Source organism: Mobula birostris, chromosome 30 (genome assembly GCF_030028105.1).
Source record: "Mobula birostris isolate sMobBir1 chromosome 30, sMobBir1.hap1, whole genome shotgun sequence".
NCBI classification, from domain to species: domain Eukaryota; kingdom Metazoa; phylum Chordata; class Chondrichthyes; order Myliobatiformes; family Myliobatidae; genus Mobula; species Mobula birostris.
The window spans coordinates 30,449,382-30,593,560 of NC_092399.1; the positions used below are offsets into that span (position 1 = coordinate 30,449,382).

The 144,179-nt window shown below is 42.7% G+C and overlaps 2 protein-coding genes across 3 annotated transcripts; one reads left to right on the forward strand and one right to left on the reverse strand.

The window, feature by feature from the left end:
• Positions 1–35,163: 35,163 nt before the first annotated feature.
• LOC140190554 (glycoprotein endo-alpha-1,2-mannosidase-like protein) lies at positions 35,164–102,040 on the forward strand. The gene is made up of 4 exons (XM_072247217.1): positions 35,164–36,011; positions 65,961–66,070; positions 93,623–93,699; positions 95,692–102,040. Exons 1-4 carry the CDS (start codon positions 35,516–35,518, stop codon positions 96,326–96,328), a joined length of 1,320 nt encoding a protein of 439 aa, XP_072103318.1. The 5' UTR covers positions 35,164–35,515; the 3' UTR covers positions 96,329–102,040.
• A 1,604-nt stretch (positions 102,041–103,644) lies between these two features.
• On the reverse strand, positions 103,645–116,439 carry yrdc (yrdC N(6)-threonylcarbamoyltransferase domain containing). 2 transcript variants are annotated; one of them, XM_072247147.1, is made up of 6 exons: positions 115,955–116,136; positions 112,742–112,937; positions 112,094–112,208; positions 111,787–111,906; positions 108,110–108,252; positions 103,645–107,426 (listed from the first exon to the last, which is right to left on the reverse strand). In XM_072247147.1, the coding sequence occupies exons 1-6, from the start codon at positions 115,962–115,964 to the stop codon at positions 107,366–107,368; spliced, it is 645 nt and encodes a 214-aa protein (XP_072103248.1). In that variant the 5' UTR covers positions 115,965–116,136; the 3' UTR covers positions 103,645–107,365. The 2 variants fall into 2 exon arrangements, with proteins under 2 accessions (XP_072103248.1, XP_072103249.1); XM_072247148.1 differs by lacking the exon at positions 115,955–116,136 and adding an exon at positions 116,167–116,439 and having other exon boundaries at positions 103,646–107,426.
• Positions 116,440–144,179: the final 27,740 nt, after the last annotated feature.

Here is a 144,179-nt window from a genome sequence, read left to right on the forward strand (position 1 = left end):
TTTTTTTTTAGAGCTGTGAGAGTTTCTGACACCACTCCCCCCTCTGGCAGTGCATAGCAACCATTCTTTGGGTGAAACAAATTCTTCCTTCAGGCTCTTTAAACCTCTTCTCCCCAATTCCCTGGATTAGATCATAAAACCATAAGACATAGGAGCAGAATTAGGCCATCTGGCCCATCGAGTCTGCTCCGCCATTCAATCATGGCAGATCCTTTTTTCTATCTCCTCCTCAACCCCAGTTCCCAGCCTTCTCCCTGTTTCCTTTGATGCCATGTCCAATCAAGAACCTATCAATCTCTGCCTTAAATACACCCAAGCACCTGGCCTCCACAGCTGCCCATGGTAACAAATTCACCACCCTTTGGCCAAAGAAATGTCTCCCCATCTCTATTTTGAAAGGGCGCCCCTCTACCCTGAGGCTGTGCCCTCTTCTCCTAGACTCTCCCACCATCCTTTCCTATCTAGGCCTTTCAACATTCGAAAGGTTTCAATGAGATCCCCCTCCTCTTTCTGAGTTCCATTGAGTATAGACCCAGAGGATTCCTTGATTTTTTTCCCGTTTCTTCTCTTGGGCTCACACTGTGGGACTCTGGGCTGTGATACTTATTTGCTCTCTAATGATCTTTTTTTTGTAATGGTGTTATTGACAAACTATGATAGTACATTTCCTTTTCTTAAGAACACCATATATTTCTTCTTTTCAGTACAGTGTGAGTGACCAGTACCCCTGGTGCAGCACAGCAGTTATGAGCAGCCTCTGCTTACATCATCCTTCGCTACATCGACGACTGCATTGGCGCTGCTTCCTGCACACATGCAGAACTCGTTGACTTTATTAACTTTGCCTCCAACTTTCACCCTGCCCTCAAGTTTACTTGGTCCATTTCTGATACCTCCCTCCCCTTTCTAGATCTTTCTGTCTCTGTCTCTGGACACAGCTTATCGACTGATGTCTACTAGAAGCCTACTGACTCTCACAGCTATCTGGACTATTCCTCTTCTCACCCTGTCTCTTGCAAAAACGCCATCCCCTTCTTGCAATTCCTCCGTCTCCGCCGCATCTGCTCTCTGGATGAGGCTTTTCATTCTAGGACGAGGGAGATGTCCTCCTTTTTTACAGAAAGGGGCTTCCCTTCCTCCACTATCAACTCTGCTCTTAAACGCATCTCCCCCATTTCACGTACATCTGCTCTCACTCCATCCTCCCGCCACCCCACTAGGAGTAGGGTTCCCCTGGTCCTCATCTACCACCCCACCAGCCTCCGGGTCCAACATATTATTCTCCGTAACTTCCGCCACCTCCAACGGGATCCCACCACTAAACACATCTTTCCCTCCCCCCCCCCACTTTCCACAGGGATCGCTCCCTACGCGACTCCCTTGTCCATTCGTCCCCCCCATCCCTCCCCACTGATCTCCCTCCTGGCACTTATCCGTGTAAGCGGAACAAGTGCTACACGTGCCCTTACACTTCCTCCCTTACCACCATTCAGGGCCCCAAACAGTCCTTCCAGGTGAGGCGACACTTCACCTGTGAGTCGGTTGGGGTGATATACTGCGTCCGGTGCTCCCAATATGGCCTCTTATATATTGGCGAAACCCGACGCAGACTGGGAGACCGCTTTGCTGAACACCTACCCTCTGTCCGCCAGAGAAAGCAGTATCTCCCAGTGGCCACATATTTTAATTCCACATCCCATTCCCATTCTGACATGTCTATCCACGGCCTCCTCTACTGTAAAGATGAAGCCACACTCAGGTTGGAGGAACAACACCTTACATTCTGTCTGGGTAGCCTCCAACCTGATGGCATGAACATCGACTTCTCTAACTTCCGCTAATGCCCCACCTCCCCCTCGTACCCCATCTGTTACTTATTTTCATACACACATTCTTTCTCTCACTCTCCTTTTTCTCCCTCTGTCCCTCTAAATATACCTCTTGCCCATCCTCTGGGTCCCCCCTCCCTTGTCTTTCTTCCCGGACCTCCTGTCCCATGATCCTCTCGTATCCCTTTTGCCAATCACCTGTCCAGCTCCTGGTTCCATCCCTCCCCCTCCTGTCTTCTCCTATCATTTTGGATCTCCCCCTCCCCCTCCCACTTTCAAATCTCTTACTCACTCTTCCTTCATTTAGTCCTGACGAAGGGTCTCGGCCTGAAACGTCGACTGCACCTCTTCCTAGAGATGCTGCCTGGCCTGCTGCGTTCACCAGCAACTTTGATGTGTGTTGCTTAAATTTACAGCATCTGCAGAATTCCTGTTGTTTACATCATGCTCGACAGTGAGTCAGGAGAGTCACACAGCAGGAAACACGCCCTTCAGCCCATTGAGTTCATGCTGACCAGCAAGCACCCACCTACACCAATCCTATCCTAAACCCAGTCACACACACAAAATGCTGGAGGCCGCAACTATGAATGTTCCAGGCCCAGACCCTTCATCAAGCCTGGAAAATTGAGATTAGAAGTCAGAGTAAGAAGGTCATAGTCATAATCATAGTCATAGTCATACTTTATTGATCCCGGGGGAAATTGGTTTTCGTTACAGTTGCACCATAAATAATTAATAGTAATAGAACCATAAATAGTTAAATAGTCAAATAGTACATTATGTAGTGGATGGGAGACATTGACCAAGATGGCATACAACTTGGACAGCATCCTCTTTTCAGACACCACCGTCAGAGAGCCCAGTTCCATCTCCACAACATCACTGGCCTTACGAATGAGTTTGTTGATTCTGTTGGTGTCTGCTACCCTCAGCCTGCTGCCCCAGCACACAACAGCAAACATGATCGCACTGGCCACCACAGACTCGTAGCACATACTCAGCATCGTCCGGCAGATGTTAAAGGACCTCAGTCTCCTCAGGAAATAGAGATGGCTCTGACCCTTCTTGTAGACAGCCTCAATGTTCTTTGACCAGTCCAGTTTATTGTCAGTTCTTATCCCCAGGTATTTGTAATCCTCCACCATGTCCACACTGACCCCATGGATGGAAACAGAGGTCACCGGTACCTTAGCTCTCCTCAGGTCTACCACCAGCTCCTTAGTCTTTTTCACATTAATGTGCAGATAATTCTGCTCACACCATGTGACAAAGTTTCCTACCATGGAGTGGAGGGAGCGGAGGAAGAAGTACAAGGTAGTTGGTGATAGGTGAAACTGGGAGGGGGGGGTGAAGTAAAGAGCTGGGAAGTCGATTGGTGGAAAGAGATAAAAGGCTGAAGAAGGGGGAATCTGATAGGAGAGGACTGAAGGCCATGGAAGAAAGGGGAGGGGGAGGAGCCCAATTGCTGCAGGCCACAGCCACGGAGCCAGTTCAGTGCTGAGGCAAGTAAACCCTCTCAGAGTAGTAATCGGAACTCCAGTTTCCCCTTCACCCAGGCCTTGACACCTTGATCTTTTCAATCTGGGTCAGTGCTTAAATCGGCTAAATATCAGTTTGTTTTCCACTCTTGGGCCTGGGCTCCATCACTTCAATCCAGGCCAGTGTTTCATTCGGGCCCCAAATCCGCTCCAGCAACGGCCACTGCGGCCATACCTGCATCCTCAGGAGTCCAGTTCACTGAATCCTTCAGGGTACTGCAAAAATGCCGGATTTATCTGGTGCAAGCAGAACTCCAAATGGGAAAGTTCAGGCTGCAGTTTGCAGTGATCATTGCCCCAAGAAAATATATTTAATGGAGTAGTTAGTAGCTTTGTTTTCTGCTTGCAGAATGTCACTATCCTGGGAGGGTTGCCTCTAGCTCCCTCCCTTTGTGGCAGCAAGACAGTGCAATACTTTAAAATTACTGTAAGTTACAAAAAATAAATACGTAGTGCAAAAGAGAACAACGGGGTGATTTTCATCGACCAGTCCTCAGCAGTCTGATGGTGAAGGGGTTGAAGCTGCACTTGAATCATTGAGTGTAGGCCTTCAGACTCCTGTACCTCCTACTCAATGGTAGTAACAAGAAGAGGGCATGACCTGGATGGTGAGAGTCCTTAATGACGATGTAGTGTATTTAATGCTTCAACAATATTTGTGTTGGCACATGGCCAAGTGGTTAAGGCATTCATCTAGTGATCCGAAGGTCGCTAGTTCGAGCCTTGGCTGAGGCAGAGTGTTGTGTCCTTGAGCAAGGCACTTAACCACACATTTCGCTCTGTGACAACACTGGTGCCAAGCTGTATGGGTCCTAGTGCCCTTCCCTTGACCAACATCGGTGGCGTGGAGAGGGACTTGCAGCATGGGCAACTGCTGATCTTCCATACGACCTTGCCCAGGCCTGCGCCATGGAAACCTTCCAAGGTGCAAATCCATGGTCTCATGAGACTAATGGATGCCTATATTTGCGAAATCTTGTATAGATATTGTTTGGTTACCCATTCTTATTCATTTAAATATTAATTATGGATTATATCTAATTGCATACATCATCATGCTACCACACGATAAGGGTGTGCCTCGCTTAAAGACAAAGATACACCCACGTTCCCAGTCTCCTGTGTTTTTCCTTGAATTAGTTTACTATTTTGAAGTTACAAAATATAACATTGGTAATGAGGTATTTTTTAAATGAACCCAAGATGGCTACTGACTTGTTAAAGCAGAGCGAGATGTTCGAACTGAAAAAAAACGCTGCGAGCAATGTTGAGTTTAAAAAAAACAGCTAGCATGTGCAGAAATGGTCTTTGGGAAGGAAGGGAAGGGAAGACATTATTGAGGTTTTTTTAAGTCAGAAAACCAGTAAACGGAAGAATTCACAAGTTCATAAAGAGTGAATACCAGGTAATAATTATCATTCAAAAAAAAATCAGAAATGGCCAGCTACATCAAAAAGATTGATGAGTTTTATTACACAGTGAGTAATTAACTCATGTACACTGAGCTATTGGAACAAGCTTTTGAAATGAATGAAATAGCCAATGAGAAGTGTGGGCCATTATTGTTGAGTTCTTTGGGCTTAACGGCATATAATTTGCTTCAGAGTTTGACTGCTCCGATCAAACTATCTGAAGTGAGCTTTGCTACTATTGTAAAAGTAAAGCAGGAAAATTTAGAACCAAAGCCGTTGTTGGTTGCAGAATGCATTAGGTTTCATAAGCAGAATCAAAAAGAAGGAGACAATTTCAGCATAAGTGGCTGATTGAAGAGATTGTCTGAGCATTGTCAGTTCGGTAATGGCCTTAATGATACACAGAGATCATTTAGCTTATGGAATCTGAAAACAAAACATTCAAAAATGGCTCCTAACTGAAGCACAGCTTACATTTAAAAAAGCAGTGGATATTGCTATTTCAATGGAAGCTGCAGACAGAGCTGCAACTGAGTTGCAGTCAGGAATGAAAGTGAACGTGAATAAAATTGTATCATCAAAACAGAAGCATGCTGGCCAAATTGTGTTACTGTTGTGGCAGGGGTTTACATGCCCCATATCAATACAGGTTTAAAGGTGCAATTTGCAGAAAATGCCACAAAGTAGAATGCATACAAAGTGTGTGTCAAGCAGACAAAAATAAATGGACTGGTCAGGAAAGAGAAAAAATCTAAGAAGTCAGGTTGCAGTTTCAAAAACAGCACTAACATACATGTTATTGATGAAAATTCTGATGATGAGAGTGACACAGGACTGCTTAGCCTTGAGAGTAACAATTTGAAAAGTAACAGGAGATAAGATGTCTATCATACGCCAGAAGTGAACTGCAAATTAATTAAAATGGAATTAAAATGTTTCAGCTGTATCATCCGTGCCACAAAATGAGTTTGAATGGCATTTCAAAAATGGCAAAATGAAGCCTGCAGATATTCAATTAAGAACTTATACTTGGGAAAAGGTAATTCCTGTGGGAATGACATTCATGACAGTGAAATATAACAACCAACAAAACACATTGAGCTTATATGTGGTAAAAAATAAAATGACCAGCATTGTGGGGCCATGCCCGGATGAACCAACTGCAACTTGATCAGAGATCCATCCACTACTTGCATGCCACATCCCCTTCACTGAAGCATAGGAAAGCAAATTAAGAAAGATACTGGATGATGCCATAGCACTGTCCAAGCATGCTATTGGAAAACTCAAACATATCACGGTAAAACAGTGTTAACTGAAAATGCTACACCCAAGTTCTACAAAGCCCATCCCGTTTCTTATACCATAACGTAGCCAGTGAGCTAGATTACATGGAGGCTGAAGGAATTCTTTCCAGGTTTGAGTGGAACCAATGGGCAATGCCAGTCATCCCAGTAGCCAAGAAGAACGGCAATCCAGTACTGAAAGTAGATCCTTTGCCCAGGATAGAGGATATTTTTGCAAATCTTTCTGGAGGAAAAACACTTCAGCAATGTGGACTTAGCTGAGGCTTACATACAGATAGAGATCGAAGAGTCCAAACTGTTTCTCGCCATAAACACTCACAATAGACTTTATTGTTATAATAGGCTTATTTTTGGAGTGGCATCTGCCCCTGCTCTATAGCAGTGAGCTATTATAGACCAGGTGATGCAAAGCTGCCCAGGCACTCAGGGTTACCTGGATGACATCGTTACTGGTGAGGATGACAAGGACCATCTCCGAAACCTCAAGACTGTGTTAAAAAGATTAGAAGACTATGGGCTTAGAGCATGAGGTAACAAATGTGAATTCTTTAAACTCAACCATCACTTACTGTGGGCGCACCATTTATGCACAAGATTTACACAAGTAATTACACAAGAAAATTTAGCCATGGTAGATGCCACAAGCCCAAAGAACGTATTATAATTCTGGTCCTTTTTATGATTTGTCAACTACTGTAACAAGTTGCTGCCAAACCTGGATAATGTACTCCACACCTTGAACTAATTACTGCAGATCAGGAAGAAAAAGCAACGGACAAAGCAATGTGAGGTGGCTTTCAAAAAAGGTAAAGGAAATGGTGACACTATACTGACACATTATGATCCATATTGCCCCATGAAGCTTGCCTGTGACACCTTACCTTATGGTACAGGTGCAGTCTTGTCACATGTAATGAACGATGGAAATGAAGGCCCCATAGCATTTGCATCATGTTCCCTTAACTCTGCAGAGAGAAAATACACACAGGTTGACAGAGAGACCTTGAGTCTGGTTTGGGGTGTAAAATATTTCAACCACTACTTGTATGGGAGAGAGTTTACCCTCATTACTGATCATCAACCACTGGTGTCCATTTTCAATCCACAGAAGGGTGGTCCACTGACACCAGCAGCATAAGGGTAGAGATGGGCTCTGTTTCTTAGAGGACATAATTACAAGATTAAATTCAGAGAATGGCTAACCATGGAAAGTCTGCTGGATTGTCCCTTTTGCCCTTGGAAAAGGAAGGACTGGAAACATTTACTGAAAAAACACAATCCTCCAGATGTATTCACCCCAACACAAATCAAATGTCTCCCTATTATGGCAGGGATGATCGAAAGGAAAAGCAGAAAATACCCCACACTGTCTCAGGTCTACATGGCAACCCAAAATGGCTGGAACGTGCAACAGAAATCTCTCTTCCCCCATTTCTGTCATTGCCGGGATGAACTTGCCTTTGACTGTGGTTGCCTTATGTAGGGATGGAGAGTTGTTGTACCATCCAAGCTGAGAGGTAAAGTGTTGGAGGAGCTCCATGTTGATCATCTAGGCATGCCGCCACATCGAGCAGCTTGTCATGCACGATACAGGATGAGAACTGTCCAGAAGGTGCCAAGAGCAGTGCCTCTCCATCCCTGGGAATGGCCTGCATTGCCCTGGCGGAGGTTGCATGTGGGTTTTGCTGGACCATTCATGGGCACAAATTTATAGGTAGTAGTGTATGTAGCTACAAAGTGGCCAGAAGTCATCCCAATAGCCTCCACTAGAGCCTCACACACTGTTGAGCTATTGAGAAGTGCCTTTGCAAGGGCCAGTGGTCCAGAACACTTAGACAATAACAATGGACCAAAGTTTGTGGGGGGAGCAGTTTCAGTCATTCCTAAAAGTGAAAGGAGTAAGACATATTACATCTGCACTGTACCACCCAGCTCCAAGTGGTTCGGTGGAAAGGTTTGTCCAGAATCTAAAGAATGCACTGCAAGCAATGTCAGCAGAACATACTGCACTAACACTGTATCAGAAGCTCGCCAATTTCCTCCTTGCATATCGCAATGCAGGACACTCCACAACCAATAACCCGCCAACTGTGCTGTTCCTGGGTTGTCCCTTGCGTTCACACTTGGATCTCCTCAAACCCAATCTCAGAATGATGATGCTGGACAAAGACCTGAGACAAGTTGAAAACTCCCTGAACAAGGAGGTTTAGTGTTTCACTTCAGGACAAACAGTCTTGGCGAGGGACTACAGAGACTACAGAAAGTGGGTACTCGGACAGATTAAGGACAGAACTGGATCACTCTCCTACGAAGTGGAGATTGTATCTGATATCATCTGGAGACGATGCATCGATCAGTTGTGGAGAGCAGAGTCAATTGACAGAGAAGAAAGTTGGCTACGGTTGTCAGAACCACTTCCGGCGTCTCAAAGTCAACTCCTACAACAACCATGATGGAGGCCCCAGAGCCTGAGATTGTTTCACAGCCACAAGTCTCACCTACCAAGCAGAGTGATCCGCCTGGTCAGGAAAGACATTATCCCACAAGAGTAAGAAATCCCCCACAGTGATTAAATTTTTAGGCCTTAATGGGCCGATTTAAAATTTACTGTACTGTGGATGTCTGTATATAGTTGTGCTATAGAGAATACTGTTTATTTAGTTGAGATGAATTCTCAATTGAGTTGGTATTTATAGCTAAGCAGGGAGAAGTGTTGTGTAGTTGATATTTCAATAATATTTCAGTAACATTGTATATATATTGTTCAATTAGGCATGCTTGTTCATTTAAATCATTATTTGTGGGTTATATTTAGAAATACATTAATTGCAAAAGTCATCATATTATCAAATGATATGGGTGCATTTTGCTTAAAGCAAAGATGAAGATACATCCACATTCACGGACTCCGGCATTTTTTCTTGAATTAGTTTAACGTTTTGAAGTTGCAAAACATAACAGATGGATGCCAGCATCTGCGGATTTGATTTTCTGTCGACAGTGCTTATATTGAAGGCAATTGGATGTTTAACTCTGTTGAAGTGCTATACAAATGCACTTTACTGTTGTTGAAGAGCGCCTGAGTGGGAGTGTTTCTGTTGAGAACTGAATTCTGGCTCTCAGTGTTTACTAGTAAAGCTGGATGGGAATGAGAAGAACCATGCTGAGAATGTTTGTAGCAGGTGTTGCCGAACATAATATTCAAACACTCAAGCACAAGAAATTCTTCACTTACTGAACCTGCTCAGCTCCACCTGGAGACAGAATTCACCACACCTCACTGACTGCCACAGCTTATCACTTCACTCTGATCAGTGCCCCACATCTTTTGGCTGCCATGGCAGAACGCAATAGAGATGAAGCTGTACAGGGCATTGCGAAGTTCACAGCCGAACTCAGCTGTCGAAACAGCCTTTGTCGCAAAGGCCGAGCCAGTCCATGAAATGAGATGGTGGTCCGCTCAAGATGGTGAGTTGGACGCAAATGGTTTCGGTTCTGTGCTTGGGTCAGGAGGTGCTCAGAGCATGCTGGCACAGGGACACTTAAAATTGTAGAAAAGTGGAAACTCTAGCACTGCTATTTTTGGAAGGACTGTATCTCTTGATAGCCATGAGTCACTCATCCACTTTCACATATGAAATAAGCGCTAGTGCACAGTGCCCAAGTGTCAAGTGTCTGACTGGTAAAACATTAAGCTACAGTGATGCATGTAACACAGAAGAATTAGAAAACACTAAGGTGTTGCAATACTTTAATACTGATGCTGAGTGTGAGAACAAAATTGGTAGCTTACTGCTACCCGATTACAAAATCCTTGTATTTTACCAAAAGTAAAAGACCTTCTCAAAACCCAGGGGATTTCACCGTAGAATATCACCCACTAGGAACATTGGCCCAACCATGACTATGCATTGATCTTGAAGAGGTCATGGTACCAAAAAGCATAAGGAAAAACATATTTCCGCAAAACATACATACAAGCCTTTGCACGCGCACACAAGCACGCACACCAATTTCTCACAGAGTTGTTAGCTTTTCAGAAAGACGGCAGATGAAGGGATTTTGGAAGCTTTATAACTGTTCCTCCTGAAAGTAAGCCTGAAGTAAACAAACAGATTCAGATTGTATTAGCTTTATTTCTCACATAAACTTCGATACATACGGTGAAATATGTTGTTTGCGTCAACGACCAACACATTCCGAAGATGTGCTGGAGGAAACCCTCAAATATTGCCATACTTCCAGTATGAACATAGCATGCCTACTACTCGCTAACCCTAACCCGTACATATTTTTTAGAATGTGGGAGGAAACCAGAGCACCCAGAGGAAACCCACACAGTCATGAGGAGAGAGCGGGGGGGAGGGGAATTGAGCCGCAATTGATGATCACTAGTGCTGTTAAAGCTTTATACTAACTGTTCTGCGACCGTGGCAGCCCATATTAATAAACTATCAGCAAAGACAGCAGAGATAGCATTTAAAGAAATGTTCATTTCGGTAAAGCAAAGGAAATGTTATTCTTCAGGGATGCTTTAATTATGAGGCATTAGCTTAAACCAATTAAAAGATATAATTCTGGAAATCAGCAGCAGATCCGTCAGCACGTGCAGAGAAAGGGAGAATTAATGTTTCAAGTCAGAGACATTCATCAGAGCACATTAGATTATGATTATGAGGACACACAGTCCTCTTTTATTGTCATTTAGTAATGCATGCATTATGATACAATATTCCTCTGGTGTGATAGCACAGAAACACAAGACAGACCAAGACTGAAAAACAGACAAAAACCACATAATTATAACATATAGTTACAACAGTGCAAGCAATGCCATAACTAGATGAAGAACAGGGTATTAGCACAGTAAAAAGTTCAAAGTCTCTCGAAAGTCCCACATCTCACGCAGACGGGAGAAGGAAGAAAACTCTCCCTGCCATACCCGACCACAGTCTGACTCTGAGTTGTCCGAAAACTTCGAGCTCCAACCAGCCCTCCGACACCGAGCACTGAGCACCATCTCTGCTGAACGCTTCGACCCCAGCCCTGGCTGCCAGCAGCAGGCAAAGCCGAGGATTTTGGGGCCTTCCCTCTGGAGATTCTCGATCGCACAGTAGCAGCGGCAGCGAACCGGGCATTTCAGAAGTTACTCCAGATGTTCCTCCATGCTCTCACGGCTGACTCCATCAAATCAGAATTGTTCACGGCCCCTATTTAACAATACGATATCATTTCACCGGAGAGGCTACGCGCACTGCGTCGCACCGCCATCTTCTCCTCCCGCCTCCATTATTTCAGATTACTAACATCTGCAGGTTTTTTTTGTTTCTCTATTATCTTCAGGGAACTGAGAACACTGGGAACAAAGCAAGACTTCCGTTGTGTAGCAGCTCAGTCAGACCCAATAATGAGTAATGTGTTGAGTGGCGGACCCACCACAGCACAGGAAAGAATCGGTTACTCAGCACCTAAAGCCTGCCTCCCCCTCAGTACAATCGTGGCTGATCTGTATCTGGCCTCATCTCCTCTTCTATGTCAGGTCCACAAAACCCTCAACTCCCCAATCATTCAAAAAATGTATCTGTCTTCCCTTTAAACATCTTCAGTGTTCTAGCCTCCCCAGTCATCTGGGGTTGAAAATTCCAAGATCCGTTACCCTCAGAAATACCTAAACCCTGAGGTGTACAAGACTTTCACAATATCTCATAACTATGTTCCCTTGTTTGAGAATCTCCCTTAAGTGGAAACATCATAACATTTTTCTCCCCTCCATGGATTCTGCCTGACCTGCTGAGTTCCTCCAACATTTTGTGTGTGTTATCTCAACATCTGCCTTGTTGTTCCCAGTTCGGATCCTATATACTCAAAAAAGGCCACCCCTTATCTTCTAAACCTCTAAAAACTACAAGCCTACCATACTTAGATCTTCATCACAGGACAACCCTATCAGTGTCTGAATTAGCCCAGAGAATGTTTTCTGAGTTATCTCCAATGTTTTCTTAACTGGAAGAACCAAAACTGTAGACAGTACTCCAGGTGTGGCTATACCAGGAACATGTATAATTGCAATAATACTTTGAAAAGGTGACTAGAAGCATACCAAGAATTTAAAGGGTTAAAATGTGACAACAGCTTGCACAAACTGATGTCAATTGTCCTGAATGGACAGTGAATCTGTGGAATTCACCGTGGTGTAAAAGGTTACAGGGAGAAGGCAAGGGAATGGGATTGAGAGCGAAAATAAATCAGCTGTGATCAAATGGCAGCAGACTCGATGGATCAAATAGTCTAATCCTATTCCTATGTCTTGTGGTCCAAATATAAGAGCTCAAATCGTGTCTGCTCTGCCATTACATCATGGCTGATTTATTTTCCCTCTCAACCCCATTCTCCTTCCTTCTCCCCATAACCTTCGACCCCCTTCCTAATCAAGAACCTATCAACTTCTGCTTCAAATGTACTCAATGACTTGGCCTCCACAGTAATCTGTGGCAATGAATTCCACAGATTCAACAACCTCTGGCTAAAAAATTCCTCTTGAACTCTACTCTAAAGGGACATCCTTCTAGTCTGAATCTGTGTCCTCTGGTCTTAGACTCCCCCACCATAGGAAACATAATCTCCATATCCATTCTATCTAGGTCTTTCATTACTCGATAGGTTTCAATGAGATACTACAAACCCCCACCCTCGGCTATTTCTTCTTAACTCCAATGAGTACAGGCCCAGGGCCATCAAACGCTACTGATACATTAACCCTTTCATTCCTGGAATCATTCTCATGACCATCCTCTGGATCTCTCCAATGCCAGCGGATCCTTTCTTAGATAAGGGACCCAAAACTGCTTGCAATATTCCGTGCATTCTGACCAATGTCTTATAAAGCTTCAGCATTACATCCTTACTTCTATATTCTAGTCCTCTCAAAATCAATGCTAACAATACTTTTGCCTTCTTTACCACCGACTGAACCTGCAAATCAACCTTTAGGGAATCCTGCACGAGGACTCCCAAGTCCCTTTGCATCTCTGATTTCTGAATTTTCTCCATGTTTAGAAATTACTGTACTCTACACCTTTACTTCTTCTACTAAACTCCATGGCCATGCATTATATCCAATCTGCTACTTCTTTGCCTTCCTCCCTTCTGAAAGAGTGGAGTAACATTTGCAAACCTGTTTGTAGGAAGCAAAATCCTAGAATCAGAACCATAAAGTTAAAATGCAATATTGAAATCAGAAATCACCTCTTCACACAATGAGTGGTCTAACCTTGCAACTGGATGAAGTAAAGAAAAGCCATGATCTATCTGAATGACAGATCAGATTAAATGGGCTGAATGGTTTACCTCTATTGTATTGCTTTGAAAGTCTAATGCTTTTAGACTGAATTCAAGGAAGAAATGCCTTATTCCTCAGAATAAAGATCTTTCAATCTGCCAAATAAAAATTGGCAAAAAATATGGCAAAAATAAACCTTGGAAGTGTTAAAAGCATTAATAGATATTGGCAAATTAGTAATTTGCAATGTGAAATGTGATTTGCAATTATCTGCTGTAAACTGTATCAACATCAACAGTGCACAAATGAGTAAACCATCAGGCACTTTTACCATTAAATGCAATAAATAAATTAACTTCTTTTGCTAATGTTCACACTGGGTCCATACATAATTGCAAGCTGCCAGGTGCACGGCTGATGAAAGGTTCAGGAGGAGTGAAAATCGGTGGGAGGCTAGCTGCAGCTGGCAGAGCGCGGCGCCGTGGGATGCAGGGACAATGAGGAGCATAAAGAATATCGGTGAGCTCAAGCAGATTGCGCAGACAGCCAAAACATTGCAGCAGTTCAGAAAGTAACGACGGCAGATTTAGCACTTGAAGAGGGCAGAACAATATACCAAAACAAGCACGTTTGAGGGCCTGGCTTTTGGAAGGAGTCCAGTACAGTTAATTACGGGGAACGCACTCTCCTCTCAGTCAAATGGTTGGTTGTTGCTCTCCAGAGCCTTGAGCACAAGATCATGATGGCAAATTCAGTAGTGCTGAAAGAAGGCTGTACTGTCAGAGCATCAGGCAAACATTGCTAGATTGATTTATTATTGTCACATGTACGAGTTACAGAAAAAAGCACTTTGACTTCATAGTATTTGACTATTTTACTTATTTGGGGGTTAAAATTGCCAAGAGGCATAAGGACTTACCTAAGCTCAATTTTTTACTGTTAATTAGTCAGGTTAAACAATTGCTTACTAAATGGTCCCCGTTGTCTCTATCACTGATTGGCCGAATCAATGCTATTAAAATGATTATTCTGCCTAAATTTTTATATTTTTTTCAAGCGGTACCAATTTTTATTCCTAAATCTTTTTTTTTATACTATTGATTCTAAAATTTCCTCTTATATATGGCAGAATAAAAATCCCAGGTTAAGTAAAAAATACTTACAGAAGTCCCAGTAATATGGTGGTTTAGCATTACGGAATTTAAGATTCTATTACTGGGCAATTAATATTTGATATTTAATACTTTGGACACAAGATTAGGATATACTTCCAAGTCCACAATGGGTAAACCTCGGAAGTTACTCTGTACGAGGGTTTTCATTAGTTTCTATTTTAGGATCTTCACTCCTTTTTGTGTTTTCTAAATTGAATAAACAAATGGTCCACCCAATAATTAAACACACATTACCAATATGGTTCCAATTTCGTAAATTTTTTGGTTTGAACAAATTTATATTATCAAGCCCTATTATATCTAATTTTTTTCCAACCCTTTGTCATGGATCAAGCCTTATTGATTTGGAAAATGAAAGGTAGAATGCTATTTCCGTGATTTATTTTTGAATAACTGTTTCATGTCTTTTGAACAGTTGTCTAATAAATATAACTTGCCCAGATCCCATTTTTTCAGATATTTACAAATAAGAATCTTTTTAAATACCATGTTGCCTACATTTCCGATTTCATACTCAACTGATATCACAGAAAAAAATTAGGCTTAAATCCTTATCAGAAGGGATTATTAGCAACTATTTATGATATAATTATGAAAATACAGCCAAGTATATCTGATAAAATTAAAAATGAATGGGAAAGGGAACCTCAACTTCACTTACCTATAGAGAAATGGGAGAAAATTTTTCAATTAGTTAGCTCTTCCTCTATATGTGCTAAACATACACCGATACAATTTAAGGTAGTCAGAGGGCCCACATGTCTGAAGATAAACTAGCTCGTGTCTACTCCCATATAAATCCTATTTGTGATAGATGTCACTCTGAGGTGGCATCTTTGACTCATATGTTCTGGTCCTACCCTCTTTTGGAAACATTTTGGAAGGATATCTTTGCTTTGATTTACAACCCCATCCTATTACGGCAATTTTTGGTTTGCCGATGATGGATCATAGCTCTTTATCCTCTCCAGCCTGTCGGATGATCGCATTTGTTACTTTAATGGCCAGAAGATCCATTTTATTGAATTGGAAAGAGACCAATCCCCCTACTACATTTCAATGGTTTTCCCAAACTATATCATGTTTAAATTTAGAAAAAATCAGAAGTGTCATTTTTGACCCTTCAGTTAAATTTGAAGAGACTTGGAAGCCATTTATTCAACATTTTCATATGATGTAGTTTGACCTTTTCTGAATCCTTTTTATTAACTTAGAATATATGAATAGAGGAGCAGAGTTGACGACATTAATGAATGTATTCGATCTAATATATTGGCTCAGCCTTGTTTTGTTCTTTTTGGGTTTAGTAATTTAGTTTTTTTTTTAGTTTTTTTTTGTTTTTTGGAATTTTTCTTTGTGATAGCCTTTTCTTTTTATTTCTTTTCTCTTCATGATTAATCATATTAAGAGTTTGGAAGTCTATTACACTTGTACTATTTGTAGTTTCTCTTGTATATGTTTATTACCAATAATGTAATTCCAATCTCTTTGTATCACTATTGTTATTATGTTTATGAAATTGAAAACTAATAAAAAGATTAAAAAAGAAAAGATTTACATAGTGTCCATACAAATCATGTCACCACATCAGAGGAAACAGCCTCTGAATACAAGGACGTCCCTTTAAAACAGAAGTGAGGGGAGAATTTCTTTAGCCAGGGGATACTGAATCTATGAAGTTCATTGCCACAGGCAGCAGTGCAGACCAAGGTATTGGGTATTTTTAAAGTGGAGGTTGATATGTTTTTGATTAGCAAGGGTGTCAAAGGTTATAGGAAGAAGGCTAGAGAATAGGGCTGAGAGGGATAATAAATCAGCCATGATGGAATTGCAGAGCAGACTCAATGAGTCAAATAGCCTAATGCTGTTCCTATGTCTTATGGTCTTTTGAGTGCATTGAGATAGTACAAGGGAAAACAATGATAGCGTACTAAATTCCAGGGTTAAATGTCTGAAAGTAGGTATTGAATCCAGGACATTCTGACTCAGAATTAAGTGTGTTACCTGCTGAACTATGGCTGACCCCAGATGTGCGAAGCTATGAAAGCAATTCCCATCTACTCTTTCAGGAGATGTAAACAACACCATCTTCCAAATCCTTTAACCAATGTCTAAAGTACATAATTTGGTCCTTCTCCCATTGCTGTTGTGGAACCATCGATGCACGGAGAATGAGAAAAAATAGTGACTTCACATAGGTCCATGATTTAAAAAGGGAGAAAATCACGGCAGATTTTGGAGTTAGGCTGCACAGGATTCATTAGAAAGAGTGAATAAAAATAAGGCAGGTGCAGGCAGAGTGACCAAAAATTGGGGTGTCCATTGTGTGAGTAGTCAACGTTGGAATGGCTTTGGCTCATCAGGCTTGGGCAAGGTAAGTATCTGATAGGTTTCTTCTTCTTTATTCTTCATTCATTGTCTGTGTGTGTTCTTTGTGTGAGATGTGGGAATTCTGGGAGACCTCCAGCTTCCCAGACAACCACCGGGTGCATTGAACTGCAACTCCGCAGAGAATGTATTAAGGTACCATCACCAGATTCAGGAACAGTTATCACCTTTCTGTTATGGTTATCATTCTATAGATTTATTGAGTATGCCCACAAGAAAACGAATCTCAGGGTTGTATGTGGTGACATATACCTACTTTGATAATACACTTACTTTGAACTTTGCTTTGTATTTCACTGTTACCAATGTCATTCTCACAGGAATTGTCCTCACATTTTAAATCTTAAGGCTGACCGGTCCTGTGTCCCTCTCATCTTTATCAGATTTTCATCAACAACATGCAGATTAGTGCTCTTCTTGAAACTGCAACTTGACTCTTTATCTTTTTCTCTTCCCTGTGCAGTCCATTTATGTTCGTGTGCCTGACATGCTCTTTGTATGTGTCCTGTTGCACCTTTAAACCTGCATTGGTCTAGTGTATGTGAGCCCCTGCCACAACGGTTACACAATTTATGCAGCCAAGCCAGTTTCTGTTTAGAAATTACAATGTTGTTCATGCTCCTAACTGCAACTCAATTGCACCCCTGTCTGCTGTTTCCATTGATACTGCAATTACAACTGCTCTTTTAAATGCACGTTGTGCTTCAGTTAGGAGCTATTTTTGAATATTTTCTTGGAAGACTCCACAAACTAAACAATCTTTGTGCATCATTAAGCCCATCATTGAACTGACAATGCTCAGACAATCTCTTCAATTCAGTCACATACACTGAAATGAACTCCCCTTCCTTTTGATTCCAGTTATGAAACCTAAAGCATTCTGCAATCAACAATGGCTTTGGTTCTAAATATTCCTGCATAACTTTCACAGTATCAGAAAAGTTTATTTCTGCTGATTTGGTTAGAGCAGTCAAACTTTGAAGCAAACCGTATGCCCTTTAAACCAATGCACTCAACAAAATTGGTACTCATTTCTCATTGGCCATTTTACTTGCTTCAAAATACTGTTCATTTAGCTCAGTATATGTGCGCCAGTTATCCACTGAGCAATCAAACATGTGGGGGACTTCCAGTAGAGCTCATGGAGTGAAGTCGTGTTCTTGACTCGCTCCATTACCTCTGAGTTTTTTTTCTTATGATCAGCTATATTTTAATTAACCATTAAGGCATCGACTTTTACAATATTTTGAAATAAATTGGGCTCTTTGATAATCGGATGCATTTAAGGTCTGCTATGTGTAAGAATGGAAAAAACGGGAAGGACGGCAAACCTCCGGTTAGACTGAAAGGTACCGATTTTCCTCCGACTGAACCACCGCTGACTTTGAAAGCTATGTCGGAGCTAATTCAAAGGGAAATTTCAACCTCTGTTACGGAGCTGATTTGTGCGGAAATTTCAATTAATTTCCAGAAAATTGCTGATTCAATCGATAAGATACAAACATCTATTACGGAACATCAGTCGGCTATATCTGATCTTCAAAACTCCATGCAACAAAATGAACTCAAGATGGAGAAAATCGAAGAAACAATTAATGTAATAAAGAAGAAACTTGACTTTCTGACCTTTAAAAACTCTGACTTAGAATCCAGAATGCGACGGCAGAACCTTCGAATGATTGGGATGCGTGAAGCTGTTGAATCTGATAACCCTATGAAGTATATTTCTCAACTTTTAAAAGATGCATTTCCTACTGTATTTCCTGACCAACCACCGTTATTGGATCATGTTCACAGAGTTCCATCATACTCGTCTAAGCCAGATAAACCTAGACATGTCATCTTACGCTTTCATCACTTTCAAGACAAGGAGAAACTGTTTCATTTCGTTCGATCTAAGGGTTACATTGATTTTTTGGATCTTAAGTTCGGATTCGTGGAGGATTTCAGTAAACCAATTCGGGATCAATGGGTTTGTTACAGATCTGTGATGTCAGAACTCTACAAGATGGATTTAAAACCAGCGCTGCTTTACCCTGCACGTCTAAGGATTCGTACATTGGATGGAGCCCTCCGTTTTTTTGAATCTCCATCAGATGCCCATGCCCAGAGTTATCTGGATCAATTTTCACCCTTCAACATCTTAATCGTAATTTTTAACTATCTCCGTTTGATCGGAGGTTGTGAATTTGTCAGTCTCAATTTTTTTTTGCCTTATATGGGCAGAAAAGTTTATTTTTGACTAATTAATATGGTTGTTAAACTTTTTTTCTATCTGCGTCATTCCTTTCTTTTTCCCAGGGGATTCTGGGTGGTTATTCCCTCACCGTCATTCTACGTATTTCCTTTGAGGCCTTAAATTTTGTAGTTTTTAAATCTACTTCTTTTTGTAGGTTTTCATAACTAGTTTATGTTAACAATTTCATTTCTTTTTTTTGTTTATTCATAGGGTCTGGGGTTTGTTGCGGTTTTTTTTATATTTTCTGGCTTTTTCTCTGTTATATTAAGTGTTTGTTTTAATTGATTTACCTTTTTTTATTCTTTTACTGTTTTATAACTAGCTGATCTTTTTTATATTTACACTTTTTTTAGGGAGCGTATACCAGAAGTCATGGGGGTAGTTTTAGTGCTTGCTTCTTTCTGGCTGGTCTGTGTTAGATTTAGCCTTGGGGTCATGGGGTGGGGGGTGGTGGGAGGGGCTTCACGTTTTAGTTTCTTTCTTCTTGGGCTATGTACACTATTGAAGTATTGGTTGTGTTCTCCTTCCCGGTATCTCTTGCTTGTTCTGTTCCCTTTCCGGGTTTGTGGGTCGAGCCTATCGTCAATCCTCCTTGTTGCGGGTTGACTTTAGGGGTTATGGAGTCTATTATTAATTTTGTCTCCTGGAATACTAATGGTCTTAACCATCCTATTAAAAGGAAAAAAGTTTTTAAAGTGTTCCAGAGACTTAAAGCACAAATTTTATTTTTACAAGAGACCCATGTGCGGAGGGGGGACAGACTACGTTTTTTTAAATTCTGGAAGGAACAACAGTTTCATTCGAACTCCAACACTAAGATTCGAGGCGTCTCTATTTTTATAGACTCCTCAGTTACTTTTATACAACATGATATTATTTCTGATCCGAATGGTAGATTTCTACTGGTTAGTGGTCTACTATTTAATAAAAAGGTAGTTTTGGTTAATATTTATGCTCCTAATATGGACTGTCCAGAATTTTATAAATCATTATTCAATCAGTTCCCGAATTTGAATGAGTTTTCATTGATCTGGGGCGGAGATCTTAATACCTGTTTATCTCCAGCTTTGGACCGTTCGGCTCCTCTACAGACCTTACCTAATAAATCTGCAACTTTGATTAATTCATTCCTCTCTGATTCTGGGTCGACGGACATTTGGTGTTTTTTGCATGCTCAGGAAAAAGATTTTTCTTTTTTTTCACATGTTCACCATTCCTATTCAAGAATTGATTATTTCTTTATTGACTCTCGTCTTATTTCTTCCGTGATTAAATGTGATTATGACTCTATAACCATTTCCGATCATGCTCCACTTAAGCTTTCTATTAAAATTCAGGCCAATACACAAAATAATAGACAATAGCGTTTTAATTCGCTGTTGCTTCAGGACTCGGACTTTGTTAACTTTATGAATGAACAGATTGATCTTTTTTTTACAATCAACTATACAGAGGATATTTCTGTGAACATTCTTTGGGATACTTTTAAAGCTTATATTCATGGTCAGACTATCTCGTATTCTGCTGCTTTGAGGAAGAAGTTGAAGCAGGAGGAGTTGGTAATTGTGGACAAGATTAAGGAAATTGATAAGAAATATGTTATAGCTTCCTCTGAGGAGTTATATAAACAAAGAACTGAACTTCAAATGGAACACAGTTTATTACTTTCGTCCTCGATTGTAAACCAATTAAAGAAAACAAGAAGTGAATTTTATGCACACAGTGACAAAATTGGCAAACTGCTGGCTAACCAATTGAAGTCTAATTATGCTAAATCTCAAATTAATCAGATTTATAATCAAAATGACCAACTGATACTTGATCATGCGGGGATTAATCAAACCTTCTGTGATTTTTATTCTTCCTTATATCAATCAGAGTCTCCTCGAGACTCTAAATATATGAATGATTTTTTAGATAACCTAGACTTCCCTGAGATTTCACAGGATATGTCTTCTATGTTAGATACTCCCATTACCACTGATGAGATTAAGAATGTTATTTCCTCTATGAATTTGGGGAAAGCTCCTGGCCCTGATGGGTTTACCGTAGAATTTTATAAATGTTTTGCACCTTCATTAATCCCTGGTTCTGTAGGGTTTTCGAGGCTTCATTAAAACTTGGTAAACTTCCCGAATCTTTCAATAGAGCGTCAATCTCTCTAATATTAAAGAAGGATAAAGATCCTGCTCAATGTGCATCTTGTAGACCAATATCTTTATTAAATGTTGATTCTAAAGTTTTTTCTAAGTTATTAGCAAACAGATTAGAAAAAGTACTTCCTTTTATTATTTCGGAAGACCAAACGGGTTTTATTAAAGGTCGTTACTCTTTTTATAACATTCGTACACTGTTAAATATTGTTTATACCCCCTCACAAAATGTTCCTGAGTGTGTTTCTCTTTAGATGCTGAGAAAGCTTTTGATAGAGTAGAATGGCCTTATTTATTTAAGGTGCTTGAAATGTTTAATTTTAGCTCGAAATTTATATCCTGGATCAAACTGTTATATCATTCTCCTGTGGCCTCGGTCCGTACTAACTCTCTAAGTTCACCTTTTTTCCCTCTTTTTCGAGGTACTCGACAAGGTTGTCCTCTTAGTCCTTTATTATTTGATATTGCATTAGAACCTCTTGCAATTGCCATTCGAGAATCTCCAAATATTACTGGGATAACTCGGGGCTTAGTCCCATAAAATATCACTCTATGCTGATGACTTACTTTTATATATTTCTAATCCTCAAAAATCCATCCCTGCTGTTTTAGAGTTATTAGCACAATTTAGTCTTTTTTCAGGTTATAAATTAAATCTTAGTAAGAGTGAACTTTTCCCGATTAATAAACAACTTCCCTTATATCATAATTTTCCATTTAAATTGATTAATAATTATTTTTCATATCTTGGGATTAAAATTACTTGTAAATACAAAGATTTATTTAAGATTAACTTTTTACCCTTAATTGACCATATTATTCAACTTTTATCTAAATGTTTTCCTTTATATTTAACTTTGATTGGTCGTATTAATGCAGTTAAGATGTTTTTTTTGCCAAAATTTCTATATATATTTCAGGCATTACCAATCTTTGTTCCAAAATCTTTTTTTGATAAAGTTGACTCAAAAATTTCTTCATTTATTTGGCAAAATAAAAACCCAAGACTGGGTAAAATACATTTACAGAAAGCTAAGAGAGATGGAGGTTTAGCATTACCTAACTTTAGATTGTATTATTGGGCAATTAATATTCGACATATGAAATTTTGTTTACTTGACCAGGATATACTATCCATTCCTAAATGGGTAGCATTGGAATTACAATCTGTTCAAGGCTATACACTTGGCTCTATTTTAGGTTCCTCTCTTCCTTTTGATTTGAAACGCTCAAACAGGTATCTAACCCGATAGTTAAATATACCTTACGTATTTGGTTTCAATTCAGAAAATTTTTTGATCTTAACCAATTTGGGCTAGCGATTCCTATTTTAGGTAACATATTTTTTCCTCCCTCTTTTACGGATCGTGCTTTTCAAATTTGGAAGACTAAGGGTATTTCACGGTTTTTGGATTTATTTTTAGATGGTTCCCTTATGTCTTTTGAACAATTATCTAATAAATATAATTTATCAAGAATACATTTTTATAGATATCTACAAGTTAGAAATTTCCTAAGTACTATACTTTCTTCTTTTCCAATGCTTCCTCCTACATACATTTTAGATACTATAATTAACCTTAATCCATGTCAGAAAGGTGCATCGGCTATGATTTATAATATTGTTATGAAACTTAGGAAAACTCCATTTGATAAGATTAGGGTAGATTGGGAACAGGAATTGGGGTCTATCATTTCCGTGGATGACTGGGGGCAGATTTTACAATTAGTCAATACTTCCTCTATCTGTGCTAAACATTCCCTAATTCAATTTAAAGTTGTTCATAGAGCACATATGTCCAAAGATAAATTAGCTCGTTTTTATTCTCATATTAATCCTTTTTGTGATAGATGTCCGGGGCAGATAGCCTCTTTAACTCATATGTTTTGGTCTTGTCCTACTCTGGAAACTTTTTGGGGAGACATTTTTAATATTATCCCCAAGGTATTGAATATAGATATCTCTCCTCACCCTATTACTGCTATCTTTGGACTACCTAAAATTTCCAGTAATCTTTCTCCTTCAGCCTGTAGAATGATTGCATTTCTTACTTTAATGGCGAAAAGATGTATCTTACAACATTGGAAAGAGCTTAATGCTCCAACTACCTTTTTTTGGTTTTCTCAGACGATATTATGCTTGAATTTGGAGAAAATTAGAAGTAATCTTTATGATTCCTCACTTAAATTTGAACAGACCTGGAGATCTTTCATTCAATATTTTCATTTAATGTAATTTTTTTCCTCCTCTTTTTTTGCTCCATATTTATATACCCTTCTTGTTTTTTTTACTGTTTTTAATGGAGGTCAGGATTGAGGACGTGATTTTAAGTTTTTTAACTCTACTTGGTTCCAAGTTAGCCCATTGCTTTGCTTTGCTTTTAGTTAGTTGCACGCTGGGTTTTTTTGGGTTTTCTTTTTTCTTTTTCTCTATTGATATATATATATATATATATATAAAAATTAGTATACTATTATGTTACCTTAGTATGTTATGTTTAAATTACATTGTTTGTATCTTTTTTTGTATTAATATCTCCTGTAATTTTATTATATTCTAACAGTGTATTATTGCCTATATGGCTTACCTTTTTGTATACTTATTCAATAAAAAGATTTAAAAAGAAAGAAAAGAAACATGTCTATCTTCCCAAAATAGCCAGCTATTTCTGTTCTTTTTTTTATTTATGATTAGTATCACTTGGTACTTACTATTTAGGAACCCATGAATTCTTAAGCTTTCTACTTCTTAAAACAAACTCGATTGTGCCTTGCCTTCCAAGGAGCACATGCTGTGCTGATTTTTTAAAAACTTGACTGTCCCTTGCTGTGCTTTAACAGTTCAGTACCATCTCATGTTCATCTTAAAAACACCTCATCACTGCTGTTATGTTTTGTAACTTCAGAACATTAAACTAATTCAAAGGAAAACAAAAGTGTCCAAAATGCAAGTCTTAGTTCTTGTTTACTTTAGGCAAGGTGCACACTTAACTACATGGTAGCATATCATATCATATGCAATTCGCTTTTTTACATACAACCCATAGTGTATTATTTAAATAAACAAGAATGCTTAATCAAACTGTATATTTACAATTTACTCATATATTAAATACACAACAGCATTTACAAGTCACCAACAAAGGTAGAGTCTAGAGTCAGAATAAGAGACCTTCTAACAGGTTTTTACCACAATCCACTAATTTGATGTTCACTGTTCAAAGTTCAAAGTAAATTTATTATTAAATTGCATATACCTGTATGTCACTATATACAACTCTGAGATTCATTTTCTTGGGAGCATTCACAGTAAGTACTTAAAAATACAATAGAATCAATGAAAAACCACACACAAGATGGACAAACCAATGTACAAAGACAACAAACAAGCAAGGAAGAAAAAAAACAAACAAAAATAATAACAATGAACACCAAGAACATGAGATAAAGAATCATTGAAAGCAAATCCGTAGGCTGAGGGAATAATTCAGTGTTGCGGGGAGTAAAGTTGTGTGAAGTTATCCCCTCTGGTTCAACAGCCTGATAGTTGAAGGGCAATAAATGTTCCTGAACTTAGTGGAATGGGTTCTGAGGCTCCTGTACCTCCTTCCTTCCTGATGGCAGCTGCAATTTAATGAATTTAAATTCAAAGAAATTTAACTTTAAAAGCAATTTAAAGAAATATAATGATTTGAATTTCTTTTTCCAAAAATACACCTTATTCATAATGTGGAGATTAAATTCAGATATCTTGGCAGCCTAATAACAAGTGACGGCAGGTGCAACACAGATATCAGATACAGAATAGCAATGGCAAAGGAAGCCTTCCAGAGAATGAAGACCATATTAACAGACAGAAAGATGAGCACGTACAGTAAAAACAGAATACTGCAGTGCTACATTTATTCTATCCTGACTTATGGAAGTGAATGCTGGACGATTTCCCCAGCAATGGAAAAGAGACTAGAAGCAGCTGAATTGTGGTTCTACAGGAAAATGTTAAAAATATCATGGACCACACACACATCAAATAAAGAAGTTCTCAGAAGAGCCCAAGCAGTTCAATCACTCATACCAACAATAAGAGAAAGACAATTCAGATTCCTCGGACACATCATGCAGAAGGATGTACTAGAAAAACCCATACTCTCTGGAAGATCAAGGGGAGCAAACCTAGAGGAAGACCTCAGCTTATGTACACCAAAAGCCTAGCCAGGTGGCTACCCATCAGGAATTGGAAGTCATCCAAAGAAAGAGGGACAGTTCTATATGGAAAACCATGGTCACGAACATCCGCTTCGGATATAGTACCTAGACAGACAGACAGACAGGACATTAAATGCCATCAGGACATGTTTCTCTAAATATTCATTGTAGCATCAATTTAATACATCCCGCTACTGTGCCATATGGTTCCTCCTTAAAAATGTGCACATGAAATATTTAAGAGGCTGATATCCAGAGTCCAGCCCCTTGGGTTCCAGCCAAAGCAGGACCCTAGACTATAGTTAAATATGGAATGAAAAATGGAGGTGTTAGATTGACCTCAGAGCAGATTAAAAGGTCAGCACTGTTGTGATTGTCAACTTGAGACACACAGCTGGTAGTATAAAAGCCTTTATTCAGCACACACAAGCTGACAGCATTTGGAGACACTCTGGAGAGAGGCTTCCTGACCCAAAATTACATCACATTTTTATATGCTAAAGATCAAAGGTAACAACAAGACAATTTCTATAGTTACAATGCATTTATAATGCTTCCTTTGAGTTACATATAATTTCCAAACACCTAGATCTTCACACCAACACTCCAGACACCTTAAATTGAACGCTAATCGCTGCTGTCTCTGAGCTGAATTTTGCATATTCAGACATCTCAGGTCAATGGCTTGCAGTCGATCCCAGTCTGAGGCTCCAAGAACATCATTGTTCTAAACTGCATTTTAAATACAATCTACAATCTACATTCAGGTCTGAAGACTGGCTGTTGTTGAAATTAATATTTGTTCTATTCCACAACTCTAGAATATGCCCCAACAAGCACAACATCAAGGGTAAAGGGCTGTGCTGTTTTATGTTCTATAGTCCTTCCTATAGAGAGAGTGCAGAGGAGATTTACAAGACTCTTGCCTGGATTAGAGGGTGTAGTTTATGAGAATAGGTTGAGTGAACTTGGCCTTTTCTCCTTGGAGCGACGGAGGATGAGAGGTGACCTGAATGAGGTGTATAAGATGATGAGGGACGTTGATCATGTGGGCTGGGATGGCTAGCACAAGAGGGCCTAGTTCTAAGGTGCTTGGAAATAAGTACTGAGGGGATGTCAGGGGTACGTTTTTCACACAGAGTGTTGTGGGTGCAGATAATGCACTGCTGGCGGCAGTGGTGGAAGCGGATACAACAGGGACTTTTAGACAGGTATATGGAGCTTAGAAAAATAGAGGACTATCCGTTAGGTAAATTCTAGGCAGCTTCTGTGGTAGGTTACATGGTTGGCATAACATTATGGGCCTGTAATATACTGCAGATTTCTACGTTTTATGTTCTATTGTCCTTCCTAACGGAGCTTTTGCAGCAGCAACGCCGAGCTTCAGTTAGTTCCTCAGCATACACTCCTATATTCCTAGCTGCCATGGTGGGATCTGAACTCATGACTCCACATATAACTGCTATCTTACGGCATCCCTCTAAGAGTGAGATGAGCCTATCATGGGGAGAAGAGCCAAGATTCGTAACATGACCTGGTTGTTGAAGTCTTTTAACACTTGCCTTCAAATCGGTGACTAACCAACAGCTTAGATTAGATTCAACTTTATTGCCATTGTGCCGAGTACAGATACAAAGCCAATGAAATGCAGTTCGCATCTGACCAGAAATGCAAAGAATAGTGTTATTTACAAAATAACTGCAAATAAAAAGTAAGTGCTACAGCACACAAATATAAAAGTACTGAGACAGTACAATATGGGTGCAATACTGCTTAGCGCTGTGATGAGAGGTTCAGCAGGGTCACAGTCTCAAGGAAGAAGCCCTTCCTGAGCCTGCTGGTGCAGGAACGGAGGCTCCTGTCGCGCCTACCGGATGGGAGAAGAGTAAATAGTCCATGGTTAAGGTGAGATGCATCCTTGGTGATGCTTTTCGCCCTGCCCAGGCAGCGTTTATGGCAGATGTTCTCAATGGTGGGCAACTGGGTGCCGATAATCTGCTGGGCAGTTTTCACCACACACTGGGGTGCTTTGCTGTCCGATATAGGACAATTGCCACACCACACTGAGATGCAGTTGGTGAGTATGCTCTCAATGGTACAGCGGTAAAAGTCCATCAGTATCGTGGGACAGAGGTGAGCTTTCTTGATGCACTGCAGGACATAAAGGTGCTGTTGCGCCTTTTTGATCAGGTTGGAGAAGTTCAGGGACCAGGTGAAATCCTCGGAAATATGGACACCAAGGAACTTGAAGCTTGATACACGCTGCACTACAGCTGTATTACACTCCATTACTGTAGATCTGAGGTTCCCAACCTTTTTTATGCCACGGAGCCTTACCACTAACCGAGGGGTCCGTGAACCCCTGGTTGGGAACCCCTGGTGTAAATTGCGTAAAGTCACAGTGAATCCAATGCTTCAAATGCCTCCCATTGTTTGAACTGCCAAACATACCATAGATTAACACTTACTAAATGCTGGAGAAACTCAATAGGTCAACTGGCATCTGTGGAGAGGAGACCTTTTGGACCAAAGCCCTGCAACAGGCCCAAAAACCTCCTCTCCACAGATGATGCTTGGCCCTTGAGGTCCTCCAATATTTTGTGCGCTGCTCAAGATTTCCAGTGCCTGCAGAATCTCTTGTGTATACCATAGATTATCTTTTCAAAAACTGCAAAAATGTTATTTTACGGTCAGAAAACCTGCAAATCCCTTAATGGGGAATGGGCAATTGGTAGCTGCATTGTGCAGCACAAAATTGTGTAAACTGAAAAAATGCAGACTGTCTCCGTTCCATGCGAAAATATCTAAGGTAAATGTTGGCTGACATCCAAGTATGGGTGATTTAACCTAGGAATGCCAGACTGACCTTTATGGTCATTGCTGTTCTTGCAAGGGATTCTACTGAGAAACTACTATAAGAAATAATGAAGAACAAATATGCATTGAAAATTAGTTCTGCTACATACGCTTTACATAAATTAGCATGATATTTACATACTAACTGCGCGAACAAAAACTGTTACATTGTTTGATTTTACGCAAATCTCTCTCAATGCGCACCGTCAAATAGCGTTCCTGAGGAAGAGAGTCTTCATTCCCTGCAAATGAGTGTTTGTACCTCATATGTACCAGGGATACTGGAGACTGCAGCTCAGTTTAACCTTTGAGATAAGTCAGAAACCAGCCGTTGATCCAATAAAATGGTCGCTGAGTATTGCTGTAGTAGCAAGTGAAGACTGAGAACAATAAAGCTGTTTATGTCAGCACTGGAAACATTATCCACACCCTGAAGTGAAAATAGCAAGTATGTGATGCTTACACAGCTCAATCATGTGGTAACATAGCAGCTTTTATTAGGTCAATTGTACAGAATTGCACGGAATCTGTAGCATGGAAGCAAGCCATCATGCATATGTGCATTATAGAGTTAGATCACTTAGGCCAGTGTATTGGTGTTTCAGTCAATTCTTCTTCATTGCCACAGATGGCTATGGAGGACAGGTCATTGAGTATCTTTAAAACAGAGGTTGATGGATTCTTGATTAGTAAGAGCATCAAACGTTACAGGGAGACGGCAGCAGAATTGAGGTGGAAATAGAAAATAAATCAGCCACGATTGAATGGCAGAGCATATTCAATGGACAAAATGGAATAATTTTGCTTCTATGTCTTATAGTCTTATTCCTCTCCCCTCAAGATATCTTTCTTCTTCCTTTTCCCTCCAATTCTCATGAAATTTCTAATTGACGGCATCTAAAATCCCACGACAAACCCCTTTGATTTTAAGCAACAAACAACCTTCTGGGAGAATCCACAAGGTCCAGCTGTAGCTGTGAGGGGAAATGAATTTTCAACACCTGGGGTCGAAACCCTGTACCTGATCCTTTCTCCCCACAAAAGCTGTTTGACCCTCTGAGCATGTCCTGATAAAGGGTCTTGAACCGACGTGTCGGTTGTTTATTCCCCTGCAAAGATGCTGCCAGACCTACTGAGTTCCTCCAACATTTTGTATGTGTGTGTGTGTGTGTGTGTGTGTGTGTGTGTGTGTGTGTAACTCTTCACTCTCTATGTTCATCAGTAGATTCTTTGTTCCTCCAGAATCCAGCTTATGTCACCTTTGAAGATGAGATTCATATTATAAATACAAAGAAATATATTCATATCTATTTACATTTTGCCTCCTTGCTTTAAATGGTAAAGTACTCACCACAGTTACCAATTACCCTATCCAACCAACTGACAGCTTTATAGAAACCTTAAGAGGGATGCCATGGTCATGTAGTGGTTAGTGTGATGCTGTTACAGCTCGAGGCATCGGAATTTGGAGTTCAATCCCGGCATCATCTATATGGAGTCCGTACGTCCTCCCTGTGGAATGCATAGGTTTTCTCCAGATCCTCTGGTTTCCTCCCACAGTCCAAAGACATAACAGATAGATTAACTGGTCATTGTAAATTGTCCCTTGACTAGGTTAGGGTTAAATCAGGGTGGCAGAGGTTTCTGGGCGGTGCAGCTCAAAGGTCTAGAAGGGCTTATTCTGTGTTGTATTGCTAAACAAAAATAAATTTAAAATATCCAGTTTTGACTGATCCGCCATGCTCCGAATCTGACCTTCCTCATTACCTCTGAAAAGTAGCCATGGGGTGGGGGGGGGGTACCAAAATGTCTTTTCATAACTTTGGTTTAAAAAAGGCAAAGCAAATGAGATACCTTTCTTTCAAAATCAAATAAAGCTATTTAGTATGAAGATTTAAAGGCAGTGAAAGTTTCATTAGTCATAGGCCCTGAGAGTGGTCAGCCGAATCCAAATTATAGCCGGTAGAAACATCCATTTGTCAGCTTAATGCAAGCCCCACTTGCCTCAGTTGGCCACTGCAGAGAAAAAGCAAGCTATTAAAAATAAACGATTCTGGTGAGATCAACAGGAAGCCAAAGGACTACTATTAATAACTAATAATACATCAAAGCCAATTTGCTTCAACAGAGGAGGTTTATCTCTCAGCAAATACAGTGGCCTCATAAAAAGTTTATCACTTAGCTGGATTATTCCATCCTGAATAAACTATAAAATAAGAAAAAGCAGAATATAAGGTCACTGAGAAAGGCATTCCATTTTGTCAGAGTTATATACAAGGAGTTTGGTAACTCAAGAAAGCAACATCCATCATTAAGGACCCTCCCATCCAAGACATGCTCTCTTCTCACTATCACTATCAAGGAGAAGGTGCAGGAGTCTGAAGATCCACAATCAGATTTTCTGAATGGTCCACGAACCCATGAGCACTACCTCATTATTCTATTTATTGCATTATTTATTTATCTTTGTAATGTATAAATTTTTATGTCTCTGTATCGCACTGCTGCACAAAACTACTAATTTCACATCATATGTCATGATAATAAATTGGACTCTTGTTTCTGGAATTAAAAACATGGTCCGGAAATCTTACACAAACGCAAAGGAAAATTGATTACTTCCAAAGTGAAATGCAATTACAACCCATTCCGGAATGAATCAGGAACTTCAATCAAATGAGGTCACGGTTGTGCTGACAACATAATTTAAAGTCAGATTCACATTGACTTATGCAGTTCGCAGAGTTGCAATGGTCTATTGCTGCTGCTCCCAGCTGATCCTAACTGGGGCTAAGAATTCCACAAATAAATCTCCTTACTTGCCACCTCTCCTTTCGGTTCCCCTTCACCTCCTCATTCCCTTCACTCATCAGAACCCCTATCACATACAACTGTTTCGCCTCCCAATCGCACCCCTGTTCTTCAAGTCTCTAATCAGCACTCCACCAAATCTGAATCTTTAGCCTTCCCTCCCCAACCATGGTCCGTGCCCTGACTTTGACTATCCCTCCCTATCTCTCCCACAGCCCCCAATCCTGGACCAGCCTGAAGCTTTCCTTCACACTCCTCCACACAATGGCACCCAATTTGAAGTAAAATATGTGAAGGGCTTTCACAAGGGACGTCATCCACTGCCGGACTCTGCTGAGATGGGTCCATACCCAAAGCAAATTTGCCCGAGAATTTCCAGGCCCATTGCGTCCTTCCCATGCTACAAAAATGGACGTGTAAGATTAATAGCTTTCAACCACTAGGATGTAAAATTTCCAGATTTGAAAGGATAATGTTTTATGGGAATAGCCCAAACATTATCACACTAAAACCTTCTTTGAAAACCTTTGCCTCCTGAGAACAGTAAAACATTCTTAAAATGTGTTTAATGAAAATCCTGAGTTACACTGTGCTGCATTATCATCATCAAAAATATGTTTCTGCACAATCAACAAATCTCACTTGGGTCATTCAGAAGATTAAACAATTATAATAAATGATTCTTCTGAGGTCTCCTTGTAGAGTACAGCTGCGACAGAATTTATAAGAGTGAGAGGCAACTTGATTGAAGTGTGTAAGAGTCTTGATAGATTGAACATGAATGGATATTTCATCTTGTAGGGAATGTAGAAAAAAGGTCGTTATTTAACAATTAACTATCATACATTTATAGTCATAGTCATACTTTATTGATCCCGGGGGGAAATTGGTTTTCGTTACAGTTGCACCATAAATAATTAAATAGTAGTAAAACCATAAATAATTAAATAGTAATATGTAAATTATGCCAGGAAATAAGTCCAGGACCAGCCTATTGGCTCAGGGAGTCTGACCCTCCAAGGGAGGAGTTGTAAAGTTTGATGGCCACAGGCAGGAATGACTTCCTATGATGCTCTGTGCTGCATCACGGTGGAATGAGTCTCTGGCTGAATGTATTCCTGTGCCCAACCAGTACATTATGTAGTGGATGGGAGACATTGTCCAAGATGGCATGCAACTTGGACAGCATCCTCTTTTCAGACACCACCGTGAGAGAGTCCAGTTCCATCCCCACAACATCACTGGCCTTACGAATGAGTTTGTTGATTCTGTTGATGTCTGCTACCCTCAGCCTGCTGCCCCAGCACACAACAGCAAACATGATCGCACTGGCCACCACAGACTTGTAGAACATCCTCAGCATCGTCCGGCAGATGTTAAAGAACCTCAGTCTCCTCAGGAAATAGAGATGGCTCTGACCCTTCTTGTAGACAGCCTCAGTGTTCTTTGACCAGTCCAGTTTATTGTCAATTCGTATCCCCAGGTATTTGTAATCATCCACCATGTAGAGTACCTAAGGATAAGACAATTCTTTTCCTGTCAGAAGTTTTGAACCTTTCCACAAAGCATGATGATGAAGAAGATGAAGTTTGGTTCTATTTGTACATCGAAACATGCAGGGAAGCGTGTTGTTTGCATCAACGAACAACACAGTGCAAGGATGTGCTGCAGGCAAGCGACGCCATGCTTCTGGTGCCAACGTAGCAGGTCCACAACTTACAACCTGTACGTCTTCCGATTTACCAGAATGTTACCCGGATAAGACAGCATATCTTATGAAGAAAGGCTGAGTGAGCTAGGGAGTGAAGGGGGATGGGAGATGACTTGTTAGATCATAAGGGAGACATAGATTGAGTGGATAGCCAGAGACTTTTTCCCAGAGAGGAAATAGCTACTATGAAGGCCATAGTTTTAGGGTGACTAGAGTAAAGTACAGGGGGGGATGTCAGAGGTAACTTTTGTTACACAAAGAGTGGTGGGTGACTGGAACACCTGCTACAGATTTTTTAGGGGCAGGTACATTAGGGGCATTTAAGAAGCAGATGGATGATAGGAAAATGCAGGACTCTGTAGAAGGGATGGGTTAGATTGATCTTAGAGTAGGTTAAAAGTTTGGCACAACATCAGGGTGTACTGTGCTCTCTGTTCTAAATGTATTTTTAAAAAACTTAAAGAATACCCACCAAATGTACAAAATATCAAACTAGGATAAATTGGGGGCTAACTTAAAATAACTAGCATGGGACTGATATGACCAGTGCATATAAAGACAAATTATTGAAAAGCACACAAAACAGAAATGAGAATTTCTTCATCATTTGGGATCAGTATAGTGAAATGGGGTAAAGAGAAACAGGGAATCGGCAGCTCCTGCACAACCTTTTCCAGTTTTATATTTCTATTCCAATCAATGAGACAATAGAGTGCAGCGGATATGCTCGCCAACACACTCAGGAAACTTCAAAGCTTCATCCAGGGCAATGCTTGTCTTCAGCATGGTACGTCACAGCAGGCAGTTAAATAAAAACAAGTGATACCCAACCTAAGAAGGGAGCATTAGAACTTGGTCTCTCAGGGGATACTGAAGAGGCTAAGGAAGTACATGCAGAGCGAGACTCGATGCCTCTGGTGAAGGGTGTCAAAGATGAGAATGGAAATAGTCAGAAGATTCTGGAAACACTCATCAGGTCAGGCAGCATCCATGGACACAGAAACACCTAATGATTCAGGACCAGGTCTCTTCTTCAGATGAGTAGAGAGAAACAACACTGAAGGAACTCAGCAGGGTTCCAGCATTAGAAGGGAAACAATAGTCAATGTTTTGGTCAGAGACCCTTCATCTGAACTACAGTCCAAAATGTCAACGGTTTATCCCCCTCCATTGTCTGACTTGCTCAGTTCCTCCAGCACTTCGTGTGGAATACTCAAGATTTCCAGCATCTGCAGAATTGCTTGTGTCTCCAAGAGAGAAACAACTTCTGCTACGTAGTCAAGGTGGGAAAGGCCAGCAAATTTCCCTGATAGGGTGAGACTCTGCCCCCAATGTTCAGGATGAGTTGGAGGGTTTAATATGATCTAACTGGCCCTTCAATAGCCAAATAGGCCAACCAATGTCACCCTAACAGAAATATTCCCTCAGTTCCATCAACAACCCCAGTCTGCCACCTTCTCCACTACCTACCCCAGCAGAGAACACATAAAACATTAAAATAGAGTGCACGCCCTTTAGTCCACGATATTGTGCTGACCTAACCTACTCATAGATCAATCTAACCTTTCACGCCCTCATAGGCCTCCATTTTTCTTTCAACCACGAATCTCTTAAATGTCCTAAATGTGTCTGTCTATACCACCACCCCCGGCAACGCATTTCAACACTTACCACTCTGTGCACAAAAACCTGTGTTAAAAAAGAGCAAGTGTCCTTTTAACCATTTTCTCTTTCCACAGATGCCTCCCGAACTGAAGAGTATTTGTCCAGCATTTTCTCTTTTCAAATCTTCAGCATCGTGTTTTTTTTTGTTTTCAGATTGTCAGCACTCCCCAACTTTAAAATTCCGTGTCAGACACCTGCAGGTCTCAAAGAGCGCAAGTCGATCATTTTAATCAAATTTAACCATTTATTAAAGTTCAATTGTTAGTTAAATGTTAAATCGTTTGTTTAAACGTCACATTAAAGGAAAATAAAATCTCGCTGTCCTACTTCATTGCTTCGCGGTTTTATTTCAAAGGACGAGAGATTTGTTTTAAATCCTCTTCACGGGGGTTCACAGGATGTGGTGAACGGGGGGGGCTACAACCCACTTCCTCGACTAGGGCGCCGTCTGCTTTTGCAGGGGATTCCGCCTCACCTCCAAGCAGTCAGTCGGAAAGCAGCAGGAGGGGTCGCCGAGTGCCAGGCTCCCCTTCCCAAGTCTATCCGACAAGCGGCCAGGGTTGAGATCAGCCGCTGCAAGCCTGGCGCGGAAGGGGTGTAGGGGGGTGACAGCGGTTCTGCAAATGGGTTGCATTGAACGGGAACTGCGGGCTGGGCGGGGGGAGATGCATTGTGTGTGATGGACGTCCCTCCCGCAGATTGGATGCGATCGGCGGCCTCCGTGGGAAGGTAAAGTCTCGCACTGAGGAAATCATCCGTGCGGGAAGAGGGTGGCAGATGGGACTGCGGGAATGCTGTGGCTGCCAGTGGCCCGGGGATATTGACCTGATCTGGTGACTGAGCGCTGATGCGGCGTCGCCTGGTGACATAGAGAAGGGCTCGCTCGGAGCTTCTGGCGGTGCCCAGGGAGAAACAGCACACCGCAAGACAAAAGGAGGCTGGCATGGGGAGGTTCCGTAGGAAGACCTGCATCGCCCTGTCGCTCTTCACGCTCTTCATTTTCGGCACTCTGGTGGGCTTGAAGACCCTGAAACCGAGCGACAGGGACGGGGACCCCGGCCCCAGGCTCCGCTTGATGCCCTTGGCGGAGATGCTGGACACCAGGCGGCCCACCGCCGCCAAAGCCATCCTGATGCTGCCTCCCACTGTCACCAAAGCGAGCGACACCCACCTGGGGACCTACCCCGCCGCCAACCACGACCTCCACATATTTTACTACGGCTGGTACGGCAGTCCGGAGCTGGACGGCAGGTTCGTGCACTGGGACCACGCGCTGGTGCCCCACTGGGACCCGAAGGTGGCCGCGGGCTACCCGAAGGGCAGGCACAGCCCGCCCGAGGATATCGGCTCCAGCTTCTACCCCGAGTTGGGACCTTACAGCTCCAGAGACCCCCGCATCATACAGGAACACATGAAGCAGCTTCGAGCTGCCGCTGTCGGTAAGAGGGGGCAGGGGGGCTTTCAAGTGAAGCGTCGTAACTAACAGGTGGACAGTTAACCCTAACTCGTTGGATTATGCTATTTGTACTGGTATGTACGTGGTGTAGAGAAATACCATGTACAGTAAGTTTCCTAAATGAAGATACAGAGAGCGGAGAATGGGCGGTCTATAATTACTTTGGCTTGGAGAGGTAGTTGCTCATGTTTAACCTCCCCCCCCCCCCGCCCCCCCAATCAGCCTGATAAAGTAGTTGGACTTTTGTGGTAGAGTTTAAGAAAATACTTAAGAGTGCAGATTAAGGTCTTTCTCCAAGAAAAGACCTCAGGCCGTTTAAATGGTTTGGCATGGACTGGATGGGAGGAAGTATCTGTTTCTGTACTTTGACTCCGTGACTTGTTGAAGAAACTTTAAAGCAATCAATAACCAATATTAATTGTGGAAACGTTCTGATCCATGTGTTCCAGTGGCTTTTTCCCAGACATTGCTTCTGCAACAGCAAGGATTCTATTTCAGGTACAGGTTGGGACCTCCTGGCCCAGTGTGCGGGGAGTAGGGTGTCAGGGGGAGCCACGGTGTTGGATGTAAAATCCATTTTCACCAATAAGGTCGTCCCTTGTCATTCATAGCTGGGCTCTTGGGGATCACATCAAACCTGCGCAGGAGGCAGTGGGGCAGAATGTGAGGGAAATCAGAATGAAGAGTCACAGCAGCTTAAATAAAGGAAGGGAGCCGCACGCAGTGGCGAAAGTGTGTTAAATTCAATAGCTTTGCGACATCGAGTGTCTATAAAACCGCAGGGCAAACTTCCAAATGTATCTCACAAGTAGCAAGTAGTTCAAAGTACATTTATTACCAACGTTATCTATAGATTATACAACCTTGAGATTTGCCTGCTTACCGGCAGCCGCAAAGCAAGGAACCCGAAAGAACCCAGTTCAAAGAAAGGCCAACACCCAATATGCAGAGAGAGGGAGAGAGAGAGTGAGCAAAATCGTGCAAACAATAAAAGCAAGCGAATGCAGAACGAATTTGAGTCCTCAGTGCTGCGGAGAGAGGAGTAAACGTCGCGGAGGTGTGAGCAGCAGCACACATTGCAAAAGAACATGTGTGGACCAGCGGGTTTATCAGTCATGCCGGGACATTGGGTGGTGTGGGCTCGTTCAGCCAGAATGTGCTGCACAGCGACTAGGGTTCATTTCCTCTGCTGTCTATAAGGAGTTAGTACGTTCACCCTGTGAACATGTGGGTTTCCTCTGGGTGTTCCTGTTTCCTCCCACATTCCAAAACCTATGGGAAAGTTGGTTAGTTAGTCACATGAAACTGGAAGGGCCTTTTAGAATCAGAATCAGAATCCTTTATTATTGCCAAGTATGTGGACACATACAGGGAATTTGATGCCGGTTTCCCTGAGCTCTCGCTGTACAAAATCAAAAAGCAAACAAGACAACAGTGCAAATAATCATGAACTATATACAATGAGGTATACCTTTGTATGTACAGGTGGACTTGGTTTATAATAGACTAAAATTCAAGTGTTCATAAGACTGATGGCATACAGAAAGAAACTGTTCTTGTACCTATTTGTCCTGGCATACAGTGATCTAAAATGCCTACCAGAAGGAAGGAGTTGGAACAGGTGATATCCAGGGTGTGAAGGGTCTACAATGATGCTGCTTGCTCGCTTCCTGACTCTAGATGCATATAAGTCCTGGATCGAGGCCAGCTTTACTATGCTGTATTGCTGAATAAAACATGTGACAACCAGCTCACTAACACTGGCAGTCTCAATTTTGAGCAGCGACATTGGCTGCCACGGTGGAGTGATTCAATTCTAAGTGAGATATTAAGTGGAAGGAAAGTTCCCTTCTTTTAACGTGCGGAGCAGTTTCTCGACTGGTATTTCCCTGATTGACCAACAAACCTGGGAACTCAAGGAAGCCCAGTGTGTGGAGTTCCAGGTAATCAAAGTCAGTACTCAGCAGGCTCTAAGCTGAGAATGAACGGCCATACATTTCTCTTAGTTCCTCAGTATATAGGAGGTGGACATTCAGCCCATCGAGTAAATGGCAGCTCTCGATGCTTTCCCATCAGTCCTGTTTCCCAGTTACCTCTCTCACATGTCCAACAACTCAATATCTTACCCGCTTACCTAGGGGCAGTTTAGAGCAGGTAATTAACCTACCAATCTTTCGGATGTGGGAGGAAATCGGAGCACGCGGGCGGAAACCCACGCAGTCACAGGTAGAACATCAAAACTTTACACAGTCGGTACCCAAGGCCGTGGTTGAACCCAGGTAGCCAGAGTGTGCGGTAGCAGTAGTAACTGGTCTAACAACAGCAAACTATATAATCATAAATACTTCCTAAAACCCCCCAAAAAAGTGCACAATAAGAAAAAAATATCTTGTAGTTGATATGGAATACAGTATTACTCCAACTTCACTCTGGCAACCTCTGCGACGACACTGGTGCCAAGCTGTATCAGCGCTTGCCCTTCCCTTGGACTACATCAGTGGCGTGGAGAGGCGAACTTGCTGCATGGGCAACAGCCGGTTCTTCAAATCTTCCCGCCCAGGCTTGTGCCCTGGAGAGGACACAGTCCACCAGAGGCGAAAACCCATGATCCCCTGGGATTGATGGCTGCCTACTACTACTATTAGTCCAACAGTTGGTAGAACATGAGTTTTGATTTGTTAGTTGAAAAACAACTATAGCTGTTGTTACCAATTAACTGGTTACGTTTGTTTGACAAGGCAGACACAATGAGACATCAGCTGAGTAAGAATTGAGAATTTGTCTGAACTGGAATTTGCCAATGGCTCAAGGCTGCGTGTCTATCAGTGACAGTGCATAATGGAAACTCAACCAGTGTGGAACTTGGCTGTCTTGATTTTTATAAAAATATTTGAGCATCTAGGGTCAGCATAGGTCACAGAATATTTGATGGGATTGGAGTATAATATAGAACGTTACAGCACATGTCACGGTGTGCGCTCGCAGGACTGGACTTAAGTGTGGAGGAAGGGCAGGCTTTCTCTGCTGTGGGGGTTGCTGCCACCAACTCAAGCAGGAGTGGCGGACAACTCGACCCAGGAGTGCAGGGACGGCGGAATCCCCATGTAGAGGTGGAAACAAGAGGGTAGACATAGGAATACTAACAAATCCTTGGAGGAATGACTGAGCGTCACTGTGAGACAAATCATTCATGCCAATACAATGACTCCGCTCAGGCACTAAACAAAGGGCCTCTTTAAATAATCATAGCATGCGGGAAACGTGTGCCAGTCGCAATTAACTTGACAAGATTAAAGCGAGAGCACAGGAGCTTAATGGCTCCAGCTAAGCTAACAACAAATACAGGTGCAAATATAGGGCAAGCGGCAAAGGCCTGCAGGGCACACGACATCAGAGTACATGCCCTTCGGTTCACTATGTTGCGCCAACTTTTTAACCTACTCTAAGACCAACCTAGCCCTTCCCCCCTACTTGGCCCTCTATTTTTCTATCATCCATGTGCCTATCTAAGAGTTTCTTAAATGTCGCTAATTTATGAGCAACATGGACTGGTTAAACAGGAAAAGGTATGGCAAACCGTAAGTAAGAATCAGTCACAAAGTTCTGCCAACCTGAAAGCAAATAACAATACCAACTGCTGCACCAATATTGAAGTAAAGACAGCAAACGTGAGATATAAGACTTGCCTCACGCTGTAGAAATCTACGGATTCATAAGATGTGAAGCTTTACATAATCTGGTAAAAACTGATGCATTCTGTAGTGGACAGCAGGAATTCTGCAGATGCTGGAAATTCAAGCAACACACATCAAAGTTGCTGGTGAACGCAGCAGGCCAGGCAGCATCTGTACGTCGACTGCACCTCTTCCTACAGATGCTGCCTGGCCTGCTGCGTTCACCAGCAACTTTGATGTGTGTTGCATTCTGTAGTGGCTTCACCGTATGAAATAGACATTTGAAAAGATTATTTAGCTGAAGAGGTATAAGTGCACATGATTTGTAAAATCTGCAGCTCCATCATGGGTACTGGCCTCCCCAGCATCGAGGACATCTTCAAATGACGATTTCTCAAAAAGGCAGCATCCATCATTAAGGAAGCCCATCGCCCAGGACATGCCCTCTTCTCATTGCTACCATATAACAAATTATATAACCATAAATGCTTAAAACCCACCAAGTCCACAATAAGAGAAAGTCCTGTTTGATGTGGAATTAGTATAGGTCCAAAGACACACACTCAACATTTCAGAAATAGCTTCTTCCCCCCTGCCATCAGATTTCTGAACAGTCGATGAACCTATGAGCACTACCTCAGCATTTTTGCTCTTTTTTTACATATTTAATTTACACATATATTTCTTATTGTAATTTATAGCATATTTTATGTACTGCTGCCGTAAAACAACAAGTTTCTCAACACACAGCATGTCAGTGCTAGTAAATCTGATTCTAAAACTCAGAGGTTGTATAAATGTGACAGAAATTGTACATGCTGCACAGATTCAGCTCCAAAGGGTAGCTCACTGTGCAAACAAAAACAGCAAAGGGCATTTTTTGTTACCTCATTTGGTGATTTTCAGCACGCCACTGACCCTCTGAGATATGGATTTATTGAGAATGCAGAGGGAACCAACACTTAACCACATACCACCAACGTGTCATCTGCTGAACTAGGAGAGCCAACATACTTAACCACTGGTTTACCACCATCAAGAATGCTTACGGACCCTGCCGATGCCCGCACTTTAGAAAGTCCGATCACCCGGCTCTACTTCAGCTCCCAGCGTATAGGCAGAGGCTAAAAACTGCAGCGTCAGTGGTGAGGGCCAAGAAGCTGTGGTCGACGGAGGACTGCTTTGAGTCAGTACAATGGACAGTATTCAGGGATTCATCTTCGAGTCTGACAGAATACGCTACAGTTGTCACCAATTTCATCGAGGCCTGTTCGGAAGAGTATGTGCCTTCAAGACATGCCCAAACGAAAAGCCTTGCGTGAACCAGGAGATTTGTCATCTGCTGAGGGAGAGATCTGTGACATTCAAGACTGTAGAACTATACAAGAGGTCCAGGTATGATATAAGGAAGGCTATTTTAAGTCAAAGAAACAATTCCAGTTGAGATTAAAGAGGGCTCTGGCAGAGTTTGCAGGCCATTACTTCCTACAAAGCGAAACCAAATATCATGAATTGTTGTGATGCTTCACTCCCAAACAAGCTGAACCCCTTTTATGCACAGTTTGAAAGGGAGAATAAAATTACATCTGTGCAAGTCCATGCAGCATCTGGTGACCCTGTGATCTCAGTCTTGGAGGCTCATGTCAGAACATCTTTCAGGAGGGTGAACCCACATAAGGTGTCAGGCCCTGATGGTGCACCTGATAGGGCTCTGAAAAGGAATGCCAACCAACTGGCAGGAGTATTCAAGGACAACTTCAATCTCTGGTTACTGCGGTTGGAGCTTCCCAGCTACTTCAAAAGGATGACAATCATACTCTTTGATAAGGTGCCACACGTGAGGCTACTTAACAAGATGTGAGCCCATGGTATTACGGGAAATATACTAGAATGGATAGAAGATTGGCAGACTGGCAGGAGGCAAAGAGTGGGAATAAATGGGGCATTTTCTGGTTGGCTGCCAGTGAGTAGTGGTTTGCCACAGGGGTTGGTGTAGGGACCATTTCTTTTCATGTTATATGTCAGTGATTTAGATGAAGGAATTGATGGCTTCATGACTAATTTTGTGGGCATATGGAGATAGATGGAGGGGCAGGTTGTGTTAATGAAGTAGTGTGTCTCCAGACGGACTTAGGCCGATTGGGACAATGGGCAAAAAAGTGGCAGATGGAATATAGTGTATGGATGTACATGGTCATGCAACTTGGTAGAAGGAATAAAGGTGTGGACTATTTTCTAAATGAGGAGAAAATTCAAAAATCAAAGATGCAAAGGGACTTGGGAATCTTCATGTTCCATGCAAGATTCCCTAAAGATTATCTGGCAGATTGTGTCAGTGTTAAGGAAGGCAAATACAAAGTGAGCATTCATTTAGAAAGGGATAGAATACAAAATTAAGCATGTAATGCTGAGGATTTTTAAGGCATCAAGCAGAGAGCGCTTGGAGTATTGTCAGCAATTTTTGGCCCCATAGCTAAGAAAGTACGTGCTAGCATTGGAGTTGTTCAGGAGATTGATCCCAGGAATGAAAGGGTTAACATATGAGGATCATCTGATGGAGCTTGGCCTGTATTTATTGGAGTTTAGAAGAATGTGGGGATCTCATTAAAACTATTGAATATTGAAAGGCTTAGGTAGAGTGGATGTGGAGAGGATATTTCCTATAGTAGAGGAGTTTTGGACCAGAGAACATCCACTTAAAACAGAGATGAGGAAAAATTTCTTTAGCCAGAGGGTGGTGAATCTGTGGAATTCATTGCCACAGACGGCTGTGCAGGCCAAGTCTTTGGGAATATTTAAAGTGGAAGTTGATAGGTTCATGATTAATCAGAGTGTCAAAGGTTACAAGAAGAAGGCACAAGAATGGGGTCGGGAGAGATAATAAATCAGCCATGATGGAATGGCGGAGCAGGCTCGATGGGCTGAATAGCCTTGTTCTTCTCCTGTGTCTTGCGTCTTCAACTACAGGAGCCTGAAGGTATACACTCAACATTTCAGGAACAGTTTCTTCCTCTCTGCCATCAGATTTCTGAATGGACCAGGTATCCATTAACTCCTCCGTGGTATTTTTTCCCCTCTCTTTGCGCTATTGTTTAATTTAATTTTCTCATTTTTTATACTGACTGTATTTTATACTTTTTATTATTATGTATCGCTGCTGCAAAAACAGCAAATCTTACATTATGTGCCAGTGATATTAAACCTGATTCTGATTCTGAAATAAGCACAGAGCAACATAAATCACAAGCTGGATGACGGTAAGCCAAATAAGCAATAAGAATGCAGAACATAATTGTATGAATGGAAGACTGGGGAATGACAGGAAAATTGGAACGGCATGAAGAATTATTACAAAGAAATGCTATAAAAGATTCATGTGGCCAAGAAATGATAGGAAAATATTTTGGAGGTTCTTTCTTCATGCAGAACAAGTCACTCAGTCGATCTTTGTAGAAAATGTATGCTAAATCATTAAAGCTCAATTCAGCTGTATGAATGTCTCGACACCATTTTGTTTACTTGGCAGGGGAGGACTGTTCACTTTTGACTAATTACTATTCAATTTACCCAAAGGTGAGCCAACTGCATAACGCCACTTGCTGAATTGTGATTAATTACATGAAACCAGACAGGGGGAAATAAAAACACCTAATGAGCTACAGTTTGCTAAAGATTATCTCAGGCACTCTGCCAAAGAATGGGATTTCATTTTGCACAACTTCAGGTCCAAATCTTCACCAGTCAAATGGACTTCTGGAGAAATCAGCGCGGACAATAATGAAGTAATAATGGGAGAATGATGGAACGAGAGCACCATAGTTTAATGTAGCACTTGTGTACTGAGTGGATTGCCAATAGTGCGAGTAGTCTCAGGAAGACTGGTATAGCATATCACAAAGAATTAGTGAAGAATGCTAACTCGAAGATGGCAAGGCACAAAAAGAACAGGAATATAAACAACTGGAATCTTTCAGCCCTGAAATTTGATGATGGTGTCATCAAAAGAGATGGATACAAAAATACATCATCGATAGTGTGTATCTTCGAGGTGAAATTTAATTTTATGATAGAAGTAGAAGGTGCTGTTTTCCCCGCTTTGTTTTACTAACTTTGACAGATCTGACTGATTACTCCCTCGAACCTACCTTTATTTTCCCGCTGGTATTCTTGCACTATTTTTCTTTCAGAAAGCCGCTGTGAAATAAGCTTCCACCATCTTTCAGGTGTGCCTTCTAAATCATCATAACCCACTGTATAAAAACGCATGATAAAGGGCCTCAGCCCAAAATGTTGACTGTTCGTTTCACTCCAAAGATGCTGTCTGACCTGCCGAATTCCTCCAGCATTTTGTATGAGTTGCTACTTATTTCCCATCAAGATTTTTGATAGGCATCATTAATATTTTCTCTTTAAAATCTGCTAATAATTTTAAACCTTGCTGTCAAATGATCCCTTAAGTCTCCCTGGCCCCTTGCATCTCCCTACTAATGGAATACAAAGTTTATATTGGATTAAATATATGAAAGTACACATTTTTATAGATCCGTAGTGTCATAGTGAATAGAAACAAGGCCTTTGGCCCACCATGCCCATACTGACTAACAAGCTCTTTCTATAATGAGCACACACTCAAAGTGTTCATTGGTTTTCTTTACACCAATGCTGCCTGACTTTCCCAACATTTTTGTTTTTGTTTCAGATTTCCAGCATTTGTAGTTAATATTAATTGTCATTAATATTAGTAAATCTGATCTAATTCAGTTTACCAGCTATTTGTACGTAGCCTTCTATGCCTTGCGTGTGTGCTCAATATACCATTTTTATGGGTGAGTCTGATAGCCTCTGACAACCAGGTCCAGCTCCTGTCCTTCACATGTAGCTTAGCTACTAGGCCCTGGTTCTACTGACTGGAGAAGTGGCAAAGGTAGGTTATTGGCACCTTAAAACCGGTTGTTTCGGGCTGATGGGGCTCGTCAGCCACGGTTGTCAGCTTACTTAGGAGAAGGAAAACCCTGATCTCAAACCTCTGCTCCCTTGCGGCTATACCCACTCATGGAGAAGGCTTCGGGAGTAAATCCTGAGGGGAAATATCTGGAGCTGGAGTCCCTACATTGAGTTCATTGCTGGCTGGCAACTCCCAGGGTGCTGCTGGTACCGAACTGTATCAGTCTCCGCCATTCCTTTGGGTTCATCAGATGCACGGAGAGGGCGAGCTCACTACATGGGCTACAGCTAGTTCTCCATATCATCCTGCCCTGGCTTGCGTATCTAGACAGCAAGGATGCAATATGTATGGTCATCTCTGACCGACGGAGGCTATCACCTCACCTCATGAGTGAGTTAATTTCGAAAGGAATGGGGATCCAATACTAATTCATTCATTGTAGCTTTCCTGAAAACTAAAATACCTATTGTACCGTCTCCACAGTTTCCCCAGAAGCCTAATTTTGTAACTTGAAATCAGATTCAGATTTATTTATCACATGTACATTGAAATACTCTATGACTGTTTGGCCCGCTCCCATTAGGGAAGAGGTTTCATAGCATCCGTGCCAGGACCACCAGACTCGAAAATGGTTACTTTCTCCAAGCAGTAAGGCTGATCAACACCTCTAGCCACTAATCCATCCCGCCACACCCCCAACCACCGCTACTTTATCATTTCATGTCAGAGTCACCTTGTGTACAAACACTCCTGTACCTGATTTCACTTTATGTATATACCTTGTGTATTTATATTTATTGAGATCTTTTTATTATTGTGCTCCCTACATTGCTTTTTTTGTGCTGCACTGGAGTAACAATTATTTAATTCTCCTTTACACTTGTATACTAGAAATTACATTAAACAATCTTGAATCTTGACACATGCGGTGAAATGTATCATCTGTGTGAACAACTATCACAACCTCAAGATGTGCTGAAGACTGCCAGTGGGTGCTGCCACACATTCCGGTGCCAACAGAGTGTGCCCATAATGTTCAGCAGAACCACACAAGCAGCAACAACAGAGAGGCAGCAACAACACAACAGAAAAATCAAGGACTCGCAGATATTAAACATCCAACTTCCCCAGTGGACTTGCAGCCCTAGGGCCTCGGGCATTGGGCCTCGATGTCCAAACTTGTAATCAAACTTCGGGCTTTGATCTTCAGTAATCAGCCCTAGAACTCGCCGATGACGGGACCCCAGACTCCAGGCCTTCGGGGTCACCAGCCCTTGTGCCTCCAGTCTCCGGATCCTGGGACCCACTGACCTGGGGGACATCAGCCCTCATCCTCGCTGGTCTTTGTCCACAAAAATCGCTGCTGGCCCCTGATCTGTCGATGGAATTTTTCATCCCATGTCCATGTTGTAGCCATTTAAGAAAGGAGAGGAGATAGTCATAGTCATAGTCATACTTTATTGATCCCGGGGGAAATTGGTTTAGATCTAGACTCTGGTAACCTCTAACTCCCCAACATCTCTGTCCTTAAACCCTAACTACCTTCTCTGTCTCTAAAACCAATCCTACAATCCTAAAAAAATAGCCAAAATGGAGACTGTAGCTCGGGCCGTCTTGACAGGAAGACTTCCTCAGATCAATCTGGGACATACCAAAACTGTACCATGCACAAGTCAGCCAACTACTGATTTAGTCATATTCAAATATTGTACTTTCAGCCAATTTCCCTGAATCCTTCATGCTCTTCCACTGGTAGAAGAGAAGAGATTTATCAAAGGAAGCAGCATTGGGTATATTGTCAGGAAGGAGAAAGCTGGAAGTTCTCATTATTGACTGCCCAAGGGATCGGATCAAACATGGGAAAAGATACAAATACAAAAGCTAAAGATACTATAAAGCTAAAATATAAAGAGACAAAACCCAGCAGGTCAGGCAGATCCTGTAGAGATGAACAGTCAACATTTCAGGCCTGATCGAAGTGAACGTCCTGCTGATTGCAGCTCTCACAGTCAATAGTAATTGGTTTATGATTGTCACATGTACCAAGATAAATTGATGAAGCTTTGTTTCGTTTGCCGTCCATACGGATCATTCCAGAACATAAGTATATCCAGGTAGTACAAAGAGAAAAGCATTAACAGAGTGCAGCATCTCATGTTACAAAGGCAGACAAACCATGGCAAGGTAGATTATGAGGTCACAAATTCGTCTTTATCATACAAGAGGTTCATTCAAGAGCCTTATAATAGGGTGATAGAGCTGTCCTTGCGCGCGGTGGTGCATCTTTTCAAGGTTTTGTATCTTCTGCTGAATGGAAGGTGGGGAGGGGGTGGGATGCAGAGAGTATCTGGGGTAGGAAGGGAAGTTTTGTTGTCTGCTTTCTCAAGGCAGTGGGAAAAGTAGGCAGTGTCCATGGAAGGGAAGGGGAGGTAGTTTGCATGCTGAAACCATTTGGAAAAAGCACAGTTGGTAGTGGGGAAGGGACGACGTGGACTTCAGCAGCTGACGTGAAAAGAAAGCTTTGGAACAAAAGCGTTCACAAAACTGGCCGAGAACTGAAGAAGAAAGATGCCACACGAGCATGCAGCAAGTGGTGAGAGTGCAGAGAAACAACCTTACCTCACCTTCCCCTGTCTGCTTACTATGGATGCATCTCCTATAATATTGCCATAGGAATGGCCGCTGCAGAGTCACTGTGGAAGAGAAGGTTCATGCTTACACCCTCCCCCTTCACTGCTTTAAACAGCGCTAACATCAAACTAAATGGAACAAATCCAGCAGTAAAAAATTGAGTAGCTTTTAGCCATCATTCGATTAAAAGTAGCAGAAATATATGCCACCACCTGTAATCACCATACCATTACCTAAATTTATCACGTGCATTGAAACATACAGTAAAATGCACCGTTCTTTGTGTCAGCGATCGAGCAGCCCACAAGTGTCACCATATTTCTGACGCAAACTTAACATGCTCACAACTTACTAAACCTAACCGTATGTCTTCGGAAGGTGGAAGGGAACCCACACGGTCACGGGGCGAACGTACAAACTCCTTACAGACAGTAGCGGGAATCGAGCTCTGATCGGTGGCCACTGTCACTGAGAAGTGATTACGCAAACGCTTTACTACCATGCTGGCAACTGAAGCCAGGGAACCAAAGTTCAACGCAAATTTATTATCAAAGTACTTGTATGTCACCCTGAGATTCAATTTCTTGCGGGCATACTCAAGAAATCTAATAAACATACTAGGATCAATGTAAGACCGTGAAACAGGGTGTACAGCCAGTGTGCAAAAGACAGCAAACTGTGCCAGCGCAAAAATTTTAAAAAACATAATAAATAAACAAGCAATAAATATCGAGAACATGAGACGAAGAGCCCTTGAAAGTAAGTCCATAGATTGTGGGAACAGTTCAGTGATAGGCAAGTGAAGCTATCCCCTCTGTTCAAGAACCTGATGGCTGAGGGGTAATAACTACTCCTGAACCGGGTGGTGTGGGACCTGAGGCTCTTGTACCCTCTTCTCGATGGCAGCAGCGAGGGGAGAGCCTGATCTGGGTGGTGGGGGTCCCTGATAATGGATGCTGCTTTCCTGCGATGATGCTTCATTTAGATGTGCTCAGTAATGGAAGGTCTTTACTCGTGATGGACTGGGCCATTTCCACTACACTTTATAGGATTTTCCATTCTAGGGTATTATGTAGCCGGTAAATATACGCTCCATCACACATCAATAGAAGTTTGAGTTTTACAAGGGTTGATTGATGAGTCTGTGGCCTAAGGTAGAAGGAATCAATTTTAGAAAACCTAGCCTATATATTGTTCAACAAAGTCCCCTCCTACATGTACACACTTAATCCAGCTGTCATGGAGCATACGCATCCCTTCTTTGTAGAAGTGGTCCACAGCAGGGGTGATGGATAAGTTCGTGGCCTAAGGTAGGAGGAGATGAGTTATTAACTTCAAACTTTCTGCATTCTCACTCAAAGAGTTAAACTGCACGTGCATGTAACGAGAGCGTCTTGGACCTCCAGGTGGTCCACAGCAGGGGTGATTGGTAAGTTCGTGGCCTAAGGTAGAAAGAGATGAGTTATACAGCTTTGCAAACTCCTAAGGAAGTAAAGGTGCTGCCATGCTTTCTTTGTAATTGCACTTACGTGCTGGACCCACGACAGATCCTCTGAAATGATAAGACCAAGGAATTTAAAGTTGCTAACCCTGTCCAACTCTGAACCCCCGATGTGGACTGGCTGATAGATCTCCAGTTTCCTCTTCTTGTAGTCAATAATCAGCTCCTATATGTTGATTCATCACCACCTTTGATTCAGCCCACAACAGTGACGTCATTAGCAAACTTAAGTATGGTATTGGAGCTGTGCTTAGCTGCAAAGTCATAGGTGCAAAGCAACTAGAGCAGGGGTCTATGCACACAGCCTTGTGGTGCACCTGTGCTGATGGAGATTGTGGAGGAGATGTCATTGTCAATCCAGACTGACTGGGTCTGGAAGTGAGGCAGCTTTCACAAGAAGCAATTTCACAGATTTTTTTTCATGGATCGCTTCAGTTTTGGATCACAAAGTGTGAGAGAAAACATGCATATGGAGAAGTTGTTGCCAATCTGAACTGTTTCAGCCAGAAGTAGAACAAGAAGTCAGGTGCATCTAAAAATCTGGTGAAGTTGCAGCACAAGACTACAGCACTGGACCATAAGACAAAGGCGAGGAGGAGGGGAATCACAGGGAGGCGACGGGAAGCCGAGGAGAAGAGAAGGGGTGAGAGGGTACTCAGAACGGGAAACTGAAAAAGAGAGAAGGAGAAAGGGAGAAGGAATTACCAGAAGTTAGAGAAATTGATGCCTAAGTCGTCAGGTTGGAGGCTATCCAGACAGAATACGATGTGTGCCCCTCCAGTCTTGAAAGGACTCAGCTGACTATTTATTCCTCTCCACAGATGCCATCTGTCTTAATGAGTTCCTCCATTTTGTGTCTGGTACAAAATTGCCCAGACATGGGGCTCCCCCAAAAGGAGGACAAATTCAACCCGGGTAACTAATCACTTTGGGATCAGGATCAGAACCAGGCTTATTAGCACTGGCATATATGCAGTGAAATTTGCTGTTTTGTGGCAGTGGTAGAGTGCAGTACACAAAGTCTACTATAAATTACAATGAGAAATAAATACGGACACAAAGAAATAGGTATTGCAAGAGGAGGGCAAAATAAACTCCAGCCTGCAACCTTCCAGGGGATAGAATATCAATTCATATAGAATAAGTTGTTGGGCAGATATTAATTTGTTTGTGTAGAGAAGCACACTCTCTAGTGCAGGGGTCCCCGACCTTTCTCGCACCGCGGACCGGTTTAATATTGATAATATTCTCGCGGACCGGCCGACGGGGGTGGGTGGGGTGGGGAGAGGTATTCAAGTTCAACAGTGCATGACAGGGAATGAGGAAAGGTGCAGCTGACTCATATCGTTTCATATCGCCAATTCATATCGTTTCCTCGCGGCCCAGTAGCACATGCTTTGCGGCCTGGTGGTTGGGGACCGCTGCTCTAGCGGACATTTCCAGTCGAGTATATTCCTGGAGGCGGAGGCTCCATCACATACTGATTTCACTTAAGCTGCCTTCAATATGTCTGTTCTCCTCCTTTGTGGGATCACTAAATTCATATTGGTGAATCATAAATACAAACGTGGATTTTCCAGCAACACACAACAAAGTTGCTGGTGAACACAGCAGGCCAGGCAGCATCTCTAGGAAGAGGTACAGTCGACGTTTTGAGCGGAGACCCTTCGTCAGGACTAACTGAAAGGAAAGCCTCGTGTTTGCATGGATTTTCCAGTTATCCCGTCATCTTTGCAACACCGCCAACTCAGGACCCAGCCTGGGGATGAGAGCAGCATTGGGTGAAATCAATTATGTAGCCACAGACCTCTGTGTGCAGTTTAGTTCCTGACCAGTGGATTAGGGCAGAGAAATGTAAATGTGATTTGTCCGGTGAAACACGAACCACCAAATGAGCAGGAAGATGAACACAGGTTTCTTTGAGAGCCATATAGTATTCATGGCATTTTAATTATCAATATTATTGATTTGCCTGGCTGGAACAAGCCTTTACTGCAAGTAATTGCATGACTGAAATTCAGCAAACTGGTTTCCTTATTTATTTGAGAGCCATTCTTAAATTGTTAACAGTTTTTTCACCATGCCTGTTTCCTGTCTTCCTTTAAAATATGCAGAGGAATATAAGGTGATGTCCGTTTTCTGTAAGCTTGCCAACCGCACTGTCGGGTTACCTGTGCATCATTGTATCTCGCGTGCAATGTCACTGCTGTAGTTTCACAAGTGTGGCAGCAAGTCAAAGATATTAAATACAGAGATGGTAAATAGGCAAAATGGAAAGACACAGATTCAACATACACATGATTTAGATTCTAAATGTTAACATATTAAATATCAATATATTTTTTTCTTCATTTCATACAGACCAGATGGCAGAGTAATTGTCTTGTCAATCAAGCTTGGTGCTAAGACAATTGTAAGCGACTGACATTGATTTTTGAATATAATTCAGATCTTTCACTAGCCACGTTTTTTAGAGGAATTATCTTGTGTTTATTGGAAGAAGCTGCCAGAGTTGTGAGTGTTATTGTTTTTAATAGACTCTGGATTCTCAGTAAATAGGATCTGTTTGCTGCATCTCAGCCTATACACCCAACCCATTTTCAACTGCTGACTGACAAAGCTCTCCTCTTGTGCCAAGATGAGGCCACCCTCAGGGTGGAGGAGCAACACCTTATATTCCATCTCAGTAGCCTCCAACCTGACGGCATGGATATCGATTTCTCCTTCTGCTAAACAAATCCTCCCCCCCACTGTCCCCACTCTGATCTTTTACATCTTCTCAGCTGTCAATAACTTCCCCCAGATCCTCCCCCCTTCCCTTTCTCCTACAGTCCACTCTCCTCTCCGGCCCTTGACTTTCCCAACCGCCTGGCTTCACCTATCACTTGCCAGCTAGCCTCCTTCCCCTCTCCCCCCCCCACCCTTTTATTCTGGCATCTTTCCCTTTCCTTCTCAGTCCGGAAGAAGGATCCCTGACTATCTATTTATTTCCATAGATGTTGCCTAGCCTGCTGAGTTCCTCCAGCATCTTAAGTGTGCTGCTTTGAATTTCCAGCGTCTGCAAACTTTCTTGCTTAACCCTTTTCACTTTTTTGAAACACCCCAAACCACCCATTTGGTGATCAGAATTACACACGTGGAGAAATCTCCATCATTTAGCCCTCTGCTGAAATCCAGTATCATTTTTGCCTTTTTTTCTTGCAATGTGTCCAACTCTGAGATGCAGGTGGCTAAGCATTCTGAATGCAACAGTTGGTGTAATTATTTGTGTTTTCTCTTCACTACTAGTTTCACAAACAATAGTCTTGGCCTTCAGCACAGCAGATAATCTGTTGTGAGGCATCTGCCATTGCGACTGTGGGATCAGCAGTGAGCTGGGGGTGAAAGGGCACCTGTGTCTTAAAGCTGGCTCCTTGCAGTATTGCACACGGTGACACTGCCTGTTTCCACTCCTCTGTGCAACCCTCAATGAGCTATCATGTCAATTAATTCCTTTTTAAATTATCACACTCTCCTTTACTTTGAGTTTCCAAGTTTTATGAATCATCCTAAAGCCTGATTTATACTTCTGCGTCAACGCGACGCCGTAAGTACTGCGTCGCTGCAAACCTTATGCAAAGCAGACGTGGATCCCTACGCCAGAGTCTGCGTTGCTGTGACGCGCACCTCTCCCAAAATCTAACCGTTCATCGCAGCAATGCAGACCATAAAAACTGTGGTTGGTCCGCTTGGTAGCATCGCATGTCATCCTACGCTGCAATAGCTTCCCATTGGGCAACTGAAGGGCAGGAAAGGAACTCTGTCTGCAATGCTTTCCATAAAGCTTTACAGACCTCCGAAATTATGGAGGACACATTTCGCTTTTACAAAAAAAGACGCTCGCTTCTTGTTTACCCCGAGAAAGACTACCATTACCATGAAGCCTTGCACGGGCAGATGTGTGCGCATGCACGACATGCCCGAATTGCAGAGCGACGCAGACACGCCAATGCACAAGTATAAATGCTCACAACGCGCGTAAGTCACTTGCGTAGGTTACGGAGTCGAGTTGACGCAGAAGCATAAATCCGGCTTAAGCAGTAACATGGGTAAACATTCTTCAGAAGTTCAGAATCAGAATCAGGTTTAATATCACTGTAGTTTGTCGTCTTTGTGGCAGCAGTACATTGAATACATAATTTTTAAAAAATTATAAATTACAATTTTATGTATGTAAATTAAACAAAATAAGTAAGAAAGAAAGAAAAACAAAACAAGTAATGCTCATGGGTTTAATGACCATTTAGAAATCTGATGGGGAAAAATCTGAGGAAGGAACTGTTCCTGAATCATTGAGTGTGTGTCTTCAGGCTCTTTTACCTTCTTCATGATGGTAGCAATGAGCAGAGGGCAGGCCCTGGGTGTTGGGGGTCCTTATTGATAGATGCCACCTTTTTGAGGCATCGCCTTTTGAAAGTGTCCTGGATGCTGGGGAGGCTGGTTCCCTTGATGGAGCTGACTGAGTTTGCAACTTCCTGCAGCTTTTTCTCATCCTGCGCAGATGGTGATGCAACCAGTTAGAATGCCCTGTATATGGTTACTTCTGTAGAAATTTGCTAGTCTCTGGTAACATACCAAAGACATAAAAGATGGTATATTTGTCTTAAAGCCTCAGGAGCTTGAAGACTCGTACGGCCAGATTTGGGAACAGCTTCTTTCCAACTGTAATAAGACTGCTGAACGGATCCTGACCCGGATCTGGGCCGTACCCTCCAAATACCCGGACCTGCACCTTGGTTTTTTTTGTACTACCTTACTTCTCATTTTTCTAATTTTTCTATTGATGATTTATAATTTAAATTTTTAATATTTACTATCGATTTGTAATACAGAGAGCGGGAAGCGCAGAATCAAATATCGCTATGATGATTGTACGTTCTAGTATCAATTGTTTGGCGACAATAAAGTATAAATTATAATTGCAGCCATTCCACCTCTTTATGGAAAAATAGGATAAATTCAACATTTACAATCCAATCAGCCTGAAGAACAATTTATAGAGACAAAATTCTGGAAAATTTGCCTCATTCTCCTCAAGCTCCTAATGAAATATAGCTGTTGTTATGCCTTCTTTGTAATTGCATCAATATATTGGGCTCAGGATTTTGATACCCAGAAACTTGAAGCCACTCACCCTTCCCAGCCCTCATCAAGGAAGCGGGAACCTGCCGGTACCTCAGTAAGGACTGGTGTGTGTTCCCTTGGCTTCGCCTTCCTGAATTTCACAGTGATTCATTCCCTCAGTTTTACTGACATTGAGTGCGAGGCTGTTGTTGTGATACCACTCACTCTGCTGATCCATCTCACTCTCTTCGCCTTCTCGTCACCATCTGAAATTCTGCCTACAGTTGTGTTGTCGGCAAATTTATAGATGGCATATGAGCTGTGCCTAACCACACACAAGTGGGTGTAGATAGAGTTAAGCGGTGAGCTTGTGGATTAGAATTGAAGGTATAATTGAATTTAACGCTGAGCTATAATCAATAAACAGCAGCCTGACGTGGGTATTACTACTGCCCAGGTGATTCAAGGCAGAGTAGGAAGTCAGTGAAGTTGTATCTGCTGTAGACCTATAGTGGCGATAGGTAAATTGCAGCAGGTCCAGGTTCTTGTGTAGGCAGGAGTTGATTCTAGCCATGGCCAACCTCTCAAAGCACCACTGGGTGATAGTCACTGAGGCAGCTCACCCTTCTCTTCTTGGGCATCTGGTATGATTGTGGCCCTTGCGAAGCAGTGGGAAACTCTGACTACAGCAGTGAGATACTGGAAGTGTCCTTGACCACTCCTGCACGGGAGTTGGTTGGCACAGGTTTTCAGTGATCTTGCTTATTTATTATCATTATTTCTTTATTTTCCCTTTTTTTTGTATTTGCACAGCTTGTCTGTTGAACATTGGTTGTTTGTATTTATTCGTGTGTTTTTATTGATTCTACTGCTTTTCTTTGTAAGTACTGTGAATGCCTGCAAGAAAATGAATCTCAGGATCCTACTATGTCGACTCAGGCCTAGGGAGCCGGTGTCGGGCACGACAACGGACTCTCCACTTCTCCCTCTCCCTCATCAGTGTGTTCAGTTCATCTACATTAGCCGCGCCACTGTCTTCTAGGAGCGTGTTGACCATAGTCTTGGGAGGGCACCCAAGGTTCATCCTCAGGATATCTCAGGATAGTATATGGTAACATATATGAACTTTGATAATACATTTACTTTGAACTTTGAATCGGGGGGGCAATGGAAAGCAGAAATTCAAACTATCACACGACAAAAGGTATTAGGCAACATAACTAAATAAAAGAGCAATAAGTCTCATGGGGCTGATGGCTTCTACCCTAGGAAGTGGTTACAGATAAAATGAGTTTGGGTGACTTGGGCCAAAGGACTGTTTCCATGATGCCTAACTTTTGCTTCTAAGTACTGTGGATTCTGGAAAGGTTCAATGGATTAGAAAACTACATAAAACTTTGATTCAACAAAGGAGAGAGATGGAGCAGGAAACCATTGAATAGTTGACCTAATTTCAAAATCCCATTATTAACAAAGTTAGACGGGTCATTGAAAAATAGATCTTAACTCAATCAAGCTGAGTCAACATGATTTAATGAAAAAGAAATAGGCTTGACAAATTTATTAAAGTTGTTTGCATTCGACAAGAATAAGAGCTGACCTCATTAAAACATGACCCACAACTATCATGAGTGACATTTTACCCTTATCCTTTAATCTCCTTCCAAACAGATTTGACATTCTGAGTAAGAGTCTCTGACTCGGAAGAGACCAGCTGAGTTCATCCAGCAGTCCTGTTTTGTTTCAGTTTTATAGTGCCTGCAGTTCTGTTCTCCATTTTTGATTATGCTTCCTAGCTATGAGCCAATATCACACTGACCTCATACATTAAATAGAACATAGGACAATACCACACAGTAACAGGCCATTTGGCCCACAATGTTGTGCTGACCCAGCTAAAAAGCAAATCAAAAACACCCAAACACTAATCCCTCCTTTCTACACAATGTCCGTCTCCCTCTATCTTCCTTTCATCCATTACCTATCCAAATATCTCTTAAAAGCTTCTAATGTATTGCTTCTACCACCATAGTGTATTCCAGGCACCCACCAATCTCTGAGTGAAAAACTTACCCCACACATCCCCTTTGAACCTACCTCCTCTCACCATCAATGCATACCCTTTGGTATTTGACATATTAACCCTGGGAAAGAGATACTCTCTATATACTCTGTCTGTGCCTCTCACAATCTTATTAAGCTCTGTCAGATCTCCCCTCAGCATCCACCGCCCCAGAGAAAACAACCAAAGTTTATCCAGCCTCTCTTGATAGCACTCACCACTGAAGTTCCCTACAGTGGTGCTCCATTAAATTTTGTTTGACGTATGTTGCTCTTGATTTTTTTTGTTGTTGTTTGATTATCACCAGTTGGCCCATATGCAGTAATGCAAATGAACAGATTAATGGCTCAAGCAAACTTAAAGATGTAAACAGGAGGAAGTGAGCAGATGCTGGAAATCCAAAGCAGTGCACACAAAATGCTGGAGCAAATTAATCTGTCTAAATGCCGCTTTGTTCTTTATCGCTCAATGTCAAACTCTTTTAGATGTTTTTCATTTGTCTTGTGATTGTGGATCTAAGTGATTGCAGATCTAAGTCAGTGATTCACAACAGGGGTGGTACCGCCTCTCCCCCCACCCCAGGGGGGCAGTTACATGTCCTAAGAGGGTGTTAGAGGAAATATAGGTCGTCGGGGAGCGTTTAAGTCTCTTGGTGCGGGGGTGGTAAATGGCACCCTAACTTGAGACATGAGACCTGACCGACCGTTAGTAGAGCAGGCACTTCCAAGAAGGAGGATGAGGCACTGGAACTCGGGAAGAACCACAGCTCGGCAGGCGGTGAGCACTTGTCATCACAATGCATCTGAAACTCAGCAAACTCATCCGACATTACCAACCAAACAGACATTACTGCGGATACATAAATTAGCAACCAAGATGCCAAACTTCTTCCCCTTGACTCACAGCACAGAACGAGGTCATGAAATTCAACAGCAGGTAAGTAAAAGTACACCCTTTCAACTTTCTCTACGGAAAGCAGTTCCCGCAACAGTACAGCGCTGGCTGGAACCAAGTGGTTTTATTAAGATCAGCAACGCCCATGTGTCTTATTTGTAATACTGTAGTGTCTAATGAAGCCATGAAACCATCAAGATTGCAGGAACACTTCCGTTAAAGACACCCTGAAAAGGCTACTTATGGTATTACTCAGTTCCAGAAGATGAAAGAAGCATTTGAAAAGTATTGTACACTCAAGTTATTTACAAGAAAGCTAAAAATGGTGGTCTCATTGCTTCTTATAACACTTACAAAATGATAGCAAAGTGTGGAAAATCTCATACAATTGGTGATAGATTATTATCTGCTCTATCTGAAGTGCTCCCCTCTGTTCCTAAAATGGATGCCTGTACTGTGCAGCCGAAGAGTTTCGGCCCGAGACATCGACTGTACTTTTTTTTCCATAGATGCTGCCTGGCCTGCTGAGTTCCTCCAGCATTTTGTGTGTGTTACCAATATTTTAAAATCAATTTCTCTGAGTAATAACTCTGTAGCTCGTCATATTGACGAAATGAGTGAAGACATGGAATATCAACAATGCATAGAGCTACAAGAAACAAAATTTGGGATACAAGTGAGTGAGTCAACTGTGTAAGACAATGAGGCATTACTAATGGCATATGTATGGTTTATCAAAAATGGAAAAGTTTATGAAGAGATTCTCTTTATGTGAAAAGTTAAAAAAAACTATCAATAGAGAATCAACTTACAACAAGCTCAACATTTATATTGAGAATGAATGTATTCCGATTTGGAACATGATATCTTGTGCAACAGATGGAGCACCATATATGACAGGTTGCTATGCTGGTTTTGTGGCATTTATGAAAAAAGAAATTCCAAGTCTGTTTGCAATCCACTGTGTAATTCATTGGCAATATCTCACAGCCAAAAACCTCAGCCAGCGAATTTTTTCAATCATGACTCTTGTAATATCTGCTATCAACAAAATTAAAGCTCATCCATTAAATAACAGAATATTGTGCCAGTTATGCCAAGAAAATGATGAAGAGTTTTGTACACTTGCTTCTTCACACTGAAGGGCATTGGCTGTCAAAAGGCTGCTGGGTAAAATATTTCTTTGATCTTATTGACACAGTGATTGAATTGTTGCACAAAGTCAACAAGAGCTTGGGAAAGAAGATTGAACTTCTACATGGAGATGTGGTATACCTAGCCAATCTGTATGACAAAATGAAAATTCTAAATACCGGTAACACACACAAAATGCTGGAGGAACTCATCTGGCCAGGCAACATCTATGGAAAAGAGTCCAGTTGATGTTTTGGGCCGAGACCCTTCAACAGTCTCTTGTTTGTGCTTCTAAATATGAAACTGTAGGGTGAGAATTTCAAATTAATCCAGCCAAAAGTGCAGTGTCCACTTTTATTGGAAATTGGAAATAAATAAGCAACAGATTGGGAGAAGAATGTTCTTACAGTTTCCCTGCATAGAAAGCATGGCACTCTCTTCCACAGACGGTGATTTGCAAGAGTACTCCTTATATCTGCAGTCACTGAAGAAGGATTTTCAGAATCGATTCAAGGATTTGAATGATTTGGAAATTCTGGACTGGGTAATCAACCCATTTCTTTGCAAGGTAGAAGAACAGGAAGAGAGCATACAACAAGAAAATATCGACATTCAGAATGATGAAGAAGCAAAAATATTTTTCAAAAATGTCGGCTTTTGTGGTATGTGGCTACACTGTCATACGAAGTTTCCTGGTCTTTGGAGAAGAGCCAAATTGTTCTTTGTTGCATTTCCATCCCCTTACCTTGTTGAAGGAGGCTTCAGTGCAGTGAACCACATACTCACAAAAAACAGAAGCAGCTTGGACATTGTTACACGTGGGGACTTAAGGCTTTTGCTGTCACAACTTGAACCAGATATTTCAACTCTTGCTAAAAACCATCAAGCTCAAGGATCACATTGATATCGAAGCTACTGTAAAGCACACACATCAAAGTTGCTGGTGAACGCAGCAGGCCAGGCAGCGTAGGAAGAGGTACAGACGACGTTTCGGGCCGAGACCCTTCATCAGGACTAACTGAAGGAAGAGCTAGTAAGAGATTTGAAAGTGGGAGGGGGAGGGAGAGATCCGAAATGATAGGAGAAGACAGGAGGGGGAGGGATGGAGCCAAGAGCTGGACAGGTGGTTGGCAAAAGGGATATGAGAGGATCATGGGACAGGAGGCCCAGGGAGAAGGAAAAAGGGGAGGGGGGGGAAACCCAGAGGATGGGCAAGGGGTATAGTCAGAGGGACAGAGGGAGAAAAAGGAGAGAGCGAGAAAGAATGTGTGTATATAAATAAATAACAGATGGGGTACGAGAGGGAGGTGGGGCATTAGCGGAAGTTAGAGAAGTCGATGTTCATGCCATCAGGTTGGAGGCTACCCAGACGGAATATAAGGTGTTGTTCCTCCAACCTGAGTGTGGCTTCATCTTTACAGTAGAGGAGGCCGTGGATAGACATGTCAGAATGGGAATGGGATGTGGAATTAAAATATGTGGCCATATTTTATCTGCTTTCTCTGGGGGACAGAGCGTAGGTGTTCAGCAAAACGATTTCCCAGTCTGCGTCGGGTCTCGCCAATATATAGAAGGCCACATCGGGAGCACCGGATGCAGTATATTACCCCAGCCGACTCACAGGTGAAGTGTCGCCTCACCTGGAAGGACTGTCTGGGGCACTGAATGGTGGTAAGGGAGGAAGTGTAAGGACATGTGTAGCACTTGTTCCGCTTACAAGGACAAGTGCCAGGAGGGAGATCAGTGGGGAGGGATTGGGGGGACGAATGGACAAGGGAGTCGTGTAGGGAGCGATCCCTGCGGAATGCAGAGGGAGGGGGTAGGGAAAGATGTGCTTAGTGGTGGGATCCCATTGGAGGTGGCGGAAGTTACGGAGAATAATATGTTGGACCCGGAGGCTGGTGGGGTAGTAGATGAGGACCAGGGGAACACTATTCCTAGTGGGGTGGCGGGAGGATGGAGTGAGAGCAGATGTACGTGAAATGGGGGAGATGCGTTTGAGAGCAGAGTTGATGGTGGAGGAAGGGAAGCCCCTTTCTTTACAAAAGGAGGACATCTCCTTCGTCCTGGAATGAAAAGCCTCATCCTGAGAGCAGATGCGGCGGAGACGGAAGAATTGCGAGAAGGGGATGGCATTTTTGCAAGAGACAGGGTGAGAAGAGGAATAGTCCAGATAGCTGTGAGAGTCAGTAGGCTTATAGTAGACATCAGTGGAAAAGCTGTTTCATAAAGCACACAAGTACTGTGTAAGCTAGATTTAAAGACAAAAGTTAAAGCGGTATTATTTTTCTCATGCTAGCATATGGTAGACATGTTTTTACACTATGGGGGCAGCAGAAAGTGTATTGTGCCTAAGAGGGGTGTTGGCAAGTATGAAGGTGCTTTCGTTGGGCTAAAGAAGGTTGGGAAACACTAATGTAAGTGATTGTGGACTTAAGGTAACAATTTACAAAGTTAGTGATTTATTCTCTGAAATAGGACAATTTTTATCTATTCAATGGTGCAGCATGTGGCTGTTACTTATGTTACGTCTTGCAGAAAATAATTTTCATGCTGAAGTAGGCCTTTACTAGGCTTTCTGAGGAGATTTGAAGGATAACTAATTAGAGGTGAAGACCATATTTTACATCAATGATTAACTTGTTTTGGCCCATAAACTGCAGTGAGGCTCCCAGCTGTATTAAGGAGCATAATTTGAAAGTCGTGCTGGCAATGTTAATGTACGAGCTGAACATCGCTATAACCACACATTAGCATTCGCTTGCACTACCATGAAACAGCACTATGAAAACTAAACTAGATGTGGCAAAATAAATTGCTTTTGCTCCTGTATTTCACTGCAAAGTGCACTGAAGCATACTCTGCAAGTCCTCAGGGAACCCAAAAGTAAAAATTGCATTTCTGTAGTATGGTTAACAATCTCAGGACTTCCAAACCTTTTTAATAGCTAATGAAGTACATTTGACGTGTAGTTACCATAGAAATGTAGGAAATACAGCCACGAATTGAGCATCAAGTTCTTCCAAAGTTCAATGCCATTGTGACTTAGTAAAGATAGTCGATGCATAAATAATGTCCAAGGCACTGGGAGTGCTGCCCTACTCTTTGACATTGTGCCATGGGATTAGAAATTGAATTACGTAACATTGCCATTCTTCTCGCAATATCTAACAGGAACATTGTACCATTTCTTAATACATGCATTTCTAAATGACAATAAATGAGGTCTGAGTGTTCTCATAATCTAATCTAATCTAAAATGTATCACCATTCCCAGGTCATTACAGAAACATGACCAGGCACTTCCACTGTGAGTAGGCCTTGTGCTTTTGACCCAATTTTCACCTCAGGGCACATTGCCATGATGCCATTCCTCATGTAGTGTTTCACTACATGATGTTGCCATTGAAGGGTTTCAATCTGAAGGGTCGACCGTCCATTTCCCTCCATGGCAGGCAGAATTTCTGCAGTGTGTTTTATTGCTTCAGCTTCCAACATCGGCAGTGTCTTGGACTACCTTGTACCGTGACCCCCACCCATCTTTCGACAATATGAGCAAGTAGAGTAATCAACAAAATCTAAAGAAGTTACTGAAACTGGTGTTTGTCACTGTCCTAATGTGAAACCAAGGAAGTTGCATTTCCATGTTGCCTTTCAGAGTATTGGGATATCAGCTGATACATAATTAAAGTAAGTACTGTGGATTCCAGCTAATTGGGCCATCAGAACAGCCACTTTTTGGGACAGCTCTTAAAGAACAAACAAAAAATCGAGAAAATAGCTGGGATTATATTTATTTATTTGGGCCACTATGCCAGTTAATTGAGACAGGAGGCTGTTGCTGAAAACTTCCTAATGAGCATCAACTGTGTGCACTTGTGTGGCCATTAGATACTACACAGTGCTTCGAGCGAACAGTTTTTAAGTAGTGTCAGTTGCATGTGTTTGTGTTCAAAAAGCAGTGAATTTGGTCACTGATAGTTGGGGGAGGCATAAGCAGTGAGACAATTCCGAACTGTCTTTCTCAGCACGGTTTCAAGCTTGGAGATGCCAGAAACGGCTGGGAGTGAAAATACATAGAAAATAGGTGCAGGAGTAGGCCATTCGGCCCTTTGAGCCTGCACCGCCATTTATTATGATCATGGCTGATCATCCAACTCAGAACCCCGCCCCAGCCTCCCCTCCATACCCCCTGACCCCCGTAGCCACAAGGGCCATATCTAACTCCCTCTTAAATATAGCCAATGAACTGGCCTCAACTGTTTCCTGTGGCAGAGAATTCCACAGATTCACCACTCTCTGTGTGAAGAAGTTTTTCCTAATCTCGGTCCTAAAAGGCTCCCCCTCTATCCTCAAACTGTGGCCCCTCATTCTGGACTTCCCCAACATCGTGAACAATCTTCCTGCATCTAGCCTGTCCAATCCCTTTAGGATCTTATACGTTTCAATCAGATCCCCCCTCAATCTTCTAAATTCCAACGAGTACAAGCCCAGTTCATCCATTCTTTCTTCATATGAAAGTCCTGCCATCCCAGGAATCAATCTGGTGAACCTTCTTTGTACTCCCTCTATGGCAAGGATGTCTTTCCTCAGATTAGGGGACCAAAACTGCACACAATTCTCCAGGTGTGGTCTCACCAAGGCCTTGTACAACTGCAGTAGTACCTCCCTGCTCCTGTACTCGAATCCTCTCGCTATAAATGCCAGCATACCATTCGCCTTTTTCACCGCCTGCTGTACCTGCATGCCCACTTTCAATGACTGGTGTATAATGACACCCAGGTCTCGTTGCACCTCCCCTTTTCCTAATCGGCCACCATTCAGATAATAATCTGTTTTCCTATTTTTGCCACCAAAGTGGATAACTTCACATTTATCCACATTAAATTGCATCTGCCATGAATTTGCCCACTCACCCAACCTATCCAAGTCACCCTGCATCCTCTTAGCATCCTCCTCACAGCTAACACTGCCACCCAGCTTCGTGTCATCCGCAAACTTGGAGATGCTGCATTTAATTCCTTCATCCAAGTCATTAATATATATTGTAAACAACTGAGGTCCCAGCACTGAGCCTTGCGGTACCCCACTAGTCACCGCCTGCCATTCTGAAAAGGTCCCGTTTATTTCCACTCTTTGCTTCCTGTCTGCTAACCAACTCTCCACCCACCAATACCTTACCCGCAATTCCGTGTGCTTTAAGTTTGCACACTAATCTCCTGTGTGGGACCTTGTCAAAAGCCTTCTGAAAATCCAAATATACCACATCCACTGGTTCTCCCCTATCCACTCTACTAGTTACATCCTCAAAAAATTCTATGAGATTCGTCAGACATGATTTTCCTTTCACAAATCCATGCTGACTTTGTCCGATGATTTCACCGCTTTCCAAATGTGCTGTTATCACATCCTTGATAACTGACTCCAGCAGTTTCCCCACCACCGACGTTAGGCTAACCAGTCTATAATTCCCCGGTTTCTCTCTCCCTCCTTTTTTAAAAAGTGGAGTTACATTAGCCACCCTCCAATCCTCAGGAACTAGTCCAGAATCTAACGAGTTTTGAAAAATTATCACTAATGCATCCACTATTTCTTGGGCTACTTCCTTAAGCACCCTGGGATGCAGACCATCTGGCCCTGGGGATTTATCTGCCTTCAATCCCTTCAATTTACCTAACACCACTTCCCTACTAACATGTATTTCGCTCAGTTCCTCCATCTCACTGGACCCTCTGTCCCCTACTATTTCTGGAAGATTATTTATGTCCTCCTTAAACCATTTCATTACTTCAATAAGTTAGGAGCTACAAAGAATTTGAAAGTATTGACAATCATCTTGAATGTTCCAATGAAAATGAAGATTTGGAGGATGCGGTCATTGACAGCATTGTATGAAGGCACTAGGTACCTGCACTGATTTTGTTCATTTCCAGTCAATCAAAAGAACACAGTAGCATATACTGGATGAATTCCTCTGCCTATAACTATTAGGAACTATAATACACAGTTTTATGGTATTGTAAAGGTATTAGTAGTCTTCTAATATGTTCTGCATTTTATTACTCAGTTAAACTTTTGTTTGTCTTTTTTATACTCTTAACTGTTTTCATGAAACTTCAGCATAATTAAGCCAAAATGTGGTGGTCCTGATCTGTCCCAATTAACCAGATTCCACTGTATAAATATTATTGCACTCTAGAGAATATTCAGTAGATTCTCACTTAGAAATGTCCCATATATACAGTGCGATAAAAATCTATGAATCTTCCTTTTAGTGAAGCTATTCAAAAGATAGGTTTTCTCCAGGCCACATGCCAGCTCTGCTCTGGTCTTCATTTTAATGCCTTGTTATTGTTTGTAACAATCTAGGAGATTTAACATCTCATCCAGCACATTCTACAATGCAGGAACTTCCAGGAATGTCAAAGGAATTATGTGGTAATTATCTCTGGAGTGAGATTTGAAACTGTAGGTTTCTGATTCTGAAACCAGAGGGCTACCGATGACTGCTGTGGCTCATTGGGATCACTCTTGCCTCCGTTTCAGGAGGTCCTGCTTCAAATTTACTATGGATCCCAGTTTAGTCAACCAATCACCACCATAGCACCTAGCCCCCACCTCCTGCAAAGGCTTCTTGCAATCCTGGATCAATTATGACCTGTGAGATCTGGCTTTGTGTGCATTTAACTGTCTATACTTGACGCTGGGACAAGAATTCTGCAGTAACTTGAACTGGAGTCTTTTACATACAGTGGTATGTTTCTGCTGAGCTCACCCAAGGAAATGTTAGTCAACAGATCAGCCATCATGTAAGGCAACAGTTTAAAAATATCTGTCTGTCTGTCAGTGCCCAACTGGTAACTAAACGTTGAGAATATAAAGCATAGCAACAGAATTAGGCCACTCAGCCCATCAAGTATGCTCTGACATTCCATCCTGGCTGATAATTATTTATTTGTTTGTTTGTTTGTTGAGATGCAGCACAGCATAAGCTTCTGGCCTCTCAAGCCGCACCACCCAGTAACCCATGAATTAACCCTTGCCTAGTTACGGGGCAATTTTCAGTGACCAATTGTCCTACCAACTGGTACATCTTTAGGAAACCGGAGAGGACCTGGAGGAATCCCACGCAGTCACAGGGGGAATGTACAAAATCCTCACAGGCAGTGGCAGGAATTGAACCCGGGTCACTAGTACTTTAAAGCATTGTGCTAACTACCACTCCACCCCATTCTCCTGTCTTCTTCCCGTAATCTTTGATATCCTGACTAACCAAGAATCTGTCAACCTCTGCTTTAAGTGCACTCAATGACTTTGCCCACACAATTGTCCATGGCAATGGATTCCACAGATTCACCACAATCTAGCTAAAGAAATTCCTTCTAATCTCTGTTGTAAATGGACATCCCTCTATTCTGAAGCCGTGCCCTCTGGTCCAAGACTCACCCACTAAAGGAAACATCCTCTTCCACATCCAACTCTGTCTCGGCCTTTCAATATTCGATAGGTTTCAATGAGATCCCACCCCCCTTCTAAATTCCAGCAAGTACAGGCATCAAACATTAACCCTTTCATTCCTGGAATCATTCTCATGAAACTCCTCTGGATTAATATTGTCATGTTCTGTAAACTGAACTATATATAATCAACCCTACACCAAAAGATCCTATGATCATTAGAAACAACCGAAGATCTTCAGATGCTGGAAATCTAAGCAACACACACAAAATGCTGGAGGAAAGCACCAGGCCAGGTGGAAAAGAGTTACTCATTTTCTATGGAAAAGAGTAAACAGTCGACAATTTGGGCGGTCCTGATGAAGGGTCTCAGCTCGGAACGTCGACTGTTTACCCTTTTCCATAGATGCTGCCTGGCTTGCTGAGTTCTTCCAGCATTTTGTGTGTGTTATATATGATCATTAGATATTGTTTAATAAATAAGTTAATTTCAGTGACATCATCAGTATATTTCCTCTCATCCAATTCCAGGGGTATTAGTATTGTCCTGGTATCCTTCCGGATTAGAAGATGACTACAGTGAGCCTGTGGATGACCTAGTACCTGCCATACTGGATGCTGCGGAAAGATACAGCTTAAAGGTAATCCGTGTTTTTTTTCTCCCCCTCTCTCGCTACCCCTCTGTCTCTACCCCTCTCTCTACTCCCTCTCTCCCCCTCCCCCTTTCCCCCACTCTCTCCCCCTCTCCCCTCTCTCTCCCCTCTCTCCCCCACTCTCTCTCCCTCCCCTCTCTCTCTCCCCCTCCCTCCCCCTCTCTCTCTCCCCCTCCCTCCCCCTCTCTCTCTCCCTCTCTCTCTCCCCCTCCCTCCCCCTCTCTCCTCTCCCCCTCTCTCCCCCCTGTCTCCCCCTTTCTCTCTCCCCCTTTCTCTCTCCCCCTTTCTCTCTCCCCCTTTCTCTCTCCCCCCTCTCTCTCTCCCCCCTCTCTCTCTCCCCCTCTCCCCCTCTCCCCCCTCCCCCTCCCTCTCTCCCCCTCTCCCCCTCCCTCTCCCTCTCTGTCTCTCTCACACTCCCTCTGAAAATTCCTGGAATTTATCAGGTGGAATGGAGCAGTAAAAAAGGGATATAAGAAAGGTTTGCTGGAATTAGGTTTTACCAAAATCCAAGCAAAACAATGAAGCAGAACCAGTGTAAATTAATGGCTGATGTAAGAAAAGGGAACACAGAACACTACTGGACGGGCCCTTTAGCCCACAGTGTTATGCTGACGTTTTAAGCTACTCTAAGATCAATCTAACCATTCCCTTTCACATAGCCCTATATTTTTCGATCATCCATGTGCCTATCTAAGAGTTCCTTAAAAGTCCCAAATGAATCTGCCTCTGTCACCACCCCGGCAGTGCGCTTCATGCACCCAACAATCTCCGTGTAAAAAAACTTAACCTCTGACATCTCCCCTTCACTTTCCTCCCTCATATTAGCCAGTTCCACCCTGGGAAAAGTCTTTGGCTGTCTACTCAAACTATGCATCTTATCATCTTGTACACTTCTATCATTTCATCTCTCAACCTTCTTCACTCCAAAGACTAAAAGCTGGCTCAACCTATCCTCATAAGAAATGCTCTCTAGTCTAGGCAGCTTCCTAGTAAATTTCCCCTGCACTCTCTCTAAAACTTCCACCTCCTTCATATGATGAGCCAACCAGAACTGAACACGATACTCCCAAGTGTGGTCTAACCAGTGTTTTATGGACCTGCAGAGAGCTGAGATTCATGATGGTCGGAGGATATGTTGGCATTTGTTCTACAAACAATCTGACCTAGGAAACAGTAAGGGATAGCAAAATAATGGACTGCAGGATGCACGATGACACAGCTAGTAGGCACAGTAATCTCACACCACCAGAGATCGAATTTCAGTTATGCACCTTGGGTGCTGTCTGGGTGGAATTTGCATTTTCTCCCCTGTCTGCGCAGGTTTCTCCTACACCCCAAAGATGTGCAGGTTGGGAGGTTGATTAGGCACTGTGAAGCGCCCCGAGTGTGGTCACATCTAGGGGAATTAATGAGAATGTGGGCGTATTAAAAATGGGATGCTTGATGGTTGGCACGGACTTGATGGCCCAGAAGGTTCACTTTCCATGCTGTACCTCAGGCTCCAAGATATGATTCTAGAGGTTTTGATGAAGGTTGCAGAAAGTAGGATTTTTTTTACTGTTTTTGAGGAGAATCTGAAGTCCATCCAGTCACGGGGGATCAGAGTCGTGGGGGCACCGTTCGGCCACTGAGAATCACGAGTGACCAATGGGCAATGTGGCAGCTTCAACTGCAGCACAAGCCAAAGCCACCCAGCCTCTGAAGTGACGTAGCCACTTGCCTTACCCACCAGTGTGGCGTGACAGAGTGCCAAAAGCGTGTGGCTGTTGGTGCAGGCCAGGAGCTGGCTGTGGTTCCCTGGAACTCGTTCCTGCTGTCCAGGCACAGATCGATCACAGAGTCTCGTACCTCTGCACCAGTGTCCCTGTTAACTGCCGATCAGCACAGGTTCCTACCTTGGATGCTAACCTGTCAAAATCTGCCGCTCAGCCCGCGAGTCGTGCTTCGACTCGACCTCCGAGACCATCTGCTGAAAGTCAGCGGCCTTCCACACTGCCGCCGTTGGCTGAGCGCTTTTTAAATGCAGAAGGGCAGACACGGGTGCTCGGAGAGTTTGCATGAATGGAATGAATAAGCCATAAACACAAGAGCTCCTGCAGACACTGGTTGCACAAGGTTTATTATTTAGCTTTCAAATGCAAAATGGTATGATTTAAGTAATATGATTTGCAGAATAATTTTTATGGTAGCTTTTGTGGTTAGATGCATGCTGCAAAGCTGGTGAATGTGTTACTGTGGTTCTGTTCGCCATTGTCACACACCCAGATGTTATGTGACATACCCTCAAAGGAATTGATTACCCACAAACTAATGGATGGCACAGGTACCATCTTGACTAAAGGCTGAATGACTCAGGATAAGGCGAGAAATGAACTATAGAGGGGGAAAGTAGTATTATAGAGGGAAAATCTGAATTACAGAAAAGAAAAGCTTGTCAAATGTTTATAAAGGATATAGGAAAGGGTTTGTGTGGGTGTAATGTAGGATAAGATTGGAGGGAGACACTAGTAGAAATGAATCTGGTGCAGAAATGAGTCGTAGAGCTTACGATGGGCCAATTTACCAAGATTGATTCCCTAGATTCTAAGCTGCTGAAGGAAGATCAATAACGAGATATCAGAGGCTCTATCCGTAATATATTCCTAAAATATGCAAATTATGTAGGTGATTAATTGAGGTAATAATCATAATGTCTTTATAAGATATGCAAATGATGTGGGTAGTTAATATGACACCTCTGATCAAGAAGGGAGGAAAGGATTTACAGAAAACTGTAAACTGTCAGTTTAATATGAGTAGGTGGGAAATTCTTGGGATTTGTAATTTGAAATTAATAAGCATTCAAAATGCATGCATTAGTGAAGGGCAGCTCATATTAAATTGTCTAAAGGTAAGTTGGCTCGATGTTTTGACAAATAGAATCAGCTATTAAGGAAGTGAGCAATTCTTCTGATTAAAGGTAATTGCTTTGGACGGGACCAACATGTATTTTCAGAATAAATGTTGATGAGATTCCTCACAAAAGCATTGTCACGGGATGGAATTGGAAATAAGTCAACATGACCACTAAGTTAAATGAGGGAGAGGTGACAAAGCTCCAGTTCTTTGGATCGGAGGGGAAGGTTGTGTGTGAAGTACTCATGTCTCAGTATTGAGCACGTAGCCAAGTGGTTAAGGCATTCATCTAGTTACATCAAGATCGCTAGTTCGAGCCTCAGCTGTGGCAGCGTGTTTGTGCCCTTGAGCAAGGCACTTAATCACACATTGCTCTAGTGTCTGTGCGAGGAGTGGCTCCCCACACAGACTTCCAATCTGCGCCTTGTAAGGCATAAAAATGCCCAACGCAGGCCCCTCATGGTCTGAGTCGACGTTCCCCTCCCTCCCCTCAGTACTGAGTATTAGAGGGGTGATATCAACAGGTACAGGGCAGTTTTACCGAAGGCATAAAATACAGACAGCAAGTTAATTATGGAAAATAGATGAAAAAAATAGAATAATATGACATATAGGAAGCATGCTTGCATCACAGCAAAATATTCTAGAAACCAGGGTCTGTAACCTCATAGCGATGATTCACCATGGCACAGTACACAAACTGCACCCCTTCTTGCCTACCCCTTCCAAGCACAGATGAAACCTATCAATGTATAATGTAAAGGATTTATAATTCATACCTTCCACTGAGGCAGATACTGCCAGAAATAGGGTGATAGCCAACTAGGCAGGGGGTGGGATTCGGCTGGGCAGCAGGCAGATAATGGGGCCCTCCCCTCCACGGGCAGAGGGTCCACTCCGTTCCTGCACCAATAATCTTTACAAAAAGACTGGGTACTTTGAGAGGCGTGTGTGCAGTCTCCAGTGAGGTTTAACACCTGCCCTGTTCTGAGCCACTTGGCATATTTATATTCCCTTCATGTAGAACTCAGCGGACAGTGCCGTGAGGTGACCAGACAACGGTCATCTCCAGAAGATTGACAATTGAACTCATTAGAAGCGTGCCTGGCACTGGAGAAGCATTAACTGCAGTGGCATGGATCCCGATGAGAAAAATCCAGTGCAAGATCAATATACTCTAGAGTCGACTGTGTTTCTGAATATTTCTGGATGTAATGGGCAGAATGATACCCAGAATTGTGCATGGCCTGGGAGTGTAGTGCTTAGTGCAATGCAATTACAATGCCAGCTTGGGTTCAGTTCCCTGTATCATCTATAAGGAGTTTATACATTATTCCTCTGAATATATAAATGTGGGTTAGTCATAGTCATACTTTATTGATCCTGGGGGAAATTGTTTTTTGTTACAGTTGCTCCATAAATAATTAAATAGTAATAAGACCACAAATAGTTAAATAGTAATATGTAAATTATGCCAAAAAATAAGTCCAGGACCAGCCTATTGGCTCAGGGAGTCTGACCCTCCAAGGGAGGAGTTGTAAAGTTTAACTGAAGGAAGAGTGAGTAAGGGATTTGAAAGTTGGAGGGGGAGGGGGAGATCCAAAATGATAGGAGAAGACCGGAGGGGGAGGGATGGAGCCAAGAGCTGGACAGGTGATTGGCAAAAGGGATATGAGAGGATCATGGGACAGGAGGTCCGGGAAGAAAGACAGGGGGGGGGGGACCCAGAGGATGGGCAAGAGGTATATTCAGAGGGACAGAGGGAGAAAAAGGAGAGTGAGAGAAAGAATGTGTGCATAAAAATAAGTAACAGATGGGGTACGAGGGGGAGGTGGGGCCTTAGCGGAAGTTAGAGAAGTCGATGTTCATGCCATCAGGTTGGAGGCTACCCAGACGGAATATAAGGTGTTGTTCCTCCAACCTGAGTGTGGCTTCATCTTTACAGTAGAAGAGGCCGTGGATAGCCACGTAAAGATGAAGCCACACTCAGGTTGGAGGAACAACACCTTATATTCCATCTGGGTAGCCTCCAACCTGATGGCATGAACATCAACTTCTCTAACTTCCGCTAAGGCCCCACCTCCCCCTCATACCCCATCTGTTACTTATTTTTATGCACACATTCTTTCTCTCTCTCTCCTTTTTCTCCCTCTATCCCTCTGAATATACCTCTTGCCCATCCTCTGGGTCCCCCCCCCTTGTCTTTCTTCCCGGACCTCCTGTCCCATGATCCTCTCGTATCCCCTTTTGCCAATCACCTGTCCAGCTCTTGGCTCTATCCTTCCCCCTCCTGTCTTCTCCTATCATTTTGGATCTCCCCCTCCCCCTCCAACTTTCAAATCCCTTACTCACTCTTCCTTCAGTTAGTCCTGACGGAGGATCTCGGCCTGAAACGTCGACTGCACCTCTTCCTACAGATGCTGCTTGGCCTGCTGCGTTCACCAGCAACTTTGATGTGTGTTGCTTGAATTTCCAGCATCTGCAGAATTCCTGTTGTTTGAGTTGTAAAGTTTGATGGCCACAGGCAGGAATGACTTCCTATGATGCTCTGTGCTGCATCTTGGTGGAATGAGTCTCTGGCTGAATGTACTCCTGTGTCCAACCAGTACATTATGTAGTGGATGGGAGACATTGACCAAGATGGCATGCAACTTGGACAGCATCCTCTTTTCAGACACCACCATCAGAGAGTCCATTTCCATTCCCATTGCTCCTGGGTGCACCCATATTCCAAAGACATGCGGGTTAATAGGTTAATTGGTCACATGGGTGTAATTGGGCGGTCTGGGATGGATGGGCGGGAAGGGGCTGTTACTGTGCTATACGCCTGAACAATAAATACATCTTCACAAACACAATTCTCTCTAGAATATATCGATTCTACATTAGGAGGTGCTGTAAGAAAACAGTGTGGTCTAGTGTCTAGGCATTTATTCTTGAACATACAACAGATAACAAATGGAGTTGCGAACGATACAGGGGATTAAAGAGTTACCTCAGAGAATACTTTTACGAAAGGCCAGCACAGTTTTGTCCGTACAGTAGGATTCTACACTTCCCGTCCTTTCTTCTTTTATTGCTTCCTTTCTCACTGTCACTTAGAAATTACCTCGATAATTCTTACTTGACATCTTGGATTGCGATGTTTTCTTCATCACCAATTACACTTGCCATCACCGCTCACCTTGCATCTGATTTGTACATATCATTTAAGTCAATCGCTCCAATTATTTTCCTTTGGTTTAATCTATCGTTGTTTTGATGTGTGAATTGGGTATAGAGTTTCCAAGGTTACCATAGTGTGCAAATATGTCATCGCCACTATTTATAATCTTCATGCTTCGGAGCGCATGCAGCGATTAGAAAGATCCCCAAAGGTGAGGCATTAGTGAGAAGGGAAATAAAAATTTAATGAAAATTTTTAGAATAATCTGTTTATTTAAAGAATAATGAATGTTCTCAACAATCCAGTGGGTACATAGTCATTCGGAATTATTGAGGGGAAGCAGAATGCAGTTGGATAGTTAGCTTGAAGAGCGCACAGGATGGATGGAATTTGCTTCACGACATGGGTAAAGGACCAATCAGCACGCACAATAAGGGGCAGCACAGTGGCGTAGTGGTTAGCACAATGCTTTACAGTACCGTCGACCAGGGTTCAATTGCCGCCGCTGCCTGTAAGGAGTTTGCACGCGCTCCTTGTGACCGCGTGGGTTTCCTCTGGGTGCTCTGGTTCCCTCCCACAGTCCAAAGACGTATCTGTGGGTAGGCTAATTGGTCTTTGTAAATTGTCCTGAGATTAGGCTTGGACTAAATTGGGGGATTGCTGAGCGACACAGCTCAAAGGGCTAGAAGGGGCCTATTCCATGCTGTATCTCAATAAGTAAGTAATAAATAATAAAAAATGGTGGAAGAACACTGCCAATTGGCGGCATCTGTGGAGCGGAATAAACAGTCAACATTTCGGTCCAAAACCCTTCATCAGGAAGGGGATAGAGCCAAAATAAGAAGGTGGGGAGAGGAAGGAGTGCGACAGCTGAAACCGGCTGAGGGGGAAGGTGGGTGGGTGGGGGAGGTGAGTTGAAGCAAGAAGCCGGGAGGTGATAGGTGGAAGAGGTAAAGGGCTGAAAAAGTAGGGTTCTCACAGAAGTGGACAGTAGACGATAGAAGAAAGTGAAGCAATAGGGGCATCAGAGGGAGGTAAGGAGCAGATGAAAATAAGGGAAGGGTAAGAGGGTATCCAGAATGGGGAATGGAAAAGGATGGGGTGTGGGAGGGGGGAGAGATTGCCAGAAAATGGAGAAATCAGTGTTCTCGCCATCAGTTTGGAGGTTACTCTGGTGGAATATGAGTTTGGCCTCATTATGGTAGTAGAGGAGGCCAGGGACAGACATGTCGGAATGGGAACGGAAAAATTAATTGAAATGAGTAGCCACAGGGAGATCCCGCCTTTTGTGGCTTCAAGGATGAGCAATTCACTGCCAGCCACTCAGACACACTCTGGCTGGTCTGCCCCATCTCTAATTACCACCTTTACTCCATTTTACTCATCAATCAGAAGTCCATCATTCTCTCTTTTGAAGTCTATTGGGCCATGTTCTGAACAGATACTTATACTTGAGCACCCCCAACCCTTGTGCTTGTGCTAGTTTCATGACATCACCCCGGGCTGATTAGTTCTATCCTTGCAATTACACTCACTCAACAGATAGGTTGTAAAATCGTACTATAGAACATAGGAGAGAGGTTCATACATTTACATCAGTACTATCATACAAACCAGTAAACATTGGTCAAACCAACCCAAAAGATTAGCAAGTTTCAAACCAAAGTGAAGCAAATCCAAAACCTCCTAAACAACTGTGGCAAACTAGCCTGAGATTTAATTCTGAAGTTCTCTGGTCATGCCCCCGTTAAAACTATAAAATCATTCCAATTTCAATGGCATGAGAAGACTTAACCTTTGTCAGGTATACAAGAATTACGAAGTCTATTTTCAATGCAATTTCATTTCCTTACTAAGAAGCAGACCTTCAATATACTTCTAGTGATTTTACTTCAGATTACTAGGCATAAAAATGCTTCTGTTTGGTTTTAAAGCAGTAGAAACTACTAGATTATGTTGCCTAATTGGTTAATTCAAGATTTTACATACAAAGATTAGGTAAATTGACTTTATTAGAATCTTAAATTCAAACTAATCAAAGCAATTATGAGTGCAATTTCCACTCCAATGCAATTTTTGTCATAGGAGTATTTGGTAACCATCTTGTGAGTGGGTCTGTGACACATAGCTCACTATCGGTATGCATTCAGGGAAAGTGAATCCACAGAAACATTGAGCAGAAGGGAAGCCAGAGCTTGAGATTCCCAAAAGGTACATGTTCATGAGTTTACTCCTATTTGTGATTGTGGTTTTGTTTAATTGAAATCAGGAGAATGTGCGGTTTGTGGCCTGTGTTGATAATGGACATGAACACAGAGTGAAGCTGATGAGTATTGTGGGTCTATGTTAAAGATTTGCTTTGTTTAAACAGTCCAGAATGTTTATTTGAATTACCAGCTCTTCCAAAAAGTGCAATCCGAATAATCCCACTTAGATCTCTCTTTCTCCATTTCCCCCTTCAATTACCTATCCTATTGACTTTGGAAGTTTATGACTGTAACCCTTTAGGCAAAGCATCCCAGAACAGTTTGCTGTATTGAAGAGATACCCCTTACCTGTCACCTGGCTCAAGATGGCCTTCTCTACTGGAGGGTTATTTCACCAGAACTTTTTATAATTCCGAACAATATACACAGGAGATTCTACATATGCTGGAAATCCATGTCAACACACACAAAATGCTAGAGGAACTTAGCAAGTCAGGCAGCGCTTCTGGAGGGGAACAAACAGTCAATGCTTCGGGCCGAGATCCTTCATCAGTTCTTACAAATTCTGAACAATCTTTTCAGTCTGTTTTACCTGGAGGCAAATTATGCCAACTGTTTAATCAGCAAATGTTTGTAGTCCCTCATCCATTTGACTAAATCACCTCAGCATCCTCTCCAAGACTATGACATAACTCCTAAACTCTGTCACCCATAAATGGCTGATTTATACAGTAGTTACTCCTTTCTTTTGTAACTGGATTCTGTTCCCTTCTTTGTTGCCTCCTGAGAGAAGGTAATATTGATTTTGACTCTTGATATCCAGTACTGTAGGCTTGAGCATTTGGGTAAATGAAGAAGAATTGGTAAACATTCCATTTTTCTTTCCTCCATGTGCCCATCTAAGAGTCTCTGAAATATCCCTAATATACCTGCCTCTGCCACCGTCCTTGGCAACGCATCCCCCCTCTGAGTAATAAACCTACAGCTGACATCCCCCCATACTTCCCCCTATTACCTTAAAATTATGTCCTCTCATTTCTGCCCTGAGACAAATGCTCTGGCTGTCCTCTCCATTAATGCCTCTTATCATCTTGTACACCTCTATCAGGTCACCTCACATCCTCCTTCACTCCAAAGAGGGAAACACCCTAGCTCCTAAATCTTTCCTCATAACTCATGCTCTCCACTCCAGGCAGCATCATGGTAAATCTCCTCTTCACCCTCTCTAAAGCTTCCACATTATTCCGATAATGAGATGACCCAAACCAAACACAATACTCTCAAGTGTGCCCTACCCAGGGTTATATAGAGCTGCAACATTACGTCATGGCTCCTGAACTCAATCGCCTGCCTACTGAAGGCCAACAGACAATGCACCTTTTCAACCACCCTATCAGCTGGCATGGTATCCGAGGGATCGATGGACGTAGACTCCAATATCACCCAGTTCCTCCACACTGCTAGGAATCTTGCCACTAACCTTGTACTCTGCCTTGAAGTTCAATCTTCACACTTCCCCAGACTGAGCTCATGTCTGCCACTCCTCATCCCAGCTCTGCACCCTATCAATGTCCCAATGTAATTTACGACAACCTTCTACACTTTCCACAACACCACCAACCTTTATGTCATTGACAAACTTATTAACTCACCCACCCACTTATAAAAGTCACAAAGAACAGGGGTCCGGAACAGATCCCTGTGATCCGCTGGTCACTGACTTCCAAGCAGAATATGCTCCATCTATTACCATCCTCTGCTTTCTTTGGGTCAGCCAATTATGAAACCATGCAGCCATGTTTCCCTGTATCGCATGGCTCCTTACTCTCTTTCTAAGCCTGCTGTGAGGAACCTTATCAAATGCTTTATTAAAATCCACATATATTACATCTACTGCTCCATCTTCATTCATTCAAAATTACATTATTTCCTCAGAGGAAAAGCACTTTAGTATTTGCTGTTTTTAGTGCATGCCAGCTGAATTTTCCTTTCAGTGGAAAAAATGCACAATGATTAAAGCTTCTAATTAATTTTCTGCATTGCAATCAGAAACACAAGTCCTATTGCCCATTCTGCATTAATGTTTATTATCCTGACAACCGGGGAATGAGTTGAGCAAAGATGCTTTCATTTGGCTGATGAATCGGTGTTTTTTTTAACTGAGCCGTTCTCTTCTGAACTGAGCCTGCAGTGCACTTTGAATCTCCATTTTAATTAGGTGGTGCCGTGTAGTTGCTGGATGTGGAAACTGGGTGCACAGTTCAGCAAGAAGCCGAGCACAAAAAAAAACCTGATGCTTACTCAAATGAATAAGAATTCTTTGGGGAGAAACATGCACATCTGATTTATGTTGTATGTTACCCTTATTTATTCTCCTGTGTATAGCAATTAGAATTTGTCAGCTTTTAGAACACAGGGAGAGCTTAACACCACTGTTTACCAATTCCTCAGAAAGCCCCTGGTGTGACATACCCGAAGTGAGTTGAAGCCATACCTGTATGCTGTTCTCAAGATGGACTAGTATGTGTTGAAGCAATGGCCTTTTAAGCAGGCAATCGAGTTGCATTTATGTGGTGCTATTTGTAACACGCTGACATACCCCAAAGCACTTTGCTGCCTGTGTTAAATTATGAGATGCACAGTCACTAATTGTTGGAGAAAATTCGTAAGGATAGAGTATATGAGCATTTGGAAACCCCTGGCCTAATTAGGGAGAGACAGCACGGCTTTGTGCAGGGCAGGTCATGGCCTTACCAACTTGACTGAGTTTTTTGACAGGGTGACGAGAGAGATTGATAAGGGTAGGGCAGTGGATGTTACTTACATGGATTTTAGTGACGTGTTTGACGAAGTCCCTCGTAGGAGGCTAATCCAGAAGATTACAATGCGTGGGATCCACTGTGAATTGGCTGTTTGGATTCAGAACTGGCTTGCGCATAGATTAGAGGGTAGTGGTTAAAGGGACATTCGAGCTGGAGGTCTGTAATTAGTGGAGTTCAGGATCGGTGCTGGGACCTCTGCTGTTTGTGATGTATATAAACGATCTGGAAGAAAATGTAGATGGCTGGGTTAGTAAGTTTGCAGATGATACCAAGATTGGTGGAGCTGTGGATAGTGTAGAAGGCTGGAAAAGAATAAAGCATGGTATTCACCAGTTGCAGATATGGGCAGAAAAATGGTTGATGGAGTTTAGCACATATAAATGTGAGATGTTGCACCTCGATAAGGAAAATGCAAGGAGTCGGTACACTGTTAAGAGAAAGGTCCTGAATAGTGTTACTGGGCAGAGAGATCTTGGGAATTCCAAGTTCATTGCTCCTTGAAAGTGGTTACACAGGTCAATAAGGTGGTTAAGAAGGCTTATGGACTGCTTGCTTGTATTAGTTAAGGCACTGAGTTCAAAAGGCAGGGAGTTATGTTGTAACTTTATAAAACTATGGTTAGGTCACACCTAGAGTATTGTGTACCGTTCTGGTCACGCTACTATAGGAAGGATGTTGTGGCATTGGAGAGGGTGCAGAAGAGGTTTACCAGGATGCTGCCTGGTTTAGAAGGCTTGTGCTATCATCAGAGGCTGGATAAGCTTGGGTTGTTTTCTCTGGAGAGTTGGAGGCTGAGGGGAGATCTGAGAGAGTTTTACAAGATCACGAGAGGCATAGATGGAGTGGACAGGGAGAATCTGTTTCCCAGGTTTGAAATGTCTGATGCTAGAGGGCATGCATTGATGGTGGGGGTGGGGGGGTAGGTTCAAGGGGGATGAGAGGGGTATTTCTTTTTTAACCCAGAGAGTCGTGGATGCCTGGAATGAGCTGCCTGGTATGGTGGTAGAGGCAAATACATTAGAGACTTTTAGGAGAGGTTTGGATAGGCACATGGATGAAAGGAAGATGGAGGGATATGGATATTGTGTAGGTTGGAGGGATTAGTGTTTGGGTGTTTTTTGATTGGCTTTTCAGCTGGTTTGACACTGCACTGTGGGCCAAATGGCCTGTCTGTGTGCTAAACTCTTCTCTGTTCTAATGTTCACACAGTGCAAATCAATAAATATCAAAGAATATTAGAGCACAGTTGTCCCTTTGGCCCACAATGCTGTGCCAATCTTTTAAACTACTCTAACTTATCAGGAAACATTGAATAGGTTAGGACTTTATTCCTTGGAATGTAGAAGATTGAGGAGAGAATTGATAGAGGTATACAAATTTATGAGGAGTATAGAGAGGGTAAATGCAAGCAGGCTTTTTTCCACTGAGGTTGGGTGGGGCTACAACCAAAGGTCCCGGGTTAAGGGTGGAGGGTGAAAAGTTTAAGGGGAATATGAGGGGCAAACTTCTTCACTCAGAGGGTCGTGAGAGTGTGGAATGAGCTGCCAGCACACGTGGTGGATGCAAGCTCGATTTCTAAGTTTAAGAGATGTTTGGATAGGTACACGGCTGGTAGGGGTATGGAGGGCTATGGTTCTGGTGCAGGTCGATGGGAGTAGGCAGTTGAAATAGTTCAGCCTGAACTGGATGGGCTGAACGGCTTGTTTCTCTGCTGGACTTTTCTATGACTAAGATAAATCTAACCCTTCTGACCCCTATTTTTCTATCATCCATGTGTCTATCTAAGAGTTTCTTAAATGGCCCTGATGTATCTGCCTCTAGCACCACCCCTGGCAGGGTAGTCCACTCTCAGTGTGAAAAAATGACATCCACCCCCCCCCCCCCCCCCCGTACTTCCTCCAATCACCTTAAAATTATGCCCTCTTGTATAAGCCATTTCTGCCCTGGGTAAAATGTGTCAGCAATCCCCCCACCCCGCCCCCCCATATTGTACACCTCTATCAAGTCGTCTCACATCCTCCATTGCCCCAAGGGGGAGAAAACCCGAGCTTGCACAATCTATCCTCATAAAACATGCTCTGGAATCCAGACAGCTTCCCCTAAACCTTCTATATCCTTCCTGTATTGAGGCTGCCTGAACTGAACACAATACTCCAAGTGTTGTCTAGCCAGGGTTTTATAGAGCAACAACATTACCTCGAACTCAGTCCCCTGATTAGTGAAGGCCAACACACCATATATCGTCTTAACCACTCTGTCAACTTGCGCAGCAAGTAATGACTAAATTATCTCTTGTTTCCCTGGCAGCATAGTTGAGATTTTTTTTAAAATGAGCATCGTAGCCAATGGAACTCTCCTAAAATCTTGAATGTGCTGACTGAGTTTTGTTTCATCCACCTGAAATAGTAGGTGGAGCCTTGTTTTAATACTTTATCAAGGACAGAACTTGCAACACTGCAGCACTCCCTACCACTGTGCCAGAGGGTCAGACTAGGATATGTGCTGAAGTCTCAGGTTGGATGTTGAACCCACAATCATCGAATTCAGGAGGACTGTCATTGAATTGCAATTTACAAATGCAATTACCTTGCACAACATCCTCTTCCATTGAGCTTCAGCCATTTAGCAGAAATCTGTTCTTTTGTCTGCAGCACTGTGTCTGGGAGATGGTTACCGTGCCTAATCTTAGCCAACAATAGGCTAGAGAAATCCAAGATCCAGATTACCAAAAATTTATTTAAAAATGCAAACACATTTGTCAGTATCAACCGAAAATAAATAGTCTTCTTCTCCTTATGCATATTTTTCTCTCACACTCTGTGGTCAAAAACTGAAGTGAATTTGTGAAAGTTGCCTTACGACCAGACCCAGTCAGTTCGGATTGACGATAACACCTCCTTCACGATCTCCATCAGCACGGGTGCACCACAAGGCTGTGTGCTTCGACCCCTGCTCTAGTCGCTTTGCACTTATGACTGTGTGGCTAAGCACAGCTCCAATGCCATATTTACGTTTGGTGATGACATCACTGCTGCTGACCAAATCAAAGGTGGTGATAAATCAGTGTACAGGAGGGAGACAGAAAATCTGGCTGAGTGGTGCCACAACCACAACCTCTCACCTAATGGCAGCACGACTGAGGAGGAGGGAACCAGAGGTCCATGAGCCAGTCCTCACTGGGGGATCGGAGTTGGAAAGGGTCAGCAGCTTTGCATTCCTTGGTCTTATCGTTTCCGAGGTTCTGTCCTGGGCTCAGCACGGAAGTGCAATCACGAAGAAAGCACGGCAGTGCCTCTGCTTCCTTAGAAGTTAGCGAAGATTCCGCACGACATCTAATACTTGAATGATCGTCTTTAGATGTGTGCTGGAGAGTACAGTGACAGCCTAGTATGGAAACACCAATGCCCTTGAATGGAAAATCCTGCAGAATGTAGTGGATACGGCCCAGTCCATCAGGGGTAAAACCCTTCCCTTCATTCAGCACATCCACACGTAGCACTGTTGCAGGAAAGCAGCATCAATCATCAGGAACCCCTACTACCCAGGCCATGCTCTCTTCTCACTGCTGCCATCAGGAAGAAGGTACAGGAACCTCAGGACTCGCACCACCAGTTATTACCCCTCAGCCATCGGGCTCGTGAACCAAAGGGGATAACTTCACTTGCCCCATCACTGAACTGCTCCCACAACCTATGCACTCACTTTCAAGGACTCTTCATCTCAAGTTCTCGATGTTTATTTTTTTTCTCTCTTTTGTATTTGTAGAGACTGTTGTCTTTTGCACAATAATTGTTTGTAGTCTTTATTATGATTGTTGGAATTACTGAATGTGCCCACAAGAAAATGAATTTCAGGGTTGTATATGGTGACATAGATGTATTTTAATAATAAATTTACTTTGAACTTTGAACTGTGATGACTGAGAGGTATAAGGAAATTCTTTGTTTCAATTGCTTTTAAATGTGTAATTGGTGACATTATTGAATGCAAGGACTGTTATAAATAAGTGAGTAATTGAACCCATTACAAGGTTTCACCTGTGACACAGTCAGCACTACAGTGGCAGAAATAATGAAATTTATGCAAACTGCTGTGTAAAGAAATTGTTTGACATTGCAAACATCAGAAATTAGCATTCAAGGAGAGACGGAAAGCGAAATCTTCAAGCCATTTAACCCAGCATTTAATAATAAAATCTCTTACTGTGTCTGTAGTAGCAGGATATTTAAAAACAGACAGAAGACCAGAAGGTAGTGTATGCAGATTTTCAAAGGGCTTTTGATATTCTATGTAAAGGGATGCTACATAAGATAAAGTGTCAAGGCATCGGGGCAGATTGTTAGCATGGACAAAGATGAGGAAACAGGGAGCTGGAGTAAATGGCCGTTTTCAAATTGGCAAACAGTATGCGTAGGGGTGCCATGGGAATCAGTGCGGAGCCGCAACTATTTGCAACCTCAGCAAAGCGACCAAGCTAGCTTTGCTAATGATACAAAGTAGATGGAAAAGCAAATTGTGAGGAGCTCACAAAGGGAAATAGGCAGGTTAACTGAGTGGGCAAAGATTTCAGTAGGAAGAATATGAGGATGGAATATTGTTTAAATGATAAAGGGACTACAGAACATTGAAATATAGAGGGACCTGGCTATTTCATTTTGTCTCGTATAGGAGGCCATTCAGCCCATTGAGCCTTATTCTAGTCTACTTTCCTGTAATCTACCTTTTTGTTCTAATTTTTTTTTAGTTAAAATTGTAGAATACAATGGGGTGTTATAAGTAAGCATGCATTTGGGCCCACTGCTTCACCTCTGACGTAATCAGCACTCCCGAGTGTAGAAATAATGCATTGTCATATTGTGCTGAGTAAGTAAATGATTTGACATTGCAGAGTTCAGTAATCAGTCCATACCAGCTTCCAGTGAAATCCCATACATTGCATTCTCCTTTTACCTCCTTTATAAATAATTCTCTCTCATGTCCATCAACGTCTTCTTGATTCTCCTTCCATTTGCCTACACAAGGTGTCATTTACATTAACCATTTAATGTTCCAACAAGAAATGCAGACAGCTAGCATGCAGCTGCAGTGAGTCATTCAGAAGACAATTGGAATCATAATAGACTGCAGATGCTGGAATCTGGAGCATCAAACTAGATGGTGGAGGAACTCAGAAGGTCAGGCAGCATCTGGAGTGCAAATGACAGTCAAAGTTTTTGGCCAAAACCTTCCATCTGGGGAAAGGTCTTGACCCAAAATGTGGACTGTCCCTTTCCCTCCACAGATACTGACTGAATTGCTTTGTTCCTCCAGCATCCTGCTCAGATTGCAATACACAGAATATTGGCCTTCAAGGCGCAATGTATAAAAGTAGGGCAGTCCTCCTACAATGGTATAAGACTTTGATGGGACCACAACCTCAAGTAAAATATATCAAATTGTAGCACAGATAACTACTAATTATTGGGGGGGGAAATTAAAGATATTTATTTCAGAAGATCTAAAAAGCTGTTTAAAATTATACTCACTTTAAGGAGATGTTGTACTACTTAGATTGAAATGGACCACCTATTCTAAGCAATAATGTTCTAAGTTTATTCCAATATCTTCCACCTCAATAGCAGAACCTGTATTACCTACATGTCAGATCTGTTTCCTCCTCCATCTAATTTGATCCCGATGTACTTTATGGGCAGGTTTGTGATCGCTAACCCAAAGAAACAAGATTTGGATTATGTTGCATTTACTTATTGGAGCTTAGAGGAGAGTCATTATCTCATTGATCAAAGTGTCCTTTAACCCTACTCCTCAAAGTGAAAGCATAATGTTCTTGTGAGTTGCTGATCGTTTTGAAGCTTTCAAATCTTGATCCTACAGGCTTAGAGAATGACAAGGACAAAGTTATTGATACATCTAAACCAAAGTGTTCTTAAATGTTGACGTGCTCATTCTAATCAAATGTCTTTGTCAGTGGTTTAAAAAATATCGAACCTTGGTCGCTAACACCATAGTGGTATTATGCTAACTGCTATTCTGCCGTGCCACCTTTGTTGCAGGAGAGCAAGTAGATCTCTGATAGGCATATAAATGTGCAGAGGATGAAAGGATATGGACTGAGTGCAAGCAGAATTAGTACAGTTGGGCATTTAATTACTGTGTTTGTTGTCCGTCATTTCCAATGACGACGTAACCTACGTGGGAGGAGTTTTACGGTGAAAAAGCCATTGTACTGGGGCAGTTTCACTCACTTGGCCTCAAGAATCTAGGTCTAATGGTACGAAAAATTGTCACAACTGGAGACTTCCTCGGCTGCAGTGGATAGCCATGATGCCTTCTGTGCCTTGTAATACCCTTTGCTCTCCACAAGGTGTTGTAGCACCATCTTCTTGCCATTGGATCTTGTAATTGATCTCATCAGCCCAGTCTGCTGGAACTGGCTTTGCATGCTGGGGTAGGCATTTAATTACTAATTTAATTAATTTAGCAAATCATAGGCCAAAGGGCTTGTTTCTGTGCTATGTTCCATTTGTAATAATGCATTTAAGTCTATCAAGTCTTCTATGCATTTTTAACAATAGATTTGTAAATTATGATTATAGATCACCAATACTGATCTTGTGCGATACGGAAAAAACAGGGCACTTCCAGTACACCATAAAACAGCCTGTGTTTTGTCGATTCACATGACATGGGTGTCACTAGAAATGCTGACATTTATTGCCCATCCATAAATCAGAATCAGGTTTAATATCACTGGCATGTGTCATGACATTTGTTAACTTTGTGGCAGTAGTGCGATGCAATACATATATATCTCTCTGTATATATGTTTATACATACATATCTATTTATCTACATACTATATATATCTATCTTAAACAATTAAATGAGCAGTGCAAAATCAGAAATAAAAACGTAGTGAGGTAGTGTCCGTAGGTTTAATGTCCATTCAAAAATCGGATGGCGGAGGGGAAGAAGCTGTTCCTGAATCACTGAGTGTTTGCCGTCAGGCTTCTGTACCTCCTACCTGATGGTAACAGTGTAGAGAGGACGCATCCTGGGTGGTGGCAGTCCATAATGATGCCACCTTTTTGAGGCATCGCTCCTTGAAGATGTCTTGGATACTATGGAGGCTAGTACCCATGATGGAGCTGACTAATCTTACAACTCTCTGCAGCTTACTTTAATCCTGTGCAGTAGTCACCCCCGCCCCCATACCAGACAGTGATGTAGCCAGTCAGAATGCTCTCCATAATAAATCTGTAGAAATTTTTGAGTGTTTTAGGTGACATACCAAATCTCTTAATGAAATATAGCTGTTGCCTTACCTTCTTTATAGCTGCATTGGTTTACACCCAGGAACTTGAAATTGCTGACTCTGATCCCTCTTTGAGGATTGGTTTGTATTCCCTCGTCTTACCTTTTCTGAAATCTACTATCAGTACAAGATTGTTGCTGTGACGCTGCTCAACTGTATCTTGCTTCTGTATGCCCTCTCGCCACCATTTGAGATTCTGCCAACAATAGTTCTAAAATCAGCAAATTTATAGATGGCATTTGAGTTGTGTCTGGCTACACAGTCATGGGTGTAGAGAGAGTAGAGCAGTGGGCTAAGCACGCATCCCTGAGGTGTGCCAGTGTTACTTCTCAGCGAGGCTGAGATGTATTACCAATCCACACAGAATGTGGTCCGGGTCAAGGATCCAGTTGCAGAGGGGGGTACAGAGGCCCAGGTTCTGTAGTTTTTCAATCTGGACTATAGGAATGAAGGTCTTAAGTGCTAAACTATAGTCAATAAACAGCATCCTGACATAGGTATTAGTATTATCCAGGTGATCCAAGACCGCGTGGAGAGCCATTGAGATTCCGTCTGTCGTAGACCTATTGTGGCGATAGGCGAATCGCAGTGCGTCCAGGTGCTTGCTAAGGCAGGAGTTGATTCTAGCCATGACCAACCCCTCAAAGCACTTAATCACAGTGGATGTGAGTGCAACTGGATGATAGTCATTAAGGCAGCTCATGGGCACTGTTATTGTTGCCCTTTTGAAGCAGGTAGGAACTTCCGACTATAGCAGTGGGAGATTGAAAATATCCTTGAGGACCCCCACCAGTTGGTTGGCACAAGTCTTCAGAGCCTTACCAGATATTGCATCGGGGGCCTTGAACTGGTTATGGGTCAATCACACTGGTGGACCTGAAGTTACAGACAGGCCAGACTGGGTAAAGGTTACAGGTTGTCATCCTTGAAGGATACCAGTGAGTCAGTTCAGACTTTATGACAATCCAGTGGTTTTATAGTTTCCACAGCTATTAATGAAGCACAACATAATCAGATTGTGTCTTGCATCACAATGTAGTGAAGAGCATGTGAGCACTCCAGATTACAACATGTTTGTTCTTCGGTTGCCAAATCACACAAATAATCAACTAGAATGGTAGTGGTTCTATCAGTCATGTAGATAGACCCAGAAATCATAATAGTAACCAGAGGAACTGTCTAGGTAGTTAGAGATAGAGGACCAAAGTTGACGGAGAAATGATATCTGAATAACTTTTGAGGGTTACTGATTACTATAGTCCAATTACATCTGTTACACAGTCATATTATCTTGGGAGAATTGCAAGTCTGTTTGTTCAGACTTCTAAAGTGCTGGTGTGTGCTGCAGAGTATTCTCTGTGGCCCTCTTCAGAGAAAAAAAAATATTTTTCAGTAAACTTCTAAAGCCTTTCCATTTTTAAAACGTGGAACATTACAGTGCAGTACAGGCCCTTCAGCCCACGATGTGGTGCTAACCTTTCAACCTAATCTAAGATCAATCTAACCCTTCCCTCCTACATAACCCTCCACCTTTCTATCACCCATGTGCCTGTCCAAGAGTTTCTTAAATGTCCTCAGACATCCCACCCTGCAAAAACTCATTTCAGGGAGGTAGCACCATCAATTTGCGGGAGACTCCCGGAACTTCCGGGAGAGGTGGGATGTCTGCAATAGAGTAGCTCCTTAGCAGCTGGCCAGCTAGTTTAAATAATGTTAGCTATGCTAATGTATGAATGACACCTGTTAAACTCACCTCAACATGTCTTTTACAGTCTTAACCCACCATGGGCAATAGAAAAGTCACTGTTGCAAACAGTGCAGCGAGCAACACTGTCATTATTTTGACCCCTATTAGGCAGGGGTACACTTTAGAGTAGTCTGAGGTGACGTATGTTTTATATTTTCTTTTTTTGGAACACTCTGCCATAGCGCTCTGTCTCTCTTGCTCGCTCTCTCTCGCTCTCGTTCTCTGACTAGCAAAAAAAAAAAAAGATTTCCGGGATATTGTATATAATTTGCGGGCATCAGGGAGCCACTATTAATATGCGGAGACTCCCAGAACTTCCGGGAGAGGTGGGATGTCTGTGTCCCTAATGTAGCTGCCTCTAGCACCACCCATGGCTGGACGTTCAAAGCACTCACCACTCTGGAAAAAACACCTAGTACCCCTAGTCTTTCCTCCAATCACCTTAAAATTATGTCCCCCGGGAAAATAATTTCTATCTATACACTTGATCTATGCCTCTTATCATCTTGTACACCTTTGTCAAGTCACCTCTCATCCTCCCTTGCTGCAAAGAGAAAAGCCTTAGCTCATTCAGCCTATCCTCGTAAGGCATGTTCTCTAACTCAGAGATCCTGGTAAATCTCCTCTGCACCCTCTCAAGCTTCCACACCCTTCCCATAATTACATGACCAGAACGGAACGCATAAAATTAACATAATATTCATATAAAAACAAGGGAAAAGGCCTCAATAACATCATAGCTGATCCAATCATAATGACACTTTCTTATCTGGTCCAAATATTTTCACTTCAACCCAGAATGTGGAAAACACAACTTGCCACAGATCCTCTGGGCTGCAAATTCCAAACGATCACAGCCATCTTAAGGAAGAAATCCCTCTTCACCACCATTTTAAATGAGCAATTTAGAAAGCTTTTATAACTGGATTTAATTAATTACTTGAATGTAAATTCCCTTGTTGCCAGGGTAGATTTGTAACACGTCACCAAAGTATTGGGCTTGGCCAACCAGTCCAGTAACTTAACCATTGTGCTCAAGTGATTAGGGAAAACTTTAGTAAAGTTTCAAAATTAGTCTTTATCTTTTAAAGTCAAAGCTTCAGAGTGGATAGAGCAGATTAGCATTAACCTGAATTATGTTCAGTTTGAGCAACACACACAAAATACTGGAGGAACTCAGCAGGCCAGGACGCATTTATGGAAAAGAGTAAACAGTCAACATGTCGGGCCGAGACCTTTCAGCAGGACTGGAGAAAAAAAGCTGAGGGTAGATTTAAAAGGTGAGGCGAGGAGAGAGAGAAACAAGATAATAGGTGAAACTTGAAAGGGGAGGGATGAAGTAAAGAGCTGGGAAGTTGATTGGTTAAAAAGACAAGGTCATGGAAGAAAGAATAGGAGGGAGGAGCACTAGAGGGAAGCATTCAGCAGGCAAGGAGATGAGGTGAGAGAGGGAAAAGGGGATGGGAAATAGTGAAGGAGAGGGGGGTTGTGGGGCATTACCAGAAGTTCAGGAAATTGATGTTCATGCCATCAGGTTGGAGGCTAACCAGACAAAATATAAGGTGTTGTTCCTCCACCCTAAGTGTGATCTCATCATGACAGTGGAGGAAGCCATGGATAGACATATTGAAATGGGAATGGGAAGAGGAATTAAAATGGGTGGCCACTGGGAGATCCTGCTTTTTCTGGCGGATGGAGCATAGGTGCTCGGTGAAGCAATCTCTCAATTTACAGGAGGCCATACCAGGGACACCGGATACAGTATATGACCCCAACAGACTCACAAGTGAAGTGTCACCTCACCTGGAAGGACTGTTTAGGGTACTGAATGGTAGTGAGGGAGGAGGTATAGGGGCAATTGAAGCACTTAGTTAGATTATGAGGACACCCAGTCTTTTATTGTCATTTAGAAATGCTTACACACATTAAGAAATGATACAATGTTTCTCCGGAGTGATATCACAGAAAACAGGACAAACCAAAGACTAACACTGACAGAACCACATAATTGTAACATATAGTTACAGCAGTGCAAAGCAATACCATAATTTGATGAAGAGCAGACCATGGGCACGGTAAAAAAAAAGTCTCAAAAGTCCCCGAGTCGATCAACTCCCGAGTCCCCGATAGCAGGCGCAAAAGGGGGAAACTCCCTGCCATAAACCTCCAGGCACCATCAACTTGCCAATGTCTTGGAAGCAGTTGACCACAGCCGACACTGTGTCCATCCATCTGAAAACTTCGACCTTCCGACCAGCCTCTCCGATACAGCCTCCCTAGCGCCATCCTCTGCCGAGCACCTTCAACCTCGCCCCGGCGGCTGAAACAAGCAAAGCCGAGGATTTCGGGGCCTTCTGCTCCGGAGATTCCGGTTACCACACAGTAGCAGAGGCAACGTTCTGCTTACAAGGATAAGTGCCAGGAGGGAGGTCAGTGGAGAGGGACGAATGGACAAGGGAGTTGTGTAGGGGGCGATCCCTGCAGAAAGCAGAAAGTGGGAGGGAGGGAAAGATGTGTTTGGTGCTGGGATCCATTTAGAGAGAATTATGTGCTGGACATGGAGACTGGTGGGGTGGTAGCTGAGGACAAGAGGAACTCTGTCTTTGGTAGGGTAGCAGGAGGATGGGGTAAGAGCAGACTGGCGTGAAATGGAAGAGGGTAGCATTGATGGTGGAGGAAGGGAAGCCCCTTTCTTTGAAGGAGGAGGACATCTCATTCTTTCTACAATGAAAAACCTCACCTTAAGAGCAGACGCGGCGGAGACAGAGGAATTGGGAGAAAGGGATGGTGTTTTTGCAAGTCACAGTGTGGGAAGAGGTATACTCCAGGTATCTCTGAGAGTCTGAGAGTTTATAATAGACATCAGTGGATAAACTGGTCTCCAAAGATAGAGACAGTGAAGTCAAGAAAGGGGAGGGGAGTGTCAGAAATGGACCGGGTAAATTTGAGAGCAGGGTGTAAGTTGGAGACAAAGTTGACAAGTCCAGCGTAGGTGCAGGAAGCAACGCTAATGTAACGTACGCAGGACGGTCACCGGTGTAGGCTTGGAACATAGACCATTCCATGGAGCCGACAGACAGACAGGCAGGCATAGCTGGGACCCAGGCGAGCGCCCATAGCTGCACCTTTTGTCTGAAGAAAGTGGGAGGACCCAAAGGAGAAATTATTTAGAGTGAGCACAAGTTCCATCAGATGGAGGAGAGTGGCGATGGAGGGGAACTGGTTGGTTGACTCATGATGTAGACAGATTTGTAGATGAGAGAGTCGGTTCTGGGAATTTTCCTTTTCCTCAGTTACTCGTGGTCATTTTATCTGTTTGTAGTTTAAGATGGCGCTGGTGAAGCACAGCGACGACTTGCTGGCAGCAAACACAACTACTAACTATTTTACTACCCTCACTTTATCTGGTAAACGATCACTGCAAACAATAGTTTGTGACTTCCCTTTTGGAGCTGAGCTTTTGAACCGCCTGTAAGCCCTGACATTTGTGCGGAGTGAACTGAAGTCTCAAGGGCGTAGGATGATTGCGGCGTGGCGGGTACGGGCCGAATTGAGACAGCAGGCCCGGGGCCCAAGACCAGGTATTAGCCAATATTTGGCCATTGCTAAATCAGATCTGGGGGCAATTCGAAGCGGCAGTACTGCAGCAAAGAGAGCCAAGGCAAGGCAGAGTCTGGCCGCAGGGCTCGGGCCCGGGAGCGAGGAACGATTCGTTGTTCGGCCAACTTAAGTGCCAGGTCAGGTACAGGCCGAATCAAGGCCATGGAGCCTGAGCCCAAGAGTATATCGAAGCAGCAAGGCCCAGGACCGAGACCGTGGGCGATCTAAGATTTGGACGGTTAAATTTTGGGCCAGATTGAATATATCAGGGTGTCGGAGTCGGAGGAGAGGGTCAGTGTTCGGCTCCCTGCTCCCCATGGTTTACTCGTCTCTGCGCTGAACTGAGGCTATAGCCTGCAACTAGTGGGCTCCTGGATCAGCTGCAGTGATGCCTGGCTTTGTGGCTGTGGACTCACTTTCATGATCTTCAGTTCTGAATGTTAGTGGCTTACTTTCATTGTTTGCACGATTTGTTTTTACACATTGAGTGTTTGACAGACTTTTTTTTAGTGTGTTCTATTGGGTTTCATTGTTTTGTGGCTGCCTGTAAGGAGATGAATTTCAAGGATGTATGTAGAATACATCTTTGATAATTGAACTTTGAACTTTTTTTTACTCTGGTGATTGTGTCGTGTCAGATACTACAGGGGCTGCAAAGAATGAGCAACTACCAGAATACAAACAGACTTGTATACTGGCAATAGTTACTTGGGGGGAGGAAGGGAACGTCAACTCAGACCATGAGAGGCCTGTGTCGGGCATTTTCATGCTTTACAAGGTGCAGATTGGAAGTCTGTGTGGGGTGCCACTCCTCGCACAGACACTAGAGCAATGTGTGATTAAGTGCCTTGCTCAAGGGCACAAACATGCTGCCACAGCTGAGGCTCAAACTAGCGACCTTGAGATAACTAGACGAACGCCTTAACCACTTGGCCACGTGCCACACTAATAGTTACTTGGATGATGGAATAAAATGGTCAAAATTACCTCTAATTCCCAAAACCCATTTTAACTCTTCATTTAATCCATGATCTCCTGTAATGGATTTGGGACAATGAAGGATTTTACTCTTTTCATTATTGGTTTGCAGAATTTTTTTTCCTTTACCTGACTGCAGGGATGTTTGGAGTAGAAGGGGGAGCTGGGCCTGGTTGTGACAGGAACTGACCAGTCTTAGTGTGAGGAAGCATTAGCATGCGGTCAGCTTGATAAACTGGTTTATCAGTTACTGCGCGCCATTTTCATCGGTCTGTACGTCTTCGGCATCGGGCTGTTAACTCAGCCAACCAAATCATGAGGCACAACCCTCTCCCCCACTGAGGGCATTTTCAAAAGGCAGTGTCACAAGAAGGTGGCATCCATCCTTAAGGAACCCCCCCCCCCCCCAACCATCCAGGACATGCCCTCTTCTTATTGCTACCATCAGGGAGGTGGTACTGGAGCCTGGAGACACACACACTATGTTTTAGGGACAGCTTTTTCCCCCTCTACCATCATCATAATTCTGAATGGATCATGAACACTTCTTCACTTTTTGCAGTACCTATTTTTTGTATGAGTTTCTTATCATAACTCATGGTAATTTTTTATGTATTGCACTGTACTTCTGCCACAATACAACATATTACATGACCCATGCCAGTGATAATAAACCTGACTCTTCATTAGGTTCGATTCCAGTAAATATTGTCTGTCACTATGCTATCGGTCTCTGGGATAGATAAGATACCAAACTTGGTGCATCATAAACACAGGAAAGTCTGCAGATGCTGGAAATCCAAGACAACACACATAAAGTTCAGGAGGAACGCAGCAGGTCAAGCAACATCTATGGAAATGAATAGACAGTCACCGTTTCAGTCTGAAGCCCTTCTTCAGGACTGAGAAGGAAGAGGGAAGAAGCCAGAATAAGAAGGTGGAGGGAGGTGAAAGAGGCTGGCTGGAAGGTGATAAATAAAACTGGGTGGGTGGGAAAGGTCAAGGGCAGGAGAAGAAAGAATCTGATAGGAGAGAAGATTGGACAATGGGAGAAAGGGAAGGAGGAGAGGACCTGGGGCAAGAAATAGGCAGGTGAGAAGGTCAGAGTGGAGAATGAAAGAAGGGGAACAGAATTTGTTTTCCAGACGAAGAAATCAATATTCATGCCATCTGGTTGGTGGGTACCCAGACGGAATATAAGGTGTTTAGTTATAGTCATACTTTATTGATCCCGGGGGAAATTGGTTTCTCCTCCACCTTCCTTTCCAGTCCTGAAGAAGGGTCTCGACCCAAATCATCAACTGTTTATTCATTTCTATAGATGCTGACTAATCTGCTGAGTTCCTCCAGCATTTTGTGTGTGTAGCTTCTGCCTTGGTGCAGGCACACACAACCTGAAGCTGGACAGTTTTCTGAGATTCAGTAGCAATTCAAGCTAAAGGGTACGAGTGAAGGATACATCTAGTGTTGGCAGCATCATGACCTAACCTGACCCAAATGTTTCTTGTATTTCAAATCTGAGATGAAGCATTTTTGTTAATGTGCTTACGTGAAATGGTGTTGGGCCAGGCAAAAGCCACAATGTTACTGAACAGGCTGGGTTTAGTAGGCTAAATGGTCCACTCCTGCTCCCAAAAGGTTAACAATGTAACAGGATAAAGGACCAGTCTGCTGCAGGAGAGAAGGTACTAGACAAATATATTATTTGTGTAGAGCATTTTTGAAACAATATTTATTAGAGGCCTCCTCCAATTCACCCAGTAAAGGTGGGAGCTCCATTTCTTTGTGCCTGCTAATTTCTCCCTTTTACTGGTCGCCATCCCTGAACTTGCCATCCTCATCTCACATTCCCTTATCTCATTGCCCTCTGCCAATTTATTATTTAAAGGTACTTACCCAGCAATGGGTAAATAGCCCCTGTCTCGTGGGCAGCCTCAAGAGAGACGAAGGCTACCGAAGTAAACCCAGACAGCAAATCCAGCGTGGAGCCCCTATGGCAGCTAGACATCATTAAACATCCTTCCGGCAGCTCCTGCAGCCAAGCTGGTGCCAGATGTATTGCTTCATAAACCCTTGGACTACACTGGTGAGGCCGAGAGGGGGGTCTTGATGACTGGGCATCTCAGGATCTCCATGTGTTCAGCCCAGGCTTGTGATGATGATGGAGCCAGGCGGATGCCAACCACCACTTAACCAAAATTCTGCTGCCTGATTTTGTGTTTTGTTGGTGCCCATCCCCAATTTCCCACATGTAAAGGTGGCTGTCTCCATTTACATAGTCTTAACTCCCCAATCACAGCTATACTGGAGGTGTCAAAGGAGAGCTCTTGTGTAGTCCTGGAGGGAAGAGGAAGGGGTGAGAGATGAAATGCAGGAAACTGGTAAAACGCAGTCGAGCGCAGTCAACTCTGATGCAGGAAGTAGGAGTTTCAACGAAACCTTGGTGGTCCGTCCAGCTGACAACTATAGCACATTTTGCTCTGCAGTAAGCAATTCCAGGCAAAAGGTAAATCCACCTTAAATTATTTACCTTCAAATCAAAAATAGATAGGAAATGGAGATTGAGCTCACATCTACATCCAAGTTCCACTGAAATACAAATATAAATGGCAGTCATGTGTCCAATGGATTATTTCCTGTATATTTGTGGTGATATTGTATAACATGCTATGGTGACACATTCTTATGTTGGTTGTGAAGACAGATCTCACTGTGTCGATGTACATGTAATAAATAAATCAATCTGAAACTGAATTAATCTACTAGCCTTTCATCTTTCCATCATTTTAATTCCACGTTATTTTTCTCAGGTGGCATTTCATATCTTGCCATACATAGGACGCAACGAGCGATCATTGTATGAGAACATCAAGTACATTATGGACAAGTAAGTGCTTGCATTGAATAAATCCCGGTGATTCCATGCTCCACAGGCACAGTAAACACAAGCTCAGGAATTGCACTGGTTGAGCAAGATGATGAGGAGCTAATTTAAGTCAAAATTGAAACTTTACCTAAAACTCAAAATTTCCCAAATGCATGGTAAGAGAAAGTGGTAACGTTCTGTGTGGTATGCCAGCTCAGATTGTAATGGACACATTTTCCAGAACAAATTGGGAAAAAAATGGCCCTTTTTTGTCTATTTCTGGTACTCCTAACACTTCAGTTAGTGGAATTGTATCTTTAAAAGGGAGCTGCAGCATAGTGTTCAGGAATTCATAAACAACGTAGGGCTTACAACAAAAAATACATACAGGTATGTAAAATCTAAAAAATCCCATGCAAGGTATAATGGATGGATTTCAGAGTGCAGGGCAAATTGCAGAAACTATATTTCAACATTATGTTTACTGCTCAATATGGGAGCTGATCTCTGTCTTCTGGTAAGTAGTGAATAACAAAATATTTGCCCACCTACAGTTCTTCAAAGATGAGCAAGATAACAGTTGACACGAGAGCAACAAACCACCTGCTGGAGGAACTCAGTGGAGCAGCATCAAAGGGTGGGGTGGGGTGGGGGGAAGAGTGTGAAGTAATTTTGGGTTGAAACCCTGCATCAGGGCAGACCTCCCAGCAGATTGTTTGTTGCCCTAGATTCAGTCTGTGTGCCCGGTTAACATGAGCCCTGAAAGGTAAAATTCACTAAGAATTTTTTATATTCTTAGAATCCTTAGAAGGTGCATTTTCAGTATTTAGCAGTAATCTCCTTCCTGGTATGTACATTCATCGATCCCCACTAATCTCCTTCCTGAAATGTATCACTGTAAGCAACTGAAATGCTACACCTGCCCATTCACTTCCCCCATCACCTCCATTCAGGGCCTCAAACAGTCCGTCCAGGTGAGGCAGCACTTCACCTGTGAATCTGTTGGGGTTGTCTACTGTATCCAGTACTTCCGCTGCATCTCTTGGTCGAACACCTCCACTCCATCCGCAAAAAGCAAAATTTCCCAATGGCCTACCATTTCAATTGCTATCCCCATTCCCATTCCAACTTGTCAGTCCACAGCCTCCTCTTCTGTCATGATGAGGACTCTCTCGGGGTGGAGGAACAAACACCTCATATTCTGTCTAGGTAGCCACCAACCTGTGGCTTCTATGTGCAATATTCAAATGCAGTTCAAAATGCTTAATCTTACTCTTTTGTATAATTTAGGTAAATTATACATGTGCATCATAAACAGAATTTTCTTATAAAACATTTTGGGTCTGTGTAACCTTGTCCACATGAAAACATAAACTCATAAGTCATGATGTTCATACCTGACCAAGGAGTATGGGTTCTCCATTCACCCCAATCCCACTCAGTTCAAGAATGAGCCAGAGATTCTGTTATTTCCAGTAGCCTCATTGAGTCTGAAGTCTTCCAGTACTCAGTATTCGAAAGTGTATGAAGATACCTTTGTGGAGTCCAGATTGTTGTGGGCAGAGGTCAACGACTGATACAAAGACAAGAAAATTACACTCCCAGAAACGCAGTGAGCAACTGGTTGGAAGGTCCTAGGCTCACCATCTGGTCACTGGCATGTGGCAAGCAACTCCAACTCTTTTGATTACTAGTCAGTGGGTTAGACATTCTGATCCATTGTTTGACTTCCAAGGCAGCTTGGAATATGAAAAAAAACTGGGCCATGGATAGATTGTAATACATAAGATAGATATTTGCCACCAACAGGCCAAACCCTTTAACTGCTTTCAGCAGCCATTCTAGCAACTCCTAACGCAGGCTTGTTCACTGGCTTGGACACACAAGGCCCCAGTTGGGCTATGCTATAACCTGTACCAGCTGGGTTCACAAAGAGTTTGATTTGAGCAACATTTTTAACTCTGTTATCACCTTGCTTAAAATGTTTTCTCTTGTAACAAATTACTTTTGCAGATATGGGTCCCATTCAGCCTTTTACAAATACAAGACTGGCACTGGCAGACTACTACCTATGTTTTACATCTATGACTCCTATCTGACGCTCCCTGCTGCCTGGGCCAATCTCCTCACCCCAGCAGGATCTTCAAGTATTCGCAATACACAGTACGATGGCATCTTCATTGGGCTGTTAGTGGATGAAAAGCACAAACAGGACATCCTGGAAGCAGGATTTGATGGATTATACACATATTTTGCATCCAATGGATTCTCATTTGGATCATCCCATCAAAACTGGAAGACCATCAAGAATTTCTGTGACAGCAACAACCTGATGTTCATTCCAAGTGTGGGGCCTGGATACATAGACACTCGGATACGCCCGTGGAATAATCACAACACAAGGAACCGGGTAAGTGGAAAATACTATGAAACTGCCCTTCAAGCAGCTCTTACAGTGAGGCCAGAGATCATCTCCATCACTTCCTTCAATGAGTGGCATGAGGGCACACAGATAGAGAAGGCAGTGCCAAAGAAGACTGCACAGTATACCTACTTGGACTACCAGCCGCATGAGCCGAACCTGTATTTGGAGTTGACCCAAAAGTGGGCCGAACACTTCTGCAAAGAGAAAGAACAATGGCTGATGTAAAGCACTTGCAACTGCACTTTGGCTTTTGTTTTTTTTTAAATAAATTTACTACAAGCTTTTTGCAATTAATGGAGTTTACAGAATATGCCTTTAGCAGCCCCATGTACCCAGTGTCTATGTTTTAGTGCTGGAAGTTTGTGTTACAGAGACAAACAAGCACATCCATGGAGACCATTTAGCAGCATATTCATGTCCAGACAAGGATTCTGGATTGAGTGAAAACTATTTCTGAATACCCTGGAGCCCACTCATCTGGTCAGACGTTAGTCAAGTTCTCTCTTCTCTGACCATTCCCATCTTCCCCTCTTCTGCAAAAAAAAATGCAATATTTTTTCTCCCAGGTGTCCACACAACTGCTGCAAATATTTTCTATTGTAAATTAATAGAAATGAATCAATTCTGTTTTAAGTTGTCAGGTGAAATGAGGGACACTCCCCCATTAGTGGTGCTGTACAGTGTTGTAGATGCTGAGGCAGTACATGTCCTATAGTAAATGGTTACCCTACATTTCTATAATCAGTATCAAGCTGAGGTTTTAATAAGTATAAAAGTCCAAGATTTGTTTAAAATTCCGGCCAAGTAGGCAAACAAAATGGATGAGGACTTTCTGTCATTGCTTAGAATTATTGCAAACTGCACTGACCAAAGAATACAACAGTTGGAACGAAGAATGATATGTTTGAATGCCAGCCTTCATTCTGAAGAGCAGTTCTTCACTCAGTGTTAACACACTTCATTACTGCTTCATTTTGGCAGCAATTAAGCAAAACTGCATTCAACACGTAACTAATTTTTGTAGCCAGTTCAAAGGTGAAATCCTGAAGTGCCAGCTGGCAACAGCTGTCAGTTTTAGACTGAGCTACACACGTAACATGCTAGAGGAGGCAGCCTCTATGGAGTGGAATTAAGTGTTGGGCCGAGTCTCTTCATCAGGACTAACTTTATATTGCTTTGCTGTCTTAATTGCACTTATAGTGTAATCTATAAGAAGTAATCTCATAATTCACCACTCACTCTGTATGATAGGAAGAGTGGAAAGGGCAAGAAATAAAAAAGAGGAAAAAAAAACTGGCTGTTCCTGAAAATTTTGAAACAGCTTTTCAAACAAAAGCATCCAGAAAACAATGAAGAGCTTAAATACTGGTTAAGAGACAAGGAAGTAGTAAATACAAAACAAATTGTAGCTTATGCAGTTAGACTGTTCTTGAGCCAACCTCAAGTGCTCAGTGTTGGAAGGTCCTAACCTAAAGGTTGACTGAAGAGAAAACAAAATAATTGAGCATTGTTGAAGTTACTTACAATTAGATAGAGATGTGTGAGATAATATTTACAAGCAAAATATTTAGCCACAAGTAAATAATCACAGCCACAATCTTGCTGTTTACGATCTCAGAATCATTGTTGCTGTTGTCCAGAAAAGTTGGCCACTAGTAGGTGGTTCATTGAGGATTCAGATTTGGACAATTGCATCCGAGTATTGAATAATAAATGAATAATCAATTCCACTGAAGGGGGGGGGGAGGGTGATCTCATGATTCGTATCGTGTGCTTGTAAAATGTAACTTTACAATGCATTTGTCAGTAAAATAGGAGGATTGTGGTTTTTAATTAATGTGTGTAGTTAGATCCTTGTTTGCAGGACAGTGCAAATGTAAATAATGTTGTGTGAGTATGTATCTCATTTTCAATGAAGTTGGTAAATGTGGCAAGAATAGTTGCCTAGCAATAGCAATGCCTCATAGAGGACACCAAAGTGCAAAGTACATTTATTATCAAAGTACATATACTTTATACAACCTTGAGATTCTTTTCCTTACAGGCAGCTGTGAAACAAAGAAACACAATAGAACCCCCCTTTTTAAAAACAAGACTATCGAACATCCAATGTGCAGGGAGAAAGAAAAACAAATTGTGCAAGCAATAAAGGCAAGCAAGTAGCATTCAGAACTGAAGTTCACAAAAGTGAGTCAACAGACACGAAGTCAGGCATCACTGCAGCTGATCCAGGACCTCACTAGATGCAGGCCACAGTCACAGTTCAGCACAGAAATGAATAAATCTCACAGAATGGCAAGCCGAACCAGCCCTTGCTTCCAGCCCCAACACCCTGACCTTTCCAATTTGGACAAGCGCCTAAATCGTCCAAGGGCTGTTCTTTGCTCTCAGACCCAGGGCCTGCCATTCCATGTGTTCACTGACCCAGGCTGGAAACTGCAAAAGTCTTTAAGCAGGGGTTACATCTGAAAGATCTGAATCAGAAATCAGGTTTAATATCAGCGGCATACGTCGTGAAACTTGTTAACTTTATTGCAACAGTACAATGAAATACATGATAAATAAATAGAGGAAAAAACTGAGTTACATTAAGTATTTATGTCTATTAAATATTGTCTATTAAAATACGCAGTGCAAAAAAAAGTAATGAGGTAGTGTTCATGGGATTAGAAATTAAATGGCAGAGGGGAAGAAGCTGTTCCTGAATCACTGAGTGTGTGCCGTCAGGCTTCTGTACCTCCTTCCCAATGGTAACAGTGTGAAGAGGACATGTCCTGGCTGGTGGGGAACCTTAATGAAGAACGCAGCCTTCCTAAGGCACCACTCCTTGAAGATGTCTTGGATACTACGGAGGCTAGTAACCATGATGGAGCTGACTAATTTTACAAGTTTCTGCAACTTTGATCTAATGCAGTAGATCGCCCCTCCCCCATACCAGACGGTGATGCGGCCAGTCAGAATGCTCTCCACAGTACATTTGTAGAAATTTGACTGCTTTGGTTGACAAACCAAATTTCCTTAAATTCCTAATGAAATGTAGCCACTGTCTTGCCTTCTTTATAGCTGCATCAATATGTTACGACCTGGTTAGGTCCTCAGAGACATTGACACCCAGCAACGTGAAATTGCTCACTCTCTCAACTTCTGCTCCCCCGAAGGATTGGTTTGTGTTCCCTTGCCCTACTTTCTAAAGTCCACAATCAGTTCTTTGGCCTTGCTGATGCTGAGTGCTAGGGTACTGATGCAACACCACTCAACTAACTGGTATTTTTTGCTCCTGTATGCCCTTTGAAGAACAGTGGGAAAAGATTTGAAAAATATATTTCGTAAAGATGTCTTGCAAAAATATACTTTAGGATTTAGCAAGTGTTTGTAGCACTTTTAACAAAGTAAAATATCTGAAGAAGCTTCAGAAAGTCATCGATGAAAACTTAATATTTAGCAGAAATAACCAAAAGCTTGTTAGAACGATTAAGTTTTAAATAGTGTCATAAAGGAAAAATCTAGACTGAGAGGAGTGGGCTGAATGGCCTTGGTAGTAGCCAAGGCAAGCTGCCAATAGTGGAATAACATATATGATTAGAACAGTGCAGGCGTCTAAATGTGCCACAAGGCTAGAGCAGATTACAGAGAGGAGAGATTGGGAGATTTGTAAGTAAAGATGATAATCCTAAAATGAGGCATTATTTAACTAGGAATAATGTAGGACAGGAAGCACAGAAGAGTGCTTTTCAGCTTAGCAGCAGTGTTTCAGCAAACCTCAAATTCAAGAATGATAAAACAATGATAAAACAAGGCAGTGCCTTGGAATAATTATCTTGAAAAAGGGATAAAGAGATAAAAACAAGTTATGGAAGCAGGTACTCTCTGGGCAGATGCTGATGTACACTGTAGATCTAACATTGGGTCTAAATATGGAAACAAATAAAAACAGAGCTGCTGCAAGAACTCAGCCCATTCTGAAGAAGGACCAACAGCTGAAATATATTAATCAGTTTCCCTTTTCACAGATGCTACTTGACCAGCTGAATTCTTCAGCAATTTGTGATTTTGCTTTAGAATTAAACATGATATGCCAAAGTGTCATTTTGTGGAGTTGGGAACAGAGTAAGTTGTGAGGCCAGCAATGATTCCCTCCCAGGCCGCAGAGTCCCACGTGGGGGAGTGTAATTGCTTCCTCAATGCATGGTGTCGGTTAAGAATGGTTGCAGTCATATTAAAGAGGACAAGGAGGAATCATTACTTTTGCCACAGGTACAAAGCTAACACTGTAGCTGTTTATTTAACTTAGAAGAGGAGTGGAATAAGCCCCTCCAGCCCTTCAAACCATGCCGCCAGGCGATCTCCAGGAACCCTAATTTAACCGGAACCTAATCACAGGACAATTTACAATTAACCTACTAACCTGTACATCATTAGACTGTGTAAGGAACCCAAGGCACCCAAGGAAAACTTGCGTATTCCCTGGGGTAGGCATACCGATGGCATCAGCATTGGACTCCAGGCTCCAACGCCCCAAGCTGTAATAGTGTTTCACTAACCACTAGCATACAATGGCACCCAAAGTAATGACTTTTTTTTTGTCCTCCTTAATACCAACTGTTGTTACTCCATGGAAAATAGACACCAGCAGAAATAACTGAGACAGTAACTTAGAAGGAATGGGTGGTTTTGCAAAAAGACTAATTAGAACGACACTGTTGAAGTGTGCAAGCAACAAATAAACCTCTGCTGTGACCAAGGCACCAGTCTCCAGTTAAACTTCACGTTACTCATCCCCACACTGGAAAAAGTGCTACTGGTTCTCTTCCAAAGCAAGACTTGACAACACCACGATTGTCAATGGTAAGTGGTCAGATTGTGTACTGTAGAACTACTGTAGAACTGTTGTAGATAGAGCCTTGCAAAGCAAATGATTGCATACATCTGTGTGTATGCTAAATCCAAACATTTTCTGCAGTGATTCCCTTGGAGAACTTGAGCATCCTTTAGATCTGAGAAATCAGGTTTGAAAACTATCTACTATTGCAGCCATCTTCTAGAATTAATTGTTGCAATTTTTAAAAGACTAAACCTAACTTAATTTGTTTTAAATTTAAAATAAAGCATACATGGTTAACAGCGTCCAAAAATTCCAGTTAAGTTGCACATTGAGACAGAGCAGCTTCCACGGGGCCACCCAAAGGTGTTAATGTCTTTTTTAAAACATTTTTTTACGATCACTAGACATTAAGAACTTAACTGCAGGTCTACCCCTTCAGTGAGTTGCTTGTTGGCAGGGAAACTGAGGAAGCTGGACTTCGTGCAAACCATCCTGTCTGCTACAGAGGTGGGGGTGTGCGGTCTAACAGAGAGTGATTGCCTTGGTTGTTTTTCTTGTGAACGGAAGACCCTGGTGGACATTGGTAATATGGAATGCTGCAAGTCACTGGTTTATTGGGTAGACAGACGGCGGGGGAGCAGGGTGGCCTCAGTCGTAGTGAGGACTGGGCCTCAAGCCACAGTATCACTTGTTTGCAGCCATCCAGAATATCCAGGCAGGCGATGGTGCTGCCCTACAGTATTTGCTTCACCGAAGAATAGCTGTATTGTGTTCGACAGCAGACTGCTGCAACATTCATAGTCTCAGGGACTTGGACTTTTTTTGTGTGTGACTGTATGTTTACTGCTATCTTGTATGTGTGTTGTGTACAATTGTTGGTACTGTGTTTTACACCTTGGCCCCATTGTAACGCTGTTTTGTTTTGCTGTATTCATGTATGGCTGAATGAAAATTAAACATGAACTTGAATTAGGAAGAGAAAATCATGCTCACCAGAAATTCTATCAATAGAAACTGAGACTCATTTCATCCACAATTAATGAGACCAACTATAGCCAGTATTGCATTAAGATATCCTGCAAAATATTATTCTACAATTCACAACAACCCGTATTCCTAGTAGTTTAGAAGAATGCAATCTTACTGAAACATATACAAGATAAATGCCCATGGTTTTCTCTAGTAAGAGAATCTCATTTTTATAAAATTAGGAAGGTAGTCATTTAAGACTGGGTTGCTTCAGAATATGTTACAGATGGGGGTGAATCTCTGGAATTTCCCACCCTAAGGTTAGATCATTGAGGATATTTAAGGAGAAAATAGATAGATTTTGAAAGGAAGTGAATTGAGGACAATGGGGAATGGGACAGAAGAGGAAACATGTCCTGAGGCAGATTAGATTTACTGAATGATAGGGCAGGTTTGAGGGGATGAGTAATCAATTTGTGCTCCTATTTTATGTTTACATTTAACTAATAAATGATAAAGTCATCAGTGGCAAAGTATTATGAAAATACAAAATTTAAGCAAGAGTCACATACGTTAATTAATGAATAAATGCCTGCACTTATGGATTAGAGAATTCATGACAAAGAGAAGACATCCTTTTTTTTCTGTAAGTACACAAAATGCTTTCATTACTATGTTTTAAAAATTAAATCATACAGTGTGTGTCTTTAGTAAGCAGTCTATATTTAGAACTCTTACTGCTGCAATATTGCATGAATCATTTTCAGAATGGCTGCACCTTCCTTTAATTTTAAATTATATGTAATCTATGAAGCACGGTCATGTTGAACTGAAGATCAATGTAAACTAAGTTGAAACCTATCACTAAAGCAATCTGAGCAAATTAAGTGTAACGGTTTCACATTGGTAAATATAACAAACTGAGCGTGTGGGTGCTGATATTCAGGGGAAAAAAGGAAAAGTAGGGGGAAAAAAAAGAAAAGTATGGAAAAAAAGGAAAAAGAATGGGAAAAACAAGAGGAAAGAGGTAAAAAGAAGGGGAGGGTGAGAAAGAAAAGGCATGAAAGACACAAGAGTGTAAGAGAAGCAATAGGGAGAAAGGCAAGACAGGGAGGAGGAGAAAAATGTACAAGACCGGGTCACTACTGTCCCATCATGAATAAAATACAAAATGGAAGACACTCTCCTTTCTACCTTTCAGGAACTACCACACCTCATAAACAGGAAGAGTCCTCCACATATGTCCCCACTCCAAGCTATCTTCTTCTCAGTATCACATTACATTATTACATAAAATCTGTTCACTTGGTCACATGAAGCCAACTTTTAAAGGGCCTAATATTTTTAGACCAGTCGTTATGATCTATCAGAATATGGGATCCCCAACAGGACCCCAAGAGTCCGGTAAGGTCTCAGCCTGAAACATCAACGGTACTCTTTTCCATAGATGCTGCCTGACCTGCTGAGTTCCTTCAGCTTTGTGTGTGTGTGTGTTGCTCGGATTTCCAGCATCTGCAGATTTTCTCTTGCTCTTCAAGAGGCCAGCTCATCAGTTAAAATATATTAGTTGTATGTATTGAATGAAAGGGAATAGAAAAAGTTAACATATGAGGAGCATTTGATAGCTCTGGCTGGGCCAATTCTCATGAGTTTAGAAGAATGAATGACAATCTCATTAAAAGGTACTGAACACTGGAAGGCCTATCTAGAGTGGAGATGAGAGGGTGTTGCCAACAGGAGACTCTAGGATTAGTAGTCATAGTCATACTTTATTGATCCCGAGGGAAATTGGTTTTCGTTACAGTTGCACCATAAATAGTTAAATAGTAATATGTAAATTATGCCAGTAAATTATGAAATAAATCCAGGACCAGCCTATTGGCTCAGGGTGTCTGACCCTCCAAGGGAGGAGTTGTAAAGTTTGATGGCCACAAGCAGCAATGACTTCCTATGACGCTCTGTGTTGCACCTTGGTGGAATGAGTCTCTGGCTGAATGTACTCCTGTGCCCACCCAGTACATTATGTAGTGGATGGGAGACATTGTCCAAGATGGCATGCAACTTGAACAGCATCCTCTTTTCAGACACCGCCATCAGAGAGTCCAGTTCCATCCCCACATCATCACTGGCCTTACGAATGAGTTTGTTGATTCTGTTGGTGTCTGCTACCCTCAGCCTGCTGCCCCGGCACACAACAGCAAACATGATAGCACTGGCCCCCACAGACTCATAGAACATCCTCAGCATCGTCCGACAGATGTTAAAGGACTTCAGTCTCCTCAGGAAATAGAGACGGCTCTGACCCTTCTTGTAGACAGTGTGCTTTGACGAATCCAGTTTATTGTCAATTCATATCCCCAGGTATTTGTAATCCTCCACCATGTCCACACTGACCTCCTGGATGGAAACAGGGGTCACCAGTACCTTAGCTCTCCTCAGGTCTACCACCAGCTCCTTAGTCTTTTTCACATTGAGCTGAAGATAATTCTGCTACAGGGCATAACCCCAAATGAAAGAATATCCCTTTAGAACAGAGGTGAAGAGGAACTTCTTTATGCCAGGAGGTAGTGAATCTGTGGAATTCACTGCCAGACAGCTCTGGAGGCCGAGTCATTGGGTATATTTAAAGCAGAGGTTAATAGGTTCTTAATTAGTAAGAACATCAAAGGTTACAGGAAAAATGCAGGAAAATGGGTTGAGAGAGGAATAAATCTGCTGTGATCGATTGGCAGAGCAGACTCAATTGGCAAAACTGCTCCTGTGTTATATGGTATCATTTTAAACTAGTCTTTGTGGGGCTTTTACATGCAAACACTTCACCAAATTTATTCCAGCTTTATGAAAATTATATGGTGAAATGAGAAGTGTTTCTATTTACACATTCTGTAGAACACAACTAAATAAATGTTCAATTTCTGTCACTGACATCAAATGGGAAACATTCCAATGTTGTCGTTTCTGTAATAGTAGAAGTTGAGTTTGCAAATCTCGCAAACTTAAACAGTGCAGCTAAAGATTAGTAATTAATCTCCGCAGTGACGGAACTGAGACAGACTGATCTACCTGCATTAGAGCCGTCAATGTCCAGTTGTTTGTTGAAAAACTGTTCTCAAGGAATGATAAATTTCATATACAGTATGTCTGCAACTCTTTGTGAGGATATACAATCATGTTTCTATAAAAGGGCTTCCCAAGCTAAGCCAGCGCCATTTGGGTGCTGTCTACAATAAAGTATCAGTAAACAGGTTTTTACAGAATGCAAGTTCAGTTTCAAGGCAGTGCCACAACATGAACCAAGGGTAAAACTGATTGCTGTTTATTGACATAGTCAATACAAATGGAAGCTGATGTGGACAGACGACTACTATGAAATTATTGCTTAAAAGTAACATATACTAGCTTATGGTCGATAAAATTAACTTTACAAAGTTCAGAGGTACTTGAGGAATAGCATTATTCTACATTGAATATGGAAATGTCTGAGAAATTTATATAAGTACAATACTTCCTTCTGACACCAATATAAGCAATTGTCAGGCAACTACACAGTGAATGATTGTGAAGAAAGCACCTGCACAGCCAGGTCAGAGAAGTGCTTTACCCTGAAATGCACAGATTTATTGACAATTTAAGAGACCTTGTGAAACAAAGTCATCCATAGTACCAGGAAGGTAATGACCAATCTTGCCAAATGGCAGACTGTAAATGAAGGAAAGGCCTGCAAACACAAGCGGCTGGAATGTTGGAGTACATTAACACTGCATTCCTTCCATGATGGCAAGGTTGGCCCAAATTACACTTGACGCTATAACACATGCATGGCTAGACCAGTTCAGAACTGCCCTTCCACTTTGTTTTGCAAAACATGAATTCCTACCCCTCCCCCTTTATTTTTGTTCTAAGATTCTTATACAACATGTGACAATATCCTGAAATCTTTCAAAGAGCAATGTATGACCCCAGGGTTATTAAAAGTAGGCTAAAGCTATTAAATTATTCAAAATGCATTTTTGATAGTCTGTTACATTGCTGCCTGAGCAAATTTTATCCTAATGTCATATAGAATTATTGCTGAACTAAATCAAATAATCACCCAACTTCCAAGACTAAGAGCATAGTTTCTTTGTAATGCTGAGTTCTTAAACTGAAAATCAGAAATATGCACAAATAGCAGTCATATTTACAGAAATGATAAGGTTAAGTCATGCGCAAAATATATTACCTATCCTAGATTCACATTGGCCATGGCCGGGTAAACTTTAATTTTATTCCCAAGCAAAACCACTTACACTTGCCATAGCTCATAAGAGGCAACAACTTTAACTGTGCATAAAAAAAAACAGGCAAGACCTAATTTAAAATTACTCCTTATGATTCACTGGAATCGAAATATTCAAACTGAACTCACATTCAGTAGTTGCTTGACTACTGATAAAATCAAAGCTACGACATCGTCAGTCTTACAAGACTCCAGACAGAACATCACACAAATGGTCAAGTATGAAAATGGAAATAGTATAAAAATGATTAACAGCTCTATGTTAAACAACACACACAAAATGCTGGAGGAACTCAGCAGGCCAGGCCGTATCTATGCAAACGGATAGAGCAAACAGTCGATGTTTTGGGCTGAGACCCTTCATCAGGACTGAAAAGGAAGAGGAAAAGTCAGGCTCAGAAGATGGGAGGAGGGGAGAAATTAGTACAAGGAGGCAGGTGATAGGTGGTGAGGAGAGAGGGTGAGGTGAAGAACTGGAAATTTGTTGAAAGGGATAAAGGGCTGGAGAAGGAGGAATCTCATAGGAGTGGACAGAAGACTATGAAAGAAAGGGAAGTAGAGGAGCACCAGAGGGAAGTGATGGGCCCACACTGTACTACTTCCACCCTTCCTCCCACCTTCTTAGTCCGACTATTCCCCTTACTTTCCAGTACGACCTGAAACATTGACTGTTTACTTTTTTTCCCTATAGCTGCTGCCTGGCCTCCTGAGCTCCTCCTGCATTTTGTTTGTATTGCTTTGGATTTCCAGTATCAGCAGATTTTCTCGTAGCTGTATCTTACGAAAGGCAGATGTAGAACCCAGGAAGTGACAAAAGTGCACAATATTTAAGTATTCCATCTTGATCAATTCCATTTTGCAAAAGACATCCCATTACATCAAGATTACTGCAACCAGAGCGGATGACAACAGCACTGAGCTCCATGCTCAGACCCAAGTTATTCTTGGGTTAAGACTTTGTTCCTTAACCTGCATTATGTAAGACCAACAGGAAAGTAAGTGTATAATGGGAAGTCAATCAGTAGATGTTGCAAGGATTAGGAAGTGCATACACAGCACAACCATCATTAAAGCAATGCAGATGCAAATGTTTTTTTGGAATCCAAACCTCGATGCAAGAACAAATGAAATCAATAGGTTGTGCGTTTTGTATGGAACAAAGAAACTGTTTCTGATAAAGCTTCTATCAGTCTTAGCATCCTGCGGACATTCCATGCTCCCTCTGGAGGATTTCCACTGTTGTTGTAAATGCACTGTTTGTGGAGGTAGAAAAAAGAGAAAAAAGTCAATTAGATCTTTGATCTGTAAACTCCCAAGCAACGCAAAATCTTTAGAAGCAACACGTTTCTATGTATCAGCCACACACAAAGGTCAATCAATCAATGGACACAAGTTTAAGACAACTGGCAAAAGTTGATGGGAATTGAAAGATCACTGCAAGCTGTGGAAAGAGCAAAGAAACTAATTTTATTGTCCAACCAATGCTGTGAATGGTGTAATGGTATCCACACAATCCTCTTACATCCTCTTAAACTATCTCTCTAGGAAATCAGCACAGCTGACAATGATGCCCAGCCCAAGACCAACAGTGTAGGTCACAGAATAAAATCAGGAGTAGGATTCATGACTCAATTCAGAAAGGAGCGGTAACAGGCTGCAATTGTTTTGAATGCAATACAGTACTGGTGCTTGCATGATTTATTCACTGAAGAAACAGCAAATAGCTGAAAATGCAGATTGTCAATAACTGAAGAATATGGATGCAAGACAATTGATGAATATTTCTGTTTTAAAAATGCACATCAAATGATGTTGACCAAGAAAAAGGAAACTGAAACCAAATGGATCACGCTATCAAAGAGCTACCACAGGGACAATGGGCCAAATGGTCTCACTGTATTGTATGATTTATTCAACACTTGAAATGGATACTTACCAACCAGGCCTGATGATGCTGTATTTTCCAGGTGTGGCCAAGTTAACTACTGTTGATCCTAACCGACATTCAGGGCTCATCGTATCACCAATAGGCCCACCATCAACAACAAGATCCAACAAAGGCCAAAGATCTTTAAATTCCTGCAGATATGTGAGAAAAATTCTATGTAAGGTCAGATTTAATTGCTTCTTTTGAATCAAGATACAATAAAGAAAGTAGCATCAGTAATCAACAGGAATTGATGACTACAATGCTGCAATTCGTTTGCTACCAAAGCCTACTTACAAAATTTAAACTGGCCCCACAAACCAAAATCTGGCAATTATTATTCAAAAACTGATTGAATGGCTGATCCTGATTAGAAAATACAACATCTCAAGACAGTTGAAATGTTTTCGGGAGGGAGCATCAATATTAATGAGACCTACTCTGGCCAACCACACAATATGCCACATACAGACTGCCAGACATTTACTTGGAACGGTCAAAATGGTTCAGTAAGCAATCCAAATTGTGGATATGTACATAGATGGAACTCACATGGAGTTTACATATAGACCAATCAAGAAAATTACTTCAAAGAATTAAGTAGTGAGAGTTGCAAGATGGTCTTTAAAAATTATATAATAAAAACATAATAACAGAACACCAAATACATGCTAAGAATAATCTAAACATCTGCATTTTGAATACATCAAGTAAATATGAGCTTTGTTGTCCCTTTAAGTGCCCTTGGTGCATTGGGTGGCAACCTTGCTATTTCTTACGCACTTTTGTCTTTTTTTTAAACAAGGCAGAGTTGCTACCTCAATGTTCAACCCAGCACGGAAGGAAAGCGTGCAAGGAGCCTGCCAGATTCGAACCTGGAACCACGCACCTTGAATTCCAGTGCAGCTGTCACTATACCACTGGCCGACTTGAAATGCTAGCTTAGTTCATCTGAACTGTAACCATAATCTTCTTCATAAATCCAATTGCTCTGGTGAGACAGTACTGCATCTTACCCAAGGCCATTATTTGATTCAATTTTCAATGAAAGGTTTGGTGCTCATTGTGGTTCCACGACACTATTTTCTATTTGTTTTTTTCTAAATTCTATTTGCAGGGTGAGAGCATCCCATGCAAGACCAGTATTTACTGACCATCCCACCTCCTTGAGCAACTACTGTCCTTTCGGTAGAGGTAGCTGCACTTCACTGGAGGTTATTGCTGAGCACTAATCAGAATCAGAAACACTGATAGATGTCGTTATATTTGTTGTTCTGCGGCAGTAAAATTTCACAACATACTAAACTGTAAACTACAATAAAAAATAAATATTTAAAAATTAAATTAGTACAAAAAGGGCAGAAATAGTGAGGTACTGTTCATGGTTGCCTGTTTAAGAAACCTAATGGCAGAGGGGATCCTGTTCCCCATTCCTGAAATGTTGAGTGTGTCTTCAGGTTCCTGCACCTCTTCCTGGATGGTAGCAATGCGAAGAGGACGTGTCCTGGGTGACAGGGGTCCTGAAAGATGATTTGCATTTTTAAGACATTGCCTTTTGGAGATGTCCTCAATGGTGCCTATGGAGCTGACTGGGGTTTGCAACCCTCTGCAGCCTTTTCCAGTCCTGTACAGTGGCCCCTCCATACAGGTGGTGACGTAACCAGTTAGAATGCTCTCCACAGTGCAACCATGGAAATTTGCTAGTCTTTGTTGACGTACCAAATCTCCTCAAGCTGCTAATGCAATATAATTGCTGACAGAGAATACGTATTATTATTCATAACTGCATCAGTGTGTAGTCCCCAGGATAGATAGTCAGGGATGTTGACACCCAAGAACTGGACACTGCTCACCCTTTCCACTGCTGACCCCTCAATGAGGACTGTTGTGTTTCCTTGACTTCCTCTTCGTAAAATCCACAACCATTTCCTTGGTCTTACTGACATTGTGCAAAGTTGTGGTTGTGATACCACTCAAGCCACTAATCTCTCTCACTCCTTTGCACCACCTGAGATCCTGCCAACATCAGTTGTGTCATCTGTGAATCTGCCGCACACAGTCCATGTCTAGCGAGTGAGGCATCTTCTTCTCCACACAGGTGTGGAGATGTTCACTTGCAGAATAGTTGTAAATGGAACTGAGCACTGTGAAATCATCACTCTTTCTGACCTTTAGGAAGGAAGGTAGGTCATTAATGAAGCAGTTGAAAATGATTGGGCCTGGAAACTTTTGTACAGTTCCTGAGACAGAACTACCCAATAACCATTAGTACCTTCTTTTGTGCAAAGTAAGACTAAAACATTGGATTCCACCCCCCCCACCCCCCAGATTCCTAATGAATTCAATTCTACAGGTTTCTTTGATGCCACACTTAGTTAATAACTGCCTTAACAATGTCAGTTACTTACACCTTAGATCTGGGTTATGTTTGACTAGGGACATGATTAGGTCTGGAATTCAGCACTCCTGCCTGGGCGTGAGCAATCAAGCTGCTGGAGAGCAAGTGCCACTACATAGCACTGCTGATGACAGCTTGCATAACTCTGATGCTATTGAAAGTAAACTAATAAACCAGACTGGATTTGTCTTGATTTGTATGAACAGGACATAGAGGCAACTTCCCATATTGTGAAGTGGATGCCACTGTTAAATCTGAAACAGCTTACTAAAAGGCACGGCTAATTCCCTCACCTCCCCAATCCTCCCATATCCTGTGTTTCTCAATAACGTAAAATGAGCCTATTTAGCACAACTAGTCCTTTTGATGACCAGGACCTTGGAAGGAAACTGAAACAATCACCAAACTGGCCCTTCTTAGGGGACATACAGTAGGTCCTGATGCTTGAGCCTCATCCTCAGTGTTCACATGCTGGGTCCTACCATCGTTAAGGGAACACTGCCTCCTTGGCTACGTCCAAACTGGCATTTGACTTGAAGTGGCAGGACCAAAGAGCGCCAGTTTGATCTGTTGACTGCAGGATCACTGAGCCTTAATGACTGAAATTTGCCATCATGTGTTGTCATCTCTTTTCTTTGATACACCTCGTTCTCTAACAAGCCCTTTCTTAAGGCACCAATTGACCTCTGCCTCAATTATAAAAATACAGATAGACAGAATTATACTGGGGCATGACATTATGGACTGTGGTAATAAATACTTATGCTGCTACACCTCATGATTGTCTTTCTTTGAACTACTACTTCAATTTTAAGCCTTTCCCATTCAGCATGAATGTAACTCCAGGTAACACATTCTTTATCAATTAATCTACCTGCCTATAATTTGTATCAATAACTCTTTATCCTATAGCCTAATTTTAAATGAAGCTCTAGATGAATGTATTCAGTTTTTTTTAATGTAACTATCTGCTGCCTCAAGTTTCTACCATTGCAGAAATGGAAAGAAAGAACTACTTTCCAATAAATCTGCTAATGAAGTGCACATTTAATAACTGAATCAAGGGCAACTACCTATATTCACAATTCACCCCCAACACCTTGCTAGCACCCACCATGTCAATTTGTTACAACAGAGAACAGTGAATTGAGCAATACTGAAAGTTCTGCTCTCTGGAAAAAAAAAAATTTTTTTTTTTAAAAATTATGCAACCAGAGAACAATTTGAAAAAGTATCCCAAAGAAGTCTCATGTAACTTAAGAATTTACTCATACTGAAGGAGACTCACCTCCGGAGTCAGAGTGCTGTTTTGAGAGCTGACGTTGGCACTTGTCAAAGCCAGAGGTTCACCACACAGTTGTGCCAGTTTCTGCATAAACGAATGTCTTGGAATACGTACACCCACCAACTACAAGTGACATGGAAAAGTTTGAGAACTTCACGTCAGTGAGCATCACCTTGTAACTCGAAGAACAACAATTGTGATGTAATCAATTCATAACAAGACTAGCTAGGGCAAGTTTCACAATTCTGCATTACCATAAATCAAAATCATATGATCTAACAAAAAAAATCCAATTTATTCTCTAGCTTACATCAGTGAAAGGGTTTAAGTCTTTATTCAACTCCTCTGATCGCTTAAAAACCAATGTTACAGGTCCTGGCAGAAGATCTCTTAATAGCTGGTCAGAAACAGTGACCTTACAGTACCTGTAAAAGCAAAACAAAGGAAGTGATCAATCACAATTACAAAGAAATACCTATTTTTACACTTATGTAATAGTGGATGGTCAATCTATTAAGAAAGGTCAATTGAAAACAAATGTTTATACAGTGAAAAAATCAAAGGCCCGAACAAGTAGCTTTTCAGACAATACCCCTACATGCCTTTGTCTTTCAAACTCTATTTCCAAAAGGCGCTTTGCTCTGTAGTCTGTTTATACCGTTTATTAAATAGTCTACTTCCAGTATTTTCCAAAATGATTAACTTTTAGTTAAGAAATACTACCCAATCTCCCTTCTAGCAGTCTTTGTCCCTTGTTTATCATAACCCTATATTATGCTTTCATCTTATAATGATCTCCAAAACTTCCGCTGGTACATTTACAGAATTTTTGTCCTACAAAATTAACTTTTAAAAAAATATTCAGATATTAAAAGAGGAGCTTGCTGCGACACATACCCCAAAACAATGAAATACCACACAGATTTTGAAGTTTGGTTTCTTCTGTACTTTCACTCACTTATAAATATCTTCAACATTTCCAACAGAGATAGCTAATGGCTTGTCTGCATTCCGTCCTTTAATATCATAAATTCTTCGGATAGCTTCGGAGTTCTGTGCCAGGCAGGCAATTCCATAGATAGTGTCTGTTGGAACTGCCACTACCCGACCACACTGGAGAACACTTACAGTTTCCCTCAATGCCTCATTCCAATCTGGGTAAAGAGAACAGTTATGTATTGAGCTATGAATTCACATCAAGCAAGTACTCAAGTCAATATTGAACAATTTCAATCCAATCGAACAGTGACATTCTAGAAATTCAATACAAAAATGAAAATCAAGAACAGCCAAATGAAATTTGTTGCTTCAATATTCTAGTACTTGCAGATGGGTTCTCAGTGCCTTTAGAATCTACATTTCTACTCCTTACTTAACAAGTTATCGTAGATGGTCTCAGTATCTAATCAGAGAGTGCTGGAAGACACAGGATAAAAATTCTTGCTGGTATTTCTACCAGCAGATGAAATTGTTTCCCAGATTCAGAATAAGAACCTGGCATAAATTAATAGGGTGACAAAGGCAGCATATGTCATGCTTGCCTTCATGGGTTGAGGCACTAAGTTCAGGAGTAAGTTATTTTGCAGCTTTTTAAAACTCTGGTTAGGCCACATCTAGTGTATTGCATTCAATTTTGGTCACTTCATTAAAGGAAGAATGAAGGGGCTCACTCAAATGCTGGCTGGAATAGATGGAACATGCGATTAGGAAATTACAGGGTTCTCTTCTTTGGAGCAGTGAAGGCTGAGGGAGAGACCTAACAGAACTTTATGGTCTCCTCTTGTGTCAAGATGAAGCTGCTCCCTGTCCGAGTAGCCTCCAACTTGATGGCATGAATATCGATTTCTCCTTCAATAAACAAATTCTACCCCCTCCCAACCCCTTCCTCTACTCCTTACTCTGATCTTGTACCTCTTCTCACCCGACTCTCCTCCTCCTTCCCTTTCTCCTGTGGGCCACTCTACTCTATCAGATTCTTACTTCTCCAGCCCTTGAACTTTCCCACCCACCTGACTTCACCTTTCACCTTCCAGTTAGCCTTCTTCCCCCACCCCCACCTTTTCATTTTGGCATCTTCTCTCTTCCTTCTCAGCCTGAAACATCCACTATCTATATTTTTTTCCCACACAGATGCTGCCTGATCTGCTGAGTTCCTCCAGTATTTTAGGTGCGTTGCTTAGGATTTCCAGCATCTGCAGACATTCTCGTGTTCAGAAGTTTATAAAATTTGCGAGAGGCATAGATAATGTAGACAACCAGGATTCATTTTCCCCAGGGTTGAAATGTCTAATACCAAAGGGCATGTAACTACAGTGAGAGTGTAAAGTTCAAAGATGTGCGATGCAGGTTGTTTTTTTTAAATATAAAGAGAGATGAGTGCCTGGACTGCATTGCCAAGGGTGGTGGTGGAGGCAGGCAAATGTCACTATATTATCAGCCTCCATTCTCTTAAATAGGATTGTAAATACTCAGAGAATGGAGAGATATGGACCACATGCTGGCAGAATGGATTAGGTGTCAATAGTTTTATTAGCTTAGTACAGTATCAGGGGTTGAGGAGCCTGTACCATTCCATATTCTGTATTGTAAACATGAACCAATATTGAAAAGTGGTCATTATTTTGTTGAAAATAATAAGACAATAAGACATAGGAGCAGAATTAGGCCAACTGACCCATCGAATCTGCTCCACCATTCAATCATGGCTGATCCTTTTCTTTCTCCTCAACCCCAGTTTCCGGCCTTCTCTCCGTAACCTTTGGTGCCATGTCCAATCAAGAACCTATCAATCTCTGCCTTAAATACACCCGATGTGGCCTCCACAGCTGCATGTGGCAACAAATTCTATAAATTCACCACCCTTTGGCTAAAGAAATTTCTCTGCATCTCTGTTTCGAAAGGGAGCCCCTCTATCCTGAAGCTGTGCTCTCTTATCCTAGAATTCCTCACCATGGGAAACATCCTTTCCACATTTACTCTGTCTAGGTCTTTCAACATTTGAAAGGTTTCAATGAGATTCCCCCACCCCCACCCCATCCTTCTGAATTCCAGCGAGTACATTCCCCAGGGGCAAACATTCTTCACATGATAACCCTTTTCATTCCTAGAATCATCCTTGTGAACATAATGCTCCGTAACTTTCAAATTTTAATAAAACAGATCCACTCTTCCTCCGTAATGGTTGAAAACATGGAAAGGATTTTATCCTAAAAAACAACTCTCAAGTGTCATTGGTTTTATTTTTCTGATTAAATTACTATTAAAGACCATTGCACCAATGTCAAGTTTAATGATTGCTCAACATTGGAAAAACAACCGGGTGATTGGGATTTCAGTTATTTATTCTATGCTCTTCTACGATGGACTTGCCAACTCTTCTTAGTCTGGTCCAAAGTGTCCCACACCCTAACTTCTTAGTCTGGTCCAAAATATCCCATATTCTGAGTGAGGGGGGAGGAGGAAGAGGAGAGGAGTGGTGGGGGAAGAGTTGTGGTAGAGGAATGGAGAAGAAGGGAAACAGGGAGGGGCCCATTACCAGAAATTCGAGAAATCGATGTTCATGGCATCAGGTTGGAAGTTACCCAGACGGAATATAAGGTGTTGCTCCTTCAACCTGACGCCATGAACATTACGACATTAGAGGAGACCATGGATAGACATATAGGAATGGGAAGTGCAATTAAAACGGGTGGCCACTGGGAGATCCCGCTTTCTCTGGCGCTCAGTGAAGCGGCCTCCCAATCTACGCTGGGTCTCGCCGATATACAGGAGGCCACACCGGGTGCACCAGATACAGCAGATGACCCCAACAGGTGAAGTGTCTCCTCACCTGGAAGGACTGTTTAGGGCCCTGAATGGTAGACATTTTGGGACGAGTCTCCACACAAAGACGGAAAAGAAAGAGAAATAAGAATAAGAATTCCTTTCCAAGGAATCGCCTGTATCCAATATCAAACCCTAACTGGTCTTGCTTATTTTCTTTAAAGTCAAGCATTTGCCTCAGGAAACCCTTGATTAAAGGAAGGCAGAATACCTAGGCATAAAAGGGCCAGGTTATAGACAGACAAGATTTTGCAGATGCTGGACATATTGAGCAACAGACACAAATGCTGGATGAACTCAGTAGAACAGGCAGCATCTATGGAGGAGAATGAACCAGAGAGCAGGTTACCTGGAGACATCCTGCGGACCAGACTCGGACCATGCGGACGAGCTCGGAACCGCCGCGTTCCCTCGGGTTAACAAACCCGGGCAACACACATCAGAGTTGCTGGTGAACGCAGCAGGCCAGGCAGCATCTCTAGGAAGAGGTGCAGTCGACGTTTCAGGCCGAGACCCTTCGTAACAAACCCGGGCCTCCTCCGACATTCACGCCCCACTTACCGCCTGCTTCAGCCCAAGGCCGCGGACTCAGCCTGGGCCCGGCATCCGCGGGCTGGCCGGGCTCCGCCTGCCGCAGCTGGCGCACCCTCACCAGACTGCCGACCGCCGCCGCCCCGTTCCTCATCGCCGCCGCCAGCCGAGAGCGAACCGACACGTGCAACGTCAGCATGGCACCCGCCGCGCCATGGCAACCCCCGGCACCCGGGGCAACCGCTGAGTGACAGGTCCCGGTCGGCGCGCGCCGCTCGCCACTTCCGCAATCGGGAGGTGGGTTCGGTGTTCCGCAGCGTGCAGTCCTGGCGTAAAGCTGCTAGAACAACGCATACATGTAATACTGGAGGAACTCCGCAATTCAGGCAGTATCTATGGTAATGAATAAAAAAAGTCAACCCTACTTCAGGCTTGGAAAGGAATCTGATCAGCTGCAGGAAGCTTTAAGAATTGTAATTGAATGCTCATTAGTGCATTGTCTAAGAAAGCAAAGCCATTGCACGATTTATTTGCCTGACTGTTTTTTGTCATGTACTAAAGTGGTCTCGTAGCTGTTCACGGAGACCTGCTTGCTGGCATTCAGGAGATCTTATCGAAACAGATGAAATGTTGAAAGGAATAGATAAGATAGAGGCTGGGAAGTTGTTTCCACTGATAGGTGAGACTAGAACTAGGGGACATAGCTTCAAGATTCTGGGGAGTAGATTTAGGACGGAGGTGAGGAGGAACTGCTTTTCTCAGAGAATGGCGAATTTGTGGAATTCATTGCCCAATGAAGCAGTGGAGTACCTCTGTAAATATATTTTCGACAAGGTTGGATAGATTTTTGCACAGAAGGGGAATTAAGGGTTATGGGAAAAAGGCAGGTAGGTGGAGATGAGTCCATGGGCAGATCGGCTGTTAGAGTGATTTCTGGGTTTCGGTCATTTACATTTAGCAAATGGCTTTGGCTACCAGTCTTCTGTTCCTTGATAATGTATTGTGGATTCAGTTTGGGACAACGCTTTCCTAAAAGCTGTGGACCCCAGTCCAAACGCTGCTGACGTCAGTGGGATGGATGTGAATCAGAAGGTGTGAAAGCATCTCCACATGATGCCTGCTGTACTTCGTTTTGTCGAATAAAGAAGCTGCTTTGTATCTACCAGTAACACTCTCCGGCCGTTTCATTCACGCAACAACACAGCCATAATCGTATTGAATGGCGGGGCAGGCTCGATGGGCCAGATGGCCGACTCCTGCTCCTATTTTTTTTGTTCTTATGAGGGGGGGAGCACTTCTGAATCAGTTCTGATGGACAGGTTAACGCTGCATTTCTTTCATCAGATGCAGGGTATTTCCAAAATTAGGGTTTTATTTCAGATCTGATTGTGGACTTCAGAAAGGGCTAGACAAGGGCACACACACCAGACCTCGTCCGGGGATCAGAACTGGAAAGGGGGAGCACTTTCAAGTTACTGGGTGATAACATCTCAGAGGATTTATCCTGGGCCCAACATATTGATGCAGTTACAAAGAAGGCACAACAGCAGATATATTTCATGAGGAGTTTGAGGAGATTTGGTATGTTGTCAAAGACACTGGCAAATTTCCACAGATGTTTGTGGAGAGCATTCTGTCTGGCTACACACCGTCTGGCATAGAGGGACAATTACACAGGATCCGGAAAAGATGTAGAAAGTTGCAAATTCTGCCAATTGCGTCATGGGCACCAGGCTCCCCAGCATCCAGGACACCTTCAACAGGCGATCCCTCAAAAAGGTGGCATCCATATTTAAAGACCCCATCACCCAGGACATGCCTTCTTCGCATTGCTACTATCAGAGAAGAGGAATAGGAGCCTGAAGGCACACACTCAAAGATTCAGGAATAGCTTCTTCCCTTCCGCCATCAGATTTTTAAATGGACATTTAATCTGTGAACGCCACTCTTTTTCTCTTTTTGCACTATATTAAGAGCAAAAGGATATAGTATATTATTATAAAAGTATATTAAGAGCAAAAGGATTGTAAGGGATAAAATTGGTCCTCTTGAAGATCAGAGTAGTCGCCTATGTGCAGAACCAAAGGAAATGGGGGAGATCTTAAATAGGTTTTTTGCGTCTGTATTTACTAAGGAAACTGGCATGAAGTCCATGGAATTAGGGGAAACAAGTAGTGAGATCATGGAAACTGTACAGATCGAAAAGGAGGAGGTCCTTGCTGTCTTGAGGAAAATTAAAGTGGATAAAACCTGACAGGGTGTTCCCGCGGACCTTGAAGGAGACTGGTGTTGAAATTGCAGGGGCCCAGGTGGAAATATTTAAAATGTCGCTGTCTACAGGTGAGGTGCTGGAGGATTGGAGAGTGGCTCATATTGTTCCGTTGTTTAAAAAAGGATTGAAAAGTAATCCGGGAAATTATAGGCCGATAAGTTTAACGTCGGTAGTAGGTAAGTTATTGGAGGAAGTACTAAGAGACAGAATCTACAAGCATTTGGATAGACAGGGACTTATTAGGGAGAGTCAACATGGCTTTGTGCGTGGTAGGTCAAGTTTGACCAATCTATTGCAGTTTTTCAAGGAGGTTACCAGGAAAGTGGATGAAGGGAAGGCAGTGGATATTGTCTACATGTAATTCAGTAAGGCCTTTGACAAGGTCCTGCTTGGGAGGTTAGTTAGGAAAATTCAGTCGCTAGGTATACATGGAGAGGTGGTAAATTGGATCAGACATTGGCTCAATGGAAGAAGCCAAAGAGTGGTAGTAGAGAATTGCTTCTCCAAGTGGAGGCCTGTGACTAGTGGTGTGCCACAGGGATCAGTGCTGGGTCCATTGCTATTTGTCATCTATATCAATGATCTGGATGATAATGTGGTAAATTGGATCAGCAAATTTGCTGATGATACAAAGATTGGAGGTGCAGTAGACAGCAAGGAAGGTTTTCAGAGCCTGCAGAGGGACTTGGACCAGCTGGAAAAATGGGCTGAAAAATGGCAGATGGAGTTTAATGCAGACAAGTGTGATGTATTGCACGTTGGAAGGACAAACCAAGGTAGAACATATAGGGTTAATGGTAAGGCACTGAGGAGTGCAGTGAAACAGAGGGATCTGGGAATACAAATACCAAATTCCCTAAAAGTGGCGTCACAAGTAGATAGGGTCGTAAAGAGAGCTTTTGGTACATTGGCCTTTATTAATCGAAGTATTGAGTATAAGAGCTGGAATGTTTTGATGAGGTTGTATAAGGCATTGGTGAGGCCGAATCTGGAGTATTGTGTTCAGTTTTGGTCACCAAATTACAGGAAGGATATAAATAAGGTTGAAAGAGTGCAGAGAAGGTTTACAAGGTTGTTGCCGGGACTTGAGAAACTCAGTTACAGAGAAAGGTTGAATAGGTTGGGACTTTATTCCCTGGAGCGTAGAAGAATGAGGGGAGATTTGATAGAGATATATAAAATTATGATGGGTATAGATAGAGTGAACGCAAGCAGGCTTTTTCCACTGAGGCAAGGGGAGAAAAAAACCAGAGGACATGGGTTTAGGGTGAGGGGGGAAAAGTTTAAAGGGAACATTAGAGGGGGGCTTCTTCACACAGAGAGTGGTGGGAGTATGGAATGAGTTGCCAGACGAGGTGGTAAATGTGGGTTCTTTTTTAACATTTAAGAATAAATTGGACAGATACATGGATGGGAGGTGTATGGAGGGATATGGTCCGTGTGCAGGTCAGTGGGACTAGGCAGAAAATGGTTCGGCACAACCAAGAAGGGCCAAAAGGCCTGTTTCTGTGCTGTAGTTTCTATGGTTCTATGGTTCTATTTTTTTAATTCGGCATTTTAATATACTTACTGTAATTTACAGTTTTTTATTATTGTGTATTGCAATGTACTGCTGCTGCAAAACATCAACTTTGACAACATATGCTGGTGATATTAAACCTGGTTCTGATTCTAACCTAGGGATCTCACACATTTTCAATTTTTATTTCAAAATGAGTTCTGATGAATTTAACTTGCATGAGTGCATTTTGTGAAGTTAAACCCAGTGAGGACATATACAGTGAATGGACTACTCCTTTTCTCACCCTGTATCTTGCAAAAATGCCATCCTCTTCCCGCAATTCCTCTGCCTCCGCCACATCTGCTCTCAGGTTGAGGCTTTTCATTCCAGGATGAGGGAAATGTCCTCCTTTTTTAAAGAAAGGGGCTTCCCTTCCTCCACCATCAACTCTGCTCTCAAATGCATCTCCCCCATTTCACGCACATCTGCTCTCACTCCATCCTCCCGTCACCCCACTAGGAATAGGGTTCCCCTTGTCCTCACCTACCAGCCCACCCAGCCTCCGGGTCCAACATATAATTCTCCGTAACTTCCACCACCTCCAACGGGATCCCACCACTAAGCACATCTTTCCCTCCCCCCCCCCCGCTTTCCACAGGGATCGCTCCCTACACGACTCCCTTGTCCATTCGTCCCCCCCATCCCTCCCCACAGATCTCCCCCGGCACTTGTAAGCGGAACAAGTGCTACACATGCCCTTACACTTCCTCCCTTGCCACCATTCAGGGCCCCAGACAGTCCTTCCAGGTGAGGAGACACTTCACCTGTGAGTTGGCTGGGGTGATATACTGCGTCCGGTGCTCCCGATGTGACCTTCTATATATTGGCGAGACCCGACGCAGACTGGGAGATCGTTTTGCTGAACACCTATGCTCTGTCCGCCAGAGAAAGCAGGATCTCCCAGTGGCCAGACATTTTAATTCCACGTCCCATTCCCATTCTGATATGTCTATCCACGGCCTCCCCTACTGTAAAGGTGAAGCCACACTCAGGTTGGAGGAACAGCACCTTATATTCTGTCTGGGTAGCCTCCAACCTGATGGCATGAACATTGACTTCTCTAACTCCCACTAATGCCCCACCTCCCCTTCGTACCCCATCCGTTATTTATTTATATACACACATTCTTTCTCTCTCTCTCCTTTTTCTCCCTCTGTCCCTCTGACTATACCCCTTGCCCATCCTCTGGGTATTCCCTCCCTCCCCCATTCCCTTCTCCCTAGGCCTCCTGTCCCATGATCCTCTCATATCCCTTTTGCCAATCACCTGTCCAGCTCTTGGCTCCATCCCTCCCCCTCCTGTCTTCCCCTATCATTTTGGATCTCCCCCTCCCCCTCCCACTTTCAAATCTCTTACTAGCTCTTCCTTCACTTAGTCCTGACGAAGGGTCTCGGCCCGAAACATCGACTGTACCTCTTCCTATAGATGCTGCCTGGCCTGCTGCGTTCCACCAAATTCTTAAAAGAATTCAAGGTTACAGATATATTTCCACTCCCTCAAACATGCTCCACCATTTAACAACACCATGGCTGATCTGTTTCTAACTCAAGCTCTAAATTCCTGTCTACTGGAGTAGTCACCCTCCCCTCATTTATCAAGAAAATCTCTACCTCTGTTTTAAATATATTTAAAGATTGCATCCACTTACCTTGGGGAAGGGAATTCCAAAGATTTGCAAGAATCCAAGTGAAAGTAATTCACCTTTTTTATATAAAGGGGATGACACCACATTTTAAAAAAATCACCCCTAGTTCTAGATTCTTCGCAAAGTGAAACCTCTGTTTTTCCAAATCTGTCAAGATCACTTAGGATCTGATATCTTTCAATATGATTATTCTAAATACCAGATTTCCAACAGATCCTCATGAGACAGTCCATCCATCCCACGTATAAGCCCAGTAAACCAACTCTGAATTGTTTCTTAAATATTGAAATCCCTCTTTAACAGATGGACTAAATTGTAGTTTCACACCTTCTGCAATAACCACATCTGGAAATAATTGTGGTCGGGGGTGGGTAGAAAAGAGGCTGATAACATTGCTTCCCAGAGAACCAGCATCAATCTGATGAGATGAATGATGGCCTCCCATGCATAATAGGTAATAACGTCCTTGTCCACGCTTTAGAATTTTATCCATTTTGACCCAGATCACCATCCTGATCAGGGACTAATATTTTGTCAGCCTGGTATACATAGGTCAGAGACTTGAGACTGCAGATACTGAAATCTGGAGCAACAAATAACCAACTGCAACCATGCAGCAGGTTGAGCAGCATATGATGCAGGGTTTCATCCTAAAAGCTGACGATGCCTCCACCCCTCCAGTCCTGCCTCTGCCCCCAGCACCACCACCAGCAGATACTGTCCAACCTGCTGAGTTCCTTCAGCAGATTGTTCGTTGCATTCATAAATCACTGCAAGCAACACGATCACTCAGATAAAGGCCAAAACTCAAATGAAATCTATTAAATTGATAAAATGATTTATTATTGTCACCTGTACCAAGGAATGACGTATAGAAAATCACTTTTTTTAGTAATACTTTTCAGAAGAGTTGTACTTTTTGACAAATTCACTCTGACAGGCAGAAAGCTGTATAGCAGCTAAACTAACAGTTTATCACCTGCAAACAAGAGGAAATCTGCAGGTGCTGGAAATTCAAGTAACACACACAAAAGGTGCTGGTGAAGGCAGCAGGCCAGGCAGCATCTGTCTCATTTTTCATTGGCGAAGTATGAGCATATTACCCACGTGATGAAATTGTTTTAATTATGTAACCTATTGGCTAGTTTATGGTCTATCTAAGCAATTTCCCTTATCTGTAAAAGTGATAGATTTTTCAGAAGCGTCATCTTTTATTCCTTTGCCTTACACCCCTCAGCATTAATTACCCACTTAGCATTGTTCCACAGCTTTTTACTTAGTTTGCTTAGTATTTGTATGTTTGTTTGTACTCTAAAATAAACTGAAGTTCTGGAATTAAGATTGCTCACGCCATTTTTGACTCATGGAAGAACCCTAAGGATCAGAAATTAAACAGAGATCAAACAAGTGAAAACTGCCATGCATACCATTCTTACAGATCAGTTCATTACTATTCAATGTAATCACTTCATTACTATAGTCCATCACCTAGCCTCACTTTATGTACATACAATCAGTCCATGTATATAACAGTTGGTTCCCTAAGGTTGTTAAAGCTGGGGGTGGTAGTAGAGACAAGCTCACACTACCTATTAAATGCTCCCAATAGTGTGCGCCTCAAATTGCTTCTGACAACCAAGTTCAGCTCCTGGCCTTCACGCGTAGCTTAGCTACTAAGCCCAGCAGAACCATTTCTACTGACAGGAGAAGGGGAAAAGGCTCCTGACAGAGGAAGAAGGGGAAAATTAATACTGGCACCTTAAAACAAGTCACTTCAGGCAGATGGGGCTCTTCAGTCGTGGTTGGCAGCTCCTCTAGGAGAAGGAAAACTCTGATCTCAAACCTCCGCTGCCTTGCGGCTATACCCACTCATGGGGAAGGCTTCAGGAGTGAACCCCAAGGGAAAAATCTGGAGCTGGAGTCCCTAAGGCAGACCTATATTGAGTTCAATGCCGAATGGCAACTCCTGCAATGCTTTTGGTACCAAACTGCATCGGTCTCCGCCGTTCCTTTGGGTTCATCAGATGTGTGGAGAGGGGAAGCTTGCTACATGGGCAACTGATCTTGAACCAGTGCGGATTTTGTGGGGAAGGAATTCCCAAACTGCTGTTAAGTGGTGAGTTCCAGATCCTTGACCCAGTGACAGGAAAAGAAATGACAACATGTATCCAAATCAGTGTGGAGTTGTTATGGTACAGGTTTCCCTCGCCATCCGAAGGTAGAGCATTCCTATGAAATGGTTCGTAAGCCGGAATGTCGTAAAGCGAAGAAGCAATTACCATTTATTTATATGGGAAAATTTTGTGAGTGTTCGCAGACCCAAAAATAACCTACCAAATCATGCCAAATAACATATAAAACCTAAAATAACAGTAACATATAGTAAAAGCAGGAATGATATGATAAATACACAGCCTATATTGTCACGGACCCCATGACGGGGATAAAGAACCAGCAGAGATGGAAAACAATTTGGAGTCTCGTATTGCTATAAACTAATAATATTTATTAGTAACTACGCAATACAGTAATATAAATGTAGATAAATCAAACAGGTTAGCAATGATTTTATATATACATATATATATATGTATATCAGTAAATGCAGAAATATATGTACGAAAAACCAAGCTTCTTTAAGTCTAGAGGTAAAAAGATACAGTGTTACGATGTTGAGTAAAGTTCAGTTCAGTTCGTGGTATTTAGTTGAGTAGTGATGGAGAGAGAGAGAGAGAGAGAGAGAGACAGAGAGAGAGAGAGAGAGTGAGAGAGAGAGAGAGTGAGAGAGAGAGAGACAGTGATGGAGAGAGAGAGAGTGAGTCGAGTCTTCAGGTGAGCTGATGCCGTTGATCTTCTCGTCGTCCTCCGAAATCCTTTACAAGACACCGACTGAGACTTTAACCAAGGGGACCGGTTTTCTGTGGTGGAGCTATCACCCCGGCGAGGGTGGACACACAGATAACTCCCCACCAGTCAACCCCTTCTTCACCGTTGGAATAGCAATTTGGATCAATCCGCCTGATTGATCCTCCAAAACCCACTTTTCCTGCGGGCACAATAATGCTCTTTCAGTGTCCAGATCATGTGTCCTGAGGTTTGTATCATCTGACTTCCCATTTATTTCACCAGGCTGAGCATCACCTGTCACTCAAAGAGTCCCTCCCTCCTTTCTCTGTAAAGGAGTGCACAAGCAGGCAACAAGTCCTTGAAGAAATATCAACAATCTGCCTCTGGTCACCATAGCAACCTTCGAGCTGCTTGGTGCTGTCTCCATCTCCAAACTCAGTAAAAATCCAAAGTTACTTCCAATGCCTTAAAGTGACAGTCCAACCGTTAATCTTCGTCTCTCTCTCTCTCTTTTCAAAAGCAACATATCGGTGGTAAATAACTCTGTCTCTCTCTCCTTTCCAAACAAGCCATCAATGATAAATGTCTCTCTCCAAACAGTTAATAGGGTCACTTCTGGATCCCCTCACAATATAAAGTAGAAATACTTTTCCACAATTATTACTGCACTGTTCTCCGTAGCGAAAATCTCACGCAAGTGCCGTCGGCAGAAAATCTCACACAAGCGCCGTCGGCAAAAACACGGCGCAAGTGCTCTCCAGTAACCCTTAAGCTATGAAGCTGCCAAATCATACCAAATAACATGTTAAAATACACAGCCGATATAAAGTAGAAATAATGTATGTACAGTGTAGTATCACTTACCGGAATTGGTTCAGCACTGAGCACACTGATGATAGTGTTTTAGACTGAGTCGTCGCAGGTTGGGGTGGTTCAGTGGCCCCCACCCTCCAGGCTGCTGAGCGATACACTGCCGCGAAGCATGCAGGGGTGCAGCGGTAGCCGGGAGGCACACAGCACATCTTTAAGAAAAAAGCTGAAATAAACATGCTAATTAATTAGGTGCCGCCCAGCACGTAATTGTCAGTCCAGATCAGTGCCAATTTCCGATTGCGTCGTCTCTGATCTGGGCCGACAATTACATGTCGGGCGGCACCTATTTAATTAGCATGTTTATTTTGGCTTTTTTCTTAAAGATGTGCTGTGTGCCTCCCAGCTACCGCTGCATTCTCTGCGAATCGGTATCTGCTCGTGGCCTGGGTGTTGGGGTGGTGGGACACTGGGGTGTTATCTCGTCGTCTGTTTCCATCAGGGCAGGCAGCTCATCTTCTCCTATGACTGCCAGCCTCGATGTCGAAGGTCGAGGTTCGTCGTCTGCTGTGGCTGACATGAAAGGCTTGCTTGACTGCTCAGCCTCGCGCATTTTTCTATCATACAGTTCTTTGTAAGGACTCAAACCATCTTGCAAATATCCCCTAAACCTACGTACCCTTTCAAAATTGAAGTCGTACTTTATCATTGCAGCGAAAATCTCACACAGTGGCTTCACGTTCAGTTCGCTACTGCATTCAGTTTCGATTGTTATCCTTTCCTCTTCCAATTGCATCAGCTCTTCATCTAACAGTTCTTGGTCATAGGATGCCAAAACCTCTTCAACATCATCTTCATCAACTTCCACAAGCCAAACTCACTTTGTCCTTACTTCGTTCACCACAATCGAAACGCTTAATTATGTCTAGTTTTACTCTAAGTGTAACACCCTTACAAGCTCTTTTAGGCTTTTCCGATATCATAGAACTCATCTTGCCAATGGCTGCTCACAGGCACGTGTTTAAACAATGCTGGCTAGAATGCAGCTCCCGGGGAGAGCGGCTGCTCGGGGCACGCGCTGCCTTTTATCAAGCGCTGATTTTTTCACGTGCTGAATTTTTTATCGTGCGCTGCTTTTTTTTCATAACAGTGAAAACATCTTCTGAAAGCGAAAACAGGGAACTAATGTAGGTCTTTCGTAACAGTGAGGTTTCATAAGGTGTTGTTCCTCCAACCTGAGTGAGAATATAACACCTTATATTCCGTCTGAGTAGCCTCCAACCTGATGGCATGAACATCGACTTCTCTAACTTCCACTAGGGCCCCACCTCCCCCTCGTACCCCATCTGTTACTCATTTTTATGCACACATTCTTTCTCTCACTCTCCTTTTTCTCCCTCTGTCCCTCTGAATATACCTCTTGCCCATCCTCTGGGTCCTCCCCCACCTTGTCTTTCTTCCCGGACCTCCTGTCCCATGATCCTCTCGTATCCCCTTTTGCCTATCATCTGTCCAGCTCTTGGCTCCATCCCTCCCCCTCCTGTCTTCTCCTATCATTTTGGATCTCCCCCTCCCCCTCCAACTTTCAAATCCCTTACTCACTCTTCCTTCAGTTAGTCCTGATGAAGGGTCTCGGCCTGAAACGTCGACTGCACCTCTTCCTACAGATGCTGCCTGGCCTGCTGTGTTCACCAGCAACTTTGATGTGTGTTGCTTGATTTCCAGCATCTGCAGAATTCCTGTTGTTTGCAAAAAAAGTAGTTTGAACACAGATTATTTTATTTTTAATGATACACATTTACATTTAGATAAATAGTTCTTAATACATTTGAAACTCACAAAGGATTTCTGATTCATAAAATATTTATGAATACTTAAAGATGTATTAACTACAGATGATTTCCAAGCACAGGTATGACTCTTATTAATTAAAAGAACATACCAACAAGTTTCAGATGGATAAGTAGTCCATACCAAAGGTTGAGGAATGAATTTTAGTTCTTCTTTCTGCCATTCTTCCAACAATCCCCAATGCATCTAAAATTTATACTGTTTTGCTACTAAATGATATTATCTGCATGTGATTTTTTTTTTCAGATACCTTTACCGGGATAAAGTAATTCACATAGATGGTCTGAAATATTCTGGGGATAGAGATCCCAAACACCCAGAATTAATGCTGTGAGATCTGACTCTCTGAGTACACAAGTATCCCAACCATCGATTAATCAACTATACTTGACAATGTTTGATGTGCTAAGTGACAAAATTAGTCTGGTCTGCAAGCTTCCTTCAACCCAGTCACAATGGTGCAAATAATGTAGCCAGTGTTGTCTGGTTTGATGCACTTCAACTAACGTAACCTTTACCGTCTTACATTGCCTAATTTGGGCCTACGCTGACCTCACATGTAACCAACTGTCCTTAGGATAGAGTAAGGCAAATATTCAAATCCCTCAATGACAATGTTGGGAAATTACGGAGTGAGAGGATTATAGAGTTGTAGAACGCAGAAACAGACCCTTCAGTCCACAGTGTCCATGATGACCTTTCGCCCATCTTCATTAATCCATTTCCCTGCATTAGGTCCATATCCTTATATGCTTGGCCTAATCAAATAAAAGTCCATATAGACAACATTCATTGTCTTGCCTTCTTCAACTTTCCTGGTAACAGCTTCAAAAAACTCTATTAGATTGGATAGACATGACCTACCATGCATAAAGCCATGCTTACTATCCCTAATCAGTTCCTGTCTACCCAATTACTCATATATCCGGTTTCTTAGAACACCTTCCAATAACTTTCCCACTACTCACGTCGGGTTCACTAGCCTAGAACTTCCTGGTTTATCCTTAGAGCCTTTCCTTAAACAACAGAACAACATTAGCTGTCCTCCAATCCCTCACCTCTTACTAAGGACGATTTCACTATCTCTGCTACAGCACCTGCAATTCGTGCACTTGCCTCGCACAGGATCCGACGGAACACCTTGTTTGGCCCTGGGCATTTGGCCACCCTGATTTGCCTCAAGGCAGCAAACACCTCCCCCCTCCGTAATCTATATATGGTCCATAATCTTGCTGTTGCTTTGTCTCGTCTTCTATAGACTCTGCGTCCATCTCCCAGGTAAATACAGGTGCAAAACATCCATTTAAGATCTCCCTCATCTCTTTTGGCTTCATGCATAGATTGCCATTCTGATCTTCCAGAGGGCCAATTTTGTCCCTTGCAATCCTTTAACTGTTAAAATATCTGTGGAATCCCTTAGGATTCTCCTTCACTTTGTCTGCTAGGGCAACCTCATGCCTTCCTTTTGCCTCCCTGATTTACTTCTTAAGTGTTCCCTTACATTTCGTATACATCTCAAGTACCTCATTTGTTCCTCCCTGCCTGAACCTGCTAGGCACCTCCTTTTTTTTTCTTAACCATTGGCCTCAATAACTCCTGAAAACCGAGGTTTTTGAAACCTGTTATCTTTGTCTTTTACTCTGACAGGCACGTACAGGCTTTGTACTCTCAAAATTTCACATTTGAAGGCTTCCCACTTACAAAGTCTGTTCCAATCCGCACTTGACAGAACTTTTCTGATACCATTAAAATTGGCCTTTCTCTAATTTCTCCAATTATACATGGGTGTAACTGAGCGGTGCAGGCCCGTTGGTCCAGAAGGGCTTTTTATTATCCTGTACCTCTAAATGTCAACTACTCTCTTTATAAAAAATACATATCCCTCTGATCCCTTTTAAAACTGTTTCCCCTCATCTTGAATCTATGCCCTCTTGTTTTTGGTACCTTAACATGGGAAAAGAATTCTGACCATCTACCCTGTAATGTTCCTCATAATCTTATATTCTTTCATCAATTCATCACTCAGCCTCCTTCACTCCAGGGAAAAGAGCCCGTAACGAAAATCCTCCACTCCAGGCAACTTCCCGATTAATCTCCTCTGCAGTTTTTATTAGACTAGCAAAAGAGATGAGACAAAAAAAAAGAATACTAGAACCGATAGCAACCAAGTTCTCTTCATCTTGGGTGTGGATAGTACCAGAAATAAAATAATTTTATTTGAGAAAAAATAATAACATCCTTTCATTGAGGTACCACAATACTAATTTTGAATTTGAGTAAACCAAGTATTTTTTAATTAATAGTGGTTTACTTCAACTGACCTGGAACTATCAAACTCCCATTGATTGTGACTAACGTTTAAATGCACATTTCATCAAAACTTTGCATTTGCGATTGATTTTTGGTTAAATCAACCTGTCTGGTGTTATTAATCAATAAGATAATTCTAATCAGAAGATAAATCTCCAGGTGTTGATGGCATTAGAAAGCACAAAGACTAGAGAAGAGATAATATGAAGTACTATGATAATGTATAAAAGAATCTGGGCTAGATTGAAAACAGAAGAGTATTCCAAGGGGAGAGGAATCTTACGTCAGAGACAGAGGCTATCTCACCACGCCAGCTCCTTGGGGAACAATCCTATTTGCTCTTTTATGCCCTCCGTGAACCTCTGCAACAAATTCTCTCTCTCTCTCTGATCTATTTATTTTGATTCTTTTATGATTAGATTAGACTGCTGTTATTTGTCACATGTCGTTAAGTGTATTTTTTATTACAAATGAAATCAGTGAGGATTGTGTTGGACAAGTGTCACCAGGCTTCCAGCAGCAATATAGTATGCCCATAATTCACTAACCCTGACTGGAATTTTTTGAAATGTGGGAGGAAACTAGAATGACCTGAGAAATGCCATGTGGTCACAGGGAGAATGTATGACTCTTTACAGACAGCGGTGGGAATTGAACCCTGAACTTACAGCTTGCCTAAACAATTGTGCTAACCTCTAAACTACCATGCCACCTCGTGATTTACCTGCACTGAAAGGTAAGGGACTAATCACATTAAGATGCGGGGTACTAGAGTAGCCAGCAGAAGGTGGTCTAACTGGTCAGGATCAAACCCAGATTCTTGCGGCTGTGAGATAGTAGACCTGCTATGTTGATAAAGAAATTCTCTGTAATTTAAAATAATTCAGTCATATTATCCATCGTCCAGCTTCAGCTTTCATTTTAGATGAAGATAAACAATTGGTATTTTTTGTACAAAGGTAATTAGCCTGAGCTGCACCTCAAATCTCCCTGGTGTTAATTGGAGACTTGTTAAGGGAAGTGAACTAACTCTCCTTCTAATCACTTAATTAGGACAAGTAGTTAGAATCCAATGAACCTTTAATGGTTACAATATACTCTAATCTAATTTTTTCTCTGGAGTAAGGTGGTCAAATTGTGTTCTCCTTCTTGTTACCTCCAGCTCCCATCTGTGTCACAAAGGAGAATGGGACTGTAATCATTGGCTCAGCAGCCCAGAAAGGAAGTAATCTGCGCAGGATTCCTTAAGGTTTGTTGAATTCCTCAAGTTCACTTCTGTGCAATTACTTGATCTACAAGCAAAAAGATGCCTATAATTTTAATAGAAACTTTATTTTATTTGTCCTTGGGGAAAAATTCAGACACACAATAACTGAGGAACTTTAATCTTTACTGGGTAAAGATGCTTTGGAGAAACTGTCCAATGGGTGCCTGGTATCATGAAAGCAGGATTGAGGAGTGGAGGGTGTTACAGAAAGCTTAGAAATGAAGCTACAATCAAATTATTGCTTGTGCATATCTGGAATATTTAATCAGAATATGTAGGACTTTTATAAATGCATTGGATGAGGCAAAGTTGAGTTATGGTTTAAATCCAGTTACTGACATTAATGAAGTCAAATCTAAGTTATTGAGCTGAAAAGGACAAAGCCCATTGACTAATCTTATATTTTGGGATGTAGTCATTGCTCTCAAACCTGATGTTTATTGGCCATCACTGAGTTTCCTTGAGAAGCTGGTGAGCTGTTGTCTTCAACTGCTGCATTTTTAGGAATGGTGCCATTAGGAGAGGGGTTCCTGAATTCAGAGCTACTGGCTATAAAGGATCGGATGATACATTTCCAAGACAGTCTACAGAAAGTTGTGGATACAGCCCAGTCCATTACATGCAAAGCCCTCCCCACCATTGAGCATATTTACATGGTGGATGGGCTGCCATAGAAAACAGTAACCCTTATCAAGGGCCCCCACCATTCAGGCCATGAGCTCTTCTCATTACTACTATCCAGCAAGCAGTACAGGACCCTTGGCTCCTACAGCATCAGGTTCAGGTGTAGTAATTACACTACAACCATCAGGCTCCTGAACCAACATGGATAACTTTATTCACCATAACTCTGAACGATTCCACAAGACTCACTTTCAAGGCTCATGTTCTCAGTATTATTTATTTTCTTAATTTGCACAGTTTGTTATCTTTTGCACATTAGTTGTTTGTCAGTCACTATATATAGTTTTGCAAAAATTATATCGTACCTCTTTATTTGCTTGTGAACACCAAGAAAAGGAATCTCAAACAAGAGAAAATCTGCAGATGCTGGAAGTCCAAGTAGGAGAGACAAAATGCTGGAGGAACTCAGCAGGCCAGGCAGCATCTGTGGATAGATATGGATCCTAGCCTGTTGAGTTCCTTCAGCATTTGTGGCTGTTAAATGAATCTCAAGGTGGTATTATTGTTAGGTGGCCGTTAGTCTTACGAGACCGTGGATCTGTGCCTGGAAAGTCTCCGCTCTCCAGGGCGCAGGTCTGGGCAAGGTTGTATGGAAGACCAGGAGTTGCCCATGCTGCAAGTCTCCCCTCTCCACAACACCAATGTTGTCCAAGGGAAGGGCAAGGGCCAATACAGCTTGGCACTGGTGTTGTCGCAGAGCAATGTGTGGTTAAGTGCCTTGCTCAAGGACACAACACGCTGCCTTGGCTGGGGCTCGAACTCACCACCTTCAGATCGCTAGTCCAATGTCTAGTCCAAGTCAAGGTAGTAAATATTGTACATATTATCTACATTAATATTAAGTTTACTTTGTCAAGGACTGAGCAACTGAAGGAGAAATCTGTAAGCCTGCTGGGTTTAAGCTCTTGTCTTTGGCCAAAGAGCTCATGGAAATGGGAGATCCTGTTTGTGTAGCCTAGGCAACTAATTTGCATCACATTTTATATTTAGTTCACCCCTGCAGCCACAGGTAATTGACAGAATGCCAAACAGATGATTGCTTTGTCTTGGATGGTATCGAGCTGTTGGAGCTGCTCTCAATCAAGAGTTATTCCATTATGTTCAAGATTTCTGGTTTGTCACTGGTGAAAAAGCTTTGAGATATCAGGAGGGGAGCTCAGTTCCAGTATTAATCTGGCTGGTCCGATTGACTCTCTAGCCTATGTTTATCTCAAGAATGCAGATAGGAGCAATTTGACACGGTAATGCCATTGAGGCTGAGAAAACAGCTCCAGTGTGACCGCGTGGGCATTTGCGTTGACAGGGACAAGATGGGGTTCATGCCTGCAAGAAAATGAATCTCGGGGTAGTGCGGTGTGACATGTACTGTATGTACGCTGATGATAGATTTACTTTGATTTTGTGTAGTTGGTTTAGTAACTGATCACTGTTCAGCTTCTGCTGTCTGGATTAGAGAGATTGTTTTATGTTAGAGAATTTAGTACCGATCAAAGACAAAGGCCTCGAAACTAGTTAGCACCTCTATTCCGTGAATTCGCAGGGAGCTGTTCCTCACATCTCCCCGCAACGCAAGGTTACAATTGAAGTTTATACACTAATCACGCTAGGTCAGCCAGTCTCCAGACACTGTTTCCACAATTTACACAAAATTAGTTTCTCATTGTACCAAACAAGCCGCTAATCACATTGCCGCTCAGATAATTAGCACTTATACAATCTGTTCCTCATGGATGATGTGATCTATTGTTAGAACAAGGAAGGAACCCATTCTACGCCGGATAATTTTGAAAACTCCGGTTTCGAGTAAAAACGACAGACGTCCACACTAAGCGTTTTTCAAAATATCTCCGTCCACATTAGGCGGATATTTGGGCGAATCTCCTACTGGGCATGCACAGGGGACACAGAGAAAACAAGCGAAGAGGAAATCGTGTACTGAGTGCGCGTTTGTCCAGTTACAGAGTAGAAAAACTTTAAAGGAGTTGCTCTTGGCTGTCGCGCAGGAGGACTTAAAACTGAAAAAAACAAATACTGGAGCGTATGCAGGCAACCGACAGGGAGTTCACGGACTATGACCCAGCTGACGACGAACATTGAAAAACTGACTAACTCTGTTGCATTAATAAAGCACCTTGTTAAATGTATAAAACATGTCTGCGTCAGTGTTATCTTGTATTTCCATACAATGTTACATTAGGCTGTTACACATCTAATGTCACAGAAGTACTTGCATAACCACCTTCATACAAACAAGGACAGAAAACAGGGCGAAGTGAGTATACTTATTTATTCAGTAAGCTATGTGTCAAAGTATTTGGTGAGTACATTTCTAACCCTATTCCTCTTCTCACCCTGTCTCTTGCAAAAAATGCCATCCCCTTCTCACAATTCCTCCGTCTCCGCTGCATCTGCTCTCAGGATGAGGCTTTTCATTCCAGGACGAGGGAGATGTCTTCCTTTTTCAAAGAAAGGGGCTTCCCTTCCTCCACTATCAACTCTGCTCTCAAACGCATCTCCCCCATTTCACGTACATCTGCTCTCACTCCATCCTCCCACCACCCCACTAGGAATAGGGTTCCCCTGGTCCTCACCTACCACCCCACCAGCCTCCGGCTCCGACATATTATTCTCGTAACATCCGCCACCTCCAACGGGATCCCACCACTAAGCACATCTTTCCCTCTGCCCCCCCCAACGCTTTACACAGGGATCGCTCCCTACGCGACTCCCTTGTCCATTCGTTTCCCCCCCCCCCCATCCCTCCCGACTGATCTCCCTCCTGGCACTTATCCTTGTAAGCGGAACAAGTGCTACACATGCCCTTACACTTCCTCCCTTACCACCATTCAGGGCCCCAGACAGTCCTTCCAGGTGAGGCGACAATTCACCTGTGAGTCGACTGGGGTGATATACTGCGTCCGGTGCTCCCGATGCGGCCTTTTATATATTGGCGAGACCCGACGCAGACTGGCAGACCGCTTTGCTGAAAGCAGGATCTCCCAGTGGCCACACATTTTAATTCCACATCCCATTCCCATTCTGACAAAGATGAAGCCACACTCAGGTTGGAGGAACAACACCTTATATTCTGTCTGGGTAGCCTCCAACCTGATGGCATGAACATCGACTTCTCTAACTTCCGCTAATGCCCCACCTCCCCCTCGTACCCCATCCGTTATTTATTTTTATACACACATTCTTTCTCTCGCTCTCCTTTTTCTCCCTCTGTCCCTCTGACTATACCCCTTGCCCATCCTTTGGGTTCCACCCCCCCTTTGTCTTTCTCGCCGGACCTCCTGTCCCATGATCCTCTCATATCCCCTTTTGCCAATCACCTGTCCAGCTCTTGGCTCCATCCCTCCCCCTCCTGTCTTCTCCTATCATTTTGGATCTCCCCTCCCCCTCCCACTTTCAAATCTCTTACTAACTCTTCCGTCAGTTAGTCCTGATGAAGGGTCTCGGCCAGAAATGTCGACTGCACCTCTTCCTAGAGATGCTGCCTGGCCTGCTGCGTTCACCAGCAACTTTGATGTGTGTTGCTTGAATTTCCAGCATCTGCAGAATTCCTGTTGTTTTAGAATGCTTTTTCATCTTTACAGTAGAGGAGGCGTGGATAGACATATCAGAATGGGAATGGGATGTGGAATTAAAATGTGTGGCCACTGGGATCTCCACGGTATCCACGGCCTCCTCTACTGTAAAGATGAAGCCACACTCAGGTTGGAGGAACAACACCTTATATTCCGTCTGGGTAGCCTCCAACCTGATGGCATGAACATTGACTTCTCTAACTTCCATTAATGCCCCACCTCCCCTTCGTACCCCATCCGTTATTTATTTATATACACACATTCTTTCTCTCTCTCTCCTTTTTCTCCCTCTGTCCCTTTGACTATACCCCTTGCCCATCCTCTGAGGTTTCCCCCCTCCCCCTTTCCTTCTCCCTGGGCCTCCTGTCCCATGATCCTCTCATATCCCTTTTGCCAATCACCTGTCCAGCTCTTGGCTCCATCCCTCCCCCTCCTGTCGTCTCCTAACATTTCGGATCTCCCCCTCCCCCTCCCACTTTCAAATCTCTTACTAGCTCTTCTTTCAGTTAGTCCTGACGAAGGGTTTGGCCCGAAACGTTGGCTGTACCTCTTCGAGATGCTGCCTGGCCTTCTGTGTTCACCAGCAACTTAGATGTGTGTTGCTTGAATTTCCAGCATCTGCAGAATTCCTCATGTTTACGGGCATAATTTTAAGGTGATTAGAGGAAAGTATGTCAAAAGGTAATTTTTTTTTACATAGGTTGCTGGGATTGTGCAACGCACTGCCAGGAGTGGTGTTAGAGGCAGATACATTTGGGACATAGACACATGGGTGAAAGAAAAATGGAGGACTATGTGGGAGGAAAGGGGACTGACCGTGAAGTAGGTTAAAAGGTCAGCACTACCCTTGTGGGCTGACGAGCCTGATTGTGCTGTAGCATTCTGTTTTGTATGTATTCGTACATTTGCATGTTCAAATTGAAAGACTTCTCCCTCTGTCCCTCTCACTATACCCCTTGCCCATCCTCTGGGCTTTTCCCCCTCCCCCTTTCTTTCTCCTTGGGCCTCCTGTCCCATGATCCTCTCATATCCCTTTTGCCAATCACCTGTCCAGCTCTTGGCTCCATCCCTCCCCCTCCTGTCTTCTCCTATCATTTTGGATCTCCCCCTCCCCCTCCAACTTTCAAATCTCTTACTAGCTCTTCTTTCAGTTAGTCCTGACGAAGGGTCTCGGCCCGAAATGTCAACTGTACCTCTTCCTAGCGATGCTGCCTGGCCTGCTGCATTCACCAGCAACTTTTATGTGTGTTGCTTCCAATTGATTTAGCTCCCTCAATGCTAATTAGCATTGAAGAAACAATGGTAAAGTTGTCAATGGCATCTTGCACATTTATTCACTGGGTAAACAGTTGCACCCTTTAAGTTTCTGTGGTGTTAAACGTTAGCTTTATTTGTCCCATGTACATTGAAATGTGCGGTGTGTGTCATCGTTTGCAATGTGCTGAGGGCAGCTTGCAAGTGTTGCCAATGTTCTGACACCAGCATAGCATGCTCACAATTTACTAACCACAATCTCTACGTCTTTTTGGAATGTGGGAGGAAACTGGAGCTCCCAGAGGAAACCCATACAATTATGAGGAGTACATCGAAACAGCAGTGGGAATTGTACCCTGCCCTTCCAGTCACTGGTGATGTAAAGCATTATGCTGTCCCATGGCATCATGTGTGAAGATAGACATTTTTAGATAAAGGCCTCAGAGTGGACACACTTGCCCTTCCCCACAGGTCTGTAGATGCTTTAGTACATCAGTGCTGCTCCAAAATTAATTTGCCTCTTTGGTGTCTCTTGCAGTGAGGAAATTCCATTCTACGTTAAAAATGGCTGAAGAAGCAGGGGACGATCCACCTCGTTATCAAGAGCAGGCCGCTCAGGTCAGTAAGGGAATGAATCCGGATTCCACCTCAGATCCAGGAATCCATGCTACTCAGGAGCTGCGTGCTGAAACTAACTCGGTTATAAAAATCACCATTTTCATTCTACTCTTGGCTGTCACATTTCCACCTCAACGTATGCACAGTAAATCTTCACCCCATCCATCATTCACAGATTCACAAGTTATTAGAAGCAGTAAAGCAGATTACTAATACAATAAATGGTAAAAGCAAAGTAGAAAATTTGTTTATTAGTTTTCACGTTCTTTACTTCTCAGAATCTAGCATTGGTAGTGTTTTGTGTTCCTGCTTATCTGCTCCTAGTTGCTAACTTTCACACTTCTCTCACCTCACTTGGCTCCAAATGATGTTTTCTCTCTTTTTCCCTGTCCGTATCTGCCCCATCCATCATTCACTTTGCACTCCCATCCTACTCTGCTCCCGACCTACCTACCTACACCCCTCTTCATCCACCATTTACCTCAGAATCCTCTCTAACCTCGCTTCTCCAGTCCCACCCCTGACGCAGGGTTTTGTCCCAAAATGTAGACCATAAGATATAGGAGCAGAAGTAGGCCATTCAGCCCATCGAGTCTGCTCCGCCATTCAATCGTGGGCTGATCCAGTCATCCGCACTCCCCTGCTTTCACCCCATATCCTTGATTACCTGGCTAATCAAGAACCTGTCTTTCTCTGCCTTAAATACACCCAATGGCTTGGCCTCCACAGCTGCTCGTGACAACGAATTCCACCGATTTACCACCCTCTGATGAAAGTAATTTCTCTGCATCTCAGTTCTAAAAGGATGTCCTTCAATCCTGAAGTCATGCCCTCTTGTCCTAGACTCCCCTACCACAGGACAGTTCCTCTCCTCCTGTGGAATGCTGCTTGACCTGCTGATTTCCTCCAGCAGATTATTTCTTGCAACAGGATTATAAAAGCAGAATTTGACTCTTTGGCCCATCAAGTCTGCTCTGCCATTCGAATATGTCTGACATTTTTCCCCCTCTCAATCCCAATCTCTTGACTTTTCCGTATAACCTTTGATAATCAAGAACCTATCAACTTTAGCTTGGAATATACCCGATGAGTTGGTCCCCACAGCTGTCTATGGAGGGTAATCCACAGATTCACCATCCCCTGGCTAAAAATGGTTTGTATAATGGGTTTTATTAAATCTGTAAAAACACTAGGTTGGATTCCAAGGAATAGTGTGCAGAGTTCTGATCTCCATACTGATTATAGCCTAATGGTATCTGATAATAAATGTCAGGGTACTCCAAAAGATGTTTTGGGCTCAGTTTGAGTTTAGATTGGTCTTGACTGAGTTCAGTTTGGGGTAGGGTTTTAATTTTACAACTAAACTGAAAACTATACATAAGTAAGGAGCAAAAAGACTAAAATGATGACCCCAAAACCAAGAGAAAACATTAGATATAAAAGTAATTGCTTAACTAAAGAGAAGATTGATATAAGCAACACACATCAAAGTTGCTGGTGAATGCAGCAGGCCAGGCAGCATCTGTAGGAAGAGGTGCAGTCGACATTTCAGGCCGAGACCCTTCGTCAGGACTAACTGAAGGAAGAGTGAGTAAGGGATTTGAAAGTTGGAGGGGGAGATCCAAAATGATAGGAGAAGACAGGAGGGGGAGGGATAGAGCCAAGAGCTGGACAGGTGATTTGCAAAAGGGGATACGAGAGGATCATGGGACAGGAGGTCTGGGAAGAAAGACAAGGGGGGGTGGGGCCCAGAGGATAGGCAAGAGGTATATTCAGAGGGACAGAGGGAGAAAAAAGAGAGTGAGAGAAAGAACGTGTGCATAAAAATGAGTAACAGATGGGGTACGAGGGGGAGGTGGGGCCTTAGCGGAAGTTAGAGAAGTCGATGTTCATGCCATCAGGTTGGAGGCTACCCAGACGGAATATAAGGTGTTGTTCCTCCAACCTGAGTGTGGCTTCATCTTTACAGTAGAGGAGGCCGTGGATAGACATGTCAGAATGGGAATGGGATGTGGAATTAAAATGTGTAGCCACTGGGAGATCCTGCTTTCTCTGGCAGACAGAGCGTAGATGTTCAGCAAAGCGGTCTCCCAGTCTGCGTCGGGTCTCACCAATATATAAAAGGCCACATCGGGAGCACCGGACGCAGTATACCACCCCAGTCGACTCACAGGTGAAGTGTTGCCTCACCTGGAAGGACTGTTTGGGACCCTGAATGGTGGTAAGGGAGGAAGTGTAAGGGCATGTGTAGCACTTGTTCTGCTTACACGGATAAGTGCCAGGAGGGAGATCAGTGGGGAGGGATGGGGGGGACGAATGGACAAGGGAGTTGTGTAGGGAGCGATCCCTGCGGAATGCAGAGAGAGTGGGGGAGGGAAAGATGTGCTTAGTGGTGGGATCCCGTTGGAGGTGGTGGAAGTTATAGAGAATAATATGTTGGACCCGAAGGCTGGTGGGGTGGTAGGTGAGGACCAGGGGAACCCTATTCCTAGTGAGGTGGCGGGAGGATGGAGTGAGAGCAGATGTATGTGAAATGGGGGAGATGCGTTTAAGAGCAGAGTTGATAGTGGAGGAAGGGAAGCCCCTTTCTTTAAAAAAGGAAGACATCTCCCTCGTCTTAGAATGAAAAGCCTCATCCTGAGAGCAGATGCGGCGGAGACGGAGGAATTGCAAGAAGGGGATGGCATTTTTGCAAGAGACAGGGTGAGAAGAGGAATAGTCCAGATAGCTGTGAGAGTCAGTAGGCTTATAGTAGACATCAGTGGATAAGCTGTCTCCAGAGACAGAGACAGAAAGATCTAGAAAGGGGAGGGAGGTGTCAGAAATGGACCAGGTGAACTTGAGGGCAGGGTGAAAGTTGGAGGCAAAGTTAATAAAGTCAACGAGTTCTGCATGTGTGCAGGAAGCAGCGCCAATGCAGTCGTCGATGTAGCGAAGGAAAAGTGGGGGACAGATACCAGAATAGGCACGGAACATAGATTGTTCCACAAACCCAACAAAAAGGCAGGCATAGCTGGGACCCATATGGGTGCCCATGGCTACACCTTTAGTTTGGAGGAAGTGGGAGGAGCCAAAGGAGAAATTATTAAGAGTAAGGACTAATTCCGCTAGACGGAGCAGAGTGGTGGTAGAGGGGAACTGATTAGGTCTGGAATCCAAAAAGAAGCGTAGAGCTTTGAGACCTTCCTGATGGGGGATGGAAGTATATAAGGACTGGACATCCATGGTGAAAATAAAGCGGTGGGGGCCAGGGAACTTAAAATCATCGAAAAGTTTAAGAGCGTGAGAAGTGTCACAAACATAGGTAGGAAGCCACACTCAGGTTGGAGGAACAACACCTTGTATTCCGTCTGGGTAGCCTCCAACCTGATGGCATGAACATCGACTTCTCTAACTTCTGCTAAGGCCCCACCTCCCCCTCGTACCCCATCTGTTACTTATTTTTATGCACACATTCTTTCTCTCACTCTTTTTTTCTCCCTCTGTCCCTCTGAATATACCTCTTGCCCATCCTCTGGGTCTTCCCCCCACCCCCCCTTGTCTTTCTTCCCGGACCTCCTGTCCCATGATCCTCTCGTATCCCCTTTTGCCTATCACCTGTCCAGCTCTTAGCTCTATCCCTCCCCCTCCTGTCTTCTCCTATCATTTTGGATCTCCCCTCCCCCTCCAACTTTCAAATCCCTTACTCACTCTTCCTTCAGTTAGTCCTGACGAAGGGTCTCGGCCTGAAACGTCGGCTGCACCTCTTCCTACAGATGCTGCCTGGCCTGCTGCGTTCACCAGCAACTTTGATGTGTGTTGCTTGAATTTCCAGCATCTGCAGAATTCCTGTTGTTTGCGAGAAGATTGATATTAAGCTTTAGGATCATTGTTTCTCCAACAGTCATAGAGATGATTCATTTGAAGGCCTTGGCATCATGGAGCACTAAACACAGAAACAGGCCCTTCAGCCCATCTAGTCCATGCTGAACTGTGATTCTGACTAGTTCCATCGACCCACACGTGGATCTTAGCCATCCACACCTTTCCCCTCCATGTACTTAGCCAGACTTCTCTTAAATGTTGCAGTTAGACCTGTTTCCACCACTCCTGCTGGCAGCTAGTTCATGTTCGCACCACCGCCTGAGTCTGACGCTGTTCCCCTTAAGTGTATCACCTTTCGCTCTTAACCTAGACCTCTAGTTCTAGTCTCACCCAATCTTGGTTGGGGGAAAAAAAAGTCTGTTTGCATTTATCCTAAATATTAGCTTTACAGTTACATGGAAACATACAGTGAAATGCATTTTTTGAATCAAATCAACAAGGATCATGCTAAGCTGCAAGTGACTCCACACTTCCAACACCAGCACAGCATCCCCACTACTCATTAACCCTAACTCTAATAATGTCTTTGGAATGTTAGAGGAAACCAGAGCACCTGGAGGAAACCCACACAGTAACAGGGAGAATATACAAACTCCTTACAGATAGTGGTGGGATTTGAACCCCAATCTTACAGTAGGCACTATAAAACATTCTACTAACCACAGTGCTATTGCGCCACCCCAATCTGTACCCCTCAATTTTGTATACCTCTATCACACATCTCCCAATCCTCCTGCACTCCAGGGAATGTGGAGGGCAAGCCCAAAGCTGGATACAAGAAAAATATAAACTCCAATAAAGCCTTTAGTCACTCAGGACTTGTGTACACAAGGCTGATGGAAATGGGGAACCCAGTACGAAATGAATAGGGTTGATTCAAATGCCTGCATCTGGAAGGAATAGGGTACACTGGGTGTAAAATGGGAATTGATTTGAGTCATGGCATGAATTGGTTGCCTGAGTCATAAACACAAAACAGATTTAACAGATGCTGGAATTTATTTATTTTTTTTTTTTTGGGGCATCCATTAGTCTCGTGAGACCATGGGTTTGCGCCTTGGAAGGTTTCCAGGGCGCAGGCCTGGGCAAGGTTGTATGGAAGACCGGCAGTTGCCCATCCTGCAAGTCTCCCCTCTCCACGACACCGATGTGGTCCAAGGGAAGCGCACTAGGGCCGATACAGCTTGGCAACCGTGTCGTCGCAGAGCAATGTGTGGTTAAGTGCCTTGCTCAAGGACACAACATGCTGCCTCAGCCGAGGCTAGAACTACCGACCTTCAGGTCACTAGACCGACGCCTTAACCAGTTGGCCATTATTTACTTAATGATATAACACAGACTGGGCGTTTCTGGCCCTTTGAGCCATGCTGCCCCAGCAATCCTCAATCCCCATTAACCCTGACCTAATCACAGGACAATATACAAATTAACCTACCCAGAAGGTCTTTGCACTGTGGGAAGAAACCAGAGGACCTGGGGAAAACTCGTGCATTCCACAGGGAGAACTCCTTGTAGAACAGGGCTGGAATTGAACTCCAAACTCTGGAGCATCCCAAGCTGTAATAGTATCGTGCTAATTCCTATCTTAATCCGTGGTACCTATCTTAAGCAACACACGCGATCCTGGAGGAACTTGCCAAGTTCTATTGTGTATTTGATATTTCAATAATAGTAATATTGTAAATATATTTGATTAAGCCTTAGTTGAAATAATTGTATGTAAAAGCATGGGAATGGCATACATCATCATGCCACCACATCATGTGCTCACCTCATTAAAAACAAAAAGATAGTAAACACACATTGATCCCTGGTTCTCCCATGTTTGTCTTCCAATTTAGTTCTGGAGTTACAAAACATAAGAAGTTCCACCGGTGTTTTGTGTATTGTTCAGTTACCTGAGTGACCTGTTTCTGAACTATGGAACTTCTTATTCTACGTAATCATTGAAGCACATGTCATTTGTTAATCAACTGGGTTTAAACCGGCAGCCCTTCACATTACCTTGGAAGTTCATTCATTTCCTCAGCTGGATTCGCATTCCATTACCCCACCTGGTTCCTTATCACTGGGAAAACCTCTGCCCATTTAAAAAAAATTATTGATTTTTGATTCTAAGATTTGCAGTTCGACAGTAACTCTGGAGGAGGGGTTCCAAATTCTCAGCAGGGCTTTCGTAAATAAATGGTTTGCTTTCACTGCTATTTAACATTCTTTTAAATGGAATAATTCTTCCTAAAAATGGGAATTTGCTGCAGAGAAGCAGCAACACTGCAAAACCTTCTGGTATTCTGTGGGTGGGACTGTAGTGCAGATAGCGGAGATGCTGCCTCGGGGGGCGAGACGCCAGTTCAAATCCTGACCTCCTGCATTGTCCATGTTGAGTTTGCACATTTTCCCTACAACACAGGGGCTTCCTCCCAACTTCCAAAGCTGAGTGGATTGGTTAGGTTAATTGGCCACCACAAATGTGCCTTAATATAAGTGAGTGGCAAAGTGAGAGGAATAAAATGGAATTGGTGTTAAACATGCGTGGCTGACGGTCAGCACAGACTCAGTGGGCTGAAGGGCTTGTTCCTGTAAAAGATGGCTTCACGACTCCTTGGCATCTCTCACAAATCTCTAGGCTGAGGCTGCCCACCCCACATACCGGCCACTGCTGGAATACATTGAGGCCCGACAGCAGGTCCTGCTAAGCAACATTAGATGCTGCAATCGGATGTTGGAGCTACTGGAACAGAGACTGCCCAGTGTGGCCGAGGTGAGTGTCGAATGACTGCTGCACGCTTTGCGTGTGTGATAGTTTGAGAAGCGCCGTTCCATTCCACCTTTGTATTCAGTGTCGTGCAAAGATCTTTGGCACCCTAGCTATATGGATTTACCTAAGACTTTTGCACCTGTGTTTGCCAACGTGGAGCAGAGAGCGGGTTTGTAAATCTGGCAGGAGCAAAGGATGCTGGCAATGACAGGGCTGCAGCACCACTGGGGGGGTGGGTGGGACTGGCGACAGAGGGAGTGCCAGGAGTGGGCTGTGTGCGTGCAGAAACACCCAGCCCTGAGACGGCAGGCAAGGCGATTTGATTCCAAACTGGTTTATTAATCATTACAGAATGTCTCTCTGGTACTTCCCTCTCCCTGCCCCTTCTACTTTCAGTCCACAACAGAGACCTGTATCAAAATCGGGTTTATCATCACTCGCACATCATGAAATTTGTCTTGGGCGCCGCAGCTCACCCTCTCTATATATTATAAAATAGGACTCCTAGTCCATCTGTCTTCTCTCAGGTCCCCATGTAATCTGACAGAGGTTGAGCAGTTTCGTAAAGAAGAATGCGGGTGAGAAACTGCAGTGTCCAGATATATATGTGTGTGTGTGTGTGTGTGTATATATATATATATATATACACACACACACACACCAGATTTTTGCACAGTAATGTATATTGAAACATATGGTGAAATGCATAATT

Coding starts and splice junctions, on each gene's coding strand:
- LOC140190554 (XM_072247217.1), top strand. CDS start 35,516: ATGGGGAGGTTCCGTAGGAAGACCTGCATCGCCCTGTCGCTCTTCACG. Junction 66,071..93,622: donor CGGAAAGATACAGCTTAAAG/GTAATCCGTGTT, acceptor TATTTTTCTCAG/GTGGCATTTCATATCTTGCC. Junction 93,700..95,691: donor ATCAAGTACATTATGGACAA/GTAAGTGCTTGC, acceptor TTACTTTTGCAG/ATATGGGTCCCATTCAGCCT.
- yrdc (XM_072247148.1), bottom strand. CDS start 116,335: ATGCTGACGTTGCACGTGTCGGTTCGCTCTCGGCTGGCGGCGGCGATG. Junction 112,209..112,741: donor AATGTTGAAGATATTTATAA/GTGAGTGAAAGT, acceptor TTGCTTTTACAG/GTACTGTAAGGTCACTGTTT. Junction 108,253..111,786: donor ACAGCACTCTGACTCCGGAG/GTGAGTCTCCTT, acceptor ACATATCTGCAG/GAATTTAAAGATCTTTGGCC.